Raw genomic sequence first — 134,578 nt, 5'->3', positions numbered from 1 at the left:
TGGGGTGAGAGCCAGAGGACCTGGGAGTGCCTGGCTGTAACTATGCTACATTTCTGTATGTCAGAGCTGTATAAGGTTTCACAGGGAGAGGCAGGGAACTAGTCTGGGAGAACATTCAACGGCAGGGAAGTCTACAGTCAGGAAGTGAACAATAATTCAAAACAGAGCTCCAACAGAAGAGGGCCTTCAGATATGTTGACTTTAAACCATGTCATCTATCCATGCATTCAGTCATAAAAGAAAAGAAAACAGGCCCGCAGGAGCTTTCAGATGGAAACAGTACATTCTAAAGTATTTTGGGAAAAAAAGGAATATTCTTTGCATATGCCTGGAAAATGACAGATATATTATGCTAAGGAATCTCTGGGCATTTCAGCACTTCTTGTTGCTACTGGAAGTCACTGTGACTGACATGTTTCATCAGTGATGCTGTATTCCATGAAGAATGACACTACAAATGCTGCAAAGATTGTTCTCGAGCTACGAGAGGTGAGATTTAGTAACCAGATTTAGAAAGCTACGCTGTTTACCTGTTCCCTAAACAGAGCTGTATCTAATTAAGAACCTTTCCCTCTCTCTCATTGGAATTAATTAGAAGTTAGAAAAAGATCATTAAATTGAGCGGGATATTGAACTTCATCATCTTTTTCTACTTTTGACGACATATAACCTACTTAAACATCACCACAAAGGGGCTTCTAAGCCATTTGAGTCCACTTTGACACAGCAATGCATGAACACACACACACACACACAAAAAACCCATCTTGTTACGCTTTTTTTGTGTGGCTGTGCAAACAAAGTGATCCATTTCAGTGAGCTGCCAGCAAAGCGTGAGCAGCTCTGTGGGTTGGGAGGACTCAGTTGTTCTCTGTGTTGAGTGGGATCGTCTTGGTCACACTGCGCTGTGCTGCGTTTACTGTCCTCAGCAGGAATCTGCCTCACCCAGAAGCGGATTGGGCTTCAGAACTGCATGTCTTCAACGACTGATTCAAAGTGGCACTGCTGCTGCACCAACTCAGGGATGCACAGTGTGTGCGTGGGTGTCCGTGCATTAGCGTGCTTGTACATTCGCGTGAACTGGTAGATGGTGTGTAATTCAACATGTAGGTTTTGTGTCTGTGTGTGCTTCAGTTCCAATAAACACAGACAGGATGTGTCTGCATTAGCGCAGTTTGCTGAAATGTGAGTTGTTTAGGTCAAGGTTTATCACCATGACAACGTGAGAGACTGTTATAACTGCAGGAAGGTTGTGATGATTGTGTCATTTCTTGGAGGACTCTCAATTATTAGTACACATGTTGGCATCAGAGTTTTGCACAATTTAAAAGTTTTGATCGTAGTTACATCCCTTATATGTTTGGATACAGGCAGAATAATGCATGTTCAGAGTTTGACACCAGAAGGCTTGTTTTCATGTTTAAGACTTGCACATTCAAGCCTTATTGGACTTGGAACCCAATCGTGGTCCTTCAGGCAACAGGACAGATGTTCAGTACTGTCTCCAGATGAACTTTTGAAATTAAAAATATTTCCATATTCATAGGTTTTTGACATTTTGGTTGGATAATAATTTCTGCCCAAACAGATTTATTTTATGGCCAGAGCGCAAAGTATTTCTGAACATGTCTAGAGGGCATCCTTATATGACTTTGATCTCACACAGACTGGGTGTCAAATTTTAGTCAAGCATGACTTTTATATGGAGGTGACGCAGAATGGTGCATGGTGCATACCAGGGCAAGTGAAAATGGACTGTTAAAAACAAGTAACTGACACACTAAAGACACTATTGCCTCTGATGCACTTTACAGGCATCTCCCGGAGAAGGAAAGTAGTATGAACATAACAAGGCCAGCAAAAGCCAATGTTGTTTGACCCTATGGGAAGGTTTTCAGCAGTTGAAGTAAATTTGTAGCTGTGCTGAAAATATTTTGGCATGACCTGAGGTCATTCACATGTCTGGCCTCTCATATATAGGAGGAAAGAAAATGCTTTATTCAACAAGATCACAGAATACAAAGCTGGAATACCATTATTATGTCATGAAACTTTTGTACAAGGCATGGAGGCTATGTCCTCTATAGCTCACATTTTGGAGTCTTGGAGCAAAGTTTTGGCCTTTCAGTAGAATAAAAGTCTTTTTAGTTTTTCCACATTTTCTTACCCTTCCGCCCTGTCAGGCTTACGCTGTGTCACTGGGGCTGTGGCTGGCGATTACACAGTTTATCTGCTGCTTAGATTTCTGTACGTGAGTGGTCAGTACTCACATCTCAATACTACATTTTACTAGATTTACTTGTTCTCATCTTTTTTTGCCTTATTCTCCCACTGCCACCATCAAAGTAGAAGCTCAAGAAATGGGCAAACGAGTACTTTATCTCAGGCACTCCACCTTTAAGTGAAGCTTAAAGGCAGCCGTAGACAAACAACAGATGTGTAATGGGTGTGTATGAAAGGCTACCATGTGTGAACACCAAAAGAAGAAGAATATTTTTATACACCAGGGACTTGTCTTCCTCAAGGGGATAAAAAGCAAGTCAACATGAAAACCTATTAAGTCTCAGTCAGGTAAACTATAGCTGAACACAAGTCATTTCCATCTGAAGACAAAATATTTAGCAGAATGTCTTTTTATTGGGACATTACACATGTATACATGGGAAGCCAGAGGTGGCAAGAGCAGCAGTGAAGCCCCACAGGACAGAGCAGACACCAATAGCAACTGATAGGACTCAGATTAAGCCAGAAACTGCATGAAAGGAAGAGCAGAGGTGGGTTTCAAAGCAGCTTGCAGATGTGCAGACACTCTTGGCAAATTGAAGTAGCTTAACTACCACATGACATATGCCTGCTGGATATGTAGGAATCAGCTAGGTATCAGCTGAACCAATAGCTAATGATGGCTACCATTGAGATCAGCTGATCTGACCAGATCAGACCAGTTCATGGCCTGCCTGAGCTAATGTTGAGCTAAGTTTTAGGGTTCGTTGTTTTCAGGTGAGTGGAATCGTAGATTTAGATCGGGGACAGTGTAGTGTGTGTGTGTGTGTGTGTGTGTGTGTGTGTGTGTGTGTGTGTGTGTGTGTGTGTGTGTGTGTGTGTGTGTGTGTGTGGTAACCCCTAACCCCCTATTCATTTTACACCCCTAAGTGAGTGCATGTGTTTTTATGCATGTGGATTTTATGAAAAAGTCTACCATTAACCAAAAAGGGGTTTGCACCCAGATGTGACCAGACAGGTTGAACAAGTAAACAGACTGTTGTGTGTTGTGTGCATTCATTTTGTGAGTGGTAGATAGTAGTTATATAAGGCAGTAAACTGGGGGGCACAAATGCAATTGGTATTCCCAGGAGTTAATGAAAACCCAGAGTAAATGAGATCCCAGTGGACTGAGTTTGCTGTGAAACTGGTCATCAATGTAGATGCTCAAAGAACAGACCAATTCCTCTGAGGCCTGAAAAACTGTTTTCATTACAGGGGTCATTCAGAGTGTTATCTATACATTATCAGATAAAAATGTTAGGCTCTGCTGGGCCGTTTATGTGGATGCTGCTGGAGTGTGTTCATTTATAATTCAGCAGCCAGCTGTACTAGCTGTTTATAAGTTCAAGATTATCCTGGTTTTAAGATAGGTATTGGCTGGAGACTTCCCATTATTATTACACAGCACGATGGTTCAGTGTTGTAGCACTGTTGCTTCACAGTATGAAGGTCCTGAGTTTGACTCTGACACCATCTGGCTGGAGCCTTTCTGTGTGGTGTTTGTTCTGTATTTGCGTGGGTTCTTTCTCTGTATTCTGGCTTCCTCTCACAAAGGTAGTGGGGTTAGATTAAACTGGTCATTCTGAATTGCCTATAAGTGTGAATGCGACTGTGTATGGTTGTCTGTTTCCCTCTTGCCCTATGGTAGCTGAGACAGGCTCCAGCCCCCCTGGATGTTTGGATGGATGGATGGATGTTTGGATGTTTGGATGTTTGGATGGATGGATATTGCACCAAACAGACCAGAAAAACTTTCAGGGATGAAGTTTATGTCAGCATGCTAATATCCCTTTGGAATGAAGAGTAATTTGTTATGTAGTGCTACATCTCAAACATTTGTTGCTATTCTACCTAGATATGAAAAAATAACACAAAAATAGTCATGAAAAAAACATGACTCTTTCAATTATAAAGTTTTATGCATCAAGATATAATAATTGAAAAACAAATCTGGTCTAGCAGGTATTAAAATTATTTCAATACGAGCTCAAACAAACACCAACACATGACTTCTTACACCATGTCATCATTTATTTAACAGAAAACTGAGCCAAGCTGTGTTTAAAAAAACTAAGTGCACCTCCTGCTAATTAAATGCATTTTCAATAATTAATAATCAGCAAGTGTGTCTGCCTCTGTAAAAACACAAATTTGCGCTGTTTGCTGGTCCGGAGCATTCATCTGTATCTTAACACAAAAGAGGACCGACATGAGCAAAACCAACTATTGCTGTTTATAAGGCCATTACCAAACAATTTGAACTCTATATTTATACAGTGACAAAGATTATTCACAAAACATTCAAGACAGCAGCTAGTCTTCCATGGAGTCGGCATCCTAGCAAATTTACCCCAAGGTCAATGCAATGCTCAGAGAGACTGCAAAAAAATCCAAGAGCGATATCTCAGACTCTACAGGCCTCAGTTACCATGTTAAATATACCATTACAAGTCAAAAAAGACTGAACAAGTTTGGCATGTTTAGAAGGGTTGCCAGGAAAGAGCCTCTCCACTCTAAAAAGAACACGGCAGCATGACATAGCTTTGCAAAGCTGCATCTGAAAAAACCCATAAACGTCTGGAACAAGGAGGAGATGTTTGGGAGTAATGCACAGAGCCATGTTTGATGGAAACCAAACGCAGCATGTCAGCACCTCATAGTCAAGCACGATGGTGGAGGGGTGATGAGTTGAGTTGTTTTGCAGCCACAGGACCTGGGCACCTTGCAGTCATTAAGCCGACCATGAAGTCTTCTGGATACCAAAGTATTCTAGTGTCAAATGTGAGAACATCTGTCTAATAGCTAGAGTTTGGCTTTAACACAGCAGCAAATCAACAAGCCGGAACCTGATGGAAATGCTGTGGACCTGGAGAGAGCTGCCCCCAAACTTTACTGAACTGAAGCAACGCTTTAAAACAGATCGGTCTAAAAGTTTCCAAATCATGGTGTGTACTTTTTTATGTCATGCGGTCCTGTATTTAAATCATTTTAGAACCGGATAAAGGTAAGATAGTTTTTTTTAATCTGCTGATATGTAAAACCTCAGAGCTTCTTTTACCATTAATACATGTACTTATAGGAGAAAAATAACAAGCAAAACAACCAAAGAGAGAGAGATAAGGACAAGTCAAAGGAGCTTGCAAAGAAAAGCGTCTGGACTTCTTTAAGTTGCTTGAAGACGTTTCACCTCTCATCCGAGAAGCTTCTTCAGTTCTAAGGTCAAATGGCGGACCTTAGACTCCCACTGGGTTTAAATCTGGGACTCTCCACCATTTGACCTTAGAACTGAAGAAGCTTCTCGGATGAGAGGTGAAACGTCTTCAAGCAACTTAAAGAAGTCCAGACGCAGGACAACATTCACAGAAGAGAGATGGTGAAACAAGAAGAGAAGCTGAACCTTTTAGAAGGCAAAAATCCAGATGTAAAACATGTGGAAAGAGGTGGGGGATGACAGGTGATAATACAGTGAAACCTCTGTAAAAAGTAAGAACACAGACAATGACATACAATGAAAAAGAGAAAGATAAAAAGATAATTATGAATGGCCATGCAGTCTAGATGGCCAAGAAGCAGGATCACAGACAAACACAAACTATAGCGTAGTTATAAGGCCTAATGAATTCAGACTGAAACCTGAGGACTAAAGAGCTAAGAGGCTTGAGAGAGAGCTTTTAAAGCACAAGATTACAAAAGTAATCATCTGGATGGAATAAACGCACAAATTAAAAGGACAAACAAGAGCAAGGTCTTTTAATGTGTTCATAGAGTTGATTTCAACACCAATAATCTGGGCTTTTATTTAATGTTGGTGTTCTGTGTCACACACATTATAGTTGAGAATAATGAGTGTATTATAGGATTCTGTCATCAGTTGCACAACACTGACATACTTGAAGTTGCTCATGAAGGTAATCTGATACTACAGGAGAGATAGTCAGGGCAGAATGTGATTATCCCATGTGATATCTTAAAGTCAACAGTGTTATCGTTGTAGCGAGGGGCTCATGCACAACGTGGGGAAAAATATCAAGGAGAACCTGATCTGATTTAATGATAGGATGTGTACAGTGCACATGTTACTGAAGTGTTTATCGGCTTTCCTCAGATGGAATGGTTCAATCCAGTTCAATAAATCACTGCAATAGTAGTTGAGATCATTTAAGGAAAACTTAAGGGTTTGGATTCACGAATAGCTTGTGTAACCCAGTCCTTGTGGTTATGTCTGTGCAAGAATGTCATAGAAACCATTATATCTATTGTTATTCTTTCATGTGCTATAAATTCAGCGTTTCTTCCTCATATTAGCTCTCTGTTTGGGGTCCACTCCAATCCAAAGGCCATTATGATGCCTTGAGTTAAAGACAAGTTATCCCAAATCCTGTCAACACCCTCTCAAGTGGAAATAAATTAGTGAATCTTTCTTGGACAAGAGAGGACCACATTCCCCTCTTTGTCCACAGCCTTGTGATAGGATTACAATGTGAACCAGTCAAGGGAGGATCACTGCATATATTTACTATGGAAGCTGTTTAATAAGATTGGCTTTATTGTGTCCCATCAGTCTGAGACATAAAGCTTTACTGGCTCATTCTTTGCACAATCTGCTTATGCACCGATGCAGCCTTAACAAGCCAATGCTCTTGAAATCAAAGGAGGGAACCACATGGAGAAAGAGCATGAGAAAGGTTTGACCAGCAAGCTTTGTGTCTTTAAATATTCTAATTAGTTCTTGGAGCATGCAAAAATGGACACCCGGTGATGCAGTGCTGCTCTCTGTGAGGAATTCCTCCACATGAGAGACGATAACAGTCACATAAACCAATAGAACTCTTCTTTAGATCAGGTTTGGGAGTATTTTTACCCACATGATGGAGATGCAGTGTCAGTCTTCTGAATGATCCAAAACTTTGCCTCAGACTCATTAAAGTGCAATCATTTTGATTTTGTACAGATTCATCAGCTTTTCTGTTTGATATTTGTCCAACACAAGTGTATGCCTGCCACATGGTATTCCCATTGGTCCCAAATTTAGGCCTATTCTTTTTTTTACTAATTTCTCATAATTTGTAGAGTTAGAACTCAAAAGCTGGACAAAAACAGATTAACAAAGGTCTATGGTAAGCTTCAAAAATGAACAGTCCAAAAGACAAAGACAGAATAAAATCTAACATAGACACAGAAAAAGACAACTAGGAAGGATGACGGATAATCCAACATGGAGAAAGAGTGAGGTGGGACCATTTATACACTATACAGTGTTGACTGGGAATGACAAACAGGAAAGGAACGAGACAAGGTTGAAGTTAATCAGGACTATCATAAAGAAGGAAGCAAAACTGACACAAGTCATGAAGGAAAAGCAACCAAAGTAAAACAGGAAATATCCTAAAGACAAATAGTAAACGGAAACAAAAAAAAAAAAATACATTACACGGGATACAGGAGGAGGATAACATCAACACAGGAAGACGAAACAGGAAGAAACAGACATAGAAACACTGAGTACTTAGAGTTGGTTATTACACACACGTAATAACCAAGTATAAATGGAAACTGAAGGTACATAAAGACCAAGAAATCACAGCCACTACTAGAACAGTAAATCAAGCAAATACAACTCCATGAAAAATGAACATGGAAATTTGACAGTAACTAGAACTTCAATAACCCTGTTAGGCTACAACTCATTGTAGCAATAAATTCCAAAACACAGGAATGCAAAACAGAAACTTCTCCCAAGGGGAACTAAGTACCAAAGACGGAAATCAGATCCTCATCAATACCACAAGATACTAAACTCACATTCAGAATAAAAGAAGTCAAAACACAGGTCCAAAACTGTGACCACTGTGGAAGTCAAATACCTAGAAGTAATCACCAAGATTACTAGGGTGATACTGAAATCCAAACCAGAAACAAAACCTCAACTTATCAATAATCAAAAACTAGAACAACACTGATAATGAACAGAAAACTCTCAAAAAGAACCACAAAGACTCCAAAGCAGCTCAAAACCCACAGATGAAAAACCAGGGATCAGCGAGCCGGGACATAATTATGGTAATTATAGTAAACATCTGTATCTGCTTAACCTGTATCTTTGTCTTTGAGCACACATTTCTATCTCAGAATTTAACTGAAAGCATTATAGCATCTAACTACAACTTTATACTCATTTATACAACTTATTTTACAACTTATGTTATCTACAACAAAATTGGCTCTATTTAAAATATACTATGTACCGTGCTCTATAGAATGGACGTTTCACAATGTAATACTTTCAGCTGTCATAACACTGTTGCTTTAGTATTTTGAATATAGTCTCTATAAACAACTTATTACTTTAAAATCCATAAAAGAAGAAGATGATGCTGGCCCACAACCCTTACAATGTTCTCAACCACACAGGGTGAGACTCAAGTTTGAACTACATTGAAAAAAAGAATAGAATAGAATAGAATAGAATAATCCTTTAATTGTCTCACAAGGGGAAATTTGGTTGTATCAGCAGCAAAAAAACAAAAAACCCAACAAAAACCACACATATACAAACAGAACAGAAACACAATTTTTATTTACATCATGGACAATAGAGTACTGTACACTTATTAAAATTAGAGTACAGATAAGTGGCAAACCCAGGTTGTAGTGTGCAAACAGAGCAGGATACTGAAAGATGTTTAAATAGTTACGAATATTTAGAATAATTAGAAAGATTGTGTATTTTACCTGTGCCTTAAAAAGTAGACATGTAACCTCCGATAAGTTAGTGTATATATAAGCTGAGAAAAGTAATGTGCAGTTATAACAGTAGCAGTTGTTACAGCGCTGATGTAAACATTTGTGTTTGTTGGGAGCAGTTTTGATTGTGCAGTCTGACAGCTGCAGGGAGGAAGGACCTGCGGAAATGCTCCTTCATGCATCGAGGATGCAGCAGTCTGTCACTGAAGGAGCTCTGCAGTTCAGCAACATTTACATGCATGGGGTGGGAGACTCTGTCCATCAGAGATGTTATTTAACAGAGATGTTATAAAACTGTGTAATTCCAACACTGTTTACCGTTTTCCTCACATGCATCAGCATTCAGCATATTCACAAAGAGCGGTACATTACTGCACATTTCTTATTTTATTTATTTATTTTACAGGAATTTATTCCATAGTAGCATGCTAGTAGACTTGCTTTAGCAGTTTAGTATGTGGCTGCCATGAGATTTACCATATCATGCCTGACTTTCTTAATATGAAAAGAACAGAACTATAAAGTACACCGTAAGTATTTAAGATACTTTAAATTAAGCATGAATCCTTGAAGGAGAGTGGATTGGAGATGAAAGAGATTAATCTCTTCGTACGCTAAACTGTCTCACTGCACTTACGTCTTCATTCGTGTGACTGTAACCCAAGTCAGTCCCTTCAACTCGTACTGTAAAAATCTGTGAAATTTATTAGTGGAGAAGAAACGCTTTTTAGGCAAAACGCCTGCGTAACTGAACCACGAAACTGTTCTGGCTTTCAGACTTTATTTCAGCAAGCGAACACTCCAACTGACTCTGGAGCAGGACGGTGACAGCTCTGTCATGCCATTAAAAGATCAGCTCTTCACATATCCATTCATCTCTCCCTCGTCTCTCCTTTTACTGTGCCTATTGCAGGTATAAAATAATCCTCATATCCAGCCTATTAGTCACAGAGGATTAGACCCATAGTAGAGACAAGCTGAGATGAGAGGTGAACGGAGCAAGAGAGGCAGATTAAATGCCTGTGGTATTATGATGTAATGCTCAGGCCCCACAGGAAAGTGTCCATGGAACGTTTGTGTGTAGATAAAGGCATACATTTAGATGAACAGCAGTATTTTACTAAAGTAAAACACAGTGATGAAAAGATGAATTTGCCCCATAGCATCAGCTGTGTAGGATCGCAGTTTGCATGAATGCACTTTCAGGACTCTGTGCGTGTGGTTGAGAGCACATGTGTTTGTAAACAAATCCTCCCCAGTTTTCTGCAGAGGCCCTGATCAATTGCAGATTAGACCCAACTTTATTATCAGCGTGGATAGAGATCTCTCCACCTCCAACCCTTTCAGGAGCTCATTTGAAAGTCAAGACTCATTTATCAGCTTTTGATCTAATTAAACAACCTGGAGCTTAGATGAAAGCAGGGACAAGCCATTATCTGACTCCATTAGCCACAGGCACGGCATGAAAAATCACTCCCCCATCCTTCACAACTTCAAGCCAACTTTCTTACTCTTTCTGCTCCTGCAGCAGCTTTTTAAGAAATTTGATCTTGTTTTTATCTCACCTTTATTGCCTCTGCTTATAACTCTTTCCCTCCATTTACCTCTCATCACTCCCTTCGTAGCTTTCCCCTGAGAAACTTTTCCATCCTTGCTGACTTATTGCATTTAGACCTTTTAATTCTCGTCCCACAGGTCAGCCTTTGGATTATGACTTTATTGTCTGTCCTTACATCAACCTTCGATTCAGGCAGATGGCTGTAAATCTTCAGTTATGATTTGTTTTCCTAACATCGGCGTGTGTGTGTGTGTTCAGGACAGGAGTCACCTCCTCTCCATAACTAGAAAAATAGATCTTCATTCATCCCTCTGCTCAAGGGACTTCAATGACTGACACGAACATTTATGACTATTGATTGAAGCAGATCAAGAAAAGACCAGACTGAGCCGGAAACTGGATCAAGGATTGTTTTCCCCCCAAAACGTAGTTTTGCATGGGCACTGCGTTTGAGAGCATGTTGTGATCCGAAAGAGCTTTCTGTTTGCCAGGTAATGCATGATGCATAGGTGTCAATTGGATCAACAGCCTGAGGAACAACACATGTAGTCAAATACCCTTTCACCCTGCACGGATTCAGCATCGCAACAGAATGACATGGGCCCTCCCTGCTGGTGCTTTTATGCATTGCACTATACAAATACCATGAGGGACCTTCAAAAGTGAACAGGTAAAGCAAAAGTAGTGGAAAAAATGAATGTTTAAAGTTTTTTTTCGACAAATATCCTATGTACAAGCCCTGAGATCGAAAGGGGAACTCTTTACTTATGAGAAATAACTTTACTGCACTGCTGATTTTAACCTTGAAAAAGTAAAAGAAAAGCAGAATGTTTGTAATTTAGTTTAAACAATACCCCATCCCCCACCTCCCCAAGAGACATTATTAATATTACTTTGCACAGTTATACTGTCAGGAGCCATTTCTAATGTATCTAATGCCTCTCGTCTTGATTGCCTTCCCTCAACCACAGCAAAGCGCCGAGCATATTCAGTAATCACTGAAGACATCATGGAAGTCATTTTCAGTAGGCCTGCAGGCGTCTGGGAACATTACCACTGGGAAAATTACATGGCAGCAGTTTCCTAAGATGGGAGATGATGGGGGGACCAATTAGGATGGAAAGACATATGGCAGTCCCTCAGTCAGAAAAAAAAGCTAGGGAAATTTACTGTTAGAGTGTAATTAGCCATGTTTACTGTCCAAGCCATTAACACTAATTTGTGATGCTTGCAAACAAGCTGTTTAAGGTAATGGGGCCTCGCCTTGTTCAGTAGAGTTAATAATACTATTGCCATGCAATTACATGCACAGTTCAGCAAAGTGAATCGTGGCCTGGAGACGTGATTTCAAATTGCTGGACTCAATAATAGAGCTGAAATGGGTCTGTAATGGTAAGTTACACAGTCAATCCATCATCTGTCAGTTTGGCAGGCAGGTAAGTCACAGTGGTGGAAGAAGTCCATTACATGACAAGTCCTCCATTTAAAACCCCACTTATGCAACAGTAGGGTAAGAAAGGAAAGGACTAAAATAGGTAGACTTTTTTTTTTACAATGCTACTGATAGAGCACTGATCTATATTATGTATCTAACTGTTGTATATTTAAACACAACCCAGGGATATCGCTTATCAAAAGGTCACAGGCCAAATTTGAAAAGGTTACTACATCATCTAGTCAGAGCAACATTTTCACTCGCTGATTTGAGAAGGGGAGGCATAGCAGAGCTGTGTTTAGCACTGCTGTTATAGCGTGAAGGACTGTGGTTCAAACCTTTATGGTTTGGTTTGGTTCTTGTGTGGTTGGTGTTAGACCTGTGGATAAACTGGCAATCAGGATGGAACTCCCACTCTCCCCACCATCAGGATAGAACAATCCAGGTTTTCAGGTCTGTTAAGTTCCTTGTGAGTTCTGAAGCCCTCCCGAAGCTGCTCACGCCGCCATGCTCTTTGCGCTCCATGATGAGGGTCTCTAATGTGTGACATTGATGCTGGGTTTAGCCATGTAAACTCTGTGGTTAGTGAATGTAGGTGGCCATACACATGCTGGTGTAAAGCTGTAATCTTATTAAATGGTTTCGCAGATGTTTATAGTACATCTGGTGCTGCTGTAAGCAGTAAGAATGTGTCATTTTTCCATTTGCATCATTGACGCTAGAATGACAACTATTATACTACTTTTGTGCCTATGGGATGGTAGTGATTCTTTGTCTGTTTTGATTGATAACCCCTGATATTTAGCTGATCTCAGTAAATTAAAATTGGATTGAGAAACAAAAGTCTTTCAAAAAAGTTTGGAAAATATGGATGCCTGGAGCAGAGTTTACAATTCCATTTATCCATCATCTATTGATCTGTTCCTTTCAAACCAGGAAGAAAAATGCAACAAGGAAGAACTCTGGATTACAACACTTGAGGTTACAGCTTATAATTTGACAAATAAATAGCAAAAAGTTATGCAAACATGCAGAATTTTGTATCTCAGTAAAGTGGGTGTTTAATCCTTACCAGCAGAGAGACGTGGAGCAGTTTATCGATGAATAAGGCCTGTTCTGTTCAGGATTTTCACCAGTGATGATAAAGCAATTTAGAAGAAGTCAACCACAGTATATGGAAGCTCACGTCTTTCATGAGGAGGTTAGCCATCACAGAAAAGAGGCTATCGTGATGAATTCATATCAACTGTGATATTAGAAAAGGTGTATAAACGTGGATCACTTCTTACATTGCCATGGTAACTTATGATGCAAACCAAACTTGCTACGGAGCAGCTTAGAGATCAGCAGGTATGAAACCACCGGCACTACTGATCAATCAATTTTACAGAAAAATAGCATTACCATTCCTAGAAGATCCTGCAGACCTCTGGCTCTGACTACTGTGGTGGTCATAGGCTGCTTGTTAAGTTCAGAAACACATGAGAGAAGCTTGTTTGTACTAAAAAAAACACTACTAGGTTTAACACTACTAGGTTATTAGGTATTTGCATATGACAACTGCAGAAAAGTGAGAAAGACACAATTTGAGACACTGGGACTTGCATTTTTATGTTATGAATAATAGATATCCTAGAGTCACTAATTCATCCAAAGAACAAAGACAATCACTCACGGTGTTATCGGCCCCTTCCCTGTGCCATCCATTATAAATCATAATTGATGTTTAAAAAAATCCAGTTCTACAGATGAAGGCTGCACTGTCTCAATTATATTGATGGAGGCAATTATTGCAGTGATGCATGGTGAAATTAGCATGTTAATTGGTTATTATCACACAATCCAGTGCACTGGTCCCAAAAGACTTCTATCATGCGTTTGATGGAAGTTTTCCCTTGTGTTGAAGAGGGGAAAAGGCACAATACATAATGTTCAACAGCTGATAAATTGAAATAATATGAATTATACATGCAGGCATAATGGAGCTACATGATATTTTGACTTCAAAAGAGCATCTCAATCAAATTAGACACATTTTACTGTAATATGTCTGTGTCCTTGAGTAATATTATGCAATTATTTACCAAAACGCGAGCTGTAATGCATATTTTAAAGTGTAAAATAATTGCTAACTGCAGATGGCCACACTGAGTAATCAAATATTATTCAGGTTACAGCCAGAGCACAGGCTCAGTGAACCATTTGACCACTAGGTGGCACTCTGAGACTGTAGTAAAGCACCCCAAGCTGTCCAGATGTTATTCAAAACTAAAGGTTAGCTTCTCCCTTAGCGCTCACTCTGCTATTTAAAGGTCATCATTTGCAGGCAGAGGACAATCTGATGTAACATTTGTGTTGCTGAATCATAATCACTGTCTGCAGCCGGGTGAAGAGTTGATCACTATCACAGTTTAGATGACACTCTAATTTCTAGACCCTCGCAAAGTTTCTCAATGTAACCTAAGGTGAATGTGGTGAGAAGAGAAGGCCACATGACGTCAAAGTGTCATCTCTCCTGTTGTGTCCAGATAATAGGCCTCTTTAGGAGTTTTTCAACAGCATGAAAATGATTTTCATGTGACTAAATTGGAGCCAGAGTGTAAGCTCATGAAGGGATGAATCAAATGTCAGTCTGACAGGGGCTGCATGAGAGCAGATTTCTATCAGGCCCCGCAGTCAGAACAGATAGAACTGGATTGACAAGCATGTTTGTGCATATTTTATTGTAATCCAACTTCTCTATCTTCATTGGCCAACAGAGGTGATAGAGAGGCCTACGCAGAGTATGGCGGGCATGCACGGATGCACATGTGCACACTATCCCAGCGCTCTGCTCCTATTTGATGTGCGTGTCCTGAATCGATCCATAAAAAGTGAATGGTTTTGTACATGCTTTTTCTACAACAGCCACTCCAAGACTTCTCATTCTGGCTGAGACGGGGGACCGGTATTATTGATCCATCTGCAGTTCCCTGAAGGGCATGACTGCCAGAGAAGATGAAATCCTCTGTTCGTGGTCACATCTGGTCTGTTTCTGGCACGGCGCGGCCTATCGGCAGGCCACACATCAACTGGAGGCTTTTCAGGGAACTTTTAGTTTGATAATATTGAATAAGTTCAGCTTAGAAGTAACACATGTATGAACTAGTTTGTCAGCATCACCTGTGTGTGTGTGTGTGTGTGTTTTCTTAATCCCTCAAGAGGGAGTAGCTAATGAGTCCATTATGGCTTAATGCACCACAAAGGTATATCTTATTTCCAGACTTGTTCTGTTCTTGTTTTTTCCACTTTAGGGGCTTCAGCCACTAGAGGGCCATTTAGAGGAAAATGCAAAGACTGCGTTAGTAAATACGTGGCTGACTCACTATTATTTACTTTTTAGTAGTGAAGGAGAATAATGCGCTGTAGAAAGCAGAGAAAGGGTGGAAATATCTGTGTTTTAATAATGTTCAATCTGACTGTTATGAAATCCAGTGACCCTGTTGATCTCTTATGTGTGCAGTCCATACTGCAGAGAAGAAAGGTGTGCTTGAATAGGAAATGCAAGAGCCAGCAGCTGGTAGAATTATAAAGAATTGAGACTTGGTGGACATATTTATCAAAGGAAAAAGTATGCTGCAAACAAAGCTGCTGTGACTCATTTTCCCAAGTACCACGAGCTAGTCTGGATGCTCTCACCTTCTCCCTCGATACGCTCAGGCAATGACAAATGCAAGTGTCATCTGTGACTATGAGCCAAAACAGCAAAAAGCCAGTCAGTTAATACCAGCAGAGGGGGAAATTCAGCCACACTAGTTGTGATGAATAGATACCATATATTCTTTAAGGTAATTTCGTGGCTTTCTTTTCAGTTTTCATTTTTCCACTCAGCAAATTTCTTCTAGGAAACTTCAGGCTGTTGGCGTCTCTCTGAGATCACACTTCCTCCCATTTCTCAACATTTACAGCTGCACACTACTACATGAAAACCAAAGGAAGAAACCAAGTGGGCTGCATTAAGACAACTACAAGATTCTCCTAAAGAACTTATTAAAAGATGTTATGATGTGCTATTTATTATATGCAATAGCACTCTGATTGACTGTGAGGCACCAAGAAAGTAAAGCACAAAATTTAAGGGGTTTGTCCTAGTCAAGTTTCAATCTTGATATTAAAATAAATAAATAAATAAAATAAAAGTTAAATGTTTATATGTTTACAGCCTCCAGGAAGTCAAAACTGGACCCAAAACAGTCATATATATGTGTGGCTGTCTGTTCCCTTACTCCTCCTACACGACTTAATCAATGTGGATGAAACTTATTATATAAACTGCTCAGGGTACCTCATTGAGATTAAAAATCTCATTTCCAAGAGAGACCTGGCATCATGGCAACAAAAGTCAAAATACACATACCACATAAGTATATAACATTTAAAACAAATACAATATCCCATACCAACATGTGTAAAATATACAATAACAGATATATACATCTACAGTGATATAATGAAGATGAAAAGAATAACTTAATAAATTGTAATGAATCTGTGTTTTTGTACATAAGCAGAGCAAACAAGTGCTGCAGACTAATGATACTAAAAGTCAAAATGCCAACAATGTAAATAATTTTCAGTATGAAAAATCATCCGTGGTGATTTGAGCTAATGTCAACATGCTCACAGTGACGATACAACCATGCCGATGGTAAACAGCTGGGAAGTATAGCACATTTGCTTGCACCAAGCACAAAGTGTAGCTGAGGCTGACAGGGATTGCGTAAGAGATAAGACTGACTCAAAGTTAGAGTGGCTTAGTCCTGCATGTGTTGCACTAAAGGTCTCAAGGCTTAAGCTTTCTCATAAGTTAAAACAAAATTAGCCAAGTAGCAACCTAACTTGATCAGATACTGGGCAGGACCTAAGACAACTTGGAAGAGCAGAACTCATGCGTTTATAACGACTGTAGTCATTCTGCTGTATAAACAAGGTTTTAGACAAAGATTTTATCTGCAAAGTCTGAACATGGCCCTGACAGGTGATGCTTTGACTGTGGCCACTGAACAGCTATAACGCAAGGGTGATTACACACCTTCCAACCAATCCAAATCCATCACAGGTCACTTGGTGTGACAGCCCTTCTCTCAGTTTACCTGCACATGCTGACCCAACGATAACAAATGCACAGTGTGCGCCGTGGTAAAATTGATAACAACAATCAATATCAACCACTGAAATCATTGGCACGGTTGCTTCTGCAGAAAAGAAGGTGTCGACCGTTCTCTGCCTCGTCTGTCTTTTGGCAGGAGCAAAGCATGGGATCAATATGCTACAGGCAGCTCGCTGGTGGCCCGGCAGGGATGAGAAAGCAGACGGGGGGAGAAATAGGAAGGAAAAGATGGGATGATGACATGGCTTTGCAAGGCTCTAGGGGGGTCAAAACACAAAGCGTGGTGCAGAAACAGGTGATAGGGATGTGTCCAGAGGCGATAAGGAAGGAAAAGTTTTGTGTGTAACGCAGGAGTCAGTAGTTTAGCAAACACTTAAATGCAGCATGGACACGGGGCAGCCTGACAGCTTGTCGATTCAGTGAATTTATAATGAATGTTCTTTTATGCTCCACTTTCTCTCTAACCTTTCTCCTCTCCTTTGCTCCCTTTATCTCACCTCCCCTCCTCTCTTCATTTAGAGCATCAACACCTCTCACCCACCCCACCCTGTCACAGGCTCATGTAGCCTATCATCCCGAGAGTAAAAACAAAGAGTTATACGAAAGGTGCTTAGTCGCATTTCTTTCTACCCCTGCTGTTGTGGTGTCCTAATGATGCAAATGTTAGGCCAGCTAATGAGCAGGAGCTATGTTTGGGCTGAAGCTCACCTTGCCGCCTCATGAATAAAAGCACCGTGTCAGAGTCAAGATGTGTGTTTCTCTCAGCTCTCAAACAGCGACCATTACAGATGGTGCTTTCTCACATTACATCCAAGAAAAGAAGACAACTGTTGTTCCATAACAGTGTCCAAAGAATAAGCTAGGCATTTGAAATGAAAATTTATTTAAACTATTAAAATGTAAGCAACCTGTCCTGTCTAAAAAACCTCGCACACGCACACAGAAGCAAGAAAAAGTATATAAAACTTCAGCTGGAACTCTGAGCAGCCTCTCACCTGTGCAAGTCACATAACCTTTTGACTCAGAGTTCATTCTGGCTGTCACCGGCGCACGCCTCTAAAGGGGAGTGAAACCAATAGATGTTAGCTCTGTGTTATTGCAATAAACCTCATGGCTGCTTGCATTTCTCTCCCTCCCCACCTCGTGGCTTAATCCTCCGTACTTTTGCCCTTCAGTTTTTAAAGACAGCCTGCGGGCTAGAAGTGCCCTTTGCTGACTTGTGGCTGACAGTGAATAAGTTCCCCTCTCGTCTCCTCCCTTTTATCTCTGAGATCATACTCTGAGTGGGTCAAGATCAATGGTGCTCCCTGCAAATCTGCCCAGACTCTGGGTGATTCTCATTGACCTTACACGGGGGTAACTGAGCGCTCCTACTCTCATCCTGCCGCTAGCTTTTGCATCCACTCCTATGGAGAAATTCACCTCCTGCTCGCACTGTTTTTATCGAGAAACATGGAGCATACTGGCGCAGGCCGTTGCTAAGTTCTTGTCTGCCTCAAACCGAAATGTATCTGGTTGGAGATTTGCGGTCCTAAAACCAAACTAGTTTCTAATGCTACAGAAGGGAAAACTGTGGTTGGAGACTCAGGCAGAACCGAGATTAGGTTCTGTCTGAGGTGAGGGACAACCAACTTTTGTTGTCCCTCACCTCAGTCCCCCAGGTTAGGCTGTGAGGTGAAAATCCCCAAAATACAGGATATCATTCACATCTTAATTGTGGAAATGAAATCCAGAATTTAAAAAAATGAAAAAAAAAACAACTTACACATTCATCATGTTTTTTAAAGTGTTCCATCAAGACAACATAAGCACAAGAAGGAAAGAGTAAGTGGTGCGACTGCCATCCTCAGGCCCATGGATGAAGAGAACAAGTCCATCCAGATCCAGCTGGGGCTCTCATCCAATGGGATCCCAGTGAGACCACCTTCAACAAGATGGATGGCGCACGCCGAGCTTCAAACTGGGCGCACCCAGCCCAGACATCATTGGGTCCGGGCTGAATAAAGAGGTGGTGGCCCCTCGCCTGCTCTTCCCTAATAGGAGGCGCTGCCTGGCTGACAGCAGCCCATAAATAACCCAGTCGACGTGCCACTGGAAAAGAACACACTCACCTGAGCGTACTCACTCACTCACGGGCACCACAAGGGAGAAGCAGGGTGCAATAATACAAGGCCATACAGACACAGAATGACAACACGAGTGTGTGAAGATAGGTCTCAAATTATTTGCTCCCTAGCACATATTATGTGGTCTGATTAAAAAGATCAAACAGGATTTGTGCCACACTTTCAAACCACATTAGGGTGGCTTAAATTAGCCACCAGTTCATCTGTGTTTTTGTCAGGTCATCATAATGACTGAGCAGCGTTCTGGGGAGCTGAGGACAGAGCAATTTCCCTTTTTCTTTATTTCTTATGGGAAAAAGCAAACCTGCAATCATCCACTTAGGCTGTAGATGATGACTATTTGTCAGGTGTTCATTTCATCTGAGCTAAAGGTCCAAATCGTCACATTTTACAGCTTTCTTACAGACAATCACACATGGTCACCCAGCTGTAACCACGTTTCTTTTAAAGCCTCGAACTTTTTCCCTGCAGTCATTTTGATATGAATTCGTACATGTGTTAGTAATCACACTAATTACAACAGAACTTTAATTAATGTGATTAGCAGCACCGTAGTCTACCTACTATTACCTCTCAAAATGGCCATCATACGAGGACAGCTGTTGCGTTTGCGCTTTTTTCCCCTCCAAACGCGCCAAGCTGTTTGTCAGAGTTATCTGACATTTTCAGAGTATGTTTTTGTTTCAATTAGTCTTTAATTATTTTAATATTTAGATATTCCTCAATTAAGCAGGCAATAACGGCCAGCAGGAGCCAATCTGCTAGCCAGAATATAGAAACGAGCTATCAAAAAGTGGGGAAATTTTTATAATTTTAAGTAATTTTACAGCATCCCTCAAACACCTCAGAGCCTCAAACACGTGGAGGACTTACCACAACTCATCAAATGACACCACAGGTATTAAAAGGCACATATTATACTGTTATAGAGCATGTTACAGTCAGAGAGTCTGTCTTACTGCTTTATTTCCCTCTCGTTCAGACACTCTCCGAAAAACAAACACGCACGTGAAGCTTCGGCTCAAGCGGTCGACGTCATATGCGTCGTGACGCAATGCGGAAGTAATTTAACCAAGATGGCTGCGTCCTTCACAGGCATGATTTGGTTTCACTGAAGTGTCAGATAATGTGTAGCAGTTGCATTTTTAAGAGCTAAAAGACCACAAGGGCAGCTTTGAGAGCGGAAACATGGAGAGGCGAGAGTTCGTGGCGTCTCTGGTGGTAAGATAATTTTATTTACACAGAGTCGTACTTTAAATACAGACAAATATAAGCTGTTAACCCCCCTCTCATATATCTGGATTAAAAAACGCCACTTTGCCGGTTCCTTGTTGTTCAGACAGTATAATGAAATCTGTTTGAACAGGTAAAAGTCCATGACGCTTTATATTTAGCTCGAGAAAATAAAAGAACGGTACTGAAATGAATATATGTAAACGTTATTATAATGTAAATATAAATATATAGATAAATATAAATTGATAAACTTCAGTTAATCTTCTAGCCAGTCTGTTTTCGGTTGGAGTTTTGTGGAGATTTGAACCGACCTTGAAGAGTCGATTTTAAATGAACTCTTACAGACACAACCAACATTTCTCAGCTCTCCTTGTTTTGCAGTTAAATATTTGCTAGACATTAACGTGACAATATAGCAGTGTTTTCTGTTTCTTAAGTGGACAGTGGGTGAGTGTTGCAGCATTACTGTACATCTCACAATGTGACTGTCACCGCAGGCAGGTGGCTGTGCGGGGATGTGTGTGGATCTGACCCTGTTTCCACTCGACACAATAAAGACCAGACTTCAGAGTCAGCAGGGCTTTTACAAGGCTGGAGGCTTTAGGGGCATCTACGCCGGAGTCCCATCTGCTGCTGTCGGCTCCTTCCCCAGTGGTATGATGTTAAATTGTGACAGCTGGATATGTATTCCCTCTGAACTATTGTTTGCATTATTTCTGTTCTTGTGTTATTCTGTCAGTGTCTCACTGTGTATCTGTAAACATAAGTCACGGTGTAAATAATAATAATATTTACACCGTGACTTATTCAGCTCATTCATCTTGAAGAAGATATAAAATTATATCTCATATTAAAAAAAATCTACCTTAATCTCACCTGATTCTGTGTCCATGTATATGGAGGGATTACTGAGTAATGCAACCAGAAATGACAGCAACATATATCTAATTTTTTTTTTTTTTTAAAACAACAACAAAAAGAAAAACTTCCAAACTGCAATCATAGCTTATGTCTTGGTCATGAGTTGTTTTGGAACATATCTTTTCCTACACTTCCTACACCTGTCAGCATTTAACAGAACTTACCTGTTTGGTAGTATAATCTTTTACCGTTCACACATAACCTTATTTTGCTCTTCTGATAGACGTCTGGTTGGATATTTTAGTTTGGTAGTTCACAATCAGATTAGTTTGATAAGAGGCCAGCTGATTTTTCAGTGGGCCGATATTGTCAGTCGATATTAGTTTTTTGTTAATCTATCAGTATTGGCATTTTCGATTAGCTTAGAACTTTGTTTTATATCTTCTCTTCGAACAAGATAGAAATTTAGGAGTAACATGGCCTTACAAACCCAACAGTGAGATCTTAAGAGATCCACAGCCTACGGCTCTTCAATGGGGTGTCACAGGGTCCCCAGGAAAAAAATGTTTAAATGTAAAATAATAAAATAAATATTCTTCTGTAGCAATAACAAAGTATAACATAAATTATTCTGTAGCAATTACACAAGAATATCCAGTAATGTCCCTGCCTACAATTAAACACATTCACTTACTGAAAATCGGGGGCATCTGCTGTGGCAAATGGGTTCAAGCCTTTGACCACAAACTTAGTCACTGCTCGGTGACATTCGTCTATCCTGGCCTGAAAGGAGACACTAACGGTAGACTGCAGTGAGAACTGCCAGCATCTGAGCCAGACTCTGTCTGTCTCTCTCATCATGGTCACCTAAATGCACAGTAATGGCAGGTTTTGTAATAAGGCAGATCGCGCTAACATAATATGCACTGTTAGTTGATTATTTACCTGCCGCATTAACGGGAGAGGACGTGCAAACGTTACCGCTGCTGCTGGGTTGAGATTCACGAGTCCGGAGCGGAATTAAAAACATGACATTCATTTAAGGTTATCGCGTGTTTTTTGCATATTCGTAGTGTTTGTGTTCAGGCTTTCTAACTTTTTCTACAGTCACTGCTTCAAAGAGGATCAAATGTTAAAAAAAAAACCCTTCAAAATCTCCATGGAATGCACTTGTGCTTTTCTCACAACTTTAAGTGCTGCCAATTGCTTGTTACTCCTTTAAACAGTTGCTGAAAAAAGTAACATTAATAACACTGAAGCTGATTCATTTATTCGTTGAGCTGCAGCAAATTAACCATGCACTCAAAGAATTTACCACAAATAACACTGTAGCTTTCTGAAAATTTAGTGATTATTTGAATTCACTGGAACCTTAAACTAAATGATGCTCTCCTTTTAGCATTTCGATCAATTATTTTGCTTTACAATCCTATTTAAATGTCCCTTTTATATCTGTTTGTTTTCTTAGGATTTAATTTGGGAACTTTGAATTGCCTTGTAGTTGAAGTGGTCTATAAAGGGCCTATAGATGTAAACCTCTCTAACTGTAGCTTAGTGTTTTCCACACAGGCAGCATCCTGGTCAAGGAGAGCATTTGAGAAGGTGCCAAGCACAGTCTTACAGGGTAGCAGCTCCAACGTACCTAATATTTGAGCATCAGTTTAAAGAAAGTATGTTTTTTCTGCATGTCTACCACTCTCACAGTCAGAAATTGGAAATACAATAAGCATCTCTTTATTTGAGTAGAGTAGAGTGATTTTGATGATTTCATCTGTATACTTTTGCAGAATGTGTTAACTTTCTTTGGGTTTAAGTGCAGGCAGACACACACACACACACACACACACACACACACACACACACCTCAGTTCCTCCCCTGTCAGTGGTAGTGAGGGATATTAATTGCTCTATGCTGGTTGACTAATGGGCCTTAAACGCCTGTGGTTCTGCTTGGTTTCAGCCGCTGCTTTCTTCGTCACCTACGAATACACAAAGGCCCTTCTCGGCACCGGTGGAGTGTTTGCATTACCACATGTGGCACCTGTCACTCACATGCTGGCCGCCTCCCTGGGAGAAGTAGTAAGTCAGCCTGTCCCTCATTCTCCCATCCTTTGTCTCCTCTCATGTGGATTTCTATCCCTGTTTCACTCTGGCAGTAAACTGTTGAGTCATTTGTATTCTTTTGTTGGTCTAAATGATTCCCAGCACTTCCATCTTTAGAAGGCCAGCTGTCTTTACATGCATATTTTTGCTCTTCTGTGTTCTTGCCCTTGTTGTTTCTTTCCCACCAATGTATGTCCCAAATGAAAACCAATGGCATGTCTCTTAATGTTTTCGCCTTTTAAATTTCGTAGACCGCTCTTCAATGGAGTAGCTGGGGAGGGAGTATCTGGTTTTGGCTGTAGGCCTCAAGGTCCAGCTGGGTGAGTTAAGGGGGCTTCCTCGGTACTGTCCCAGCAGTTCTCTCAACCAGCTGGGTAAATAAGACCTCATTACTGCCTATTGATTCATCTACTTTCCCATCTCAGTACCCCAGACTCTGACAATTTAGTCTGGGGAATTCACGCTTGAAACCAATGAGAAGCAGCGCAATTTCCTCAGCCGAATCCTCTCCCAGTCACTTGTAGTGAACTGCAGGATTTGAGCCATAAGGGGGCCATGGGTATTCACACTGGCATGAAATGGGGGATATGGAAAATAGGATGCCCCCCTTGGTATACCCTAGGCTGTCTGCAAAATGCTAGACATTCAGTATTCATGGCTTTTGGAATGGTGTAATTTAGCCAGGTTTTGCATGTTTATGAAATGGGATTATTCCACATGGCAGGTTGTTCACTGTACTTTAGGTTACCTACGAGGTGCGATCAGAAAGTTCTGAGACTGAGCCTGTTCTGCAAGAACGGAGCGAAGCATGGCATCATGGTTTAAGACCTAGAGCCCAACAAGCCTTCTAGTGGGAGAGTTTCCTAGGAGCAGCTTGATCTGATGCATCATGCAGATGTTTCTTCCTCTTTCCCAGAATGAAATTCAAGTTGAAAGTTTGACATTTTGACTTGGTGGAAGAGATCCAGCGCGGGTCGTTTAAGGCGCTTACAGAACAGAACTTCCGGAGGAAGCGATCCGAGTGTGGCAAAGCACAGAGAACAGCGCGGTGCTACACAAGTTGTTTTGTTTTGTTTTTGTTTTTTTAATTTACAGAAGTCTGTAGCCAAACTTGGATCAGGGAAAAGTTTTTGCCTTTTTTAGATGGAGTCTCTAAACTTTTCAGGCCTCACAGTGTTCGCAAGAGGACATAATGATACTCGAAGATTAGCAAATCTTCCCCTAGTTCTCAGAATTAGTGTATCAGTTATTGGGGTTACCGTATGTGTTTAACACTTAACAATCAGAACGTTTTTTTCAGGTTTTTTATGTAAACTACAGTCAAGTTGAATGTGAAAGGTCAGGCAGAGGTTGCCACTACCTCTAACCTCATTGTGGATTTGAGCACATCAAAGGCACAAATCCACAGAATGGAGCCGAGCAGAGCAGGGGCGGTATCCTCCTGCATTCTGCCAGCTGAGATCGTCTTGTTCAAAGAGGCTAATCTTCAGGCTTAGCCATGAAAGGCCTACCCTAGTGCTGCCCCGAGTTAGATACAAGACCTAAACTTCTGCACTGTGATGCAACAGCAGCCAAATATGATTCTTTGTCTCAGTAGGTGCTAATGACTTTTTATAACAGTCTTGTTTTGAGTGTCTGACAGAAGTGGTGACAATTTCTTACTTTTCTTAGTATTTGCCAAGAAAATAATTAATAACACAGGCAGCAGAAAATGCGTGATTAACAAACATTCTGGTAATCCTCACTTCCTGAAGTTTTGTTTCATGAGAGGTGTATCTGACTTACTTTAGCACTCTTTTATTTAGCTTCAGGAGACAAGACACCCTCTTTACTTTTATGATGAGCATAAATCTTTTCTTTTTAATTGAATTTATAGTTTGGTCTTGATAAGTAAACTTGAAGCCATCCGTTAATTAGGCTGCTATGGCTGCTGTAGGACTTCCCATGATGTACTGACCCTTCCTTATTTTCTAGTCCTCATGTATATAATGTTGTGGGCATTTAGTTTGATTTTGTCGATTCTCTCCTGTAGTTTTTCTCCTTTTGAATGTTCATGACTGTTCTTTCTTCTCCTTACACTGGTCATGGCCTTACACAGGCCATAACCAGTGTAATAAAATAAAACCCAATTCTTATCTGCTGACAGGGTCACTTGAATCTTACGTTATTCACTTGGTTTCATCCAAAGTTCCTTTTTTTAATAGTCCATCTCATCTGAGCTGAGATTATATCATAACTGGCCAATCATAGCTAGGTGTGTTTTTCACTTGTCCAAATGTTTTATGAGTCAGTGCCAGGCAACAGGTTAAAGCAGAAGCACATCAGCTCTGTCAGATGTGTGTGAGATGGGTGACAGAAAAACACAGTGAACACAGTCACACAAGACTTTATTTTCTATTTTGGCACTTATATGTGCTATAATTTAATATACAGTGTGCTAAAAATGTTTTTGTCCTTTAAGCCACAAATAAAAAGGACATTAGGCAACAAATTGCCAAAGGAAAATTTTGAGGGATCAAGGAAAATATTTCACAAACAGATTTTATGAAAACTGTGCAGCTTCCCCATTTTCATCCAAATGTAATATGTCAAACAGATCGTAATGACCACCTATCTTTAACCAGATCTAATCAATCTTCATTTTTTTCCCTCTTTACAAACAGGCCTGACTTTAGTAAGCAGTTAAGATGGTGGGATGGATGGCGACTGTAGATCAGAGTGACTCGCTTTGATTGTTTCCTTATTGCTCTACCTCCTTCTCGTTTTCTCTTGTGGAGACCAGAGCAGCAGTTGTGTAACACACACAACTTAAAGAAGAAGCAACTTGTTATTTGGTCCTCGCCTGACTTCCCCTCTCTAACCCACTCAGTCTACGATCCTTTCCCCCAGGAGGCTAGTGTGTTTTACCAACTGTTTCCACTCCACAACGTTCACTACAGATGTTTTACGGGCACTTATTGCTTTGCGACTTTGATGTCCAAGCTCAGTGGATTGTGTGCTTGACTTAGCAATATCTTATTAATAAATGTAGACTAAATCTATTATAGCCATACCAAAGGGAGTTTGCTGCTCAGATTTTATTCTGTACCAACGTATGATAGTGGAATTAAAATCCTTTGGTCTAACAAGTGCACAGTCTTTGTGGACGAAGCCAGAAATTTACTAGAGCTGTTGAATCTTACTCTTCAAGTGTCTATATTAACCTAGTTACCACTGCATTCACCTGCAGGCAATAACAGACAGACAGAGAGTTGTAGAGAGAAAGAACTCGAGAGGGTCGAGACAATGAGAGAAAATCCCCACTGCCACAAACACCTCGGTGTTTGTGCGACCGCAGTGGTGGGACGCTCCCATAAAGAATGTGTAAGCTGATGGCGTCTGTCAGGCTCTAGCAGGCTGTTATCCAGCCATTAGATCAGATTTATCTTCATTCCCATTCGCTCGACGTCTGCCCTGAAAGCTCATTTGTCAAGGCCAGGCAGCAGGCTTCTCTCGCATCTATAACCCCCCCTCCCCACACCCTCTTACTGCCACACATCTGTGGGAGGATGTACTGGAAAATACAGTGTGACATGACAAGATAGGGGGGACATTGAGAAGGAGGGAGCACAAGGGAGGAGTTTCTTTTTTTGGGAGGGAGGTAGGAGAAACTGGCAGCCACTTAACTTGGCTCTGAGAAATAATCCATGCATCGCCTTCGAGGAGCGCCACGCTCTGTGATTTATTGGCTGTTGTTTCAGACTTGGAGACATCTCTACCCTTCTTCTCCATGACCTTTTTCTTCTCCATCTTCCTTCTTTCTTCCATTTTCCTTGCTTACTTTATCCTTTGCGATACTGTAATGCATTTGAAGTATAATGAAATCCAAAGAAACAGTGGTTACAGACAGTATTGTCTTTTTGAAAGGGCAGCTCAAGGCACTCTTACTGTTTGTTTTTTATTTTTTATATTGTGTTAACTGCACTATAGTTGCAGCCAAATGTCAACAAAGAAAAAAGATTAAAATTTACTATTGTCCACAAAAGGGCAATCTTGTTTCTTGGTGGTGATCGCACTGTTTTTTAATGATGAATAAATCCAAATAAGTTAGGCCCAATGCAGTTATTACAGCCTATATGTTTTCCCACCTGTTGTTGCTATGGTGCCAAACGGCAATCCCGGTCCCGACTGACCGACCACCGTGTCCTGATGGCCAGACGTGGTAAAAGAGGCATGGGGGCAAAGGCTTGCCGGATGGAGGGATTTAATGACTCTAATGTGCTACGAGTCTCTGCTAATTTCCCATCCCTTACTGTGGTTCTCCCATGACTGAGTGCTGGACTTTCACTACAAACAGAAAACATACTCTGTCATTTGGACTAACGACAACAGGCCAAACTGAAGAGCTTCAAACACAGACAGGCAGCTTCCTAATGAAGGCTGCTTGACATATCCAGCAGCTTGTAAATAAAGATAAATGGTAGCAGAAATTTAAAAGGCTACCAACAGATTTCTAATAAGTTTACGAGCTGGAGGAAAGTGTTGAATGCTTGCATGCTTGCTTTCGTTCCCCTTCTTGATTCTGTGCTCCTTTCTTTTTCTTTTTCTGCTTTGATTTCTTTGTATCTCGCTTGCTCTCCGATGAGATATTACCTCCGCATCTCTAGCCATTATTTAGATTTCCTTCATCCCAGCCATACCTCATTGTGTCCTCATTCAGCGTCACTCATTTCCCTCCCTCGTTTGCTGCCGCTTCTGATACTGTATCTGAAATAGCCTCGGAGACCACACACTCGATCTTTTATCCACTCAGCATCATCGCCGCCACCTCTAGTTGCACAAATTACTCCCAAATAAACAATGTTCCTCATTTATTTGGTGTAATCTGTGTCTCATTCTGGCCTCCTCGCTGCAGTGACAGGAAAGGAAAAGGCCATCTTAAGTCCAAACCCCCAGCCAATTACATCAGTAATTACTTGTCATAGCCACTTTCTTTCCATTTAGCTGCTGTTTTCTGCTCCTTTGGAGAGTTGGTTTGGGGTAAACATGATGTACAATGTATTAGAAATTCTAACTTGACCAAAGGGGGAGGGTAAATGAGATCTCAGAGGCAGATGCAGCAAGCTCAGTTGTTGCGAATGGGTCATGCAGGTGCGAGTTTGGGCACTTGGTGGTAGTGTTGCTCCGTGGTTGTGCTGCAGCTGGACACACTGATGTGAAACACCAGCAGCCTGCACAGAATTATAGAGGCACATTCAAGTCGTTTGTTTTTGCTGTTATGTATGGAGATTAAGGCTGCTGTGTTCACTGTGTGCTGAAAAGAGGAACAACTTGCGTAGCCTGCAGAAAACATGATGTAGTGAAAGTCAAAACAAAGTTGAGAATTGGTCCATCTGTTGCTCAACAGTCAGCAGGTATTATAGCAGTACAGAAAAATAAGAGACGACAGAGAGAGCAAGTGTCCACCAGAACCCTTTAACAGCTTGCGGTGTATCTTTGCCTTCTTATTTACAGGGTATGGCCCAAAAGAGCCTAAAGAGCCCAAATGCTAAATCACTATAGCGACAGCTGAACTGGGAAAGGAGCAAAACGGGAAGCGTCTTTAATACACTGCCTCTAACATTCCTTCTCTCCTTGCTATCCTACTAGCTTGGTGTTGCTGTGGCGTCTGGCATCTGTGCGACTAAGGGAAGTCACAGTAGGGTGGGGGGGGGGGGCTCACAAATCGCTCTCAAAGATTGCTTGCTGTTAGCCGGTTTTTCCACTCCGGTGCAGGATAAGTGGGAAATCAAGCCGCCAGGTGGGCAGCTGTGCTTGCCTGCCTGCCTCTCCTTGCCTTTCGGACCATGGGAGTTATGAAGCATAAATATTCATGTCTGTCTTCACTAGCTGTTGGCAGTCCATATTTTTGTTGACATATGGTGGATGGGTTGGGACTTGAGCAGGGAGTGTGGCTGCTGGGGTGTGCATGCGTGTCTGGATCTATCAGGGTGTTTGACGGTAGCATGTTCCTTGGACACAGATACACAGTCAGCCTGATGACCTTTTGCGAACATGACAACTGTTGCTCTGGTGTCATGTCCGCTCTGTGTACCAGTTTGTTAATTGGCCCAGTTGCGCACTAACTAAAGCAGTCGTTAGCCTGCCAGCTTCATGTAATTGCTCTCCTCGAGCCGTGCCACATCATGGCCACCTGCCACGTAGCAGAAACATACAGAAGGTGATATCATGTACAGCAAAAGGGCATCTAGGGGAGTGGCGTGGGTATGTGCGCACACAAAGATGTGGGTTTCCTAACCTCCAATTAAGCATAACATGGATATAAAGGGTCTATAAAATGAAAGTATAGTGTAATACAACAACTACAAATTCAGGCCTTTAATGTTTTGTTTTTTCATCCTGTAGGTGGCGTGTCTGATCCGGGTACCCACAGAGGTGGTCAAACAGAGGGCCCAAGCTTCCCTCTCATCCTCTACCTACAACATACTGCTGGCTACTCTTAGAGAAGAGGTATGTGGCAATCAGAAGCTCGTTTTTGGCCATTAATTTTGCGTTTATGTGTGTGTGATTTTTGGCTGTCGTTCATATCAGTAACGCTGCTGAGATATGGGATCTGAGGCCATTGATGAAAACAAGCCTGTTGCCAAGAAATGCAAGCAGATTATCAAAAAGCAAACTTATCTGAAATCCAGAACTAAAGTACTCGCACTGTGAGTTTACAAGTAATGAAGTGTACTGCTAGTTCATGTGAAGCCATGATTCAAGGCTGAGGTGTTGATAGTAGTTCCAAAAGGTAGCAGATCAAGGTGGGGAAGATTTAAATGAGTATATTGTCCATATTCATATGTTTGAACATATAAGTAAATTAAGTTTCTGAAGTCCCCTCTGCTTTGAGCCAGATGTACCGATCAGATCCACCAATCACTGTTCTGAATGGGTGTGGATGTTGGGTCACTGATTTCATAAATTGTAATAAATTGTTAGACTCTGCCGCTCCCATCTAAACATTATGATGTTGGGTGGGTGTGGTGTGGGGGGTTTAAGACAAGTGCTTTGGTTGGAGCATACCAGCGCCTTAACCCTAACAGCTCTCAGCAGTTATGTGCTGCTATAATCTGTGAAGAAGCTGAATAAACGTTGTTCCCACAGATGAATTATACAAGTGCTTTATCTGTTCATTGACTGATGTGCATTAAAGCAAAAATTAGATTTTAAACATTTTTTTTCCTGTTGTTTCTCGGGGCAGGGGGTTCGAGGCTTGTACAGAGGATATGGCAGTACGGTTCTCAGAGAGGTAGGTTTCATTCACGGGTTAACTTCACACTCAGTCGCTCACTTGTGTCTGTCATCCACTGTTGATACCATCATCAGTACCTGTTCCACAGCAGATCCTGCACTTATGTCTGTCTTTGGTAAAGTTTAGTTCCAGGTAATTACAAAGTATGTCATACAGATCATATTGAAATCAATACTAAAAACAGCTCCTCAGCTCTTTGAAAGATGTGTGGTGGATTTTTTTGGATAGGTTGAACAGATATTGAGGCTTTCCACGCTTGTGACTGAAGACAATTTAATTTCTCTGGGGTTGGATTGAAGTTTGTAGTATTGATTTACAGATTTTCTTTTTTCCTCCCTCACTTTCAATTCAGTCAATTACTTGCACAAGATGTGTGCTCTCCTTTTTAGAGCTAAATCTGATTAATTAATTCAATTACTCTGGTTATAAATGCAAAACAAAACAAGGATAAATGAGTTCTGGGCTAAACTCCCTTGATAGGCACTCACCTTTTTGTAATGGAGAAAAAAAAGCAGCTCTAGTTCTTTGATTCATGATCCTCTGCCTAATTGCACCTGCAGTGCATGATATTGCAAAATAATTGCGGGAAGCATTGTATGGGTGTTTTGAGTTTCAATAGAAGTGGAAAAAGAAAATGGAGAGGGAGAAAGAAGTATATGAAGGTGACACTTGTCTTTTTTTTTTTTTTTTAGGGAGGTGGGTGAGGGCGTAATCTAGTCCCCTCTGCTGTGCTAGCCTGTACTTATTTTCTGCCTCACTAAACTGATGTTATTCACGCAAATTCCATCTGGACAGCCAGGGAAAAAAAGGACAACAAGACACTGTGATTTCTCCGAGGGGCTCTGAATAAATGAATACATTTGGAGGCTGGCGCACGGCCTGTGTGCATACTAACACTGGCAGATGAAACGCAGCGGTGGCGGCAGGGATTTGGGGCACGGGAACGGCAAAGGATGCTTCGTGGTGATTGGCTTTGACGTGTGTCAGGAAGGTAATTCATTTTCTCTCAGCCTCCTTCGCTATCCGCCCATCTCGCTCCTTTGGCCAAGAGACCCTGTCAAGATAAGTTTGTTTATGTGGTACGGCATGGCGCCTCCCTGCTCTCACTGGCCCACTAATTGAGGTCCTATCTGTGCTATATATTCATTAGGCAGCCTTCAGAAACCTTTTCTGATGGGTATGATATCGCATTAGCGCCCAGTGTGCAAGAATCCACTTTGATCATCTTGGAGGGTGGAGTAAAGGAGTACAAGTGTCACGTCAGTTGTGATCCGTTTGTCATTGTTGCGCCAGCCTACATGTACGGGCGGTTTTTGCCCAGCGCACCCCGGCTTTGCCCAAAGTTGTCTTTAAAACTTAAATCTAAATTATTGATTAATAGGATTTCAGTTCTTTTTAATTTTGCACCACATTAATCTTTATTGCGGTATACCCTTTCTGTCAAGTTTTCTGCTGAGTTGGCATCTTATGGGTTCCAACTGAACAGAGCATGAAATCACTGAGATTTAGATTGGGGTGAAGGAAACTGGAGCGCGGTGAAAAATTACTTTATTCTGCTCTAGAAAAACAAGGACCTTTTTTAATTAACACCAGCAAGACTTTGCTCAGGACTTTGAGAGAGACTACACTTGCCCCATATCCCACATAAGCTGTTGATGTTGTCTGTGTGTTCATTTGCATTCATTGTATGAAAACACACAGGGTAATCTTCCGAGTCTAATCAAGACTCTAATTATATGTCATCAGTAGTAGTGGTCCTCATTTCGTCAGGATTTCCTGCACTTGCGCGGTTTTGGATTGTACCATCTTTCTCCACTAGATGGCATGTTAAGATTGGTACTGCCTTTATGAAGCTTGTGCCTGACTTTTGTTTGAATTCCACACAATCTGTACTTCCCCTCCTCCCTCTCCTCACCTATCAGTACCAATCCAGCTCCATGACATTTATGCACAGCAGTTACTGATTTTTAAAAGAAATTATTTATTTTTATATCGAGCCCTTTTTTTTCTGATCCAACATATTCTGAGGCAATATTGAGTAATTGAGTCTTAAGTGGGTTATTAGATAGTGTTTAGTAATGCAGTGTTGTGTGGGTTGCGGAGTGGCAGGTGTAAGTAAAGCTGGCTCTGTAAAATGCACCTTGTCTCAGTGACTCTGACATACAGCCAGTCTACATATAATCACTTATAGTTATGTTCTGGAAAGTGTCTGCTCTGAATGCTCTTAATAAACACATTTAATCTAGGAAGCACACAGACAGGGGAGGCATTTGAGTTAAAGCAAAACCGGGTGTTAGAATGACTTCCCTTTACCAGCATTACATATAGTTTGCTTAATACAACCCCTCCGTCAACCTCAAAGCTTCCCCACTTCAGCAGCTGGGACCTGGCAATGCAAAGTACAGGCTCTGGCAGCTGGGCTTATGAAACACCTCTCCATCCAGGCTCCCCCATCCCAGCTCTGCTTTCTATTTATCCATCTCCTCTTCAATCTGCTGCCCGATCCCCCCCACCCCCCCACCCCCCCGCCTTCTCCAGCAGAGGGCTTAGCTGTAAGGAAAGACACGCTAACCTGGGATTTAACTGTTACCAACAGATCAAATACAAATCGGAGCTGATTTGTATTTGAGCTACAGAAAAGTGACAAATGAGAGAAAAACATGAACCAAAGACCGCATTTTGCCACAATTTGACCAGCTTAAACAGAGTTCTCTTTAACTCTGCTTGAATATATTGTTACATTGAGTGTTCTGATGTCATAATGATCATTAAGTAATTGCGTTTAAATGGTAACCACACTAGGGTCATTTAGGAAACTCAGCGTGTACCATGTTTACATGTCTGACAGCTCAGGTCTTGTGGTGTGTACACTGGGTTATAATTGTCAGAAACAATGTGGGGGTGGATGCTGCTTCCTCTGGTGGAATCCTAAGGTTGAAATTGTCTCAACAGGCACACAGCAGAGTGTGTGTGTGTGTGTGTGTGTGAGAACCCTCTCCCCATCCCCCCCCTTTTTTGTGTCCACCCTCCACCCTTGATGTGGGTTCAAAAGTGGAATCACTCTATATCCTGTGTCTGTGCACACTGATCCATAGAGGCTCATGTTTATATACCCTCATATGACTGAGACAGAGCAAAAAGAGGGAAAAAAAGAAATGGTAGTAGAAGCGAAGGTTGTTTATTTTCCTCTAATATGTAAAGGTAGGATTTGTGTGACACGTGTAAAGGAGTGAAGGCTTCCTCCTGCGTTGTGCTTTAGAGTTGGAGCTCATCGGAGCAGCTGCCGCTAGTCTCAGAGACCCAGAGAGCAAACCAACTCTTAAATTACTTCAACGCCTTTAAAAGCTTAACAAGACTGGATTAAATAAGAAGGAAAGTGCACTGGAAAAAAGAGAAATTAAGCCAAGGAAAATATTAAGCTGTCATTCGAAAATGAAATAGAAGGCTCACTAGTGAGATGAATGTGTTCACTTATTTTGGGCCTTTTCTTGATTCGTTTTGCACTGTTTGTGTGAGCCGTTTTCATTTCATAACTGTTTGCTATTATACAGTTATAGAATAAGACTTTTATCAGCCTTTGAAATTAATAAAATGGAGCGTTGCTCCGATGGGTTCACATCAGAAGCGAATGGGAGCTGCTGGTGTTATCTGTTTACTCTGTGATCAGTGAGCGGGCTAAGAGGACTGAAGAAGCCTGTTGACCTCAGTAGATCTGATCCTTGACCTGTGAAGGGCTATATGTGTGTGTTTGCGTGTGCTCCTGTGATATGGAGGAACCGTAGAGGGTTGTCTGCCATCTTGGTGTTTTGAGTCAGAACTGTCAGAGTACACATTCAAAGTATATTTACATTATACATACACAGTGGTGGTCAGAAGTTTGCATACACTCTTCATGGGCAAATATGTCACTACTTTTCTTGGCAGAATTGATTGGTTTCCTGGTACTGACTTGGCATTTAAGTTTAGTTTACAAATTTATAATGGGATTGACATTGGGGATCTTCTAAGTATTTTCCAAAAGTTTAGTGTCACCCTGCTTTATTCATTGTAGACGTTTTCGTGTGTGTTTGGGATCATTGTCATGTTGGAACATACAATTGTGTAAAGATTAAACTATTTAGCTGTTGATTCTGAGGTGAGGTTGAAAAATGTAGAGGTAGTTGTCTTCCTGCATTATTCCATCCACTTTGTGCAGCATTCAAGTACCACTGGAAACAGAAAAGCCTAAATTACCCAAACTGAGTCTATGTAAACTTTTGACTACAACTGTTTTGGTCAACAATTAGTTGGACCACCCCATATAATATGTATATATACTAATATAATATATACTAAGATAATATAATATCCCCTTGTGGGGATAGGTTAATTGGATAATCCAAATTGCCACTAGGTGTGAATGTGCGAGTGAATGTGAGTGTGAATGGTTGTCTGTCCCTGTGTGTTAGCCCTGTGACAGACTGGCGACCTGTCCAGGGTGTACCCTGCCTCTCGCCCTATGACAGCTGGGATAGGCTCCAGCGCCCCCCGCGACCCTGAAAAGGAGAAGCGGAAGCGAATGGATGGATAATATAATATAATATAATATAATATAGGGAACCATTTAAAAATAGGACCAATAGCCAAGGATGTCCTAAAGAAAAAAAGTGCAAAATAAGTCAGTTTGTTCCACAGGAAGTCCAGCTATCATTACAAAGAAAAGTACGACTGTATAGTGTGTATTAAAGAAGATAATAGAAAGTAAGGGGAGGATGATGTAGATTTATTTGGTGTTTACCTTAATTTGTCACCAGTGGCTAGCTGAAACGTCCATATGTTCAATCAAATTAGGTGATTGGTGTTGGGGATGTCCTTGCAAGTGCCAGTTCATTAACAGAAGGCTTTGAGTGACTTCCAGAACATTTAATGACAAGCAGTGAATTTGATAAAATAAATTTAAAGAATACACGATTGGAGGCCTTAGCTTGATTTCTCGGTTCGTATCATTCCTTTCTTTACTGTCAACTTTCTTGACTTATGGGATACTCTTTTTGAATCCTGCCCCTGTTTGCATTGCTTCCAGGTCAGGCTGACTCTTGTTAGAAGAGTGATGACCTTCTTAAGCGATCCACTTGTCGCTGGATGATTTGTATCACTTTATCATAGATGTCACTCAAGGGAATAATGGTTTTCCTCCCACTGCCATTATGGATGACGGATGAATGCGGTTCTGGCTGCACCTGTCATTCCCATCAATGTGCCTTTGTGAATATGATCATATCTATATATTTTTCCTCTTCTGTGTTTCCTAATGCAGCCATACTGGCATGCACGTAGCGTATTGCAGCCCACTCGTATATCCAGTCCCTCTGAGGTGGCAGTAGGACATCTGCTGCAAATCTGACTAAACCTCAGTAACCTTCCTTAGATCAACATGTGGTCTTATTGATGAGTTCTGCAGTCAGTAGGGCTAAAGGAGTTAGCTGCCATGCTGTCAGACCCCCACGTGTGGCTTTTGCTAAGTTCGGTTGGGGGACAGCACCGGGCTTTCTCTGCTGGCTTGTTTAGGATGATACATTGGAAGCCTGTACCACTGAGAGCCATGGATCACACACTTATGTTAAGTACGCTGGTCCCTGTTGACGACGACTCCGAAATCCATCATTCTGGTTGCAGTTCATCATGCACGGCTACTCTGTGCATTTTTGAGACTTATTACCGATATCATCTGTCAAACATATTCCCAGGAAAAAGGCACTGTTGCCTTTAACGGCTATAGTAGCTTTCCGGTGTATAGTGCCTGTGTAAGTGCTGCATTCATGACCACAGTGGCCTTGTTAGTCAGTGAATCCCTCGGGGTCTTGGGGCTGTGTTTGCTTCCCACAACTTTATGCATGTTTGTCTCAATCCAGGCAGAAAACCTTTAGTAATCCACATGTGTTTCTAATAACACACAGCCGACAGCCTGGCAAGGGACTTACGGTCTGTGAGTATTTGTGGGATTGGTGGGGGTCTGGAATGGAGGGAAAAGCGATGGCTATGTTTTGGATGTCATGTGGAAGGAAATAAGTGTCAGGAGTGTGCTTCTGTATGTTGGTGCCATAACACAAGATTGAGAGTGATGCATTATTCCCCTGACAGCCATACTTGTAATGCAGATTTAGCTTGAATTGGATGCCTGTTCCACTTGAGTTTAGCAGGTATTTAAGTGACATAATACCCCAACAGCCTAATTACTCTAACACCCATCGCAGTCAATCAGCACTTTATAAGTTACTGCATTTGCTGAAAAAGAATGTTTACATGAGGCAACTCATCAATCAGATCCACTCTATATAGCCAGTGTCTCATTTTCACTTTATCCTGGAGTGACAGGACAGAGTGAGAGCTGTGGGAGTGGAAGAAGGATAAATCAGTGCTGTGTAAAAGCCAGATGTGAGGAAGCACCCCATAATTAGAGGTTAACCTAACTTTTTTTTTTTTTTTCGTGAAAACCAGTGATGCAGATCCTTATTCCTCCCCTTTCCCCTCACTTCCTTTCCAAAGCCAACCACCTCTCTTTCCTGTGGATTTACTGTAACGTTCAATTCAAAATGTAACTTATCGCTCCTTGTCAAATTAGTTGGCTTTTTGACTTTAAATTGAATAGTTATGTCTATAACTTCTGTTCCCTGAAGGAGAGGAATGAAGTACAACACATAAGTATGAGATATCGCGCCCTTGCGTGTCCTGGCTGAAGAAACCTTTATTCACACCTTTAAGGCAGATGACGTTTGATGACACGCGCACGGCCCCGCCTGCACATATAGCCGCTGTCATCACAGTCATCCCTCAGTTCGATGGCCGCTCTTCACCGAGCCAAACTGCTCAGTGGGGCCACCTTGTGTTGTAACTCGTTCCTCTCCTTCAGGGAACAGAAATTATAGACATAACTATTTGTTCCCTTTCAGTCGATTCACTCCGTACAACACATAAGTATGGGACATATATACACGCCCCGCAGAGCAGCCACCGAACCGGAATCAGACCACCACCACCTTAGTGAGCGGTAGACCCAGCAGAAAGGACAGCATGAGCCACCAAAGGGGCTGTAACGTCCAACCAGGGTGGGCCTTTGCTCCAGGCTGACTAGCATGGAGGTCGGGCCGGAGGATGTGTTCCTGCTGGTGGCACACTACAGCAGTGGGCGCCGATCTCCATGCCGGAGCATGGAGATGGAGCTCATGGCGTGAGCACTGCCCGATAAATCTTCTCCAGCTGCAAAGCAGAGAATCTGCAGTCCTTGGACGGCAGAGTTGTGGGGCCGCCGACACATTGGTTATGGGACGGGGCCAGATAAGCAGCCATAGATGGCTCCATAGGGGGTGGGTTCGCTAAGCTAGCCTCCTCGGCGCTGTCCAACTCCATGTACTGTCCATAGCCGGGCACAGTGACGCGGGAAGACGGAGGTTTGTCCCATGATGCTGTTAGCTCGCAGATAAATTCTGGGAACATGGGAAGGCAGTTTTTGGCCATTGCGGGCTCCGGTGGGAGGAAAAAACCTGGGAACCGCAGCAGTTTGCATATTTTGCTGTGCAGTACAGCCAGACTTTTGACCGCTTCACCTTGGGCATTTTTAATCTGTAGCTCTGCTCTAAAAGAACATGCGTACCTGGACCCGCCTACTATCCTCGGAAACGTAAAATGATTGGCTAGAATCTAAAGTGTATAACAGCTCAGGAAAAAAAAGCACCGAAATAAAGCACCGAAATGTCCGCTGCTTTTCGGTCTGGTTACTATCGTTTAAGTCAGATGGCACCGGATACCGGTACCCATCCCTAACCACATGATTAACTTTAGCTGTCACACTGCAATAACTCCATCATCAGATCAAATATTGAAAATGTATTGTGTCTTTATAAAAAACGGGCTCCAAGTGTATAAAAGTTAAGTTGTTTTTTAGGATTAGTTAGCAAAAATCAATTTTTTGCAGGGGCCTATCCCAGGTGATGGTGAATCTCATTCAGGTGACTAGTAAATGGGGAATTACAAGAACAAGTAAACAAGTATTAGAAAAGTTTCATACTTTTATACCATAGTATACTATAGTGACCATAGTAAACATATCACCTGAACTATAATGTGTTATAAAAAAAAAAGACAGCTCAGCCCAGTCATCTGAAAATCTAAAACAAAAGCCAGTATTGGAGTAAATGATGAATTAGAAATGAATTAAAGGAACCGTCTTAATGTCATTCTGGGTGATCCGGTAACTGGATATCTGTACTATTTATTGTTTTTGAGGCGCATGAAGACTGAATAATGATGGGTGTGTTAGTTGAACTAAGATTTAAGATGTCTTATCCATGAAGGGTGTGTGTTTTTATTTCCACTAACGATGTTTCATCTCAGCATTATGTTGTGCTGCCTTTTGTCAAGCCCTTCAACGGATCAATCAGGCCCATACATGGTCTTGTTTTACTCGTGTGTGTGTGTGTGTGTGTGTGTGTGTGTGTGTGTGTGTGTGTGTGTGTGTGTGTTTTTTTCAGAATAGTTGCGTCACTGCCAGTATGCACTTTTCTCACTGTGGAGATTCTGTTATTTCCAGCTGTGCTGCTGCTGTGCTTATCTGATTCCCAGCTGATAAGGTACAGCTTGCACGTGTGTGTGCGTGTGTGTGTGTGTGTGTGTGTGTGTGTGTGTGTGTGTGTGTGTGTGTGTGTGTGTGTTACTTTTCAGCTGGCCAACTGGTTAGCTGGAATGACTCTGGTCTGTGTTTTATTGCCGTGGGCACTGCTCCCAGAGAGCACAGTGTGTGTCTGCTCCTCTGCTATGTGGGTTTCAGATGGGCATGTGTGAGTGCCATGCTGGAGATATAAAAGCAAGCGGCCTTGTTCTGGACCTACCTTAGTGCTTTGCTCTTACTTTAATAACCTTACTGAAATTGGCACAATTGGTTGTTTTTTTTACTTTTTCCTGCATAGTGTCACTGATGCATCGTGATTTCCAGGTTTACTCCTTCACCTATAATACTTCATGCTTGTAACCAGCTTGAATTAGCCTGTCACTGAAAAAGCAGCTCCTTCAGAGACAAGCTGTGGTACCAAGGGTGTGTGAAGGAGAGATTTAGCAGGTGGTTCCTTCCCGCTGCTGCAGACCCCATGTATAAATACACATGTGTATATACATATGCACTCACTGCTATATCTCAATGTGCAATAGTTTTCAGTCAGACAGTGCAAAGCTTCTTATCTTGTCTCCTACTAAGCATCTAAAACAATTTAATGTCATCCTTTGTATCAAATATAAACACACGTATTTAAATTATATTTCTTTCTACAGTCTATAGTTTAGTTTTTCTCCTCTACCTTATGTAGTTCATATTTTTCTTTTGTTGTGTAGTATTGGTGTTATAGGGTATATTGCATGTATTTTTTGTTTTGCTTCTGTAATAATGTGAGTTTCCCCATTGTGAGATTAATCTTATCATATCAGCCTACTATCTTAAACGATGCCTTATGTTGACTGGTTCCAGAAAAATCCTCGTTGAAATGTTTTAGCTGAGTCACATGGCAGTTTTGCAGATACACTTAAAATATTTTACCCTTATGACCTTCCATATCTGTTTTGTGTGTCATAGTTTTGATTTTGATCAGATATTATCTACCCAGGGTTTCTCAGATCTCAGTATCTCTGGAAGCTTCTCTTGACACCAGCTATCTTTGGTGCTAACAGTGAGATAGTTGACATTAAAGAGAAATGCTCGCCTGGTCTGAGCTACTTTATCATATGAAGAAGACAAAGCAGATGTACATTTGAATTCTAATGAGTTTAGTCAACCAGAAACCTCTGAAAAGAGTGTGTGTGCGTGTGTGTGTGTGTGTGTGTGTGTGTGTGTGTGTGTGTGTGTGTGTGTGTGTGTGTGTGTCGGTCATTACTTTGAACATGCCTGCTCCAGTTGCCCTGCTGTATAGTGTGCTGGGAAGACAAGTACCAAGTGTCCAGCTCTCTAGCCTCAGCTAGCCTCCTTGCCTGCGCCTCAGCTCCCAGCACCAACATGTTTTTCTATCTCTGTTCCCTCATGTCTCGCGCTCAGCTTCAGACCGAAGTCCTGAGGCAGCAATACATCTCTGTTCCTGTCAACAGCTAATTGGTCGACCCTCAGGGCATCCTGTATCACACCACATCACCATTGATTGGCTAATATGCCCTTTGCTATTGATGTCATCCATCAATGGCTGTGGCGGGTCAAACCATCATGCTTTTAAGCCAGCCATAGAATAAGTATGACATTTACTTCATATATAACAAGTTCAACTCAACATCTTCAACGTTTTTTTTTTTTTTTAACTAAGTTTGCAATAATTTTATATATTTTTCCTTTTGACATCATATGTGGATGCCTTTGCTTCACAACAGTGTTGCATTTGCAGTGGGCTAGACTTCACGTCGTAAAGGCCGAGTAGCATCGGGTATCCGTTGATAGGACCCTTTGTGTTTTTGCGTGTTCTGCAGTATCGTGTGTCCAGTCTGAAGCAACAAGCTGCACAAAGCTGCACACAGGTGGGAGGAAGGGGGGGGATCTCCAGCACAACATAAATATTATTCAGTTTCTGGGAAGCATTTCTCTCATGTCGATGGAATTGCTCTCTTGAATCTTTGCCAGCACACTGTTTCCCCACCACCACCTCCTTAAGGCTTTTCTTTTCCACTCTTTCTCAGTCTCTCTCTCTTCTTCTCTCTCTCTCCCTCCAGCTTCGAACAAGTCTTAATTTGTCAGGACTATAACTCCGCTGTGCTGAGATTTTTGGTGGGCCGTGGCAGCTTATGGGAACCCAACTCCAGCTGCCATTTGATTGGCTCCAGCGTGATGTGCCGGCGCTTAAACCTCTCCCTATTTTGGCTTGTTTAAACATACGCACACACGCTCGCTGCCCTTGGCATTCAACACTGTCAGGTGGAATTCTTCAGCAAGTGCAGTCACACTCACACTAGTTTTTACAGCGCACAGGGGCTAGAAACTTTGGGATGAGCTATCGCTTGTCGCTTGCGGCTGAATGCTCCTCGCATTTACGCCGTATAGACCTTAAAGGGACATGCGCTTCTGCTGCCGGATGCACGGCAGATGTACGGCCTCCAACCCTCTTAATCTGTGACAAATTTAGGTTTGGTGGAAAGGCTCTGAGAACAAGGGAAGTCCTGCTTTTTTTGTGTTGTAGGTTTAGGTTGGATAAGCTTATGATTTGTGTGAAGCGTGCCTCAGGGGAATCTAGAGACAGGTGTGTATGTATGCACATGCATGCCTCAACTGACAAAGCATATGGGAGTCTGTTTTCTGTAATTGAGAGAGCAGGCCTTGGCTTCTACTAACCGGGACTATACAACCACCAAGAGAGAAGTAATCGAGCCTTCTCGTTTGCCTCTCTCTTTCGCTCCCCCACCCCCAGGCCAAACAGAGGCCCAGAGAGCCAGATCAGGCTCTTTCTATTGATTTACTTTTATGTGTGTGTGTGTCTGTGTGTGTGTGTGTGTGTGTGTGTGTGTGTGTGTGTGTGTGTGCGTGCGTGCGTTTGTTTGTTTGTGTTTTTTAAATGTGTATTTGTTTATTTATTTAAGAAGACCTGAACCTTTCTGTCCCTAGAGTGTACTTAGGTGCATACACGCACGTACACACAGAGGATCCCTTTGTCTCTCTTATTGGACTGTACACATTCAAACTCCTCTCACAGTCCAAGGCAGGTTTTTTGTGGTTGTTGTTTTCTGTTTTTTTGCTGCGTCACTGCAGGATGTGAGATGTGTGATCACTCCACTTACTACCTGTGTCATTACTACAGATGTACAGCATTTACATGCATGGTGTGGAGCCTGTGCAGAAGAGGAAAATAATTAACAGCCCCTTGAAGATTTAAAAAAAAGGCCAGGTGGAGTTAGCTAGCTCTGTTTTTAAATCATGGCACTACTTAACTGTTGTTTGGATAGAAATATAAGTACGACTGGCTTTAGCGAAGTGTAGAAATTTCCATTTTACAAGTTTTACTTTGGGTTTTGATTCGTCAAATTGTAGCCAACTGGTCTGGAACATGTATACGTATCAATCGCATCCCCTGACCTGTATTTAAAACAGGCCCGCTGTGTGCTCAAAGCTCAGGGCATTGCAACATGCATCCATATCGCATGTCAGTGATACTTCGTTAAAACAGCACTAACTAGCAGCATGCCTGTGGTGAGTGTGTTTGTTTTTTCAATGTTCTTTCGTTCTCGCAGGCATGCACAAACTTGTTTTTAAGCGATCGATTGTTTTCGTATTTTTGTCTTCAGCTGCCCTTGCACGCAGACCTACTTTTTATGTCAGCAGATAGTCCAACAGGTCTGGCTTCTTCTCGCTCAGTGACTTTTTAGCGACTGTGGTTGAGCCCTTGGCACCATAACCTACAGAAGCGTCCAACACCACCTGCCCGTCTGACATGATTAATGACTTTATCGACTTTCAGCATATTAAAATATGATCTGTCTGTTTGTTATCAGCGTGTCACCGCAGTCAGTTCCTCGTCATACTTTCGTGACACACAGCAGATGGAATGTGGGTGTGTCTCGATGTTTGTGTGAGAAGCGTATGCACGCGCTCATGTGTCTTTGGAAAGTGAATCCGGCTTGCAGCCCTGTTGCATTAGCAGGTAATAAATGTGGACTTAGACTGTGGGCTTTGCTGCGCCTGCATAACCCGTGTGTGTGTGTGAGAGAGAGAGAGAGAAAATGGTCCATAGAGGTCTATAGTCCTTCTTCCCTTCGAATAAGGTTCCTACTGAATGCTTCACCATCTGACTTCCATCTGCTTCTTTTTTAAAAAGGTTCCTCCTCTCCTCTCCTTTCCTCTCCTCCTATTTCTTAATTGGACCATCCAAAGTCAGCTACAGCTCTTAAGTGACTCACTGTTTCTTAAAATGACTATTTAAACATTTGGAAAAGACCTTATGTTTGTTTTCACTTGTGCATAAATTGAATTTGACGTAACATACGTGGTCTCATTTGAAATGGTACATTTGGTAAATTCCAAATCCACAGATTTAGGAGGTTTTGCCAAATGGATTTGGAATGGTCGTTGAGTATCGAGTGCTAACTGAGGATATGCTAGACTTCTCTGCCTCATGAATCATTTGCTCTTTGCTCATTTGCTCCACATCTGGTGGCAAGAATTGGGTAGGGGGGAGTTCAAGATTGCACCACCGTGTCTTGACTGAGTTACAATGTGAGTATTTATTATTTGTGTCTGGGATTTCAAAATGTAACTGTAAAAATCTTTGAGAGCATCCTTTACCGTCATTGTGATGATGGCAAACAGTGTCATCAAGACCACCCGGGCTTTTTTACTTTTTCATTTTTTTATTTTTTTTTATTTTTTTTTTGTGAGACCATGAATTGTGTGTTTGAACACATTTTTAGCAAGGTGGCAAACCTGGTGTGTGTGTGTGTGTGTGTGTGTGTGTGTGTGTGTGTGTGTGTGTGTGTGTGTGTGTGTGTGCGTGTGTGAGAGAGGGAGAGAGTAATGTGGTAATAAAAACTGAAGCTGGGTTTCCACAAGGCTCAACCAAGAGTGAATTATCAGCTCTAGTGGAGTGTGAACAATCAAATTTGCACAACTGGTAATATGCTTTTTGGTATCACAGATAATTAAACCAAGCTGTGTGATCCACTTAGGGAAAGATACACCAGATGTTAATTATCCACTTGCCACAGTTAAACACAAGTTGCGTTTAAATCGGTCCAATCCCAGCCTTTATGGATGGAAATGATAGCGTGTGTTCCAGGTCACCACTTTAGCTTGGACTGGAACACCGTAATAAATGTTAAATTAGAGTAAGGTATGCATTAGGCAATAAATCCTCAGTGGATGTGCTTTTTCTCTCTCTCTCATATTGTAACATTCAGACCTTAATCTAACACGCTAACACAGTCTCATAAAAATAATAGCTGGATTTAGTCCGAGATTTTAGTATGTTTGAAATGGCTCCAATACTAGAGAGAAGTAAACAGCAAACCTTAGTAAATCATATTTGTGTAATTTTTTAAAATATTTGCCACACAACATTTTGCACTTGGAAACAAAAGCTCCTTCATAAGGCAGCTGAAAAAATACTTGGCTCGTGACTGAAAGTCATAAACTATGTCTCTTTTAACTCAGTTCAATTCAATGTATTTATACACCGACAAATCACAACAACAGTTGCCCCATGTTGCTTTATATTGTAAGGTAAAGACCCAAAAATAATATACTCCAAGAATCAAATGATCCTCCTTGAACAAGGACTTGGTGACCGTAGGAAAGAAAAACTCCCTTTTAACAGGATGAAACCTCCAGTAGAAAAAGGCTCACAGAAGGGAAGCTGCAACCAGTGTTTAGTAAACACAGAGTGTAGCTTTTTTAGGAGTTTTATCAGTAAATCTGGCTCTAAAAGCATTTACACATCGGATGTGTATGTGAATATTTCATGCATTAAACACGTTCATACCAAATTTGCAGCATTTTTTTTCTGCTCAAGTTTAATTTTTCCACATTTTTTTAAATGCAAATAAACAGATGTGACCAATCAGGCCACTGCATTTGCCAAGAAGTGTACATGTAGCTCAAAAAGGCCCGGTACTGAATATACAGATAGTAAAACAATGCTGTTAAAACTCAGACACACAGCTAGACGCTGCTCTGGGTCAATCAGCTTTCTGACATTGTTCCTATGCTTCCTTATGTGTCCCAACTCTGCTAACAAGAGCTCAAACTGCCCCACTGACATCCTGAAATATGTACCATTGCTTCAACTTCTGTATCAAACCAAGAAATACTCTCTGCTGTTGCCTTTTAATGAGAATTGAATGAAACCAGAATCTTGGTTTCTTGTTTAGAAACATTAGGACCAGCTCATCATGGCTTGATATTGACTTCATGTTTTTCACAGTGAGGTTTTTGGACAAGTTTGTATCTGAAAATTTTTTAAAAACACGCTCTGTGTGGAAATGGCTTGATTGACTAAAATTGTAGGGAAAACCATGTAGCTTTTAAGGCTAACACTGCTAACATGCTACAGCTAGCGTACCTCCAAGTGGAGCTTTTGTAAATTTGTGTTGTGTGTAGAATTTATGAAACTTTGTCAACAGAAGTAGACTTCAGACAGTTTGATAGACAGATATTTGTTACTAAGTACTGTAACGATGGTTAAGTGTTACTGGACAGTGACATGTTGGTTTTCTCTGCACACTGTTGTTGTTCCTTTAAGATTCATGTTTGGTTGGGCTGCAGGAAGTAGTGAGGGTGGTGTACAGGAAGGGGTGGGGGGACCTGGTTGTTCTGTGTGTGTGTGCCAGGCTGAAGAGAGGTGTAGTTCGAGAGCGCTTCCCCCTGAGTTAACAACCCGCTGGCTTATGTGCCGAATAAACGGACAAACTGAGACCCCAACCGTCTGGTTCTTGTGAACGTTACATTGGTGTCAGAAGTGAAGAAAGAAAAAAGAACCCCAGAACGCCCGAGACCCTGTTGCCGGCGACGCTTGCCGTTACGAGACGAGGATGTTGCCGGGCAGGATTAAGAAGGAGACGGAGGAGAGGGAGGTTCGTCCGTGCTCGCCCGCCCATGGAGTGAGGGAAACGGCGCTGCGGCTGTCTGCCGAGGCTGGATTTTCTCCAGGTTTGACTAGGCTCGGGAACTGTTCGCACAGCGGCCGCGATTCCGGCGGGAAGGAGTCGACCTCGCTTGGCGCGCCGTCACGTGATGTAAACAAACATGGCGGCGCCCAGCAAGCTGCAGCGAATATAAAAACGCCTAAGTTCAGCGGCAAGACGCCATGGGAAGTGTTTATCGCACAGTTCGAGCTGTTAGCTGTCGCAGCTGGCTGGTCTGAGGAACATAAAGCTCTCCAATTGGCTTTGTGCCTGTGTGAGGATGCAGCTGCATGCCTGCTGCTGCTGACCGAGGAGCAGAGGGGAGATTATAATGCTCTGGTCGGAGCACTTCAGAGGCGCTTCGGGCAGTATAACCAACCAGTGCTGCTGAGGTCGGAGTTCCACAACAGACGCAGATTGCCAGGTGAGCCCCTCCGCATTTTGGCCCATGAAGTCGAGTGCCTTTGCCGGAGGGCGTATGACAGCATGCCACCATCAGTGCAGGCGGAGTTAGCTCGGGACCAGTTCCTGCAGGCCCTGAGCCCTAAAGAGCTCCACATGCAAACTCAGCTTGCTCGGCCGGCCACACTCAGTGCAGCCCTGGAGCTAGCGTTGGAGAGGGAGATGCTTGCAGGATCCTCTGGGGGCGCTGACGACGCACACGTGGTGAGGGCTGTGTCAGCACCTGTGGAACAGATGGAGACGCCAGCGGGCCTGTGCAGTTTGGTGCAGACAGCTTCGCTGCAGTCGCCTTCCCCTCGGGCTGGCCCACACCGCCGACCTCAGAGCTGCTGGGGATGTGGACAAGTCGGACACCTCATCAGGCAGTGCCCCAAGCTTGCAGCGGTTCAGGGAAACGCCCACGGGCCCGTGTAGGCGGGAGTACACGGGCCTGGGAGAACGACATCCCCACACCACCGCCACCTCCACCCGGTGCGGCCATCACTGTGGGCTGGACCCAGGTTGGCGGCTTTTGCCATGTTCCAGTGACGATTGCGGGGGTGTCCTGTACGGCCCTGCTGGACACGGGATCCAATGCAACGCTGGTCCGACCCGATATTGTCCCAACCGGAGCTGCTGTACAACCGACTAACGTGCAACTTAAGACTGTGACCGGTGATCTGGCCCCAATGAGAGGGAAGGGAGTGTTCCAGTTCAAGGTGGGGGACCTCGGTGTGTCTTATGCTGCCTGGGTGGCTGACGTGCAGGACGCCTGCATCCTTGGGCTGGATTTTTTACGAGCCATTGGTGGTGTACTGGACTTAGGCAAAGGCCTCCTCGTACTCCCTGATGGGAAGAAGGTGCCGCTTATTCCTCCCCCGGTCTGCACAGCATCTGCCGCGGCGTCCACCTCCACCGCAGAGACCCCTGCAGACCCGCCAGCAGAACAGCGAGCGGAGGAGGAGGAGGAGGAGAGGCTCTCAGCAGTGAGGAGTATCTGGTCAAAGAACTGTGAGGGGCTGACTCCACAGCAGCAAGAGAGTCTATGGCAGGTACTAAAAGAGTTTAGTGACATTTTTGCCCTGAAAGAAAGTGATGTTGGCTTGACACACTTGGTAGAGCACGTCATTGAGACCGGGGATGCCCAGCCTATTAAAGTGCGCCCCCGCCGCCTGCCCCTGGCTCATCAGGAGGCTGCAGACAGGGAGCTGTGTGAAATGATGAAGGCGGGCATCATAGAACCATCTGATAGCCCGTGGGCCTCCGCGGTGGTGATGGTGCCTAAGAAAAAAAGTCCTAGGACGCGTTTCTGTGTGGACTACAGACCACTCAACAAAGTGACGAAGAAAGACTCTTACCCCCTTCCCAGGATTGATGAGTCCCTCGACTTAGTAGCCGGGTCCTCCTGGTTTTCCACCCTGGACCTGCGGAGTGGCTACTGGCAGGTGCCACTGTCCCCGGAATCCAGACCGAAGACAGCCTTCTGCACTAACAGGGGACTATGGCAGTTCAAAGTCCTGAGTTTTGGCCTTTGCAACGCTCCTGCGACCTTCGAGAGGCTCATGGACAGTGTGCTGGCTGGCGTCCCACGGCAACGGTGTCTGGTTTACCTGGATGACCTTCTAGTGCACGGGAGCTCCTTTGATGCTGCCCTGGATGCCCTGAGACAAGTGTTGGAGAGGGTGGCGGCTGCAGGCCTGAAGCTGCATCCCGACAAGTGCCACTTCATGAGGAGGGAGGTGGAGTTTCTGGGCCACAAGCTGGGTCGTGAGGGCATCAGCACTTTGGAGGAAAAAATTCACACCATTACCGAGTGGCCCACACCAGCAGACCAGAAACAGCTCAAAAGCTTCCTAGGACTGGCGTCTTATTACAGGAGGTTTGTGAAGGGCTTTTCCTCCATAGCCGCACCACTCTTCCACCTGCTGCAGAAGGACCGTGACTTCATCTGGACCCAGGACTGTCAGCAGGCGTTCGACACCCTCCGCAGATCGCTGACAGAGTCCCCAGTCCTTGCCCCCCCTGACCCCGCCCTGCCTTTTGTGCTGGACACTGACGCAAGTAATGTGGGGCTGGGAGCGGTGTTGTCGCAGGTTGGACCGGAAGGGGAGAAGGTGGTGGCGTACTTCAGCCGGGTCCTGAACAGGAGCGAGCGGCGCTACTGTGTCACACGACGAGAGCTGTTGGCTGTGGTGGCGGGGGTGAGACACTTTAAATACTACCTGTGCGGCACAGCATTTGTTGTCAGAACTGATCATGCTGCCCTTCAGTGGCTGATGTCTTTCAGGGAGCCAGAGGGACAGGTGGCTCGCTGGCTGGAGGAGCTCCAAGCCTTCAATTTCACCGTGGAGCACAGAGCAGGGACGCACCATTCTAACGCAGATGCCCTCTCTCGCCGCCCATGTGCTGCAGCTGGCTGCCGTTACTGTGAGAAGCGAGAGGAAATAGAGCGGGAACTCACGACAATAGACGGAGCAGCACAGCTCGCCTGCAGGGCTCTTCTGGTGGTGGATGCAGCGGAGTGGAGGGCACGGCAGGAACAAGACACAGACCTGCTGCCGGTCCTGCAGTGGCTGGAGAAGGGGGAGCAACCCCTTTGGGATGAGGTCACTGGGTTTTCCATCTGTACCAGGGGGCTGTGGGCCAAGTTTGCAGCTCTCAGGCTGAAGGAGGGGGTGTTGGAGCGTGCCTGGAAGGATCCTGCCACGGGGGAGGAGAGGTGGCAGGTTGTGGTGCCAAGGTCGCTGAGGTCAGCTGTGCTGGGAGCCTGCCATGGGAGCACTGGCTCTGGCCACTTTGGGGTCTCCAAGACTCTTCGCCGCCTCCGCCAGGGCTATTACTGGGGTCAACAGCGGAGGGATGTGGAGGACTTTTGCCGCAGCTGTGATGCATGTTCCTCACACAAAGGGCCACAAGACCAGTCCCGGGCTCAGCTTCAGCAGCAACCAGCAGGAGCCCCAATGGAGCGAGTAGCTGTGGACGTCATGGGCCCATTTCCTCGCACAGACAGAGGAAACCGCTATGTTCTTGTGGCCATGGACTATTTTACCAAGTGGCCGGAAGCATACGCCATCCCAGATCAGGAGGCTGAGACGGTCGCTGATGTATTAGTGGAGGGGATGTTCAGCCGCTTTGGAACAGCAGAGACCCTCCACAGTGACCAGGGGCGTAACTTTGACTCCAAGGTATTTGCTGCCATGTGTGAACGCCTTGGGACTAAGAAAACCCGCACCACCCCACTTCACCCCCAAAGCGATGGGCTGGTGGAAAGGTTTAACAGGACGCTGGCCCAGCAGCTAGCCATCCTTACCTCAGAACACCAACGGGACTGGGATTACCATCTTCCCCTTACCCTCATGGCCTACAGGTCGGCAGTGCAGGACTCCACCCAATGTACGCCTGCCCTGCTCATGTTAGGGAGAGAGCTGAGAACTCCTGCAGAGTTGGCTTTTGGGAAACCCCCGGACGCGCCAGAGGCACCACCGGGCTGGGACTACGCAAGGAAGCTGCAGGACCGGCTGGATTCTGCACATTCCTACGCCCGGGAGCAGCTGGCGAAGGCAGGCCTGCGCCAAAAGAGGAATTACGACATCACCACTAAAGGGAGGCACTTCCGTGCTGGGGAGCTGGTGTGGGTCTACAGCCCAAAGAGGAAGAAGGGACGGTGTCCTAAACTGGATAGCAGCTGGGTGGGGCCTTGCAGCGTCCTAGAGCGAGTGGGGGAGGTTGTTTACAGGGTGCAGTTGCCTCCTAGGGGGAGGATAGTAGCGCTGCACAGAGACCGGATGGCCCCCTACAGAGGACAGTCCCTCCCCTCCTTTCCAGAGGGACGTGTACAGAGCGTCCATGACCCTGCTCAGAGGGGCCCCCGACCGGGGCTGCGTTCCCCCCCCCTCGGACTCTTCACCCCAAAGCCCCGAAGCTCCGCGTCCTCCTCAGGGGCTCAGGAGGTCAAGGAGGGAACGTAGGCTACCGCCCCGCCTCAGAGACTGTGTCGTTCCCTCGGGGACGAGGAACTTATTGCTGGGGGGGCAGTGTAACGATGGTTAAGTGTTACTGGACAGTGACATGTTGGTTTTCTCTGCACACTGTTGTTGTTCCTTTAAGATTCATGTTTGGTTGGGCTGCAGGAAGTAGTGAGGGTGGTGTACAGGAAGGGGTGGGGGGACCTGGTTGTTCTGTGTGTGTGCCAGGCTGAAGAGAGGTGTAGTTCGAGAGCGCTTCCCCCTGAGTTAACAACCCGCTGGCTTATGTGCCGAATAAACGGACAAACTGAGACCCCAACCGTCTGGTTCTTGTGAACGTTACAGTACTATCTTCCAAACAGTTTAAATCAAAGTACATCAAATTCACACACTAATCTCATTGGCTAGTGTATTATGCTAAATGTCAGACGTATCAAGGCAAATTTTTAGATTTGAGTTTGGCCTCAAGTGAAGTTGATTTTGGAGTGCTAACCCACAGTAGCCCAGTAGCCCAGTTTCTAAAGTAGGAAAGCATTCAACGTTGAGGGCTGACATACTTTTTTTGGAAAGAAAGCTTTTGGAAAAAATAAACCATGACTTTCATCGCTTGGTTTGGCCATCTATACATGTGTCTGCTTGTCTCAGTATCCATCTCACTTACTATTTCTCTCCTGCTAAATGCTCATCAGTATGCAGAGGCTGCAGTATGACCTATTAAAAGTCATTTGTCAAATTGCAGCCAACTGGCCTGCCTGCAATCAGGCTCAATGTGAATATATTTTGACATGTGTTTTTCCTGCCCTCCGCTGAGTGCCTAAGGACCTGTGACAGCCCGGAGCCTCTCTGAATACTAATAACGTTAGGACTAATACAGTTGGCAAGGACACACACACACGTACACACTCAAAAAACACGAGCACTGTCAGCAGAATGACACAGCAGACGCAATCTCCATATTTGCATTATATCGTACCTGACAGTCACAGCAAGTGGCACTGTCACTTTTGATCATTTGTGAAATACATCAGCGAGAAAACAGAACGCTGCTCTTCATACACACATGCGCACACATAAGCAAGAATATGGTTAAGCACGCCAATGTATTCATACAAAAAAACAACAACTAAGGCATGCATATGCAGGATAACGGGTCTGAGTGAGGGCCCTGTTTGTTTGTCAGGCGTGGAGTCCTGTCCCTGGAGGATTACTTGAATGTACAGATGAGTAGATACTGTTGGGCAGTGCAGCAAGAGCTGGAAATACATCATAAACTGGAAGGTTTATGATCTGTTTTCTGGTTAAAATATTTAAATTATTTGCCTCTGCTCCTTAAGCATGTGTGTCCTTATTTTAATGTCGAGTGATACTTCATGTTTGTAGACCTCAACAACGTGATTACTGCACTGGGTGTGTTCGCCTCCATGGTTATGATTCGGTTGTAGCCCGTGCAGCCATAGAAGTCTACTGATTGGCTCAAGCTGGGGTTGAGCTAGTAAAATGTTGGCAAGCAGAGAAAAACCTCAGTCTTTTTCAGTGGACATAAACAATACTAGTTCTCAGCCTTCAGGGAAGTATTTTATCCCACTTTAACAAACAGCTACTCATTTGTGACTTCCATGTCAAATAAAAAACACAAGGAAACAAGATAGAAATGTCCTCTTTTTAATTAGCTCTTAAATTGAACCTTGATTGATGAGATAATGATGCGATTCTCCTCGCCTGTGTGGCCTGATAATCCTAACTTTCTTTTCCATTTAAAGGAATTCATTAAGTCATGTTTATTAGGATAATCACAACAGCCCTGGACCTTCCACACACATGCACACGTTAACTTGGCTTCACAGAGCTGAATAGCCCATGGTAGCTGAGGCATTATATGAGGCGGTGGGATGAGACAGAGTGAGCAGTTAGCACCGTGGGGGAGTATGGAGTTTATGCAGCTTGGCTGCCTTCATCCTAACCAGCCTTAGAATAACCCGGGATGCCTGCATGGCCTTGTGTTAGTCTAGCATGACATAGCTGAGGTCTAAATGTGCCCTCAACACTTGTGGCAGACGCGTCTGTAACTCAGAATATCAAAACCATGCTGTTTTTGCCCACTGGCAAACACTTTGGTAAAGTGTGCCATGAAATTTAGCACCTGCAACCATTTAAAAGCAGCAGTGCACAGAACAGTACACTAAACAGTCATTTGTTCAATATCGAGAGTTAAGTGTAGGATATTTTCATGAGGGATTAATGGTAATTTTGTTTTTATGCTACTTTTACTGTCCCTCCTTCACTTATAAAAGCCAGTTGGGCTTTTTTTTTAGTTTTTCCACCAGCACTGCAGAGGGCTAACGCTCCAAAAAAAATCTGTAAAAATAGTACTTCCCAACTTGCACAATGATCCAACTGAATAATAACAGTCACACATTATCCCTGAAGAATAGTCATAGTCATGTTTTCCAGAGGATAGCAGTTGAATATTTTAGGCCCCTCTTTATCTGATTACAGTGTTGTTGGTGAAATTGTGACTTATAGAATATGTTAGGTTTCTCTCACCCTTTCTATAACATGGTGCAGGTTTCAACTCTGTAACCCTTGAAACTGTTTCTGACTGGATGTGCTTGTTAGTGAGGGTTCCTCTCAAGAAAGACGTCCAACTGCGTCTGCATTGATTTATATCGAGGGTCAAAACTCATCATTAAGGGTACAGAGGAGGTCATCAGACTTGATCTTTATACGGGACAGAGTTTAAAACAGTTTGTCCCACTCAGCAGTGGCTTGAACTTTCACTTAGTTTGTGAGTAACAGCGAGTCAGTCAGGTGTGACATGATGTGCATGTCTGTCTTTTCCCAACAATGGAAAATAAATTTCTCTTCTGGGCTTTTTTTGTTTTTTTTTTCCCCCCAAAGTCTTGCTTGTGTTTTTAGTTCTTCTCCATGGTCTAAGAAGCAGAAGGGAAAGCAGAAACACATGTTCAGTCCCCTTTGTTGTTTTCAGCTTCCCATTCTGTCTCTACCTATCTTCAAAATTTATTCCTTCTTTGATCTCCTTCTGACACTACAGCAACCTCAGGTTAAAGCATTACAGTAGAAGTGCAGAACCTCACATTAATGCTGTAGAAACAACTCTATAGCCGTTAGCTCATATGCCCTCCAGCCTGCGTTCTTGATTTTGTAACTCAAGCAGACATTCTTCTAAATGTCACATGGAGTCAGGTTGGTACGTCTTCCCAGTTCCTCGGTTTGCCTCGGTTTAATGAGAAATTACTCATCGATTTTAATCAGACCTCATGTGGTTTTTCAGATGTTTCATCTTTGCCGGGCAACGCGCTCAAAAAAACGAGCACTCCTCTCCAGCTCAGTGTGCCAGGAGTGTCAAAGCGAGCCATAAATCACCGGTGGATCATTCTTTCCAGATCCTCTGCTGAAGCCATCTGTCTTTGTCTCGCTTGCTCTCTCTGTCTTTGCACTCACTGCAACCAAAGATTTTGTATTTTTTGGATGAAATTTTGTAAATTAATATGTAGTAAAAAACAAAAAACCCTGTCAGTTGCATTTAAGGCTAAATTTAAACAAGTTTTTGATAATTAATGCTTTTTTCAGTTTGTAAACAGAAGTTACTGTCGCTTTATCTGTGCTGCATCTATCTGTGCCTTATTTAAGGTGACGTTACAGTAGTTTTGCACTTATGTGCACAAGAATTCTAGTATAAAATATAAATATAAAACCTGTCAGGATGTGTTTACTTAGGTTGACTCTCAGTTTACTTTGACTCATATCAGTACAACATGTTCCCCTTGCACTCAGCAGCAGTACCCATTACCCCTCCAACATCCCTGTACTCCCTCTTTCTCTCTCTGTCCGTCTCTTTTCCCAGCCTGGAATAGCAGAACTCATCAGGGTGGTAATAAAACACAGGTGCACTTTTATAACACTCCACTTTCTGGGGGCTGGATACCAGGCTTCCAGTATGTCCCAAAAAATATTTTTAGATAATCTTAGAGGAGTGAGAGAATTTGCTTCTGTCTGCACAGATAGACCAGATGGGTGAAGATTTCTGACCTTGCACATGCCAGGCCCATTTATCAAGGAAAAGTCAAAAGCCGCCTGCAGTATTTTCAGCTTTAACGCTTGAGTAGTAACTACACTAATGCAGAATTGCATTTAAATCTAAGGGTCTAGGTGAGTTCAGGTGTAGCTGCAGTGCCTGTGTGGGTGGGACAGTGTTATGGGGATTACTTACAAACATTTTACAAGCAGCGGAGTACAAATGTATCAGTAACAGCTCTAACCTGTCATGGATGTCTGGTTTTATTCAGTAGGTGTTTCTTTAAGTTTGAATCTGTACCCCTCCCACCTCCACCCTCCACCCTCTGCCCCTTCGTAATACTATCTCATGTTCTTTATTTGTCATACTTGCATTAGGTCTTTTATCAGCTCATCTCAGAAACTCAATTTCCTCCACTTAGTTGAATTTGCACTCAATTTGACAGCTTTATGTCTTTACTTTAATAAAACTCTGGGCCTCTATGAAGATCTTTAAAAGTCTTATATTAAACTCTTAAAAAGCAGATGCCCTTTAATTGAATCTACTTCAGAATGAGTGTTTATATGAGGTCAGTGCATTTGGACTAAGCTCATTAGGTGGCGTAAACACACTTGGTGCATTGTCTTTGTGCTTTGGCTGACTCAGTTTTTGCCAATGTGCTAACATGGTCTGATGGAACATGTTGGAGGGGGTGGTTCGGATGGATGAACGATCCTGTTGTATGTGTGATCAAAGCCTGATGACACAACTCACTGTCACTTTATTTATTTCTTCCTTTGCTTTTGTTTTTTCCTGTCTTGCCTGTCTTCGTCCACTGCAGGATGACAGGATATGTGCGCGTGTGTGTTTTCTCTATTTGTTTGCTTAGTACACAAATGGAGAAAGTATACTCGTTCCTATGTCTGTGTGTGTTTGAGAGAAAGGGAGAATGTGTGTGTGGTCTGACTGCGTGTCATTTGCACCTCGCCTTGGCACTGCCATCGATTTCTTTCCACTGTAACTTCCTGCCTGAGCCGATTTAGTCTTTCCAGCAGCAACACACACACTCCCACCATCCCCTCATCCCTCTATTCCTCTCTCCAACTTTGCTCCATCTATACATCCATCCATCCGTCTGTCAGGACTGCCAGACCACAGCCCGTCTCATTCATTAATCATCAGCACTGAGAAGGAACAAGGGAGCAGTCAGACGAGTTAGAGGAAATAGAGAAAGGTGGCAGGAATGACAAGTGTAAGAGATTAGAGGTTAAAGATGAAACCTGAACCTAAAGAAAATGAAAAACTAATGCTGACATAATGACGATGATTAACACTCTGCCTTCTTTCTTTTTTTCAGATCCCATTCTCTCTGGTTCAGTTTCCGCTTTGGGAATATTTAAAGGTATGCATCTATCTCTTATTTTATTCCCTTTTGCATCTTTATTGCTAATCTATTTTATCAGAGTAGCATCATTTCCAGTGAAAATTATGTCGAGGATAAATCCACTGTACAGTCAAAACTCACACATTTACAGCACGCTCACCCTCTGCATTCTCCTGTATCATTGTGGCAGGCCAAAATGGGACTTTGCACCCCGGTTTAATGGCTTGTCACGACTGTCATCAAACCAGCCTTTCGATTTATCACGAGCTCTGAGAATAGCCGTGTTGCTCTTCCTCTAGCTTTTTCTTGCTTCCTCTCATCCTTAATGTCTTTTTCTGCCCCATGTCGCTGCTCTCCCCTCGCGTTTCACAGATAAAAAGCCATTTCTCTCTGAAAAGATGGCGTTTTGTTGGAGTGACATCATGTCTCAAGGGCGCGAGAGGCGGCCAGTCAAACATTCCATCAATGTTGGGAGCTAACGGCCGAGCGAAGGCGAACAATACGGCGCACAGCTGTGTGTGTGTGTATGCGTTTCTGTGTGTCTGTGCATTTGCGGGAGTTAGATTTTGTCGTTCACAAGTGTCTCTTTGTCCCTCAGTCAAAGGCCTCCTCTCTCCAGGCCATCTGGACACATCCGTTGGTGGAGAAATGAACTGCTGGAATCTGGACCTCTCCTCTCGAGCCGTTTTTGAGTTCTAATGGCAGACTAGCCAAGAAAACAGATGAAAATAAAAACCCAAAAAGCAATTGCTTAGAGGCAAGCAAGTTTTTACTGCTGTTTCTTCAGTGACCACAGGGATGTTCAAGAGGATTTCTCCAACAAAAATAATGTGATATACTTTTAAAAAATGCTAAACCGAAGGAATTTGAGACAGTGCATGTGTGTGGCATGGTTTCCCATCTGCTTCACGGCATAGTAATGTGCTGCGTTATGGCTTTTTTTTTTTTTCCTTTTTAATTTCACATGGAGGCAGCACAGCTGTCAGAGAGAAGGGGGGAAGAAAAGAGAGCCAAATGAAGAAAACCCACGACCCAGTGCTGTTGTCTCGTCGTAAAATGGCCAAGCATCTAAATATCTGCATATCACAGAGGCAGCATTTTGCAGACACAAGTAGTCAGGGAGTAAATCATGAGGGAATCGGTCACTACACTGAGATTTAAAGCTTCTCCACGCCAGATTTCAATATCCATGTGAATAATTCTCACGGTTCTTTCACACATTAATTTCACAATATTTTGGTTTTCCCGCAGTTGTTTTCCCAACAGCATCTGCAGAATAAAGTGCACAGTTTGCTCCATCTGTTCTGACCTCAAAAATAACATTAGCAAAACAGGAGGGTGTAACACTTTTAGGTTATGATTGAACACCAACTTAGACCCACAAAAAATCCAGGGAATGTGGAGTCAAAGGCATGATGGAAGCTCAAAACGAGCCAGTGAGATATAGCACTGTTTAAAAAAAAAAAAAAAAAATCTGGAGTCATTTCTCCTCCTTACTAATATTTTGCGTCCAAGGAGCTATGCTTTCTTCTGTTCTTTAAAGTGTCTTGAGCAATAGTTCTCCATTCCTTGAGTTTCGAGGGATGAACCAGTGTTGTCTACATATAACAGATAACTTAGCAAAGAACCAGTCTATAAAAATAACAAAAATAAGTTTCACAGCCAAAAAATAAGTATTTTTGCTCCAACAAGAAGGTTCCAAAAGAGCTATTAGCTGAAAGCTTTATATATGTCAGCGTGGTGTAAAACGTGTCGTTAAGAAAATTCAGTTGATCCATCTACTGCTGCTGAAACTGAAATCAGATGATCATCAGATATGTGGACAGAGGAGGTCAGGAGAAAGCTACAGCAGTGAGTCTCTACAGCTGTCTATAAAGCTTGGTGGAGGCTTTGTCATGGTTTGGGACTCCAATCATCTAGTTCAGCGGTCCCCAATCTTTTTTTGAGCCACGGACTGGTTTAATGGCAGACAGTGTTTTCATGGACCGGCCTTTAAGGTGTCGCAGGTAAATACAGTGGTCCCTCGTTTATCGTGGGTGGGTGTTACTTTCTAAAAAATAACCTGCGATAGGTGAAATCCGCGAAGTAGCCAGCTTTAATTTATACAATTATTGTAGATTTTTTAAGCAATGTTCCCTCTAATTTTTCATGTGTCGGAGCGAACACACAAATTCCCTGAGCGGTCTCTTGGACCGCTGTGAGCAACATTAGACGTGTGCACTGTGGTCACGCCAGCATCGAATCCATCCAAGTTACATGGTTTATTAAAATAATCTAATTACAGCATTTATGTTAGACTACTTTTAATTAAGTGCTTTAGCCCACTTACAATGAAAATTTAAAAAAAGAATCTTGTTCTTGACCTGTGCAGCATGTTAACACTATTGGAACTAAAAATAACTTGAACTCCAATTTATAAACACAACTTTTTTTTTTCTTTTTTTCTTTTTTTAAATAAAGCTCTGACTTGTATTAGGAGTCTGTGGTCTTGGAGAGAGTCCTGTAACTCTCTGTCTGCAAAACACAGTATATCAGAATCAGAATACTTTATTGATCCCTGGGGGAAATTATTTTTTGTTACAGTGCTCCATTATAAACCAACATTAAGACAAGACAGACAATACACTAACTAAGAATAGTACTATATATATATATATATATATATATATATATATATATATATATATATATATATATATATATATATATATATGCATACATACATAAGTCACTCATAAATAAATAGCTGAACAAGAAACATGTGTAGTTATAGCAGCAAACAGTGTGTTAAGTGGAAGCGTTGTACAGGGAGATGGCCACAGGCAGGAAAGATTTCCTGTGTCGTTCAGTGGTGCTTTTCGGTAATCTCAGTCTCTCACTGAACGTGCCAGCATGCAACAGCATAGAGGATCGCACTATAATGACCAATGTTGGGTAATTCATTATATAGTTAACTGAGTTATGCAAACAACAAAGTTTTTTGCAGCTGTTTACCTAAAAATGCAGCCAAGGCAGTGTTTTTAAATAAACATTTCAAACTATTTACAGAACAATCAGCTTGTTCTGACACACACAACAAAACTATTGACTACACTACACGCTAACTACACAAGATTTGCGCTAAACGTTGCAAATCTCTCACATCTCAAACCACTGCCGTCACTCCTAAAACTTCCCCCTTCCTAAACACCTAAATGCCATGTTGCCATATCATTTTTTTGATTGGTCAACATGATACATTTTTCCACCAATAGGAAAGGGTGGGATTTTTTTTTGGTTTTGTTTTTGCTCACAGGCGGAGAGTGCTTTGAGCGTTTTCCTTATAAAACAGTAAATATAAACAACATCTCCAATGGCTGTACACGTTGTCATTGACGTGGCTTCACTCCATATCAGGCACGCCGCTTTGCTAGCTAAAACACCGGTGTCTGCACATAAGGACGCTGTCCTAGCCTGTCAATGACGTTGATTAGCTGCGTATATACGGATGTGAATCGCATTATTGGCTGGACTATGGGATAAGGTGGTATCGTTCTAATCCCATAGTCACTTACTGACTAACACTGCAAAACAGAACTGTTAAAGTTTTAATTTTAATGTCATTTCAGGTTGGATTTTTTTTTTTGTGCGCAAAGCAGATTTTCTGTGCACAGAGACCGTGCCAGCAGTGCGCAATTGCACACGCGCGCAGCTTAGAGGGAATATTGGTTTTAAGGCTGTAAAACCCCTCACTACACACTTTAGACACTTTTCTCAGAAAGGCAGGAACATTTTCACACTTTTCTCTCTTGTTTAAACGCTTTCAATGTTCAAACCTTCGTAGAAAAATAAGTCCAGTGTTATAGAATGAAACCAAAGGCACACGCAGTTGCCTTAGGGTGCAAAACGTTTCGTCGACATTGTTGTGTTTGTTGGGGAAACAACTTACAAACATATAATGTAACACTTCAGAGTCACACTGCTAGCGATCGACAATTTATGTAAATTTGACGAGCTGAAGCATTCTGTACTGTAAAGGAGACACGGCACGAGATTGACAGTGATTGACAACGGTCTACAGCCAATCAGGAAACGGAATACAATGCGCTGTAAGAAAAACGAAATCATGCAAAATTGCACCAAAAAAAAGTTATAGCGAGGGACCACTGTACAACAAAATAAAATGAACAAGACAAAAACTGGTATTTTGTAAATATAATAATAAACGCAAATTCACTGTGTAATTGTGTAACTTTATTAGCAGCGTCCTTCTGAAATGAGCCAACAACATTGAGAGTAACATCCTCCTGTCTGCCCCTTAATGCTGTCTGGTCGCTATGGTAAGGCGTAAATATTTCTTTCAAAATAAGACACACAACTACAACACGGGAAAAGACCCAGGGAAGCCGAGTTAATGATAAAAACCCTGAAAACCATAAATTTCACACCCAAGCCTCAACTGGTAGCTGGTACCAAACGACTCACGGACCGGCCCGTGGGTTGGTGACGGAACAAAATGCATATAACATCCAAAAAAGAGCTTTAAATGTCCTTCAGCCTTGATGAACTATTCCTGAAGGCTACTTAAGGAAATTAGAGGAAAGCTGTGTTGAAAATTAAAGGTGGTCATATTGACTTTCAAGCTTGCTACACTATATACTGTGTTTCCACTTCTGTTTTGCACATGTATTAACCCCTGCACCTATTTACCATTTTCCTAATAAGATATATTGGGGTTTTTTAAAAGAGGGATGGCTCAAGACTTTTTCACAGCATTGCATCTTTACTAAAGGACGTTTCCCAGGACAGAAATTCGAACATACACGTGATATACACAGACCCACCGCCCACTTTCCTGTGGGAAGGCAACCAGGTGCAAAGGCTGATCCTGACACAAGGGTTCAGAGGTCAAAAAGTTTGTTTTCCCAGGTTTACTCCTTATTATTTATTCATGAAACGGGCAGTAAGGGAGGGGGAGAGTCGGAATAGGAGAGAAACAGAGGAATCCCCCAGCGTGAGGCCTTTGATGTGGAAAACAAAATCTCCTTTTTAATCTGCCCTCTAATGAAATACACATGACATATCCTGAGCTCATCCACGGCCTCTGCCTTTGCTTCTTCCTTCTATCTTTCTCTTTGTGTTTACTTGTTTGTGTGTGCACACGTGTGCGAGAAAAAGAGTAGAATGAGTTAACATGAAACAGATTCAACTTGTGAAGGAGTGAATAGACAAAGAAAATATTAGTAATCACTCCATGCTGTTGCTCAATTGCTCTCACTGAGAAGCAATCATTACTTGCAGCACCCGAGGCAGCCCAGCTGTCCACATGTATTTTATACGCAGGCTAACCTTGCAGAGTTGGGCTCCTCGCCATTTTGCCAAAAGTGGTGAGGGCAGAAAAAGAGACATCCTCCCTTCTCATCCTGACTTTAATCTTAAAACAGAAACATCAGGTGGTTTCACTCAGTAGCCACTCTTAACTGTGAGAGTTTTTATACACAGTAAGTACTTGGAAAATACACTTATCTATATAATATAAACAATATATTCTATTGATACAATTCTGGGCTGTTTTTTGTCGGTGTAGTTCGGTCTGTAAAATTGCAACGCTAAAATAATTTTCAAATCTTTTAGGATATTTAAGGGGAAGAATAAATATAGCTCCAATCACACAAAAAATCTAGTTTAATTACATAAACTGTTGTTGCATGCAAAAGTTTCCTCATTGCTGAGTAAATATTAAAAAAAACATAAAGTTAAAGATTCAACATTTCTTTGGTATTTGCAAATACTACAACAAAAAAAAGAAAAGTTTAGGGACTGTCATGGTCAGTTTTTTTTAACATCAGAAAAAAGCCTACTGAGGCTTTTTTTTGGCTGGCGAGTCACTCAGTTCTTTTGGGGGGGATTTTTATCCATTCTTACTGTATGAGATACTTGTGGGTTTTCATTTTAATTTAATTCAATTTTTTAAATGTTTATGTTGGATATTGTGAAGTTCATGCAAGCTTTTGTGTTTAGTATCATATAGCGTTGCTAAGGCTGTTGTTGGTTATGAGTTAGCCACACCTTAATAACAACCTAATTAAGGTGTTGTTTTTTTATTTTGTTTTTGTGGGGTATTTTGCATTTGTTTCACATTCACTATATGTGGAGACGTAACAGTCACCAAAATTCCTTGACCGACTTTGAAATTTGAAAAAGAACCGCAGGCCTAGTGCCTTGGACAGTTTTACCAACAACATCAACATTTTGCATACCAATATTCAACAGAACATTTATATAAAGAAAGCTTTAATGAGTATATTGGCCACAAAATAAATAAATTATAAAGTCATTTGTCTGAGATGAACACTTGTAGAGATTTAAAGCCATTTAGCAAATATAGTGTTCTAGCAGGCTAATAACATACTGTTAGCTTAAACATTTGCTAATTAGCGCTAAATGCTAAGTACAGCTTGAGGCTGTAAGCTGTAGCACCTTTAACTGTACTTAGTATTTAGTGCTAATTAGAGGATTTAGAATCCTCCCCACTATGTGTTAGTATGTTAGTAATACCTTTATAAGCGGTTTGATTTTAAATAAAAAATTTAGAAATCAAAGACAATAGTGAAACACTTCTAACCATCTTTTCATTAAGAATAAATCTGCTACTGTGATGTTCCATGAAATATGTAAAGAAGCATTTAAGTAGGGGTTTACTGACACAGCTGCTTGGCCAGTACATTGATTTTGAGCTCCTGGTGTAAAACTACTAAAGTGTCAGTATATCCTAATATAATTTAATAATTATACTGAATATCTGAGTATGAGATGACCTGTTGTACTAAGTATATTCTCTTGCCTCCCTCTTATCCCACACCATGTCTTGGGAAACAAGTAGCATGACATCACTGGGGAGAAAAGGCAACACAAAAATAGCTGGACAGCTCATTTCCCAGCTGTGGGCTCTAAACCCCAGACCAGACCAAGGTTCACAATATGTTTTCAATGTGTCTGATAGTCCCACTAACTGCAGTCTCTCTCTCTCTCTCTCTCTCTCTCTCTCTCTCTCTCTCTCTCTCTTCCCCCATTTTCTTTCTCTTTCATCATCCTCCTCTATCTGCAACCCTCTCTCTTGACATTTCTTCTCTTTCTCCCAGACTCTGTGGTCGTCGAGGCAAGGTCACACGCTCTACTCTTGGCAGTCAGCAGTGTGCGGAGCTGTTGCAGGTGCAGGGGATTATATGCTGTGCTGGGAAAGAGGCAGAGAGGGAGGAGGGGAGGGAAAGGGGTTGGGATGGATGGATGGACGGACAGATGGATGTTAGATAGGATAGGTGAATAGATGGGCAGGAGGGCAGCACAAGTTTACCCAAAACCACATTATTGCAAGGTTTCTCAAGTGTGAGCTCTGCAAACAAATCCCATTCTCTCCTCCACCCGGGATTTGCTAAAGACGACTAAGGAGAAAATGAGAAAATGAATTCCAGTATTTTTCTTACACACAGATGGCATTAAACTGGCAGTCCTCGGTGCATTGATCCTGGATTGTTTCCACAACAGAAAAGTCACATTATCACAGTTGTCGGCTCATTCAGCTAGTGACTATTATTCCACTGCAGACTTTATTGTTCTGTCTTGATCTGGGTGAATGGGATATACAGACAACCAGAGGAAAGGACGGGAAGCATGAGATGGAGCCGTTTCTGGCCACGCGCCCCTGCAGCGCTGTGACATCCTGGGCACTGGAGCCTAAGCTGCTTTAAGAAAGGGAGAAAGAGATTAGACAGTTTATTAGAACAAAATTCACAATGAGAATTTTTTTTTTTAAATAAATGAGGTACGGATGCACCTTCTTTATCCCAGATCTGGGAAATTCTTTTGGTTTGTTTTTTTACAAAGATTTTACAAAATTAAACTAAACAAAACATTTTCAGGAGGTAATACATTTTACTGCATGTTGTTTTTGTACTAGTGGTAATTAAATGTAGGGTTTCAATTCATTTGGAGAATAAATGGAACTTTGAAACACGACAGGCTTATACTAAATAGAGTTTGTAAAACTGATTCTCTGTTATCATTTTAAAGAGTTTTGCTTGTTTGTTTATTATTTGTATTTATTATAGTGACTTGTCGTACTTGGAGTTTCAGTGTAACCAGAGAGAGAAATCTCGACCCGGGGCCATTTAAAGCGGCAGCGCTGTCCTTCATGGAAGAAAATCTGCAGCAACATCTGTCTTTCCACCCAGTCTTGCATTTTTTGAGATAAAAAAATTAAAACCTGAATGTAAAGACATATTTCAGCAAAAGAACAATTCTGTAGTTCAGTCTGTGGAGCATTTATTGGACTTTTACAGCTTTCAGTCCATAACTCTTAAAATGCTACAGCATGCCAGACAGGACAGGAAGATGGAGGTTAGGTGATCTGGGGGCGTGATGCTGAGATTGAAGTGTGACTGATTTAGAGAAAACACACAACACAGCACCCTGAGGAATTGGGACGTGGCCTTTAGCCATCCCCCATCTGGGCTGTGGTCTCAGTGAAAGGAAGATTGTAGATAGAGATGCTTCAAAAGAAACAAGTGTTACAGTGGGTGTCATTTTAAAGAGGAAACCCCGTTTGGATTTATTGAAGGATTTCTGCACGAGCTGGCTTGAACCTCTTGTGCAGCTAGTAATTGTGAATGATGTCAAATTGCTGCACCTAATTCCTTGTTTCGTTAGTTCCTCATGAAATAATACAAAATCAGTGGATCAAGACTGCACTGTTCACTATATGCAAATAGTATTTGAGTATTTAAGCAGTCAGGCGGCCTGGTCATTGGTTTGAGAATATGTATTTGTAGAGAGAACAATGTGGGGTGAAGGATCGGGGGGGCAGGGTGCTGTGGGTCCAGGGTAGGAGTCAAGTTCACGTCCCTACGTGACCAAGCTGCTGTCCAAGAGGGATCCTCAAGTTTCAGTCACTTCCCCTAACATTGCGCTTCACACTCACTCTCTCTCACTCATACATAATCTGCTTGACGCTGGAAATGCTCACACATGCGTGTTTAATCATCCCAGATATCTCTATGAGTATCCTGCGTTGATTTATGGCAGCTTTCAGCCTGTGTAGACACCATCATATCAGTCACCTTCATCACCTTCACGTCCCCCACTTACCAAGTGTAGATTATTTAATTGAGCGCTAGACATGTGAGATTATTTATTGGGATGATCGTAGTAAAGCATGCCACAGTAAGACAGCTGTACTGTTTTATTCTTGAACTTATCCCCCTCCCACAGCAGAGAACAAAAGCCATCTATTATAATTAGCTATTAACTATAAACCCTAACGCGGTTTTCCTGCAGCTCCACCTCACTTACAGTCACATTGCTCCTCAGTGGCCCATATAGATATGTTTACCAAGAACAGTTGCTATGTTTGTGTCAGGGCGACACACACGTAACACACACTTTCTCAGTTATACACACTCTTCTGCTCACTGGAGGCTGCTCTGGATTTTGCTGCCTATCCAGCTTCCAACTTGGAGTGTTGGGAGGGAATTTGGGGTGGAACGTCTCTATAAAGCTCACAGGAGTGAGTGTGTGTTTTAGGGGGTCTGCGTGGCTTTTTTTTTGCATGCATGTGCATGTAATCAGGTGTGTGTGTGTGTGTGTTTATAGCTCAGGGGAAGACGTAGGCTGGACGAAGCTGTAGAAAAGGGGGTGCTGGGAATAGAAGCGCGTCTCTGGTTTTTGTGGTCTAATAACAGGGGAAGGTCTGGGACTTGGAATATTATGATTTTATGAACTTAATGGAGTTGAGGGCCAATAGTTCTTGTGTTTATTGCTGAATTAATACATTACTGTAACTGTGGTTAAGTAATTGGTCTCTTTTATGGGTTTATTTTTAATATTTAAAGTCTGTTCTGAGAGCATAGAGTAAAGGCCTCTTATGTTTTCACTTTGCTGAGCGCGTTTGTGTGTCTTTCTGTAGGTGCAGTAGCCGCGCTTGTTACCACTCCTCTTGACGTGGCAAAGACCAGGATCATTCTCGCAAAGGTATACACACTTTAAACACGGCCACACAGCACAACGCCTCCTCTGGCAGCGAATTCATAAACACTGCTGTCAGGTGATGCCTCGCAGACGGGGAGCTGAGCGACCCCCGCAGTGGTCGTGAGCACGTTTTGACAGTGTCAGCATGCAGGACCGGAGCAGGCCGAGGTAGCGCCGGGACATTAGTGACACCTGTGTGCACATATATCACCTCACCTGGAATATGGACCATTTCGGGAACACGCTGTTTGTGCGAATGGTTAGTGTTAAGAGTGCGGACATGTTACTACTTCAGGAGAATTTCCATCCCAAGGCTGCTTGTCACTGAGAGGTGAAGCAGAGGCCCATTGTCCCTCCGGTTAACTCTCCTACTATGTCCGTCTTCCAAGGCGTCCCCCCCAAAATCCTCGTGTTCTGCGAATCCTCCTCTTCCTCCCTCTCCAAGCCACCTTTTTTCTCTTCTGGCTCGCTCTAACTGTATGTCTGGCTTCCCTCACTTTGTCCTGTGTGTGTGTGTGTGTGTGTGTTTGTGTGTATAAAGGGTAGTGAGTTCAGAGTAACCTCAATCGGCCCCCCACACACACACACACACGCGCGCACACGCACACACACACACACACACACACACACACACACGCACACTTACACTGTCCTTGGAGAAGACACAGTGTTCCATTCCCACCCCGTCCTAACTAATGAGACACTGGAATTAACATAAGACTCCGACAGTCTTGATCTCTGGTGAGAAGCCGTTGGCTGTAGGTGGAACACTGTGTTACAGAAGCTTCCTGTAAACATTATCTGAAACACAGCTGCTGTAATTTAACCACCAGCAGAGGACTTGGCCTGCATCGAGTTTCAGTTATAACTTTATAAGGCCAAGTCTTTGATTCACTAAAGGCGCCACAGGTGAGAAAAGGAGAGTGAAACGAGAATGTGCTGCTATGCCGTTTAAAGCGCTTCTACTTCCTGTTTAAAGTCTGTCCACATCCACTTTACTACAAGGAGGATTAAATGTGTGCATCTCAGACTTTCATTTTTTGTAATTGAACTCAAAAAATGTAAGCTTTCATATATGCTATATTCATGACATGTAAAGTGAAATAACTTCAAGCCTTTTTTGTTTTAAATTTTAGGATGATGGCTTGCAGTTCATGACAATCAGAAACTCAATATCTCAGAAATGAGTGATTATTAATCTCCGGCTCTCTTATACAGTGTGTCTTTTGTCTTGTCTTTCTCCTCTCACGCTCAACTGGTTGTGGCGGATGGCCTCCCTGAAGCTGCTTCTGCTGGAGGGTTTCTTCCTGTTCAAAGGGAGTTTTTCCTTCCCACTGTCGCCAAGTGCTTGCTCACAGGGGCTAATCTGATCTTTAGGGTTTTTTCTGTATTATTTTAGAGTCCTTACCTTACAATATAAAGCACCTGGAGGTAACGGTTGTTGTAATTTGGTGCTGTAGAATTAATATTAATTTGAAGTGAAAAGTCTGCATGAATCGTTGGACTTCAAACACCTTGGATTCTGTGCCTCTGCATGCTTCCTCCAGACTCCAGGACCTTTGTTTTTCAGTAAAGTAAAAATGTGCTTTGATCTGAAAATAAGACTTTGGGCCGCTGAGCAGCAGTGGTTGTTGAAGCTTGTGCTTGTTCCTGCCACACTTTCCCCTTCCAGTCCACTTGCTTTTTATTCTTCAGCACAGCACTCTACTAACATCCTACACATGGAGGGTGTCAGTGATCATCATCATCATCATCTGGACAACGGTTAGGTCAGCAGGCTTTCCAATCGTGGCGGCGTGCACTGAACTACCTTTGAGTATAAATACTGTTGAATTGTAATTTAGTCAAACTTTAAATGAAAAATTCTAATAATTTGAGATACTGGATTTTCAATTTTCATGAACATCAATCGCTAAGCTAAGCTGCAGATTTTTTTTCTCCAGTAACCTCAAATCATTATGTTTAGGAGTTAGGAGAAAGTGATAATAATGCCAATAAATGTCTATTTATGATTAACAGTTTAAAGCTGTGATATTGAGTTTATATTCACCAACCTGGAAACAACAAATCTTTGGCATTTTTTTTTTAAATTACTGAAAACCCCCCCAGAAAAACATCATATTTAATGGCTGTGATGTATTTCCTGTCAGCAAAATTAGCAACCAGTGGTCCCGATAGTTCTTAAAGTGGTGCTGAAAATGAAATTGTAAACTATTTTTTGTGAAAATTATAAATTATTTCCTGTGACATCAGAATTTATACTGTCCCGATCAAAAGATCAAGACCACTTGAAAAACTGCAAAAAGCTATATTTTGCATGGTGGCTTCCAAGTAGAGCTTCAACATGCAACAAGAAGAAATGGGAGTGAGATACAACTTTTTTTTTAACATGCAGTTTATTGAAAACAACACTTAAACTGAAACAGGCTGTTTTACAGCTGATCACAGGTTTAGGACCACATGCATTTAAAAGGCCAAATCTGTGCAAAAATGTGGATTCATTGTCATTTTCTGTCAGGTAGTCACACTGTCATGACGTTCTGATGGCAAAGGCAAAAAAACGTTCCCTTTTTGAACGTGGTTGGGTTGAACTGCATAAGCAAGGTCTCTCGCAGCGCGCCGTCACTGCTGAGGTGGGACACAGTAAGACAGTTATTTGGAATTTCTTAAATGATCCTGGGGGTTATGGAACGAAGAAGTCAAGTGGAAGACCCAAAAAAATTTCACCAGCACTGAGCCAGAGGATCCAATTGGCTGTCAATCAAGACACCGGACGATCCTCGAGCCAAATTAAGGCCCCATAACCATCAGACGGCATCTGAAACTGAAGGGCTTCAAAAACAAATCTCCTTGAATGCCACAGAGCTGACTTTTGGACTTTGCAAGCGAGCACCAAACATGGGACAATAAAAGGTGGAAGAAAGTTTTATTCTCTGATGAGAAAAATGTAACCTTGATGGTTTCCAATGTTACTGACATGACAAGCAGAGATGTTTTCTATGTGCCACAGCGGAGGGGACGCCATAACGGTCTGGGGTGTTTTTTCCTTCAGTGGAACAACAGAGCTTCAGGAGGTGCAGGGGCGTCAAACGGCCGCTGGCTATGTCCAGATGTTATAGAGAGCATCCCTCATGACTAAGGGCGGGTTTGGTCCTAAACTTTTGATCAGCTGTAAAACAACCTGTTCCAGTTTAAGCGTTGTTTTCAAAAAATGTTTTGTCTCACTCCCATTTTTTCTTGTTGCATGTTGAAGCTCTACTTGGAACCTTGTTAAGATCCAACTATGCAACATACATTTTCAAGTGATCTTAAACTCATTTTTAGGGGCTCAGGTTTGGTGTCGCTCGGTTGGCTCCTTGTGGGTGACAAGTCCAGGCAGGAGCGTTGAAGAAAGACAGACAGAGCAGGGCTCGTGTTGACTGTGGACGCTTTAGATCCGGGCTATGGGGGGAAACTGGGTGTTGGAACTTGTCACATCAGTTTTCTTCCCACAGGACACAGAATGAAAGACTGGCGTTGTACAGTATGCAGCCTAGCGCAACCGAGACCCAGGCAGGCCGACATCCAGGGCACAGCTGGAGGAGCAAAGCCCCTCCAGGACAGGACTGCCTGCAGCAGTGGCAGCGTGCCTGTTGTACCACAGAGCTGCCTCATACCTCCTATGCTGCTACCGCACAACACTGGTCTTCTTAGAGTCGGAGATTTCTGCCTGTTCATCACAGTGCTGCCATCAGTGTCATGTTTACTAATATCCACTGAAACCAACTGTGGCAAAGACAGGAGCCAGTGCAACACTTTATAGAGCAGCCGTTACTGTTCAGACTTTTCACAGGAAGCATAGTGGATGCCAGAAAACCCAGAAAAACACATCAAGAAGCACTTTTAAATCTTATATTTGGACAACAAAAAAACACGAATCGGGAGAAGAAACTCATAAACTGAGATGCATAAAGATATTTTTGTATGTCAGCATAAGTTAGACAGGGACTGTGTGTGTGTGTGTGTGTGTGTGCGTGTGTGTGTGTGTGTGTGTGTGTGTGTGTGTTTTGGACACCCTGTTCCTCCATTCCCTCGTTCCACCATTCCACAGCAGTAAAGGAAAAGAAAACTTGTCAGGCCAGAAGAGGAGGGGGCGGTGGTGGATTCATTTCTCAACCACCTGTCTCCAACAGAAACACAAGAAATAGGGGTGTTTTTCCCATTTCCGTGAAGAAAAGAAGCATGAATCCTACTCTAGATTTACAGCGGATGCTGCAGACTGTTTCCTACATGTTCAACAAGCTGCAGCATAGATCGCTGTGCGCACACCAACACACAAACTCCTCAAGCCTGTGCTCAGCTCCCTCCTGCTTATTCGAATCTCACAACTGCCTCTTCCATTTTTATCTTCCTTCCTTTTAAACTGAAGCCACCCACCATCACTTAACCCAATGTGGCCTTATCGTGCCGCTCTCATACCCGTGACGCTCCACGCTGATGGATTCAAAACTCTCTGGCCAGCTAATCCGTTTAGTATAAATAAAACGACCGGACTGGCAGGAGGAGAGGGAGACAAGGAGAACTTGTTGAGTGTGTTTTTTTTGGGTGGGCAGCTGGTTGGGTGTGTTTCTGAGCGGGTGCTGGAGGTGACACCTGCGCTGACACAGCTGTCCATTAGCAGAAAGAGGGGGGAAGGGGAGGCTGGAGGAAGCTGGGCTAAGAAAGACTAAACAGGGTGTCTGTCTGAGGAGCAGGAAGCACGGGAGACAATTTATCAGTCATCGCACCTCTATTTGTGCTCTCCAGGTCCCTCTTTCTGTCTCACTCACTCTCCCTCTCTCTCCCTCTCTGCAGGCCGGCTCAACCACAGCGAGCGGCAACATCCCACTGGTGCTCTACGATGTGTGGAGGAGTAGGGGCATTGCAGGGTGAGTGTGTGTTTGTGTGTGTGTGTGTGTGTGTGTGTGTGTGTGTGTATCTTGATTTTGGTGAAACATTCAAAGACCCTTGTGATTGTTTAAAACCAAACAGCCTCTTTACACAAACCATTTTATCCCAGGCCACTTTAGAAAGCTCGTATTTTACATGATTTGATTTAACCCGGCTCCCGATCCCTCGCGTAATCAAGTTTGATAGAGCGGTTCCTCCAGGGAGCGTGAATTTACAGCCACGGCTGAAAAATGAGCTGTATAAAAGCTTTTCCTGACGACTTGCTGCAGCGCCTTATTGATTAAGGTGTTACGAGGGGCCAAGTGAAAGGGTTTATTTAAGTGTTTTGATGTGTTTATGATGCGCACTGGACAAAAGGCCAGGTCTAATGGGGTCCACAGAGGGCCGCCAGCACTAAAACAAACCCTCAGTCCCGGTGAGTAATAGGCCTGCTTGTGTACAGGCTGCCATCGCTTAATCGGGATGCACCCCGGCGTAGTGCTCGCAGCAGATTTGGTTTGGGGCTGGGCCAAACGCTAGTAGGATAATGCTCTCCACCCTCCCTGACTCGCAAACACACGCACACACAGGCAAATTTTGTGTTTGTTTTTAGCAGACACAGTCCTGGAATCCAATCAGAGCCAAGGGTGATTCCCTAAAAACCTCTTTCAAACATTGGTAACACTCTGGGCATCATTTTTAATAAAGATCACGTCTGAGACTTGATTAAATCTCAGTGAGCTGATAGTTGGCAGGCCCCCGTGGAAAAACCCTAACTACAAGTCCCACTGTCCCTGCTGGAGCACAGGAGAACTGTTTACAGCCTCCAACTCTGCAGCACATGGAAATCTTTTTTTTTGTCTCCCTCTTCTTCTCCTTCTACTCATTGTATCATCATCCTGGGCTTAGCTGTGTCTCAGCTGCACCCAGAGAACAAGGACCATGAGCTTAAAATGACAAACACTTTTTTTTTTCTCCTTCATGATGCGATGTAACCAGAGAAGGTGAAGAATGAGAACAAAGAGAGTAGCTAAGAGACACATTAAATGCAGAAACAAAGGAGAGTGTTTAAAAAGTTTTTTTTAAGTACAAAGGGAGGAATGGGGGGGTCTGTTTTGGCCCGGTGGCCCGGTGGTTGCACTGGTGCATGCCTGATACAGATTGCTGGGGCTTTAAAGCTGTAATTATGGTAATAGGCCCAATTGCTGTGTAGTGAAGCTCTAAAGTGCTTCCATGTGTGTGCCATGCCCCAGAGAGCCCGGGTTAGGAGAGAGCAGTGCAGCTCACTGGCCTACCCCACTAACCTGCAGGATAACCAAACACGGCTATGAGTCATGTCAAAATAAACACTAATGGGCAACATGTCCTCGAGGCTCTCTGATTGGCTCCTTGTGCAAACCAGAATAGAAGAAAAGCAAATAAGTAACACGCTCTCACCTCACACACAGAAACCTGTGGTAAAGTGCAATTGTACTTTACTGTTATTGGTCCTGCAACACAGCATGAACGGAGTCGTGCTGTGTTGCAGGAAACAGTAAAGCTGTGCTGCAAAGACACAATGATGAGCAGCTGTCCGCCCATCATTTAAGCCTGTCCCTGTTTTTGTCTCGTAAATATCTCGAGGACTCCAGAACATTCTTGCTTTAGATAGGATTTCTGGGAAAAGGTGTCTGTCTTCTTCTTTTGGAGTCAAACTTTTCTTAGGCGCTGCGCTGAGGAAACACAGAAGTGATTAAATAGCATTTTACAGACTGTTGTTTCCTTCTGCAACAAGTGGGGAGAAACCATGTTTACTAGAATGCCATGTTAATTCAGCCTGTAGCACAGGTGTTGACTACAGAGGGAGTTATTTCCAAGGATTTATCAAATACATGTAGCGCTCTGTCTTCCAGAATTCCTCAGCCACGTCTCAAACTTGTTAGTTCTCACGAGAACTGAACAGTATTAAAGAAAATGTCACTTATTCTTTTTCTTTCTTTTTTTTTATAGTTTTGGACTCACACAACACAGAAAGTGCTTGTTAGAGGCTCAGTGGTTTGTGCTATTTGTTCAGATGAAAAATGTCCACCATCACTGCAGTTATAGTTATATAACAGATAAAGATAACACAGAGGAAACAGGGTGACTACAGATGAGTAATTTGTTTTCCAGACACTGATTATTTAGTGTTTTTTAAGGGAAAGTGTGCTCGAGTCTGTTTTTGTCTCTGCAGCTATCGTCCACTTTTCTACACCCACTCCCTGCTAGAAGGACATAAAAAAGATTGATTTTCCTCAGATTTGTTGAAGACCCAAACATGTTAGAGTCGGTCCTCTTTCCTCTTAAATTTATCCTTTCAAAGAGTTTCCGAGGACGGCTATTTTTATTTTATTTTTTTCATGGAACGCATTCTGTCTGCCAGAAATTTGCTTTCAGATACATTTGAAGATTTCTCCCTCGCTCTCTTCTTAAGCAGCACCGGCATATTTCTTCACCGCAACCAAAACATTTTGCGTGAGCTCACGGCGGTTCCTCCATACTGTCCTGCCGAGCTTTGAAACTATATTTAGCCCGGTTCCTCGGGAGAGGCGATTGGCCGACAATAGGGGGATGACGGCTCTCTGTGAATGGCCAGGCCGTGATGTCGAGGAGTCCCAGGGGGAATATTTGAGCTCCGGCTCTGCTCTGACGTCCACAGGTGGGCCTGATCCCAGACAGGAAATGTAACGGCAGCAGAGAGCTGAGACAAAACATGAGCGCTGAGTTTAAAATTAGTTCATTCCTCGCAGCGCGGCTATCGGACCATCACATGATGGAGAAGGTTGAGTGGAATACACAGGGATCTGTGTTGTCGTTAGGCGCTCCACCTGCCCTCTGTTACTTCTGTCAGTGGGTTTTGATTAGCTTTGGATTGTATTTGATATCAGGGTGTAAGCAATGCACAGCACTCCCCCGGTGCAAGCCTGCGACTTTTGTTTCAGCAGATGGTGATAGATAGCCGTGCCGAGATGGAAAGAGCACGTCGAAGGGCAGGGCAACAGCCTCTGACTAATGTCCCGTGTTTATTTGCAGCAGTTCGGTTCATGCTTTGATAAACACACTTGTATAAGGTCTCTCACACTTCCAACTTCCTCTCGGTTTCACACACTTATCAAAGCCAGCCATGCAAAGCTAAGCCGTCTGTTGAGACCGGGCGACCTAGGCCTGGAGCATTCTTAAAGGTGGAGTCGTGTGAATGGTTGGGATGTTTGGAAGATCCCTGGCATGCTTGGACACTTGTATAACTTTACAACGGACAACGTGAAAATATCATAAGTAGGAAGTCTGTCATGGCCTCTGATCTCAAATTTCTCAAAAGAGCTGCACTTAACTATGTGTGTGTGTCCAGAAATAGAAGCTTCATGTAGGGCACTGAAAGGAAGATGACAGAGCTTACACAGAGACTGTTGTAGGAAGATCTTCTGTTCCACTTGAACATGCAGGGCCGATGGTTAGGCACAGTAGAGCTTTGAGCTAAATGCTAACATCAGTATAGTAAATGCACAGCGGAGCGCCGCAGTAGCTGTGTCATTAATACAGCTTTTTTTTTTCCTCTAATAGTGAGTAATAGCAAATCTTGGACTGGGTGGCTCTGCAGCAGAAGCTGGTGTGAAGTTCTGAAATGTGATATGGAAAATAATCTGCATACTTTACCTCTCAGTTGCTAGCTGGAAGTCCTGTTTTAATTTCTTCTCTATGAAAACCTGAAACCTTAAAAATGTGATGCCTAAGCACAAAACCGGCCTGGTCAGGTTGCCCAGAAGTTGTCAGCTCTTCAGAATTATTTTCTTTCTCTTTTGATTTGTGCGTGTGTGTGATGTATTTGCATTCAAGAAGCATTTTTAAGGCTGATGAAAACCAAATTAAACTTTGCAATATTTCAAAAGTTTCTCTAGAAATGAAAGTGGACAGGAACACAAGTGCCAACACACCCACACGGATGATGAATGGAGACAGACATGTTGCATGCGTCGACAGTTTTGTTTTTTTCAAACACGTGCGCGCGCACACACACACACACACACACACACACAAGCGAGCACAAGCACACATCCACCAGCACACAATACTTCTCATCTGGCTTGGACTGGGCCAGACCTTGTGAGCGTGGGGGCGTATTGGCAGACAGAAGGTGTTGGTAGGCAAATGCACTGCGAGAAAGTCAGACAGAGTGAAGCGGGGGGGGGGGAAATAAATGGAGAGACGGACACAAAAAGCCGGATGAACTGACAGGACCGAGTGAGCACGTGTCTTAGAAGTGCATGACGCAGCACGAATAGGAGTCAGAGGAGAAATCCCCAAACAAGTGAGCCAGCTGAGGGGGACGTCGCTGAGCGGAGAGACAGAGAAATGGATGGATGGACAGCAGAGAGACATGTGCAGATGTCATCTGGCCATCAGTCACATAGAGAGAGAGTAGAGAGAGCGAGAAGGAGGTAGGTGGGGGGAGTGAGAGCTCCAGAGAGGACTTGGGTGGAGGCTTGAAGCCTAATCCCAAAAACAGCTGTGTGTAGCAGGAGGTGGGGGGTATCTTGGGAGACTCTTATGGCCCATCACATCCTTTGACCACCACCAATGTTAGCAGCTCCTCGTTGAGCCTCGGTCGCTGTAACACGGGCCCCAGCCTTTGCTCTTTGTGAAAGTGGCTCACTAACATGGCCTCATGTTTGAGGCGCTCTCATCGACCCCTCTGCACCCAAACACCATGCAGAGCTGGACACGAGACGCTCCGGGCCCCTCCTTTCACAGCGCTTTTTCATGGCAGTCATTTAAGCTGCAGCACACTTTTATGAGAGTTGATCACACGTCTGAGTGTAAGAAAATCTAGTCCTTCCTCTAACCACGCCCTTGAAATACGGATGAAGTGTGCTGCACAAAACACCAAGTGTTCTCTTTTTTAAAAAACATACTCTAGCTCACAAACAGGGTGTCACGAACAAGGCAATCTTACGTTGTTAGACAGTAAGCGAACATTAGTGGACTGACATTTTGCTCTTTATATTGAGGACTCCATTCATCCTGCACAGAAGCGCTGTAGATAGTCTTGTAGCGTCTCAAATGCATTACTGTACCGCAATTTTGACAAATGCTGCAAAGATATCTTTTTTTAAGAAGCACATGTTGCTCTCTCCCCTTTCTCCAGTCTGTTTGCTGGCAGCATACCGAGGATGACCTTCATCAGCGTGGGCGGTTTCATCTTCCTCGGAGCCTATGAGAAGGTCCGCCGCACTCTGCTATAGCAGCACGACCTGTGACTGTCCTGAGTCCTGACCTGATGGAGAGAACCAGAACAGCAGGGAAATCGTCTCTGGAAATGGAGGATCCAGCATCCTGCTGAGTCCTTTGAAATGAGGCAGAGAGGAGACGCTCACGGGGATGACTGCATTACCCAGAGTGCCACATTCATACTTATTGATTAGGCACTCAAAACACCACAGAATTTTTTGAAATGAAGCAACACTGTATCACCTAGGACAACGCAGTCATTGTAGTCGGCAGTGACTGGGACCATTTATGTTTCACGTGTTTGTGAGAGAATGAGTTATGTGATTAAAAACGGTCTTTGTATCTTTCGAGTGAGGTTTGGGGCTTTCTTTGACTCTCTGGAACTCTGCATAGTTTAATGATCATTTTAGCGTTTTCTCCTCTCTATTGGACTAAGCCACCTGCTTTAAAGACCCACCAGAGAGACACAGCACTATCTCACCATTGTTACAATCCTGCTGCAGCAAAGCTGACCTCATCCACATGCAAAAGCCTTTTTTTTGTCCTTTTTTTCTTGTAGAATCCCAGAACAGTAGAAGCCTTTTATTAACAAAATCACGCACTTTGTCATCTCCGGCTCTTCAGATCTTTTATTTATGAATAGATCAGATTTTTGATTCGGCCACTGCTTAAGCATTTTGCTGTCTCTCTTATAGGTTTGTGTAAGGCTTTTTTTTTTTAACCTTTTGTTGACCTCCTTCACTAGTATCAGTGTCTCTTTGGAACTCAAATGAAGTTCGACTGAACAGCAACCAAACACTCCAGATCTGTTATCTGCTTATTTTGTAAAGAGAGAAAGAAGGAATGGGCTTCATGGGCTAGAAACCTGCTTATAAACCAGTTGACTTGTTGAGTTTCTGAAAACGGGGTAGTTTGCATAAAAAATGGCTGCTTCTCTGAAATTTTGCACTTGCTTAACATCCCCATGTTTTGATGTCAAGTGCTGCACATTAGCGGTGCTGATAGGCAGTTATAGAAAGCCATGCTAGCTTTTCCTCTTATGGCAGTTGTATGTTGTGGGACGCTCTGAGCAACTGCATTCTCCACAATGTACAAACATTCAAGTCAAACAGAATTAGAGTAAGTGATCGACCTGATTAGAAGTCATGAAACTGGTAAACATGCTGATTTTGGCTATGTAAATCACTTGTGCTCTGATACACTCACTGAAGGGATCAGCACACCAGATTTCACAAAGAAGCTTCATTTTCTGCTCTTTCATTTAAGCAGATGGTTTTGATTTTGTTTGCTGAGGTTGTGTGATATCAGCGGTCCAGTCCCACAGCTGAACCGATCTGCATGACTGGATCAAGCAGAGGTAAGGCCGTGCACATATTTACTCCGGCTTTGATCTTGTTTATTGGAGCAGCGGTTTCCAACTCCTGGACCACAGAAGTGTTGCGCGACCCGGCCACGAGGACGAGATATAAGAAAAGTTTGGAAATGAATGAGAGAATCTCTGAGTTTAATTTAAATTGTTGCGTGATGTGATTTCCAGTGTGGCCTTTTTAAATTTTACAAGTATTCATGCACCCCCTCCCTGCTCCTCAGGCTTTTAAAAGAAGAGGACAACTTAATAAAAAATGCTCCAATACATCTTATTGAAGGATTATTTAGCTGGCATATGGAAGAACAGTTAGGTATCAGTGTGTTTTCAGTGAATTAGCTCCTCTCATCTGTCAGCAGCCGGTCTGGAAGGTAAAACTGCACGAGAAGACAAATGTCCTCACAGGTGGGACTGTTTGTCATGCTGCTTGTCACTAGGCTGTAGCACAACAATGGTCGGAGTGTGATTGGTGGAGGCCGCGGCCAGGGGCACGTCAATCATCTGGTGACAAACGTCCATCTGGAATGCACATCCTGACCTTCAGTCAGACTCGACTCAATAGCAAATATTTTTAACAGCCCGCAGAAGGAAAAAAAAAAGCCTGCTGTCTTTGCAGCTCCAAGGAGCCAAGAGACATTCCTGGTTGGAAGATTAGCTTTCTCTCTCTCTGTGTGTGTGTGTGTGTGTGTGTGTGTGTGCGTGGCTACTTGACTACTTTGAAGATCAAGGACTCTGGATTTCATGTCTTTGTGCATGCTGCATTTGAATTGATGGCTTCTCCATAACCGCTGTGACAGGAGAGCAGCGTTAAATGCTAACTCAGCTGTTTGTGATATTGTCGAAACATCCTCCCTATGTGTGTGCTTTTTTTTTTTATATGAGCAAGAAAACAGGCCCAACACTTGTAATAATAGCAAAATGGGATTTTTATTAGACACTTCAATGCCATGTTAGACACTTCACTGTTTTAACTTTGACATTGGGACAACGGTTTCAGACAGTCTGCATCAATAAATTACTCAGGATATGAACTGCACCCTCGCTCCTTCGAGTCCCTTTTACCTACTACACGGGGGTTGCTTTCCCAAAGCCCAAAAAACAAAGAAGAGGAGGAAAAAAAAAAAAAACATACTCTCTGATTGGTCTTGCTGGTAAAAATCACCTCAGTAAGTGCTATCAGGTGTAACCAGAGGAGCATGTCCTCCAGCTTACCTTGATAAGGCCACTGGTGTATTCATGTTGAATGGTACCAAAGCATTCAGGGACTGTGACAGTTCACCCCCCAAAGTTTGGTTACGGCACTTTTCACAAGCCTCCCTAACTGTTCACAGGAGTGAGCTGCACCTTTATCCACCTCAGGCATGAATCGTTATTACTGAACTGCAGTGATTCAGGTGAAGTACTGGCCATCTTTTGCTCCCAAATGCACCACCCCGTACCCCAGCTTCCCCCCCGGATGTCGACCCATATTACAGCAGTAACTGAATGACACAACATCACAATGCATCTTTTGCTAATTCCATAGCATTCAGATTTTATTATTAAAAAGAAGAGAAAAAAAACAGTTGGGCAGCCGGCCAATTAAACATCCAAAAATTGCAGCTTCGGTTATGAATGCGGGCCGTAACTCATGACAGGTGTCACGCAGTTGCACTGAGAGATTATTACTGGCTTTTGCAGCTTCCAAGCAACAGCTGTTAGCTGTTAGCAGCCACATGTGGTTGCAGAATTGTACCAAAGTCACTTTCTGGGACAAATAAAAAAAAAATCGAACTTAAAGAGGACCTATTATGCTTATTGCAGATCTCTCTCTCTCTCTAGATCGATCGATCTAATTTTGTAAAAAATTATTGGCATTGACTTGAGCAGCTTTGCACGATTCACAGTTCAAAACAATTATTTAGGTTTGTACACTGGGCCTAAGTGCAGCCCCCTCAAATCATCCTCTGGCAAACAGAGTGTCTGAACAGCAGGTGGGTGAAAACCGAGCAGTCTGAAGCCTGAGCTTTGGGCTCACAGGGATTACTTCTACATGCACTGACCTCGTTATGTGAAAACTTTGGCTATGTTTAATACGAGCATCCAACACTGTAACAGTTTCCACGTACATCTGCATATGAAAAGGAAATACCAAAAAGCATAATAAGTCCTCTTTAAAACACGTGAAGCATTCATCCCAACCCGATGAGAGCGGCTTTGCAGTAAACGTGTAGTGTTGTGAAACAGGTGGAAGAGCCTTAAGGGTACAGTATGTACTGTTGACTTTAGTGCGTCGAGATATGCGGAACGTCTCCTCAGAGAGGAGGCTACTGCATTCCTGCCGGTGGATCGTGTACACACAGTCTGCATGTTTGTGAAGTGAAGAAAAAAGTGCTTTAACTGATATCCCACCACTCGCACCAACATCTAACGTACCTAAATAATCAGCATCCGAGCTCCTCCTTCATACAAAAACGGTGGTGCGAGCTGTTTCCGTAAGGCCATAGCTGGCAAAAAAAAAAAAAAAAAAAAAGGTAAAACATTCAAGTGCGATCAAGTGTTTTGTTTGCGATAAAAAGTGTACCAGGATCTCTCACAGAAACAGTCTCTGGATATATGCTATTACAACTTGAGTTTTCTTTGATCATGCAATAAGGCACTGCAGCTGAATGTTGGTAAAAGCTGAAAAAAGGCTGTTTTTTTTTCTTGTTGTAAGAAAAATAAAAATACCATCACTCCTTTCTTTGCCATGCACATATATTTAAACACTCTTTTTTGTAAAAGTTATATAATATATAAGAAAACTCTTATGTACAGTCAAAAAAAAAGTCCAAAAGGCATATTTCTCTTTTTAGTCCCCCTGCACATACATATTGTACAAGATTCCCCACATTTACATGCTTCAAATGCAAGTCACATTTTTTTCTTCTTTTTTTTTTCCTCTTTTTTGCAGCTAAAATTTTTATTTTTATTTTTTTTAGCGGCCACCTCCCAAAGGAAGGTTTTTAACTATGTACAGCTGATACGCTCAGATGGGACGCCCCCCACACAAGCTCCGCCTTCAAACTCCGGATGCCCATCCCCCCTCCTCCGTCAGTTCAGATGCAGGAGGCTCGGGACCGTTTGCCTCGATATGAGGTAGCAGGTTATTTCCCAGTGCAAGAAAAAAAATTATTGTATATATCGGTCCACATTTTTGGGGCTGCTAGTCACTGGCTCTCCTTAGAGAGGCGCTCTCATTCTGAGAGGCTCTGAGGGCGTGTCCATTGGACAGCAGAGTCTGCCTGAGCTCAGGCTCGCAGTCCGTGTCGATGTGTCCGTGGCTCGTCACGCTGGCCAGCTTCACCGGCTTGTGGAAGGAGTCTTCCTGCGATGTCTTGGTCTGTCCCGCTTTGCTCACTGCTGAAACAGAGAAGGAACAGGCGGGGTCAGTGACGTGGCACGCACAAAGACAAATATGTGCTCAGCTTTGGAAGAAAGCGAGTCAGTGGAATGTGTGTGTAGAGCTGTGTGGAGGTGAGAATTGGTATTCAAAGGCCAATACCACTGCTATATAACTAAAGGAGCTGAAGCCCAGAACAGGCCTGGGCGTGCATCATCAGGAGGGAGATACATATCCTGAGGGGCTCTGGGCATGTAACTATGATACAGTGTCAGATGCTGGTAGGAGACAATCCATCAAAGATCACATTCAAAGGCACTTGCAGAAAGAAGACTCCAGAATGGCTGATAGCTTCTCATGGCATCACCTGATAAAACTGTTATTCCATCAGGGCAGTGTGGAGCTTTAAGAAGAGTAGTGGATTTATGGGATAAGGCTGGATAAGTACAGTTAAACTCACTACACTAATCACCGTACCTTTTCTATCGTGTTGGTTCAGTGTTGTATTATGGTTTTTTGGAAACACTGATCCTTCAGAGTTCTTTCGGATCCTGCTGGGGGTCCCATTGCAGAGTGGGGTTGTGTGTGACCCAGTGTCGTGCTGCTCCCCGGGGTAACAGTAAGAGTAGGGTGGTGGAATAAGCTGCTGTTGGTACTCCATGCCTGCAGCAGGACCAAACCCGTGTGCCAGGTAGTTGGGATCTTTGGAGTAGCTGTTGCCATTCTCCATACAATCTGTGCACAGCACTGTGCTGTCGAAACCTGCGGGCAGCCACGGGGAAACAAATAAATGATTTGGAGGCAGAAAGTCAACAAATGCATGTCAAAATTGTGCTGAGGGCGTCTCCTGTGATTATTTTTGACACTGAGCAGGTCTTTACAGCTTTACAGCAGCGCTCGTCTCATCATTACGTAACCCACCAGGGGACGTGGGAGAAACTGCCGGGGAGAGCGCAAACATTTGGAAGCAGAGAGCGAACTTTAGCGGTACCTGTGGTGTCTACAACGTGTCCGTTGGGCTGAGGGCCACCGCCGGTCTCCACACGGATGCACATGTCCTGCCGCTCGGACAGAGTCCCCTGGGAGGAGAGGTAGCTGGATACATCTGGGTGAACGATCGTCTCATCTGGGAGAGAGAAAAGAGGCAGACATCAGAGCCAGAACTGTGGGCTGCATGAAGTTTTAGTGGTTTCTTCATTTTTAGATTAAATGTGTTTTTAACTTACAAATTAAAAAAGCAAAAAGAAGTCATTCTGAGCTCACCTGTGTTGGTCACGCTGCACTCCTCGCTCTTCTTCCTCGTCTGATAGATGATACACACCCACACCAGCGATGTCACCACAATACTCGTAACCACAGCGATGACGATGATCCCTATAGTAACGGTGCTCGGGCCTGTCGGCGTGGCGCAAGCGTTCCTGCGCTCAGTCACCACCAGCTGGCTGTGGGCGCGCTCTGTGCCCAGAGTGTTGGACATGAGGCAGGTGTAGCGCCCGGCGTCCTTCAGCAAGGCGGAGCCGATGACAAGCAGCTGGTTTCCCGGCGTGAAGTGGTGTCTGTCGGAGGGGCGCAGCGGTTGGTCGTTGTGCAGCCAGGTGATGCGCGGGGGCGGGCTGCCGAGAGCTTTGCACTGCAGCGCCACCGTCTCCCCGACAGTAATGCTGCGGTCCTCCAGGTCCTGAGCCAGGTGGGGCGTTTCTGTGGAAAAGTGGGGTGATGAGTTTCCTCATAAAAAGAGCCCAAGGATTTCTAGAACTACGGTTTTGGTGGTTCTACGGTTTTCTTTAGCACCTTTCTGTTCACTGTATTGATGACAGACTACCGGATTGTGGTGATTCAGCTGGACAGCCTGAGCACAAACGGACATGTCCAGCCACTGAAAGCCTATCCGTCTTCTAAGACTGATATTTATTACTCAAACACAATGCTGATAAAGTCCAAAGTTTCCTGAAACTTAAAAGCTTTTTGATTGGAGCACAAACATTTCCTCTGGGGCAGGATCCTCTTCAGAGGACCTGTCTGTTTCCTTGCCAGCTTCACATTTCAGTGAATGAAGCACACTGGACTGAGCGATGGTGTGCGTGTTAAGGGTGGCCTCTCCTCTCAGAGTGAGCACTTCCCTTCACAGTGGGATGTACACAGATTAAGACATCTCACTTAACCCACTTCAGTTGTGTTCTCGTCTATCAATATTTTCGTCCTCCTTCTCCCTGTTTCTCTTTCTGCCCTCCCTCTTATTTTCTCTAAATCCCTTTTAACTACCTCCTCCCCCTACATATGCGCACTCACACTCCACCGCTGCAGTTCTTCTTTGGCTCCCATTTTTCTTCCCCCACCACTTTCTTTCAGTTAGGGGCCCCTTGACTACACACTACCCCTCCTTCTCCGTCACTTAAACTCAAACATTAGAAATTCAGAGTGGTTCTACGGTATCTTGTTTCAGTATTTTGTAGTGCTTTGTAGATTAAAACTTGACAACATGCAAATGTTATGCTAAAGCAGTGTTTTAAATGTTTGCGGGTATGTTACAGATTAATTTAAAAGGTCAATTAAAAATGTATAAGTAAAAATATATCCCATCTGTATACAACAGTGGGTTGTTTTGCTCAGTTCAAAGACAAAGGACAATGATGATCTATGTGCTGAGATGGTTATAAGAGAGAAGCTCTGTTCTGTTTAACAGTGTAAAACAGCCAATAAACTGGGAGCACTGAGGCCTGCAGTGAAGCAGCCATGACTGTCCCTCACAGAGTGTGTGTGTGTGTGTGTGTGTGTGTGTGTGTGTGTGTGTGTGTGTGTGTGTGTGGTGTAAATGCCTAACAAACTCCCCTCTGTGATCCCCCTCGATCCCCTCCTTTGACCCCTAACTGTGACCTCTGACCCCTGACCTGCAGCAAGGCCACAGCTGGCGAGAAAGCAAAATATAAAGATTCTCATTCTGCTTCGGACTGACCAAACCCAGCTCTTACCCAGTACGGTGAGGGTGGCGTTAGCAGAGACGGTGCCAGCTGTGTTTTTGGCAGTGCAGCTGTACACGCCCATGTCCACCGGCTTGACGTCCGTGATGAAGAAGACGTCGTCGTCGGGCATGACGTGCATCCGGCGGTCGCGGGCGGCGGGGAAATCCGTGCCGCCGTCCTTCTGCCAGGCGATCTGAGGTGCCGGGTGACCCTCTGCAGCACACTCCAGCCTGGCGGTGTGGCCAGTTCGGATGGTGCTGTCCCTGGGAGTCTTGATGAAGGATGGAAGAACTACGGATGGAAAAATTCCTTCAGTATTAGCAGATCAAAACAATATGACCTTTATATATTGTAGGAAGGTTGACAATCCACTTCATAGTTTGAGTAATTTCCTCATTTACAAACATATAGGCAGTCTACCCGAGCAGGATGTAGAACTGCAACAGCAGTTGTAAAGGATTACAGAGCTGCTCATTCATTTTCCCAGCTGCTGCTGACATTCAAATCAAGAAACTTTCAGTTAGAAAAGCAGGAAACCTTTATTTATACATGAGTAAGCCAAAGCAACAACCAGGTAAATAACTGCCAAAATGCTAAATTCAGTTTGACAGGATCTGCTGTGAGCGAGCACTTGGCTACAGCAAGGGTTAAGAGGTCTGATGGAGGCTTTTTCACACTGCTTTTCTGCAGTTGGACAGTATTTATTCAGAGTTTGGTTCCCTGCCAGAGCGCAGAATAGATCAAGCCTGTCAGCGATGACATGCAGCTAAATCAATTTGTTCCAAATATCAGCCTAGAGGAGAGGACGCTCAAGAGAGTGAGAGAGAGGAAGGGGACTTTATTGTAGCGAAAGACAAACTCACTGTGGGCCCTATAATTTTGAAATTCAGTTGAATAATATAAACAGCTGAAACAATTCGTCTGTTTTAATAAATGAATAAAAGTGACCCAAAGAAGCTATTAACGACGTAACATACCATTGACGATGAGTCTGGCCTTGCTCGAGTAGGTGGAGCCAAAGTGGTTGGTGATGATGCACTGGTAACGACCCTCGTGGGCAAAAGTGACGTGGCGCAGGTGGAGAATCGTAGTGTACTCCATCACGCCTCCTCCTCCTGCGCCCGGCAGATCTGGTGTCGCGGCCTGGTGGTGAGCACGCACGTGGGCGTAGTTCTCCATCTCAGCGTTACGAAGGAGCTCCTGGTCCTTGCGCCAGGCAAAGGTCATGGGGGAGGAGCTGCTGCTGGCAGCTGTACAGGTGAGACGAACGTCACTGCCGAGGACTGTCATTGTGGTTTCCGGCTGTACGGTGATCTGAGGCTTGGGGAGGTCGTCTAAAAAAAGGCAGCGGGTGAAATAAAGTGTGTTTAAAAAGCGTGAGGATATTATCACAAGCGTTGCTCAGCAGGTGTCTGAATGTAAAAAGGGAAAATAAAAACTGACATCATGTTGCTGGAGAGTTTATCGCAGAACTAAACAAAAACACTACCCAAATACATGCAAATGTGTCAATAACAGGACAGCGGAGCCCATGTATGTGGCCCATCTGTGCCTTGAACGCCTCCTACTCATCACAAAGCAATGACACAGCCATGTAACCAGAGAACACACACACACACACTCACCACACACAAAGCTGCTGGGCGGAACCTCAAAGACGCTCTTTCCCTTCAGACTTTCCGGGTGGGCGCAGGTGGCATTGATACCGACCTGCAAACCACGTGCCACCAACCAGTCGGGCAACCAGTGGAGCTGGCAGTCACACAGCAAGCTGTTGCTTTGAATGAGACTGGAGGAGAGGGAACAGACAAGCATATGTCACGTGCACTGTACCCTTTTCTGTATTTGTGAGTGAGTTGCTGCAGGCAGGTTCTGTAAGCACACTCAGAACCAGAAAGATCCGTGTTAAACTCACAGGCTTTTGAGGTTCCTCATCTTAGTGAAGGCGTCGGGCTGGATGGAGCGAATAGCGTTCTCCCCCAAGTTCCTGTTGAAATATTAAATACTGTTTCATCAAGTGTGAACAGATTAGTGTTACCCACACCGATATCATTCTCTTTCACCACGACGCTAGCAGCCTCCCCCTGCCAACTACTTTTACAAAACCCACACCCCCTTACACTCCACCCCCTCTTTCCCCTCTTCCGCTCTCTCTCCTGGGATACTCACAGGTGTTCCAGGGTATCCAAGCCAGAGAAGGCCTTCTTGGCCACGGATTTGATCTTGTTTCCAAACAGAGTCCTGCCGTTTCCAAACACGAGGGGTGTCAATATATGAAGAAGGGGGGAGAGGAAGAGGGAGGAGGGAACATTTTGGGGAAAGGGGATGAGAAGAGAGAACAAAACAGAGAGAGAAGCACAATTAGCCGGTTTGAATCTGATAAGATTGACGGGGGGGGGGGGGTTATTGGAAACCTGAACTGTGTGGAGATTAGCCAAGAGGAAGGGTAAAGGGGATGGAACAGGGATGTGGAGGTGGGCGGGGGCACCTGGGCTCTGTGCTGCTCTTCAAAGACCACTTTTATCTTTATTAGAATCTAAAAGCCCCCCCGCGAACAGGACATACGTGTAATCATTTCAGTGTCTGTCAAGCCCAAAGTCTAGCTGCTCTGATTTGGGGTCTTAATCCCCTTCCTTCATCCCGCCACTGCCACCTCTTCATACCCGTCGTAGCCTTTGGATCGCAGGAAGAGGAGACATGGCTGGCTGGCTCACAAAGAAGAGCCCAGTGTTCAAACTTGTCCACATGTACACAAACAAATGGCAGTCTTGTCACACAGATAACGGTATAATTTTTTGTTTTTAAAGGAATTCAATGAAGCTGTCACATGCACTTGTAACTGAATCAAATCCAAAAATCATCTTTTGAACAGTAAGATCCACTTCCATCCCATGTGGCGGCATTCCCACGCAGCTTTTTAAAAACAGTTTTAAAATGGGAACTCTGTGTGTGTAATGGACACTTTGATGTAAGATTCTCTCTCTTGTTTTTCCCATGGCTCGCTTTGCCAGCGTTGGGATGCATCAGGCAGCTTCCGACAACGCCTTGACAAAAGGGGCAGGGTCAGAGGGCGGGGCTCATGAGGCGTTTGATGTTTGATGACTGAATGCGGCCCTCAATTTCACCCTCTCTCAGCTCTTAACAACAGAGACTGGGAATGAGGGGATGAGAGGGAGTGCGGCTATGGAGGAGAAATAGTCCTTCGCCTATTGGGGAGCGAACCCCTGCCAGCTCAAAGAAAAGCCCTTTCTCTCCCCTCTTTCTCTCATTCTTTCTTTCAGCGGTGCTCACACTGGGAACCATCTTGGCTGGACATCATCTTTTCATCCTGTGGGTTGATGATTGCTGCTCATTGCCAGAAACTTCACGCCTCTGTAATTTCTAAGCTTACTAACTTTTGATATTGAACTTTATACAAGGCGTTTGAAAGCACCAATGAGTAATTAAAAACATGACTCATTTTTCCAGCCATTATCAGCAAAGAGAACCCAGTTTGCCCATAAAGCTTACAATCAAATCACAAGATGAACGCTAGAATGAACTGAAGAGAAAGTGGCCTCTATAGGATGAGGAGAAAAAAAACTAATAAACTAAATAAAGAGGGGACCTTTAAATTGTTGCTCAGTGTGAGCATGTTTTTTTCAAAGTAAAGTGTGGGGTCGTGATAGTGTCTCAAAGTTCTAAACAAACTTAAACTGGAGTGGCTTTGGGATGCAAGAAAAGGAGGCGGCTCCCTTCGCTTTCTCTATTTTTGTTTTCTGAAGAGAGCAGAGAGACAGTGGCAGGCCAGGGCTGAGGGATGAAAAGGAGGGGAGACACTCACAGCTTGATGAGGCTGTCCAATCCAGAGAAGGCCCCGTTGGTGTCCTCTATTGTGCCTGAGATGTCGTTATGGTCCAGCTCCCTGTGGAGAATGAGAGAAAAGAGGAGGATAAGAACGGCGGAAGGCGGTTGAGGAGAGGAACAGGGATTGGTCCTGGCAGCGCTGAAGCGCTTCACAGCCCTGGCAGAAGCTGCTCTTGGAAGTCACGGGTTACCCCCTTCGCCCCCGCTGCACCTGGCTTAAAGAGCCCCTCTCCCGCTCTGCTCTGCCAACCAAGCATATTCTTTCCTTAGAGGGGTGGAGAAGGAGTGTGCGTGTGAAAACGTGTGCATGCGCGCTGGTGTGTTGAGGCAAACCCTAGTGCAGGGAAACATGTATAATTCATGATGGCGTAGAGGGACTGGCAAGAACACAATGCCAGAAGCCAGACAGTTCGGACTGCAAGTCCGATGCTGGCAGGTACGGCGCAGCCAAGAGTGCCGACGGGGTTAGCAGCCAAGCTTAGTCATGGCCAGACAAAGACAGAAGAGATTGAGTGAACGAAAGTTGGGGGTTTCCGAACACTTGCTGAATGCTTCTGCTTGAGAGCTACCTCTTTCAGTGAAGTCATAGCTGCAGAGGGGCCACCGCTCCGCCCTGCTGCATGGTGATCAAAAAGAACAAGCGGCAGAGTCTGAGAACTTCTCCAAGCCATTAAAAAGAAAAAAAAAAGACTTTCCTCAAACTTGAGAAAGGGCCTTCGGGGTTAATGGTCAGCCCCACCCCTCCGCCCCCACCACAATAGCCACCTCCACTCCTCCTCCCATTTGCTTTCCAAGCATCTCTTATCCCCTTTTGGTTCTTTTCACTTTGTGCTGACGACTGTGTCTGTTTGACTGGACTGGAGCTGCCAATTTCCTACTCTTTCTGGCTGGGTGGATGTTAAAGGCTATTGCCTTGTTAAAGCAAGGGCAGCGGCGGGGGCTGCAGAGTAGAGGAGCGAGCGAGAGAGAGAGAGTGAGGGAGAGATGGGGGCACGGAGAGGGGGGCCCCGATGAGCCAACGACCCCCGTGGCCGAATTAGAGGGCAGGCTGGCTTGTTTGGAGCTTTCACACCCCGTTTCAGGCTCCAGCCCCATGCCAGCGCAACCAGCCACTCCGGCCCAATTAAAGCTCCCCCGGCTCCTTTTCAGGGCCCAGCCTATGCACGTCCTCCCCACTGCTGATTAGATTAGGCCTGCCTCAAAGACACCGAGCAGAAGGAGTACAAGAGAGGAGGAAAAAATTCCAAAATTAAGACAGAGATTATATGTATTGTGGGATATCGTTAGGAGATGACAGAACACACTTAGAATAACAGAGGGGAAGAAATGGGCATTAAGAGGGCTTTGAAAGTGTGCAGCCAAATGAAACAAAGCGGTTAATTAAAGACAAGAAAGAAAAACATGAGAAGGGCTGAGATATGGCAGTGAAAGCTCCCTGTTCCACCCTCTGTAGCTAGTTATCTGGCATCCAGCGTGCCAGCAGAGGGAGAAGCCTTATGTGCCTTGGCTTCTGACCCTGCTGTCAGAGAGCCTTTCTAGCAAGCTCTGGTATTACTCTCCTCTCTGGCTCTCTTGTGAACAGCTCAGCCAAGAAGACCTTGGTTAGGGACCAAGACCCCCAAGTCTTTCTGCTGGATTTATCCACCGGCTTTCTCCCTGTGGTTCTCCCCTTTTCTTTCTTTGGGCTTTTTGTACACATGGTGGATCAGGGAAAGGAAAAAAAAATCCTCTATCTTCATTCATGGCTTCAAAAAAGCCAGGAAGGATCTCAAGGGAGCCGAGTGACACAGAATCCTTTTAGATCCAAGATTGCTGGGTGTTTGGAGACAAAACAAACGCCCCAGACAAAACTGAAGAAACAAAGTGAAAAAAGGCACTAAAAAAGTAAGAAGTTGCTACAGAAACCATGACAATAGACACCTTGTAAAAGACATGAATACAAATGACAGTAAACCCTCACTGAAAGCCAACAGCTCCCTCTTTCCTATGTCAAACGAAGGGACTTCATGAGATTAACTATCAAATGTCACCCAGGCAAAAAACAAAATTAAGCATCTCAATTTTCACTGCTCCCAAGTGGCACGTCTTAACCTTATGGTCAGCAGGGGCATAATGTGTGAGTTAGGGGTCTGTTTAGGGCTTGGTAATGGTGGTTGGGGGTGGGCTGGTGTACTTACAGGATGCGTAAAGCCTTGAGGCCTCTGAAGGCTCCCTCGTTGATGTGGCTGATAGAGTTGTGGCCCAGACGGAGGGTGTGGAGATCCCCGAGCACTGCCAGACTCCCTTCATCCAGACGAGTTAAGTTGTTGTAAGACAAATTCCTGGAGAGAGAAAGAAATAGAGACAGAAGAAGAGGAGAGACAGAGAGAAAGTGAGGGAAAAAAACAGAACAGACAGAGAGAAATATTCTGTGTGAGGTCTGGAAGGTTGGCAGACCACTGAGACCGCTCACGACATCATTATACTTCAGTTTCAAAGCCCATTCGATGACCATTTGCCAGTTTATGATGCGTTTTTCCATTGTACGGTTTTCCACACCGCATGATGTTAACGGAGAATGGATTTAGCAGAAGTCAGAGCTTAAATGAGCTTCGCATCGTCTGACAGGAAAGAAAAGAAATTCTGGGTTGGGACTCAGCATGTCTACAACCTCCGTTTATAAGACTACTTAAGCGTGTGGTAAACCCCAGGGGAATAAACTGCTACTCGTGTCCTGGAACCCTCAAAATGTTGCTCATATTCACATCCAGCCTCTAAATCTTTTCTTTTTTATTAAAAGGCCTGAGGAACATACTAATGGGGTGTCGACACTGCATGGGTTTCCAAGGGATTTCCCCTGTTTTAGGAATTCAGAGAGATGGTTTACTTGCAATCTTAAAAAGAAAAGGAAAATAAAAGAAAAGAAATGAAACTACAGCTTGAAGAGACTTCTAAGAATGTTTCTTCTTTTCGTGGTTTTTATGGCAAATCCTGATTACCACTGATAATAAATCTTACAACGGTATCTTTCAAACAGTGCTCAAAGGCAGTATTGTGCATTTTATTGCCCTCTCTGTCTGTCTCAGGTTTGCTTGACTAGTCATGTGTGCAGAGATTCTCCCTGATGACCAGTTCAGCCCGGCGAATCGGGAATGCAATAACAAGGCTTCTCATAAAGACGAGTCACTCACTTCTATCAGCCGTGAGGGTCATCAAAACGCAGATAATAAAATCATATAACTGGTGGAAAGGTGTGGTGCTGGGAGAAACGTGTGCTGGGAGCGTACAGGAAGCGGCGCTGAGATACCCAGAGCAAACTAGCGCGATCACCATCTACCACTTTATCCATTCTGACTGTTACACATAAACAAACATAGGCGCCACAGATAGCCCCGGCTACCTCGTAGTTAGCAACGCCTCAGCTGAGCGAAGCACTTTAAAGCGGCATTACGACAGTCGTGTCAACAGTGCAGGAAAGACTCTCAGATAATAACTCGGCAGACAAAGGCAGTGAAGGTGATCCTTCAGTGTAATTACCACAACATCCAGCGGAGGATTTACACGCCGGTTTGCCGCAGGTTTACACACGGAGCACAAAAACTCATGTCGAAGCGCTCGAGTGCTGTTGAGCCCAGCTCTAATTATGGGATAAACAGGCTTAATCCTAAGAATAGTGTAAGCGTACTGAGTGTTAAAACAAAATGTCGTTTAACCCTGAAAGGGAGATGGTGATGATGATGATATGGGTGGCAGGTCAAAAGAGTTGGGCTCTCGAGGCTTTAAGAATCCACATTTAGTGTTAGTGGAAACTTTAAGAGCTAGCATTTAAACCTTTATTTTAAAAAATGCAAACTGCACTGATATATACGCTTTTTGTCGTTACCAAGCTGAGTTTTTCGGATATTTAACCACTCTCCGGTGAAACGTTTTAGCGGTACATCTGGCAAGAGAGTGTGCGTTCGGGCTAATTTGAATGCTGGTACTTACAGCTCCCTTAGCTTCTGGCAGAACTTCCACCCATCAGGATTGATGCGTGCTATGGAGTTGTTACTGAGGAACAGCTGCTGCAGGGAAGTCAGTCCGTAAAGCGAGCCACTGTTCACCTCCGTCAGGCTGTTGTAGTCCAGGTGCCTGCATGACACAGAGATACTGCAGTGAGAATCTGTTGATCTCACAACACTTCACCACATTACTGTGACATAAATTACAATGCAATTTGTGAGCATTACTCTGTTATTTTGCGTGTAATTTAAGTGATTATGTAAAAGTTCTGGGTGGAGGGGGGAAAAGTGTAATTGTGAGAAAGTTCCAGTAAGGGTACAAAAAGATCTTTTTTAGTCAGTGAGTATTCCTGTAATGGCAGTAAATGAGTGCAAATAGGATTAGCCAATCAGATAGTGCTCGCTCCAAACTAACTGCAGCACCCAAATTCTTTAAATTAGATTTTTTTTTCCAACTATTCGGATTTGTCCTCTGCTGTGCAGGAGAACTTGTGAAAGTAAAACAAAACCAGTCGGATAATAGTTTTAAATAAATGATTCTCTTTGGTATGATTAAAGGTCATGTTTAGTACGTACAGGACTTTCATCTTAGCCAGGTCAAAGAAGGCTCCGTCAGTCAGTTTGCCGATGCTGTTCCTTTGTAGTTTGAGCACCTCCAGGCTGGATAAACCCTGGAAGGTTAGACCCTCCACTTGGCGTATACGGTTCCTGTTCAGCTCACTGAAAGGTGGTAGGACAAAACAGATGACTGTAAACAGAAGACCATTTTAAAGAGAAGCAGCAGAAAAAACATCTTCCCCTTGTTTTGCCCTTATTCAGCAAAGGCATTTATCAAGCATTGGTGGTGGTATGGGGCCAGGGTTGTACACTACATGTGTTATTACCCCTTGAATTAAGACAGAGTGAGATGATTAAAAACTTTACTCATTTTCTCTTTGTATAAAAAGCCTGAGGTGCCTGTGGATGTAACAATGAATCTGTACAGCCGCTGTGTGCGTGTGTGTGTGTGTGTGTGTGTGTGTGTGTGTGTGTGTGCGTGTGTGTAGGCTGTAAAAGCCTTCAGCTTTTTCAAAGATAAACATTCACAAAGCTTCTTTTGTGTCTCATGTGCATCACCTCTAGCATGTGGTGATACAGTGTCACTGGGGCCCCATGTCCAACAAAAGGCACCTGGGGAAACTACTGGAGCCACAATGGAGAGAGACTCCCATTACGCGAGTCCCTTTGCTCTCCAGAATGGAGGCGTTGAGCTACAAATGGGTCTACCTCACCGTTATGCTAGAGGGAAGTTTGACGAAGATAAAGGAGCATGGTGTGGGGACTAAACTAACCACTTTGGGGGATATGGAAGAAGGCAATAAATCACCAATAATATGGCTCTGGTGTTTACCTAGTCAGGTCTTATCCATCCCTAGTGGTACAGCTCACACTAACAGCACTCTAAATGTTAAACACACACACAGCTCAATCAGCAGACACTAGAAGCTCCTTCTCAGGGAAAAGGCTCATCTCTGTGTAGTTTCCAAACACTACAATTGGGAAAGGCGCTCGGTTTTCAGCCTAAATATGATATGACAACAGCGTAATGTTTTTGCAGGGTGAACTGTTTTGACAGATCAAAGCTCAAGCTTGTCAGCACACTAGCCTACATTGTTAAAACTGATCAAATCCAGTGGCACTCACAGCTGGGTGAGCCTCGGGAGCTGGAAGGCTTTCACGGGGATCTGGCTGATGCGGTTTCGGCTCAGTCGTAGAACCTGTAGGGTTTCGCCCAAATGGTCCAGAGCTCCGAGCTCCAACACATTGATCTTGTTGTTACTGAGGTACCTGAACAAAGGGAAGCCACAGTGAGGTTTGTTAGAAATCTTATATTTGGAAAACATGTTATTTTGCATGTGCATGTCCATTAACATCACTTAATATTAGTTACAGAACTAAAGTTTCCTCATATAATAAATAACATATTTATCTTTACTAATTTATTTAATTTTGTTTTAATTAAATAGCTGGTGCATGACGTGCCACAGGAATCCTCTGAGATGCTACTTACAGATCTCGGATATGGAGGCCTGCAGGGAAGCACTGTCCTCGCAGCTCAGTAATGTCATTATTGCTCAGGTCCAGGGTTTCCACAGAAAGCAGCTCCCCAGTCCGCCTGCCATCAATACTGCGAATCTTATTATGATGTCTGAAAAATAAAGAACACAAACAGAAGACATAAGGTGTGGTCCTCACTGTTACCTAAACTTTGTGTACTCTTCCCATCAGGGAAGCCACTCCAATCCCACTGGCTTCTGTAAGCCCATTCGGGAAGAGAGAGTGAGAGAATGACAACACACAGAACAAAGTGGTCTTCATCCACCACAAAATGTAGTACTTTAAGTGCTTCCAAACAGAGGCTGGTCTTCTTTAAACAACTCCCAAGGACAAAAAAACAGCCACAAAATCTGTCTGATGGATGGGGCCTCAGTGATGAACCAGAGCCACTTGAAGGAAAATCTTGGTATGCTGTGAAATGGGGAGAGGAGTTACTTTAAAGGTCCTAATGAACCCAGGGAGTTTTCACACAAGGAAACCTCGATCTCCGCCGAGCTTTGTCAGTGGGTGCTAGCCTGGTTTAGCCAGAAGCCTGAAAGGAGACTGAATTTCCTCTCAGGCTGTCCTGTTTAGAGCTCTTGTTCAGAAATGAGGGTGACTCTCTTTACCCTATTCTGACCTCCTCCACATCTGTGCTCTTTGAGAGTAACGAAATTTCTATTCTCTGTATGTCCTGTACATGTGGCAGAATTGACAAATAAAGTTGACTTGACTTGACTTTATTTTGTGGAGCAGACGTGTTCCACACAGAGAGGTTGAGAAAGACAGTGATATAATAAAGAGTGAGATAGACTGATGGAGTGTGATATTTGACATTTATCCGTGTTGCAACCAAAGTGGTGTGTGTGTGTGTGTGTGTGTGTGTGTGTGTGTGTGTGTGTGTGTGTGTGTGTGTGTGTCTGGAGACTGAAGGCCTGTGTAATCTGAGTGTACATGAAAGCTTTTGCTGGATGACACGTTTGACACATGACTAGGTGCTAACTAGGGTCAGGGGATCCATTTAGTACCACATCCATTGTTTTTACAAAACTAAAACAAAACATTTAAAAAGATAGGAAACACGACAGAGTAACACAAAAAGGCAGAGCAATAAGCAAACTGCCACTTCATCATCTGACATGTACCACTCAAGGGAGATCTTTGCTACATGACGGAGGCTTTTTTTTTTAGCTTTCACAAGCAACGTGTTTGACATCACCTTGTAAGGCAAAACCATTTGATGCTTCTAACTAGTTAATCACAACTTCCCAAGAGCCTTTTTCCAGCAAATGACACCAACTTCTTTTTTCTCTTGAATTTAAACAAAGCTGTCTGGAGTGCCACAAAACTACAGTTCCTCTCATGGCTCCAAAAGTAGTCCTGCTGCATCATAATGCTAATCGCTGAACGTCTATCATGAAATTAATATAGCTGGAAGCTAATTCCCCTCCTTCGTCAGGTACTGTCTGTAAAGCTGCATCTCTCCTAATTCCAGTCACAGTACTGGATTTTGGTGCTTTTTGGAGCATCTTAATGTAATTCTCTGGTAGACGATGCAACCTGTTGTAAGGTACAGGGTTCATACGCCTTTTTCAGGGTCAAATTCAAGCACCCGTATGAAACCTGAAGGTACAGTGATAGGCAGCACGGATATAGGTCTGAAAAATGAAGCCAATCGTCTGATCAGGGAGGGGGCAAGACTTTCCCGATAAGTTGTTAGGCTAAGTCACTCATTCCAGGAAATAATGAATGAAATATTAAGTTAGAATGGCCACAATTAAACAAAACGGTTTTTCAGAAAGGAGCACATCTTATGTATGGTTTCAAAACAGCAAACTAGCAATGAAAAACAACAACAACAACAACAAAACCCCACTTAAGGCTTCACACTAGCTGACAGTAGCTGATAGCTTAGCATTGCACCTTCTGGTCTAAAATAGTGTTCTTTCACATCACATTCTTCATAATGCTAAGGTTAATCGTTCAAAAATCCACAGTGGCTTTTAAACACAGTCTATGATCCAAACCTAAGAGTACTGTCACGTGGCCTGCCTCATTCAGATTTACTGTAGATTCTTTCCAAATCTGATAATACACACTATCACCATGTCGAACCAATTCGGTTAATAAAAGGTCACGGTCTTCTTGGAAGTTAGGCAGCTTATTACTTATCAAACATCAGGGACAGAGAGATTTTAACCAAATCACGTGCAGCATCTTTAAATCAATTCACTTGACCTTTTAAGAGTTTGATAGTGTTATATTTAAAAGGGCAGTGCATGTGCGTGCTTCACGGAAAGTGTGAGGTGGCAGGTGCTCTACCAGTCAAACTCATCAAAACAAGGTCAATCCCTCCTCTTTTTCTAGCCTGCAGCCAGCAGATGAACACACACACACAGTCATTTATTGGTGTATGGGATGTAGGAGGGTTCAAACCACAGTGGCCCACCTGAATAAACAGTGGCAGAAATGGTTAAGGATGAGCACACATGCGCAAACACACAACACAAATAACAAACGCACACATGGGCCAGAGCAACAGACAGTGGCAACAGTGAGCAATAAGAGCAAGAAAGGGATGGAAAGAAAGAAGGAAGGAAGCAAAGGGGTGAGGAGAAAATGAGGGGGGATTATGGGGTGAGGCGAGGTCAACAGCTGGTGACCTTCACTGTGGAAAAACAGATCAGTCTCAAACTGGTGGGAGAGGCTGAACCCCCCCCCCCGTTCCTCCTCCACCGCTCCAATCAAACTTTCCCCTCCCACAGCCAGAGCCCAGCTGCACCGTGTGAGAGACGGATAAAGCCTCGGCGCTCATCGTGTTTGAAGTCTGCACATACAATAGTAGCGATCATGAAAACTGATTATCATACGGCTAGTGACATTTCTGATAAAGAGGAGCTCGGTTCACCCGTGCTCCCTTTGATGTCCAGGAGTTCCTTATTCGCTTTGATTCCACTTAATTCCAAATTTCATTACCCTGCCCCATCGACCATCTGATTATCATGAGCCCGGCTCATTTTGACACGTCTTTTGATGTATGGAAAGTGCATTTGTTGGGGGGGATACACTAGCGTGCCCATTCTCCTGTTTCCAGTGCCATCTCTGAAGTCGATTGTTTGGCCCGTCTCTTTCCGTTTGAAGTCCACTGTCAGGACAAAGGGAGAATTATTTGAAAATTAGATCATCCAGTGGGCCATACATATTCTATCCCAAGCTGTGTTAAAGAGCCCCTCTGAAGCAGGCGATGAGCACAATAGGAAAGTTTGTGCTGCTCTGCTGTCGCTTTGACACTCTGATTTTAAAACATTTACTTGCTTCTGGTTTGCTTGTCATCCTGCTGTGGCTTTCTGGGAGCCTGCAGGACATCAGCAGGCTCGCCAACTGTATTGTGGAACTGTGGGTGCCTGGCATATGGCCTTTGGATGATTTAACAGAAAGTTTGACATGCTCAGATGACTTAATAGTAATTCATGTCTTTTATGTGATGATTGATGGACATCTAATCAAATTGAAAGTGACCACAAGTTTCGACCACCCCGCCATGCTTGTCTGTACCCGATCAAAAAGTGCAGCAAAAAACAGAGCTCGCAGACATGTACGGAAAGGATGAAAGCACCAAAGGGAGAGTGCTACAAGAGGCACCAAAAAGGCCAAAAATTTGAGTCTGAGTCATTTCTCAATCAAACAAAACATTGAGAACAAAAGCAACTCACCTGCCCACTCGTCTCTTTTTAGCATTCCTATTATTTCCGTTGAAGCCAGGCTGATGTACTTGTTTTTCATTTTGTATATTGCACACCCACATGAATCAGTCAGCAGTTTCGTTCTTCACCTTCCAGTGAAGGTGAATAATGAATGTACAAAAAAAAAAAAACCCACAAGTGTTCATTTTTGCAATTATTGTTCTTCATTTGGCAGAAATTTATAATGCCAAAAATCCTAGGAGCTAGGGCTGGGCAATATGACCCAAAATTCATATCTCGATATTTTTTAGCTGGATGGCGATATACGGTATATATCTCGGTATTTTTTTAAAGCCATAAGGTAAGAACAAAAAGAGAGTTCTTAGTCAAAGCTGTGTCCCAGATGTCACACAGGCACTTATTAACATACAGCGTAGATGTACATGAAGAAATTACTCAAAAATAAATTATCAGCATTTATTAAATAATAATTCTCCATAAATAAAAGAAAGCAATGTTGTTTTTGTGCATAACAAAAAGCTCACAATTGTGCAGTCAAAATGTAAACTAAAAGACGATGAGCATAATAACAAAGACAGACAGATTTCACAGCTGCTCTATTCCCAAGTTCTACTGCGTGGCTGGCAGCCTTGAGTTTGAAATCCTCTTTGGCTACGTCCACACGTACACGGGTATTTTTGAAAACTGAGATTTTCCATTTTTGTTTTAAAAAATAATCCCGTCCACACAATAAAGGCAGAAATGAAGGAAAACGCTGCTAGGAACATGCCAAAGCAACAGGTGGCGATATATTCCTAACCGTGTAGAAATGTTGGCCAATCAGAAGTCTAGAAGCCTCGGTGGGAGATAGTAAACAAAGATGGCGCATAGAAGCAGAACCGAGTCCTATGTGTGGAGGGACAGTGACTGTGTGTGTATGTGTAAGCATTTAAACACTGCAGAGAGTAAAATTAACAGTAACAGTCTCCCCCATTGTAGAAATTCATTTCACCGAAACAATAACATGGCGCACAGTCTGACATCAAAAAAGGCGCACACCTTTGACGCTGCGTTTTCTCCGTTTTCCTCGTCCACATGTAAATGCAAAAACTGAGTTTTCGAAAATATCCACCCTGGCAGGCGTTTTTAAAAATCTCGGTTTTCAGTGACCGAAAACGCTGTTTACATGTGGACGAAAGGTGCAAACGCATAGAAAAATCTCCGTTTTCAAAAATACCCGGGTACGTGTGGACATAGCCTTTGCAACCATGTCTCTTAACAGGTGCCATTTATGGCCCTTATACACACACAATACGGTAATATTACGTTGAAGCACAGTACGTGCACTCAGCGAGGCTCCAGACTACGGTAGCCGTAATGCTCCGACAATCCATCAAGCGGTGCAGCTCCATAGCTTACCAAAGTCGTACTAAAACATTTTTTGACAGATTGCTGAGCGCCGTGTACCACATAAAATTGGTTCGCGGTCATCAAGCACAACCAGAATTCATACATAAGGCGCACTATCGATTTTTGAGAAAATGAAAGGATTTTAGGTCGTTAGCGCGGTTAGCTCGCTAACACGTTGACGCCGTCCAGCCCCACGCACGGGGCGATCCGCGGTAACTCGTTAACGGAGATTTGCCGTGTTCATCTTGTCGTTGCCTGCAGGTGAAGCTATGGGGGAGGGAAATTGTGTTCAGTGAAGGAGAGGCGAGGCCGAGTAACGTTGCGTAGAGACAAAAGTGGACGAAAGAGAGGCAAACTTGCGGCTCCATAAGTATAATTATAACGTAACATAGACTATATCGATATAAACGATATTGTCACATCTTATATCTCGTATGAAAATATATGGATATTTAAAAAAAAAAAAAGATATCGCCCAGCCCTACTAGGAGCTCACCATTTATTTCAGGTTCTGTGTCAAGACACCTTCTGGATAGATCCTTTTATTCATGACTGCATACCTTGTCTGCAACAAGTCATTCGATAGACTAGAAGACTCGGAGGGAGTCAGCCTGTCAGTCAGTAGCAACCACATATAAAATGCTCTTGGGCTTTTGGAGAGTTTACTGTTTGATGAGCGGCTGAAGACAGATTCTCTGTCCATTTGCTTCCCTGGGTGTTTGTATGTTTATGCAAGCCACTGTCTCACACAAACTTCTAGTCAGACTACATTCCGGACGATCTCCAACCAACAGCACGGGAACACCGCCCAGCAGCCCAAGCTGCTGTGTCTGCCAAGGTGCATGCGCGCGAACGCGCGCGAACACACACACACACACACTGCAGAGGACTTAGTGGTTGGTGTGTTAAAGCACATTGGATTTACTTTTGGGAATGACACTGAACCCAAGATCACTTCTCACTTCCTTTTTCCTTTCTTTTCTGCACCCTTCCTGCTGCCTCATCCACTACTTCTCCTTTAACCATTCCTCTTTCGATATATGATGGTGTCATCCTGCTCTGATACTACGATCTATTACTACCTCCCTGATTTCTCATCCTTCCTCCCCTTCCCTACCCTCACCCATTTTACTGTAAGCTATGTGACTGACAGCTGCAGCTGCAAGTGCTTCGGTGGGCCTTCACTTCAGCTGCATGGCTTAGTAAAAATCTGACCCTCCCACCAGCCTCCACTCCCATCAGCACTACTGGCCTTTCCCCTAGCAACAGGCTGCAAGTCAGACCCAAAAAAAGACACCCCAATCATTTGCAGGGCCTGCAACTGGACACAGTTTGTGCAAGTAAAGGTGAACTTGCTCCAGTCTGTTTTATATCAGAGGCAGAGTGAACATGAGACTGTGCTAAAATTTAAAGATACAGACCAAAAAAACCCCCAAACAAACAAACAAACCATGACACACAATAACAGAAGGTCAAACTTCTGATACACGTCAACAGACATCTGTTAGAGTTGAATAATCAAACCACAGATGCTTCCCTTACCAACTGTCCACAGCTTACAGTAATATTCTGACCACATCAGTGCATCACGATAAATTCTGAGAAGCAGGCAGATGACACACAGGGAGAGGCGGACGCGTGACTCCCACAAAGATCCCCGCTGAAGCTGATATGTCGATGACCAATGTAATAGGAACCAGCAGCTGTGTACTTTACTACCATGCAGCCCGCCTGGATGCCAGCAAAGTGTGAAAGAAAATACAGAGTGAAGCTAATGGTTCGCACTCGACGATGGCCGATTAACTTGCTCGTTTCAGGCTGAGCGAGTTGTGAGAATGTTTGTGGATACCGCAATAACCACAACGCTGCCATATCCATTCACAGGCCAGCATCACTACCCACATTTATTTGCCTTGTTGACCCCAATCGGAGGTGTCGGGAAGAAGTGCACTGCAGCTACATTTATATTTGCACAGTGAAATATGTAGTTCAGCTCGTTTTGTTGGTTCCATTACTGTTACTGTATACATATTTATAATTTTTTAATTAACTAAAACACAAGCAATTTAGGACAATAATGGCATATTTTTCCTTGCTGTTATCGAACCCCTTTTGGCAAGCCCCGCCCCCGTACCCTGAGCAGAGGGGCTAGGCGCTGCATTCGTCACATGCTCTGCACATGTGTGGAGCATGTGCAGAGAGGCCACCGCTGCTCAGCACTCACGAGGAGAAACATCCTCAGAATATTGATTATTTCTATTTGTTAACAAACGTTCAGGGAAACTGCTGCACTTTGTGGCCATGTGACTAATCACTACCTTTGTTGAAGTTTATACCGGTTTTTTAAAAACCTTTGTCTCTTGCATTATGAGTTGCTTTAGGTAACATCCTGAGAAAACAAGGTGTCAGAACTCTTTTATTTCCTTCAATTACTTTGCATTGCATTAACTTTATCTTATTATGAACAACATTAAAAATAAAAAGATCACATATTTCTGTGGGCTTGCCTCATCACTGCTTTCGCCATCTTTTAGCAGCATGAATAAAGTTACTGAATTACCCCCACTTCATCAATTTCCTTCCATTGCAAAAAAAAAAAAAAAAAAAGACACTGCTGAGCCCACGTTTGTGACAAACACAAGTGCACCCACGCCCTTTCCAAATACGGCTGTAAATATGCAGCAAGATGCCAGCGCCCCCCCGCCACAATTTCACAACTGGGAGCAACGACTTAGAACTATATACGAGCTGACACTCCAAACAGCCAGCACCACTCACTGCAGACAAGCCCACATGGAAAGGTAAAAGGACTGGTCGCTCACTCCATCACATGCTAATCCGTGAAGACAGAAATTCGTACTGACACCAGCTAATTTAAATGCAGTCGAGTCAAATTTTTGGCTACCTTCACATGAATTCAACATTACTTATGAGATGCAAAGGCCTATTCTTTCTCAACATATGTCAACAGACTATTTAAAAGCACGCCAGTGAGGCAACTGACCTAAGAATACAGTAACAGAAGCCCTCTGCAGACATGGGATACATAGGCATGGCTGGCTTCATCAATCTGTTAAAATTACTAAAAGAGCAATATTTGCTGTGCCCTTTCAGATGTGAGTGTGACCGCACTCTCTAACGTTTAACTCTCTTTGTTGTTGTCACTGTTTGTGAGTCTGGGCATGTGTGTGTGTGTTGCAGCTGTGAACACACAGGGGCACCTCACACACAGGCTACAAGGGAAAGGTCTCTCTTTTGGATACAGATCTTCTGGTGCCATGTTAATCAGTAAGTGTAGTAATACTCACAGGTAGAGGGACACAATCTTGGATGCAGCCTGTCCTAAATCTGGTATGGAGGTCAGCTCATTGTGGTCTAGCCGACTGAAAGTTACAAACACAGAGAGAAGAGGGTTAGAGAAGCAAACCGCTGATAAAGGAGCACCCTTGAAAATTGACTATATACAGACAGACAGATAGATAGACACACAGGCAGACAGATAGATAGATAGATAGATATATGTGTGTGCACAGATATCTACACATATTTAGATATGGTTGTTATAACTCATTTCAGTCAAAGCACGTATAAATCAACATATAGGACTTTTCACGTCTGCTGCACAGCAAGTGGCAAGTCATCCTTTTAAAAACTGAAAATAACATGGGAGTAAAACAGATGTCCGGGAGCGTATGACTGGCCCGCTGGCCTGCCAAAGATGTCACCAGTGTGTGTATCACCAGTACGTTCCTGTATCTGTGTGTGTGTGTGCCTTGTGTACTGGCGCTGAGTGACACAAAACCAAGCCCTCTCCTCACCATATAAAATATTTACAAGGCCAGTGTTGGCCACAGTATCAGGTGGTGGGGGAAAGGGCTTAATATAGAAAACCACCACTTAATTCTCAATTGGACTTAGTTCAAGGGAACACATATGAGAATGCTGCTCGGAAGCGGCGCGGCAAAGATGGGAGTTAGCCAGAATGAAGTAACTGATTTTTTATTTTTTTATTTAAAAAAAAAAAAAAAAAAAACAGGTGACACTTCAGGTGACAATCCAACAGGGCCAAACACATTTACTGAAAAGGGTTTAGGAGATTTTAAGGAGACTGTCAGCAGAAACCATGAGTGCTCTGCGGGTGACTACTTACAGCTCTCTCAAGTTGGGAAGGTTGGCAAAGGCTTCAGGACTGATGGAAGTCAGTTTGTTGTAGCCGAGATTTCTGAAAACAAACAAAAAGTTGCTCATTACAAGACAGGAAACAACAATTATTTGAAATACCTGCAGGGCAATGGTGTTTCACATCTTTTATTGCTTTTGTCCTTGGCATTTTTCAGCACTTTAAATAAGGATCCTAATCAATAGCAGCAATTATGTTTCCCATTTGACAAACATCCACATCTGTCTGCATTAAGTATGCCTGAAAACACTGCAGTACATAAATTTACGCCAGCCTTCAAGGAGGGCCCGAATCGATACCATCGATACAGAGCGTCTCTCTCCTGGCTCACTTTCCAAACATTACCCACAGGCCATTCATCTGCAGCAGTCAATCTGCACTTTCAGCTAACGGTGTATTTAATAGCTGGCACTTGACTTGTACAGAAGCTTATTAGTGAGCGATTTGTCCAGTGACACAGCCTTACTGCGGTTAAGAGTGCAGGTAAAAAAAAAAACACAGCTAACACACCTTTGCTTTTTCACCGAGATTCCCACGCCGTATGAATCGAGTTTATCTCGCGTAGACAAGTGCTATCTGTGTCACACACTTGCCTCCTGCCTAGCTGGCATGTCGCCTGCCTGTTGGCAGAGCAGGCCGCAGTGAGAGCGCTGTTTGTGTTTGCGTGGTGGGGCTAGGCTAGGCGAGACAAAGGGAGCCCACAGCTCCGAGCCGCCTGCCTCCCGCCCCTCCATCCCTCTGTCCAGACGTGAGAGACGGCCCAGGAATGTTTCACAGGCCTGCCGAGAGATGGCTACTTGTTCCCAGAGTCTGGGGACACTTTTACCTGATGTAACGCATTCCTCATTCTGCTCTTGTCCCACAGTGGGCTTTTACCACAGTGGCCTTAAAAGCCCACAGACTGGACAGCGACATATATTTTTTTAAAAGATAAATTTGAAGCTAAACAAACACAAAAAACCTGCCATTTTCATACTTCATGCTCACAACACTTTCTCTTAAACAATTTATGCCCATCAGTCTCAATAGCCATCTCACTTGACAGATTTCCCTTTCTTGTCTTCTGTGCTCAATTGCAGATAATGACAGTCTTTTTCCCCATTTCTTTCTCTCAAAGTGTGTGTGTGAGACGAGATAATAGCAGAGCGTGTGTCTGCCCTCGGGGCTGACAGAGAGGTGTGTATGCATGTCTATGTCATGATCATTTACTGGGGCACCTCCCATTCAGGCCTAGATCGCTAAATTATTGTTCCCTGCAACGGGAGGAAATTACCTTGTTATGACGAAGCCAAAAAAACAACACACACACAGAGTCCCCATTGATCACCTTTGCCTAGAGGCAGGTATAATGAGCCAAAGATACACCCAACACCGACAGCATGAGAGGCAGTGCCGTCATCTGGACAAGCTATCAGTAGTTTCTAATCAACCTGCATTTGGCACAAAATAGCAGAAGAAATTTCAGCAGTCCATGCTGCATAACAAGCAAGTAAAAGATTTATCCAAAAACGCCACAATCATGGAGCTTTGTGAATTTCTAACTTTCATATTTAATATTGAATTAAGCAGAGAAAATTGACTGCAGATATGATACTCAAGGTTTAAAATAAGGAGAAGGATAAAGCAGGATGAAGGAACAAAGTCGAGGTTGGGGGGTAAACCTGTCGGGTTGGTGCCAAAGGCCACAGCAGCAAACAGAACTGGCCCTTTATGTGTGTATATGCAAGCACGCCTGTGCCTTTTTTTCCTCAGTCACCTATGGTATTTACACAACTCCGTCTTTTCCTTCCCACTTCATTGAGACAAATCTGTTTTCTTGCCTATCAGATGAGATAAGTTTCACAGTATTTTAACACCTACTGTAAAGGAGGCGATGGTGATGATAAGGGCTGGGTTCTCTCCCTCTCCAACCCCCATCGCCACCACACACACACTCCCTCATATGGCAGGAAAGAAGGAGGGAATGTGACTCCAGCTTTAAGCATTGTTAATGCTTTCCAGAAAGTGACCTTGCACTCATGCAGTTTCTGAAAGAATTTGCTGCATCGGGTAAGAAAAATACAAGTCTTTGAGTTTTCGACTGCTCCGCGAGTGGAGAGATGCAGACGCCAACACTAACAGAAACAAACATGCTCAGAAGAAGAAGAAAAAAAAAAAGAACTATCCAAATATCCTCTCAAATGCTAAACTGGGTTTAGTGTTCCATAAAGCTCTGCAAGTTTATGCTGTATAGTTCAACCAGCTGGAAAACGAAGTGTAGCTGTGTTTTATTAAACATGGCAAACACTACTGCAATTTACCTTAAAAAAAATTGAGAGTGGTTCAAACACTGCATTCCATTGTGTGGTACAACTACTTCATAATGGGCAGGACTATTTGACATTAGTCAGCAGGATCACACTCAAAAGCACTCTCAGCCAGGTAGTTAGCCAAAAAAAGTGTGGGAAAATCTAAACGTTGAATCAAATGCTAATTTTCGCAATGACTTCAATCTGTTCTGATTAATGTGCTGATGCCAGTAAAGCATTTTGGATAATCAAAAAGGGGCACAATTAACATTCATCACACAGTCTACCAATGTTTTCCCTCAGATTTTGAGTCCTTTGGTGTGCGTGGGTGAGTTTATGTGGAGGAACAGCTTTTTCAATTATTAAATATTATTTTATCCTCCAAATAAATAACTGAACAATACAATCTGCTGCCTCTTTAGTTACTCGGATGTACTTTCACTCTGCCGTCTCTAGTGCATTGCACCTAAAAATTTTAGTTTTTGCTCACAACAACCCCACCAAGTCAACTTGGCCCAGTACCAGTACCCTAAAACACTTAAAGATGGAACATATCAAAGGTTCTTTATGAAACAGCAACAGACATACTTCAATTGACAACATCCTAAGCTGGTCGCCTTAACAACTAGTTGGAAGGTTTGACTCAATCCGAGTATACCTGGGAAGGAACGCTTCAAAAGCAAGCATGATAAACTCATGAAAGGCCTGCTTCATAGAGCAGGTGTCTTAGAAAGAAAAATGGAGCCTAGCGCCTGCAGAAGACCATCACTTCTGGACTGTGTAGCCGATGTGACACATAAAACTCATTAAAAAGCTTTAAAAAATTGCTTCGTTATGGGTACTGTGGGAGTAGAGGAAGCCTGTGAGTAGTGGAGTGATGTCATAGCGTATGACACTACACTTGTAAGTCAGCGCATAGCCTGTGTGTGGGAGAGGAGATGTGAGGAGGGAGGAAAAGTGCAGGGACTTAGACATACAGAGATACATCATCATTATCTTTTCCCATTTCTATCGTAGATAAATGCAGTGTGAACTTTGCTCGCTCAAAGTGTGAAGTGATGTCAGGGATGAGCCTTCTGTAGCCCAGTTGTGAGACAAAAGCTCTTTAATGTGGTCGACTTCATGGCATCGTAAAACTGGTCAAATAATAACCTGCGTGTCAGAGAGCCAGACACACAGACACACAAACACACATACACACACCGACGCTGCTCTTCCTGTCATTAAAGGCCAGTTTATAGCCCGGCAACTGCAGTGAGAGTGTACACAAAGCTAACACCAGCTCCCGGCCACCATTTTACACACAAGTCATACAGCGAATGAGAAGTGGGGCCGGTATCTTATCAGTTTCGACAAGGTTAAAAGCATAAACTGGCCGACAAGCGTTACTATAGAAGTGATAAATCTGACTCGTTAAAATCGGAGCAAAGAAACACAGTAAATACCAGATCCTTGGAAGGGGGGGCAAGGAGAACTTAGGTGCAAGATCAGAGAGATGTAGTGCTGATGGGCTCAGCATATTTTACCATTTGCATTACAGATACTCACTGCCCCCACACACATAACTCAAAGAGGCTGCTCCTGCCTTTGAAATCAGCCCGACAGGGAGCGTGACTCTGAAGTTTTCCGATGCAGGCACATCTTGGGGCCATGTGCAGCCCCGTTGTGAGTGTTGCCGCTTTGGGGTTATAGCAGGAGATGAAGCAGCGCACTCCAAACAAACCAGGACGAGGTTGGGGAAAGTTTCTGCAGCAGCCCGAGGCGCTGCTTGAACCCACGGCTGGGCCCACAGACCCGAGACTGGGCACTCCATATGAGAAGCACAAACCCGTTGATGCCGTCTGCACAGCAGGCAAACCAAGGGTTTAATGCAGGAGCATGCTCCTGCCGTCTAGTGTGATAACAGTGTAATGTTTTACAAATGGCGCCATGTTAGATCATTCCGAGTACAGGGAAATGAGTGTCCCAAATTAATCTCGAAGAATAACATAAACACTGTATTGTTGTACTCCTGTCTAGTAGTCTGGCCTAATGCTCTTAACTTCAAAGTGAAGAAAAAGACAGACAGTTTTTCATTCGTTAATTTCCTTCCCCGGTGATGTTTATTTTATTAGCAGAACAATAATTACCCATGGTAATAATGATTACACATGAATATGTGGTTGTTTTGGGATTTAAGTTGATGCTGTTTTCTACAGTATCAGAAAGTACAGAGGCCAAAAAAAAAATCTGGCCCAAGTTAGCACTCCAATCTCCCCTTGTGTCTCGAAGGGCTGTCTGTTTTCTGGGGTGAAGCTGCTTCACTTGCGCAGTACCTCTCACTCTTTCCAAGTCACACTTTTTTTTTCTCCCCCAAACATCTTCTCCAGATTCCCAAACTCTTACCAGATGTACAGAATTCACAGATGATTCACTGATCAAGCCCACTTTGTAGATACTGACTTCAGGGTAGAGGGAAAAGAGGAAAAAAAAGAGAAAAAAGAAAAACTTGGCGCCCTAAAGTGTCTTCACAAAAGAGCCATCTATTCTGCTGACTGAATTCCTGTCGAATGAGTTGTGGCAGCAGCTGTTTGATTGTCATTAGAGCCAGCGTGAGGCTATGAGCTCATTCCATATCTCCATATTAATGTCAGACTTTATCTGCTCTTATTAGAGTAGAGGATCAAGCTTTAGCCGTTTCTTCCTAATTTGTTCACAGCTAATGCGTTACATGAATCATCTCAGCCGGTTAAAAAAAAACAAGACTTCTATTTAATCTTCCATCTAAGAACCACCAATACTTCTACTAACCTGAAAATCTAATGGCCTGATGTGGGAGGAAAAGTGACGTGGGCCTGATAAAGATCACCTCCAATGATAATATCATCCTAAAGCCTTCTAAACACACAAGTTAGGTCTACAAAATATCTACCAGACATGAAAGTCGCAAGGCCAGCAAAACTATGACAATAAACAAACTTGGTATAATCACCAATACCACAAGATTACAAGGCTGCGTAGCGAGAAATGCCCTAGAAACCACAAAGGGCTCAGCCCTGCTGAGTGCTGTTGCTGTATCTCTGCCCCAGCTGCTCAAATGTTGATGTGTTTAAGCAAGAGACGAAACATTTCTGCACTGTGGTGTTTATACATCAGTCAGTCCCAACATAAAATCCAAAATCCCTGACAGTATAAATGGCCATGATGGAAAAAGTAAACCCAGGGCAAGCATAGTACTGGTGGTTAAACCTATTTTGTGTGTCTATTAATAGCTTAGATGAAGCAAAACACTACCTGAAAATAAAAGTGTTATTTCTGCATATATGTGGCAGTCAAGCAAACGGCTGTGTAACATGCAATTTCCTTTGGGTTTCCACTGTGTGTTACAACATGTGTGACAGTGGTTGAGGTTTCTGACCACTGAGAGGACTTTCACCAACTAGTGGAGCTGAGATTCAGTAAGCAGAAGCAGACTGTGGCATTAACAAGACACTTCCGCTTAATGCATCCCTCTCCACGAACTCCTACTCCCACAGGCCAGGTGATCCAGAGTTACACCCCCCCCAGTAACCAGTCTGCAATCGACCATCTGGGCTCTCCATCCCGAAACCACCAACACAAACCTATTTCCTGAGGTAGAAGCCAAAAACCAGCTGTTGGGGGTAGCGTTTACCAATAAGGCTTTAAGTGAGGTTGAAGGCTACACTTTGGGGATGACTTGCAGCAGAGAGTTTGGCCAGCACATGTAAAAACTTGGGAAACCACTAGCAAAATGCCACATTACACAGGGGGTCATTTGAGAGCAGGTGAGTGATTCAAGGGCTCAGTATTCAAGTGAAAAATATATATGTAGAAAAGATGGAACTTTCCATAACAACAAATAGCAAAAAGAAAAGACGGAGAGACGCTGGCAAACAGACACCCTCCATCTGCTTTATCTCTATCCCAGCACGCAATCGCAGCCAAAATCTGTAATGCTCATGCTTTTATTTACTTGCAAAATCCCATTATGCCAGTGGCACAGTGGGCAAAAATGCTTTTAATACACATTACTGTGGCTGCAAATAAGATAAGACACCACTCCTGAGAGGGAATATGTGACTTTGTGAGAGTAAACTTGCTTTATATGTTGTTAGGCTATTCATCAATCAGAAACAATAGGCAAACATCTGAGAGTGGTGGACAGTTTGTTAAATGTTACAAGCACTGATGTAAAACAGGAAAGGACAAGTGCAACGAAGAAGTTCATAACCACAGAGGTTTCAAAGAGGCTGGATGTCCAGGCTGTTAGGCATTCACTCATAAATCTCATGTGCTTAAAGGCGGGGGGGGGGGGGCAATAAAGCATTCTAGTGTGATCAATAGTGATCAATATTACTGCGATACAGTAATCAATGATCTAAAATAGCAAAAAGTAGCTAATACGCTTCTTTTTAAGGGTACATTTCCACACCTGGTCAATCACCCATTTTTCCCTTAAAAGTTTGAGTCTTATTTGTCTCTGTTCTTTCTGTGGCCCAGGCAGGATGTGCTAACATCTTTTGTTTCCCTGAATGCACCATCAAGGCCACTTTCTCACAAGATCCTGAGGAGAGATTATTTTGACAACTGGAAAGCATTACTGTTTTCTCTCCACCAAGGGATGTGGACTCTGTGGACTTGGGGCTGCTAGTAATGGATGAACTGCAGTATAACACCGGTCCACTGGCCACTTGTCTTGACTGGCCAAAAAGCTCATCGGCTTTTCCAGATCCATTCTAATAAACTACACTCTTCATCCATTTTCCCTGACTCTGTAACACAGGGAACAACTGCAAGAGCTGCTTTGGTTGTGGCTTTAACCTGACATTATACAGTTCTATTAACACAAAGTGTAAAAGAAAAATGTTGCTGCAATCATTTGCTGCCTAAAAGCTTTGAAATTCTCCATCTTGGTGAAGGTATGATAACTCTCTCCAAGAGCAGCTTCCTCGAGTGCGCTGCTGTGTCATAAGAGCCATGGTTCATTACTGTAATCCCAATTTAAGCGCCTGTGTGAGGATAACTGCAGCAGCTAAATGACAGCGCTATCGTTCTTCACCCACACAAAAGGGTGGGAAATGTTCATTTATTTGCTGCTTGAACCATGTTCATTTTACAGACAGCAGAGCAGAGGGTTGAAGGGTTAAAAGCTTCCGACTGTAGCATGCACGCTGTATGTTTGACTAACGGAGGGTGCTTGTTGTTGTGGATTAACAGCCTCTACTCGTTTACCTCAGGTGATGATGAAATTTTTCCTTTATGGGAAGCCTCTGCACTGCGCACTTGAGTGAGAGAAGAAAACTGGTGTGGGTGCCTTGTGTTTATTGACAACCACCAATGCTGCCTTTTCTTGCACCACCACTGCCGCTCCCTCCCCAGGGGGAAATCATAACAATGAACTGATTCCACACTGATTACTTGGCTAAGATGCCTGAAGGTGGAGATAGACAAGCACACTTTGTTTGAAACCAGGGACTGTGCACACTGACTCTTTCAGCTCTTTTGACAGGCTAAAACTATTATTGTTGCACTGTACCACAGCCCCTGCTCTATCTTGTCTTTTTCAACAATACCAAAGTTTCCCTTTCAGCTGTGCACATCATGCACCACACACGAGACAAGCTCTAGTGCACAGAAATAAAAAAATAACCTTCCAAACTGCTGCATACCCTAAAATAAAATAAATTGTTTTCACATAAGTGGACAGAGTTAGCACAGGGTTCACTATGATGGGATCACATTGGGCCACAGGTGAAATTGTCCGTACTTGCCTCTTTGGGTTTACGGTAATCATCCACTAATCTGGCTCATTTACGGACCCCAGAGGCAAAGAGCTGGTTCCCTTTGAGTTAGCCGCCAGCACAATGTGACTATCTCAAGTGGTGTGGAAATATGCAACCTAGGTGTTTTAAAAGATAATTCAAAGCCATAAAGCCATTCCCTTTGAAAACAACAAAGATTGCGGGTCCTTAAATCTCTGCCTGATAAGGTTTGGACGAGATAACAGAAGCCGACTTGGAGCGGCACAGGGCTTGCGCGGGGAACCCTGTCTTCACACAAACCAAAAGGTCCAGTGCAGCAGTTTCAGATGGGACATTTGTCCCACAATACATGATCATTGTCCAAGAGGACAGGGCAGTACTGTGAGTCTGCGTGCATGCATGATAAACAGCATCTGCACTTGAGAATGGCTAAGAGGTGCTTCAGGGCAACGGGGCTACTCAGGCACAAGTGCCATTATTCGTGTTTTCTGAGGACTTTTTAAAGCCATTGCATTCCTGACTACATGGGGCAAGAAAAACTGCCTCAAACAGGAACCTGGGAGCCAGAACAGTCCTAAGGCCGTTTTTTTCTAAATTCCCAGGAATACACACACACACACACACACACACAAACACTAAAAAATCTCAAAAGTTTAAGGATTTGTAAAAGTCACTGGAAACAGTGGGTGCAATATACTCCAGTGAGAAACAACATGTCAACAGGGAGGACAGAGAGCAGTGTTGTCTGTAAGTAAACTATCTAATTCAGTCTGGTAAGTGCTTAAGTTCCCCATACATTGGGGGATGTTTTATAAAAATGTGCCAAATTAGCTCATTTCCTAAATGATCTGGCAGACAGAGTTTCATTTGTTGTCAGCTTTACTTCCAGGAGCCGGTGACTTTCCCAAGAAATTGAATTTATGAAGTGAATCTAGCGAGACAGAAAGGGGAATCAGGATGATACCTGTCATAAGTCTCACTGAGTAATGACGGTTAATTTGTTATGACATGTTTGGGTCTATTTGTTTGCTCAGGCTGCAGGGACTGTTTGCTCACTCTAACACTGGAAACATGAATACACCTTCAGATAGATGCAACCGAAGGCACATGTGCCAGGCACAGAAAGATAAATCTTTTTTTTAAGCATGAAGATAAACCAGAGCCTGGAACATTCAATCACATCTCTAAAAGTAAGTGCGTTATAAAATACAGAATGACTTGAAGTTAACGATAATTCACAAAGCAAAGCCTTTGACACCCTTTTAAGTGCAGACAACTTGGAATACACGTTTGCGCACGTGGCTCTTCTCGCGATAACAAAAACACCTGTTAACCTACTTACTTTGAATAAAACTCCCCAAGTCTGACTATTTAAGCAAAAAAAAAAAAAAAAAAAAACATCAGCAGGGAATGCCCGAACTACACAAAAAGTCTTTCAACACAGCATCTGGCCAAGTGTCAAACTCACAGATGCTTTTATTTGTTTGGGGGTACAATGTTGTGAAAGATTATGCGACTTTAATTTACGAACAGCATGAAAAACAAAAAAGCTCAAGTGGAGTTACAACATGATGTTCAGGGTCTACCTGCGTAAAGTTTTAATGTTCCGTCACTTTCTAGAGGCGCGGGGGGCCTCCGGAGTACTTTGACGGGGTAACTAACTGAAAACAAAACGCGCGGGGCAGGGGGGCAGTTTTGTTTGCTTACATACAGTTAGAAAGGAGGCACGGGCATAGCTTCTATGACAGCTGCCCGTCACTCCCCCCTCTGTTTTAGTTCATAAGCAAAACTATGCAACTCTAAGCAGAACCACAAAAATCTTCTCTGACGGGATTCCTGGGGAGAAGCCCCGTACCAACAGGGGTCCTCTGCTTCAAAGCCGTGCTGTCGGCGTGTTTAAGCAAATAAAGCCCTAACACTCTATGCTGCTGTCCACGTTTTTACACTGTTATCCCGTTATGGGCTGGTCAATAAATAGGTTAGAGCAACTAAGCGCTTTACTTACAAGGAAACAGTCCGAACTGGAAGGTCCAAAGGCGTCGCCGTCAGCTCCAGATTACTACAGTCCACTGAGTCGCCACTGCAGGTACAGTTCTGGGCACATGGTGTGTCTGAACTCAATCCGTAACTTTGAAAGAATTCGACCGACAAAATTAAATAAAAAATACACCGAGACAGATATCCAAATCGTCCCAGGAAGGCCGCCATTTTGTATCCAGTTTTAATAGCGCGGCTGCTGAGCTCTCTCCCGGTGCCCACAACCTGGTGTCTTTAATGTGGCTACGAAAAAAAACGAAAGCTCGTTATAACGCATTAATTGTCCTCTTGTACTAAAGATGCTAGCACGGACAACTTTGGGGCAGCCAAATGTTTTCCGTCCCAGAAACATTCATCTCTGACACAAGTCCCCCACTTCCAACTTTCTCCTCTAGCGTCCGAGGCGGGCTAAAAAAAATAATGAAAGGTAAATCACGGACTAGCAGCGAAACTCTGCTACAGCGAACTCCTTTAACTCTCCAAACTTTGTGCATAAAAGGCTAAATGTAGTTTGTCAGTAGTGATATTGCTTTTGCCGACCTCTGAAAACATGCAACAGTCAGACGTTAAAGGACACTGCGCCTGTACACCTCTCAAAGTAACAGTTGATCAGCGGAGTAGCACAAAAAAGTAAACACTAAGCAAAAGAAAACTGCCAGACGAAACCAGAAATTTGAATATGTAGGAAATAATTTCGGGCTCGCAGGAACAGTGGTGAAAACTCCAGCGCTGGTCTCTCAAGCCGAACGTTGCATGTCGTCCATACCGCGGCGGTCGAATACATCCAACTTTAAACCCCCCGCACGCCCGGTGTTCTCCACCAGCTGCTTATCAGGTACAGTCTGTGGTCACAAAATCTCGACGATGCGATTAATAGCTAAATTGAGTACCCCCTCCTCCTCCTTCTGAGCGTTCAGTACCACCATGAGTTTTTCCCCCTTACCCAGTTACTTTTCCTTTTTTTTCCTACGGGACCTTTCGGTAATCCCATGTTGGAAACACAACAGCAATTCAATGGTCCTCCCCCGGTTCGCTTGTGATTGGCTGGTGAGAGTTGACGGCCGGGTTACAGCCTAACCTCATTGGTCGTTGCGGGTTCTCACTGCCTCGCGAAGTTGGAGAGCCCTTGAGCAGTTGTCACTCAGCGGTTTCTGGCCCCGCCCATGTTTCCCACCCCGGGGTGTGAAACCGCACCACCTCCTCTCACTCTCACTGCTTCTTAAAGAGACAATCACCCAGATCAAGCTCTGTAATCGCATTATAACAAGCCGTAATAACATAATTGGTTTGAAAGCCCGATTTAAGTATTTGTTAGTAAGGCTGACATCAAGATTTACATACAGAAGAAAGAGCGGGAAAGCTGATTATAAGCAATTGGCTGTATTCCCCTCAGCCACGCGCATTTGAAGGAGTTTCTGTAAAATACGATAAAGTTCCAGCTGGAGAAAGTTGAATTGTGCATGTGCATTTGCTTGTGTAAAGTTTGCGTATGCATGAATATTAACAATTGTGGAATAGTAAGTACATTTCTCTTTCCAAGTGAACACCTCAGTCGACTGTTGCCTAATAATAATAATAATAATAATAATAATAATAATAAGAAGAAGAAGAAGAAGAAGAAGAAGAACCCTTATATCTCCACTCCGCTTCAGAGAACAATTGCACTTTGCAGGTGTTCAGATAAAGAATAGAATCCAGCAGTGAGTGTTGCTGTGAAAGTAATTTAGACATTTTACATCACTTAAAAATAACAATACTACAGAAATACTTTGTTTATAAAGTTCAAAATTTGCAAGTTTAAAAATGCTATACTCCTAGTGAAAGTAGATACTTATCAGGCTCAAATCAAGGTTAAATTAATTGCTATCAAAATGTCAAAATAAAATATACTAATTACTCTGGTCCACTTTCACCCAGTGATAGGTGAGAATGTCTTCAACCCCTCATCACCCTGAAATAGATTAGCGATTAAGAAAATTGATGGAAAGGTGGTTGGATATTACTCTGTTTAACGATAGACGATTGTGCAAACATCATTAATGGCGGTGACTGTGGTGATGATTCCACCTATGTATATGTTATCTAATCTAATCTACTCTAATCATTTTATATTCTAATTCTAATCCAATCATAATTAAATGTATTTAATCTTAAATAATAACATCTTACAAATAAAACTGGAGAAAAATACTGGATTTGCTTCCTAGTAGTGGAGCATAAAAAAGTGTAAAGTCAAAATACCAAAAGTGCAGTAAAAGCATAATTAAATATAACTGTATTTAAGTTCTCTCAGGTACTCCAGATTCATCCCACAGGTTAACTTGTGGTTCTAAATTGTCTGTAGGTGTGAGTGTGAATGGTTGCCAGTCCCTATGTTGGTAGAAAGTGATGAACTGGCAACCTGTGCAGAGTCTACCCTGCTTCTTGCTCCATGACAGCTGGTATAGGTTTGTACAGGCCCTTCTGTGACACTGAATTGGATAAACGGACGAAAATGTATGAATGTTCGGTGCATGAGTAAAGCCTACTTACATTCCAAGTAGCTCAAATTGGCTCCATATTGACACACTGTCCATACGCTGTAAGCAATTGAAAGGCCTCTTATAAAATTCTTAACATAATGTGATTAAATTATCGATTTATTTTCGATCTTGTTGATAATATTGCACAATGACTTTGAATGGGGTGTCTTTAAAATTAGTTGTGATTAAGTAAAGAACCTTTTTCATAACCATCCGCGAAAAGCTGCAAATGTTTTGTGTACATGTACCTGACAATTTGCATACACAATCGCACGCAAAGTGGATGTGTATAATTGTATGTGTGTATGGGCCTGCAAACACACCCATACACATGTGTGTCATTTGTCCATCCAGAATAATCGTTCACCATTTGAGCATGCCCAGTAATGGCTACATGATAGCAGAAAAATTTTCCCAAATGTTGAAATCATATTTGCCCTGTGCCTCAAAAATGCACATCTGTGATAAATCAATGCCCCCGTCAGCCTCCCGGCCCCTTGTACGCTTTTTTTTCTTCTTTTTCTCGTCACATTTCTTTTCTCAGCACTGAAAGATAAGTATTGATTGACTCTGTCGGAGCTATTGTGATCGCTTCGTGTTGGGAGAAGTCCCAGATTTCTTTGCTATTAATCACAGTAGCAAGGACATAGATATTCACACCTGGAGCACTGCAGGCAGTTTAGCAGCGCGGTTCCTTTCCAGTGAATAAGCAAAGGTTTCACATTGCACCATGTGTATGAGTGAGCGCTGTGGCCTACAGGTGAGGCCTCTGGCTCTTGGAAGCGAGGAAAATATCTGCAAAATGAGACACTGTTAAAACATGACTTCGATGGTGATGGAGAACTGCAAATTTCTATAGTTTTGTCCAGAAACTGCATTTCTTTTAGACTGTTCTTTGGAGTTGTGAAAATCATTCAAATATTTTAAATGCTTGATATCTCACAAACTTTCAACTTTAAAATATAATATGGTATTTATATCTATTCGTTTGATAAGAAATGTATTTAGAAAGTAAATTCCAGTTATATAATTCTATTTCTTAGGAATATATGGTGTAGTATTAAATCGTGTCTTTTTTTCAGTATATTTTTAATTGATACTCAGTAATATAATATATCAATAGTAAAATATATAAATATCAAATTGCTAGAGTTTATTATATTGGACTTCCAGCCACTGAACTGCTATTTAAATGTCCTTATTCATATATACCATCGCAGCTATGCCACAAATGCCCAGCCCAACAAACAGGGTATGTGGACCAGGTACTTTGGGGCTCTATTTTGAGTGGACTGTTGACTTGTCTCTTAATGTGATTTATCTGGTCATATAATGTCTACTAGTGCAGCAGGCAGACAGCAGGTTAAACTAATGAGAAATATTTCTTCTCATATTTTTTCCTCCAAATTATTTCTTATTCTTATTTCAGTAGCAGATATTTCTTTACTTTGATAGCATATGTTTTGGCACTACTTTTGCCGTTCATTAAACTGACAGTCAAACAACGATGTTACATTGTAAGAAAAGCATTAACGGCCTTTTCTATCACAACTGGGAAACTCCTCAGACTCACCCCACGCCCATTCTTGTCTGTGTTAGTGGACATGTTCCTGTCATGAGAGTCCATTCTAAAGAAGATAACGATTGCACCAGATGAGCCCTTGTCTTCTTCTTTTTTATATCTGTTTTTTATGATTTTAACACCATTCATATTGGTGTTTATGCAGCTGGAACAAAATCAAAGTGTCCATAAAGACACGTCCACAGATTTCAGGGCCGGTATGAGAAGTGCAGGCAGTAGCTTCTTATGTGTTCACGATGAGTCAAATACACATTGTTCACATTTCACTTTATTTCAGTGCTGGAGGGGTAACGTGATGGCGAGAGGAGGGGAGAGGAGGGGTGGACGTGCGAGGCCTGGAGCGATTCATCACGCTCATCTTACTGGAATCTTCAAAGATAACAAACCATCTGCTGCAGCTATTCATCAACTATAAAGTGGAGAGGCGTGAAACGCAGCCAACTCATCAAACTGGGACTAGATGGCTAACGGGTGTTGCAGGAGTGCAGAGATGCCTGGTTAATAGGAAGCAGAAACAGTTTGGGCACTTGTGTCGATACCAGACTGCCTGCTAAGTGGCGTGATTACGTGGCCTACAAGGCAGAGGACGTGAGTGAAGAGGGGGAAGAGGAAAGCGTGACAGATGCAGAGAAAGAAAAATGTAAAGGCAAGAAGGTGCAGGATGTCTATAAACACTCCACGTGCAAGACATTTTGGATGAAAGACTCTGGCCTTGACTCTGATCTACCTTAGGGTTTCCTCAAAATTAGGAATAATCACTGATTACTTGATGACTACTTATTTTTATAAATTTTAAAAGTCTGAAGAAGATATGTGTTGTAAATAAATGTAAAGATATAAAACCAAAGCATGCGACAGGCTACACTCACATACATTTAATGGAGTAGAGCATTTTTCAGTGTTGTGAGAGAGAAAAGGATGCAGGTAATGTGTGTTTTAATTGCACAATTACTTTAGATACATGCTTGCTATTTGTTTTTTACTGCTACATTGTCACTTCCCCAGCTACTCAGTTACATTATCATCTCCCCATTAGTTTTGCATTATTTTTTTTATGATCACAGTGGGGTTTTTTTTTTTTTTTGTATTTCTGCTGTGTTTTTTTCAACTTCAACTTTTCGTGCTTTTACAGCATTTTTCTATTTCCTGGTGTTGTTAAGTTGCATTGCGTTTGACCTTTCAGGGCCACCGTACAGTCTCCACTGACCTGGCAACAAACCAAACAGATATTCATGTGTAAAACGCTATCATTATGAAAATGCACAGAGAACAACCATGCATCCATCTCCTACACTTGGCCTTACCAGGGTCAAGGGGAGTTACTGGAGCCAATGCCAGTTACTCAGGTACAAGAGGCAGGGCACACCGTTGGGAAGAAGTGCATGGAGAGAACTCATGCAGACACTGAGAGAAAGCCATGCCGACATGGTGGATTTAAACCTAGAACTGTAGGGCAACAGTGCTAACCACCGTGCCACTTCACTACCCCTGAAATTTACACCTGTAGTAAAGAAATAAGCTAGGAGTGATAGCTACGTCGAGAGGAATCAGTATTTCACCAGATAATGAACTAAACCACGGGTATATGAAAGACAATAACAAAGAAGCTTCAAGTGTGGTGCAACCTGCAGGTGTCTAAACACCATAGCTCCAGCTATTCTCCTGTTTTTTTCTCACTGCATAGAAAGTGAGCTAACCTTCACAGTTCACATCACTGTTTTCCTTATGACGAGGGTGAATCAGGCTGTGCCATGCCAAGTTCCTGTCAGTAGGTAAGACTCGCAGCTTTGCAGCCCAACGGCGAGCGATGAGAGACAAACCATACCAGCTCCCTAACCTGTTCCATCACGAGGTAGGCGTGGCGAGAAGCGCACACCTTGTCTACTATGCTTACATTTCAAGTCCACAGTGTCAGCTGCAGTGAAGGCATGCATTGTTGAAAGTGGGGCCCAAAATGGCAGTTAGTTTCCAGGTCCTTTCAACAGGTGTTTGCTTGTGTCTACATTGCTCACATCCTCGCCCTGCGAAGTCGAAGCCACGGCTTGTCGGTTTACAGCTACTTTGACAGACAGGGTGGGGAAAGGTGACTCTCTTGTGTATTCGGCTGTGGTTGTTTTAATAGGCCTTGTCAATAGAATATTTCATAAAAGAAGCAATGGCCCGGAACAGTTTTTGTTCTGTCCTAGCAGAGGAATGTGCTTGTTTCACTTTTTGAAAGGTGGTGCAGGGCTGCAGCAGCCAAACAGCTTTCAGTCTGCCAGCGCTTTTTGTTTCTGTGTTTTTTAGTGCAAACACGTTTGTACGAAAAAAAGAGATCTCATTCTGTCTTTTCTCTCCCTTGCCCTTGTCTTTTGCTCTCTCTTCAGGCTCTGAATGGGATTAAACACAGCTTTTGTTGTTTGTGTGGAATATAGCTATAAAACAGTTGGAATTACCGAACTCGGTGACCTGTCTCCACCGTGCACGTTTTTCTTAAAGCAAAAAAGCTTTTAAAACGACTTGATTCAAATCCACGGATTTAAAATCGCTAGGCCTACGTTTGACCTGTCACATTTCACGGCTGGTTACCCACCGGCCTGGCATTTAGATAGCCAGTGAGCGGTTTAATTAGCTAGCGAAATCAGAATGGTCTGAAAGTCTCAATTCAATTAGGTCTTCAAACACACTCAATGGCACCGCAGACCAGAGGTGGAAAATTCAATTTATTTGAAGTAACTGGATACCCATTCACTAGTGAGCCAAATGGCCTCCCTCTTGGTATGCGTTGTATATGTTTACGAGCAATTCATTCAGCATCATTACTTTATCTTGAGTGTATCATTAACTGTGGAGAAATGGCAATTAGACGGCGTGTTAACTGCTGCCACAAAGACTGCATGTTTACCAGCCACTTCACAGCTTGGGCACAAAACATTTTCCCTCTGAACCACATAAATTACAGTGATTGAGTGAAATCACACTCCACTGCATTTGCACTTGTACATTTATTATCATCTTTAATTGCTGCGCTTTCCCTCTAAATATCCCGGAGCTGGTTATACGTGACACAAATGGACTTATAAAGTGAAGCCACCCATGTAGGCTGATGAACGTAAGACCGGCATTCCATCAGAGAAAAGAATGAACCCGTATTAATCAAACCTTTTCTCTTTTGCAAACCTGTTTCTAACTCTCTCTCCGCTCACACAACGCTGTGGCCAACTCATTAGTGGAGGCTTTGGAAATGCTTGTATAGCCATGTGGAGTACAAAGAGTGAAAAGGCTGATCCCTCCTTTTTTTTTCCTTCTTCCTTTGCTCCCTTGCTCTTGACAAAGTAGAGCCTTGGTGAATAGTGGAGGCAAAGGCAGAGTTGAATAGAGCTGGAGGAATGGGGCTCGCTCATGCAGAGAGCTCTCAGCTCCTCTATACCTGCTCTGGAGAAAAGAGTGGCCAGCTGCTGCTGAGCCTTTTTTCCCCTGACTTCAATAGAGACCTTGTGAAAAGAGCCTGGACAGGGCAGCTGAATAATGAGAGAGAAAGTGAGGAATGGAAGTTAGGTAAGGAAGGAAGGAAAGGGGGGGAATAAAGAGGAGGTTGGTGCGGTGGGGGATTAATTGGGAGCAGAGAGGGTATGTGGGGTTTGCATAAGCACATCGTCGCTAACACCCCTGCTGTGCACGCAGCTCTTGGGGCTGGTGTGTGACAGCGAAGAAGAGCAACTTGGTTTATCATAAAGGAAATTAGCATGCGGTAGTGAAGCGGTTGAAGTCCATTATTTGGGCAGTTCAAAGTGAGAGATTGACTTTGGAGCTGGGATCTGCAAATGGTGGCCAAATCAAGCTCGGCAGGGCGTCTGTTGAAGCTCAAAGAGAATATGAGTCATTTAAAGAGCTTTCCAATGCATGCCAGGTAAAGTAATGATGTGCACACAGAGGGCCTCCCAATTCTTTCTTCTGAAGATTGCCGTGGGTAAAACCCCTGCTTCTATTTTTAGTCAATTTTTGCATCTATCTTCTCCGCTTATTAATCTTTTTTTTCTTTCCACAGCTCCAACCACACTGCTGCGCTGCCACAGCTGCTAAAATGCATGTCAGCTTGTTTGCCTTCCCCGTGCACTTTACATTCATACTCTCCCTTTACCTACGAACTGTTGCTTTACCCTCCTTCCACCGGCTGCAGCTCCTGTTTTTTTCTTTAGTGCCGGTTCCTTTCCTCCTTCCTTTGCTCCCTTACCTGCCCCCAGGCCACTGTTGCTGCTAATAGGATAATGGCTGCCATGTTATGCACACTTAAGACCCACAGAGCAGCGCTGAGGGCTGTGTGCATACATGTGTGTGTGTGTCAATGTGTCTGTGTGTGTGTTTTTTTTTTTTAAACAAACAAACTTGAGTAATTTTTTGAGGTAAGTAAGATGTTGGATAAAAAATCGCTGACACTTCTACAGGCTGGATTCACTTGTTACTGAAGGGTGAACCAAGTGAGATAGAGGCGGATTTATAGGGCACTGAAAATATGTTCCATTTATCTGCTTCTGTTTATTGAAGGAAGAAAAATGGACAATAACTTAAGACCTTGGGGAGCTTTTCTGAATTTCAGCCAGGTGTTTTTTTTTAAGGTGCTTTTTAACCTACATAACAGATGTTTGCTTTTTTTTCTGTTCTTAAAGCGACACGGGACAGTTGTTCTCGCAGAAAGACTGTAGGTATGTGTATGATGGGGAATGATTCAAAAGGGGAAACTCTCACTGCTCTCACCTCTGTAAAAGAGCAGGCATGGACACTCATGACACTTTATCATACGCCTACGCTTTAATCCCTTGGAGCTCGAGCTCGAAGAATGCTGGCGTTCAGAAATCCAACCTGACTCCATAAACTCACATATGGGCAAACAAACACATGCAACTTCTATCATCCACACCTGAAGACACATATGAGTTCTGCACATTCCCTGCACACTGCCGCACATGTCAAATTCAAGAATAATAAATCATCCAGCCATCTATACAGCCTTTTTTTTAACCACTAGCCCTACTCAGGATTGCAGCAGGGGTGGGAGCTTTAGTCCATCTCAGCTGTCACAGGTTGTCAGTCTGTCAGGGTCATAAAATATCATTGATGAAAAGATAAACAAATCAGCAGCAGGGCATGCAGCATCGTGCAAATTTGAAACGCTATGCAAACTAAATTTTCCAAAATCAAATTTACCCCGTCTTCAAATGTAATAACTTAACATCTCGCATTGCACAACATCTTCACGATCTCTTCCATCTGCCTTGTAGCATTTGGCATGATGCAAAAAAAAAAAAAAAAAAAGCCATAAAACACCCACGAATTAGTCACTTCTTGGTGGTTCTGGTTGCTCAACATTCGTCGTAACCATGAACACGCAGCAGATGTCTGCATGTGTGGAGAAGCAGAGACGTTAGATCTGAGCTGACAGTGAGATATGGACATCTGAGGCCCGTGCTGTAAACATCATTTTACTTCAGAGCTGAGCTCATTCAACAGGTTGCATTTATTCCTCGTTAGTTCATTACAGCTGCTGACAGCGACGAACTGTCGTTCAAACTCCCAAACTCTTCAAACTCAAACTCTTCTGGATCTTTTCCACCTCCAACTTAACTCCTGTAGATCAGTTTAACCTTTGGCATTGCAGACACGTCCAGCTGAATTTGTTTTTACCGGAAAGGTGCTGCTACGCGCCAGAGCTTCCTGATGTTTCCCATTCCTGCTCACACACACACACTCCTGTGGTGAATTTGTTGTGCTTATTTAGCGTGGGCACCTCCGGCTGTTGGAGACCAGAAGCGTGACAGGACAGATGCGCCTCAGTTCTGCATATCTAATTCCGAACAGACACTTGCAGTTTCTCTCTGTCCCTTGTTTTCTAACCTGCTCTCTTTGTTTCCCTCGGTCTGTTCGAACTTAGTAATGGTAAAGACTGATGATGCACTAGGAAATGAAATCTTTATAATGACACTTGGCTTTATTTTCTTTTTAAACAGGCATTTTGAGTGTCCCGGCAACTGCCTGTCCCTCATGTAGTGAGACGTAAGTATAATATCCTAATAATAATCACTCGCTTCCAAGTCAAACACACAAAGTTGATTAAAACATGACTATAGCAGGATATTTGCAGTGGAAATCACATTTCGAGTTGAGGTGAGATGTGGAGCCCTTAAGTCTGGCAGTCACCGAGTGGAGCAGATTGATTGCCTCGTCTCACATTTCATCTTGTTTGGACGAGGGCCCCGTCTTACACTATCATACTTAGCTCGAGCAAATTAATTGGAGCTCTTCCTAATGAAAAGGGACATCTATTTGTTGTTGATGTAGTTTGAAAGTATGATTCCATAGTGAAAGTACGGTGTATTTACCTTTTCTGTCTTTCAGATTTTTATGGCCGTGTGTGCCTGCCGTATTGCGTTTCTCCACATGCCCTGCCTGCTATGTGTGTCTGTATACACAGTATGTCAACATGCATGAATGTGTAACCCTGGTAAGATTTACAGCAATCAGAAGTACAGGGTTCTTTGAATGCATCGTAGTCCTTGTCTGATAGTTTAATTTCCGGGCTTGCCCTGAAGGCACCATCTGCGGCTCCGTGCACGTGAAGGTGTGGTGTAGAGGAAAAAGGAAAACTACCCTACGCACAAACTCGAATTCTTGGCCTTAAAGTGGGCCGTTTGTGAAAAGTTCAGTGATTTCCTTTATGGGTCAAGTTTCACTGTGCTTACCGACAACAACCCCCTCACATACGTCTTGACATCTGCGAAGTTAGATGCTGCTGGTCATCGCTGGTTAGCCGCTCTTTCTACTTACCAGTTTACCATCAAGTACAGAGCAGGGCAGGCCAACCGCGATGCAGATGGGTTATCCCGGCGGCCTCAAGGTCCGCCTCTTGAGGATGAAGCTTTCACTAAAGAAAGAGAGAGAATAGAGGACATGAAAAAACGGTTCATGGAAGCAGGAGATGACATGGATCATGAGGTGTTCTCTGCATTATGTCAACGTCATCTTGTGATGGTTAAAGATGAACGTCACCCTCATTCAGAGCAGCCTGTCATTGCGGAGTCTCTTGTTGTCGACCCTTCTGTAGTGCCTGATGTTTTCGATGAGGGCACTTTACCATCCATGGCTAACTCTGACTGGTGTAATGCTCAAAATAATGATCCGTCTCTCTCACGTGTCATCACCTTTGTGAGGAGAGCTGTAAAACCCAGTTTCAGAGAGACAAACCTTGAACATCCCGATGTCAAACTTCTTTTTAGGGAGTGGAAAAAACTTGAACTCAGGGATGGTGTCCTGTACAGGAAGTGGTCTGAGCGAGGCGAACTGGTGTATCAGTTGGTCTTACCCGAACAGTTCAGAGAGAGGGCACTGCAAGGAGTGCATGATGATGTTGGCCATCTCGGTTCTGAGCGTGCACTTCAGCTTGCTCGTGCCAGGTTCTACTGGCCGAGAATGGCCAGAGACATCGAGGAGAAGTGCAAAAAGTGCGAACGCTGTTTCAGGCGGAAGGCTGTGCCTCAGAGGGCCGCGCCTTTGGAAAACATTTCTGCTACTTATCCACTTGAACTTCTTTGTATGGATTATCTATCCCTTGAGCCGGATGATAGAGACACGAGAAACATTTTAGTCATCACCGACCACTTTACAAAATTTGCTGTGGCGGTGCCGACTAGGGATCAGAAAGCCAGAACTGTTGCGAAGGCTTTATGGGAGAACTTTATTGTTCACTACGGGTTCCCCAGTCGTCTGCTCAGCGACCAGGGCAGGGACTTTGAGTCTAAGACGATCAGAGAACTCTGCACACTGATTGGAGCAGACAAAGTTCGTACCACCCCGTACCATCCCCGGGGAAACCCAGTGGAACGATTTAACCGGACCCTCCTTGGTATGCTAGGGACCCTGGAAGAAAGAGACAAATATCATTGGAGAGATTTTGTCAAACCTCTGGTCCACGCATACAATTGCACGAGAAACAGTACAACAGGCTATTCGCCTTACGAACTAATGTTTGGTAGGCAGCCCAGACTGCCAATTGATCTTGTCCTGGGAATCCAACCTGATATGGCAAGTCACAAGACCCACTCAGAGTATGTCAAGGGCCTTCGTCAACGCCTACAGGAGAGCTACTCATTAGCTGCTAAAAATGCCAAGAAGATGGGAGAGAAGAACAAGGCTAGGTTTGACAGGGAGGTCAGGGCAGCTGAACTCTTAGAAGGGGATAGGGTCTTAGTGAGAAACGTGAATATCAGGGGGAAACACAAACTGGCAGATCGGTGGGAACAGAAAATCCATGTTGTTGTCAGACGGATTAGCGACAGTCCTGTTTATGTAGTCAAACCTGAGACAGGGGAGGGGCCACACCGTACGTTGCATAGAGACCTTCTTTTGCCGTGCGGGTTCCTACCTGTAACTGAGATCAGAGAGCAAAGTTCTTCCACTGACGCATCGAGGAAAATGAGACTGAGGGGCAAAACAACAAAAGGCGTGCAAGGGGACACTGATTGTCAGGAGGACGAGTCGTACAGTGATGAAGATGAACTGTATCCTAATACATGGATGCCAGAAATCATCACGAAGGGTCCTTTCCTGCAGAGGGAAGGAGGCTTCAATGAGCCTCAGCCAGTTTCCAGGGTATTAAACCCAGACACCCCTTCTTTTGTGCCCCAAAGTTCCGCACACTTACCTGAAAGACCTACTCACGAGCTTCAACCAGGAACTCCTTATGTTAGCTCTGAGAATAGTGGTTCAGTTACACATCCTACTTCACACTGTAGGACTCCGGACCATATTGTCATTGATATTCCTGAACCTGATGTGACACAAATCTCACCTGATGAAGAGAACACAGATCTCATCACCACAGACCCTGTAGTTGCAGACACTGACAATGTAGTATCTGAGAGTCAAGAGTCCGAGGGAGAGACGTCCGCCTCGGAAACTCACCTACGATGAGCTGGGGGAGCCTTTAACCTTGGCCATTAGTTCATTCTTTCAGGCTTTAGGGGCTGCTATTTCACATGTGTCTGTACCGGTAGGGGCAGGTATGCATGCTGGGACTCATGCAGTCTAGAGGGGGAGAATGTAACCCTGGTAAGATTTACAGCAATCAGAAGTACAGGGTTCTTTGAATGCATCGTAGTCCTTGTCTGATAGTTTAATTTCCGGGCTTGCCCTGAAGGCACCATCTGCGGCTCCGTGCACGTGAAGGTGTGGTGTAGAGGAAAAAGGACGGCAAGGAAAAACTCCATGCTGCCGCGGAGCACGGTTTTTTCCAGTTGAAAGAGAGGAAAGACATTTGTGAGAGAGCTGTCGTTAGCGGTGAACCACAGACGGGTACCTACCTGAAAGGAGTCGGAGTATTTCTTCGAACTTTTTTGAACTATTCTGGTGAGTTAGCCTAGCTCACTTAGCACCGCTATTGCAGTTCAATGCACTGGAAAAAAATAACTAACCAGTCAGAATAGTAGTAAATGTGTTTAATGATGTTTAAGATGTGTTTTCATAGTATTGCAATGTTGTGACAGTTTTGTTTATTATGAGTGTCTAATGTTTTTACTTTCTTGGGCCTGCTAGTTCAGCCGCGGCCAGCTAAGTGGTTATGCGCAGTTCACGTGCAATAGCTGTGCTGTTACTGTAACTGCGGGTGATGCACAGTAATACCGGTGTGTTTACTTTTAATGTGTCACAAGATGCAAATTTATTTTAATATTTCAAAAAGAACCAAGGACATTAGGAACAAGGACATTTAAGGAATGTGGACATCTAACATTCTGCATATTTGTGTGCAGACTGGTTTTTTTTTGAGGTACAGTTCCATGGGTGCCAAGTGAGGAGCTGGTATCGTGGGTCTAAGACACTGTTGCTGCTGTGGAGGCCTTCTCTGTGTCAGGACGCTACACGTTGATGCCTGCCGTACCAGGAGGGCGGTAGGGAAAAAAACAAAAGGAAGCCCACCTGAGAGATACCTTATCATTTTCTTTTGCTACTTTTTCTCCGCCTGAGATTCAGGTCGTTTTCAGTTCTTAACCCAGGACAGTGGGTAACTGAATAAACTGACACCATAAGGAACTGGACACTCACGTGCTATTTTCTTTTCTTTTTCCTTTTCTTTGGGGTGTTGAAATATTGTGTTTCTTGTCTTACATCTATTTTGATTGTTTCAATTATTTTTGTGATGCATTTGAGATGGTTACTGCATTTGAAGATATCCCTACATTGAGGATGAGCAAAGGGAACTGATCCAAAAGGAAATATATAAAGCAAACTTTGTTTCATAAACCTGTGGTCGTGCGTGTTATGTGGGTTGGAAGTCTCATTGCTCTTACAGAGTTGCTACCGCCAATCTCCTTCCCAAACCTAGATTCGGATATTGTAGACATTGCACTTGGGCGAGCAGTATAGATCATCTCTTTATAGATAGAGGGACACACGTCCAGGTTACAAATGCTTACATGCCGGCATGTGAGGGAACATTTGCTCTGTGAGTTGCAGACCCATTTGCAGGTGTGAAAATGTGCTTGCGTGCCTGCAGACGTGCACAGTCAAATGCAATAATGACACCAATGATTCCTGGAAGAGTTTATTCCGTCTCACAGTGGGTTTTCATCTTTCTCTTCCCTCTTCCTCTTCTTTTTCTTTTTTGTTCTTTTTTTTTTTTTTTTGCTCTGTTTGACAGTGGATCAGACAGGAAATGCTTGCCTGATTGGAAAGATTAGTGAAGCTTCTGCCAGCTGTCGAAGAAAGATGAGAAGATTAAAGAATGTAAAGAGATACACTCCCTTGCTGTGTGTATCCTTTCTGATTGTTAAAGAGATGGAAAAAATGCTTTGGCTAGGTAATCTGTTCAGCAAATTACAATGGAAACAACAGTAGGCTACAACCACCTTAGCTGCTCTGTCAGGCACAGGCGCTTTGAGCTAAAAAGGCTATTGAAGTCAATATGCTGGTATAATTTTTGGTACCATGCTCACCATCGTTGCCTTAGCGTTTTCAGAGTGCTAACGTTTACCTCAGCCTTTTTCATACATGAACTACAGACAGTGTCAGGGGAATTAGGTCAAGAGTCCCAGCCCTTTGTCAGCAGATTGTCCAGGTTAGAGGCCTGATGACGATGTCTTTTAGGTGAGGGGTGGCACCCAGGCAAAGAGTATTGTATTTAGCACACTGAGTCACTTTCTGTGAATTCTCCAGATGTTTACTGCTGTCATTTTCAAACTAGCTCATTGGACTGTTGGTGGATTAAACCTTTGAATAAAAGTTTAGTGTGATAGTAGTGCTAGTTGACTAGTGACTAGTGAGCAAAGTTGTTAACAGCTCCTCCTGAATATTTATATCAAATTATGATTATAATTATGATTTTTATTTTGGTAATTTGGTTAGTCATAGTAAAAGATAGTACACACTCTGCACCTTTTCTGTTTCTTTCTCAGTTTCACATATCATTGTAGACGACTTTAAGTCCACTTTTTTCTTTCTTCTTATTTGCCTTTTTTCTCCAGATTAACCAGATTTACTTCTGCACTTTGACAGAGCCATTACAACACATAGATTCTTTTAGTTTTCAGGCATTCTTTCATAGATTTGATGCTGTGCTTTGGATTATTGTCCTGTTGCGAGATCCAGTTTCATCCATGCTTTAGCTGTTGGACAGATGACCTCACATCTGCCTGTCTAGAATTCTTTGGTATGAAGAGAACTGCATGGTCGGCTCAAAGACTGCAAGGTGCAGGTACTGTGACTGCAAAATAAGCCAAACTTACCACCCCTCTTTGTCACTGTAGAATAATGGACTAAAAAAACAGTTTAAAATAGACTTATCCCCCATGGTGGACGTCTTTTCTTGATTGACATCGTCTTAGACACACCTAAATGCTCCAGACCAGAAAACCTCTCAGATCTGCTTTTATTGAGACATGTTTAGTTTAGTCTCCCCTCACCAATGTGAAAATAATTAAAAACTTTATATTACGTACAGTTTTTATATATTTTCTTCAAACTTTACAACAATGTACTAGGCCTTGGGAGACAGAGTACCTAGGCTGGCTAAGCATTTGACCTTAACCCTCATTTTTATTAAGTTCAAAGTTGACCTTGAAAAGAAAATTTCAAGAAAACATACAGTGGGGCAAAAAAGTATTTAGTCAGCCACCGATTGTGCAAGAACCCCCACCTAAAATGATGACAGAGGTCAGTAATTTGCACCAGAGGTACACTTCAACTGTGAGAGACAGAATGTGAAAAAAAAATCCATGAATTCACATGGTAGGATTTGTAAAGAATTTATTCGTAAATTAAGGTGGAAAATAAGTATTTGGTCACCTCAAACAAGGAAAATCTCTGGCTCTCACAGACCTGTAACGTCTTCTGTAAGAAGCTTTTCTGTCCCCCACTCGTTACCTGTATGAATGGCACCTGTTTGAACTCATCATCTGTATAAAAGACACCTGTCCACAGCCTCAAACAGTCAGACTCCAAACTCCGCCATGGCCAAGACCAAAGAGCTTTCGAAGGACACCAGGAAAAGTATTGTAGACCTGCACCAGACTGGGAAGAGTGAATCTACAATAGGCAAGCAGCTTGGTGTGAAAAAAATCAACTGTGGGAGCAATCATCAGAAAATGGAAGACATACAAGACCACTGATAATCTCCCTAGATCTGGGGCTCCACACAAGATCTCATCCCGTGGGGTCAAAATGATCATGAGAACGGTGAGTAAAGATCCCAGAACCACACGGGGGGACCTGGTGAATGACCTGCAGAGAGCTGGGACCAAAGTAACAAAGGTCACCATCAGTAACACACTACAACGGCAGGGAATCAAATCCCGCAGTGCCAGACGTGTTCCGCTGCTGAAGCCAGTGCATGTCCAGGCCCGTCTGAAGTTTGCCAGAGAGCACATGGATGATACAGCAGAGGATTGGGAGAACGTCATGTGGTCAGATGAAACCAAAGTAGAACTTTTTGGTATAAACTCAACTCGTCGTGTTTGGAGGAAGAAGAATACTGAGTTGCATCCCAAGAACACCATACCTACTGTGAAGCATGGGGGTGGAAACATCATGCTATGGGGCTGTTTTTCTACCAAGGGGACAGGACGACTGATCCGTGTTAAGGACAGAATGAATGGGGCCATGTATCGTGAGATTTTGAGCCAAAACCTCCTTCCATCAGTGAGAACTTTGAAGATGAAACGAGGCTGGGTCTTCCAACATGACAATGATCCAAAACACACCGCCCGGGCAACAAAGGAGTGGCTCCGTAAGAAGCATTTGAAAGTCCTGGAGTGGCCTAGCCAGTCTCCAGACCTCAACCCCATAGAAAATCTGTGGCGGGAGTTGAAAGTCCGTGTTGCTCGGCGACAGCCCCAAAACATCACTGCTCTCGAGAAGATCTGCATGGAGGAATGGGCCAAAATACCAGCTACTGTGTGTGCAAACCTGGTAAAGACCTATAGTAAACGTTTGACCTCTGTTATTGCCAACAAAGGTTATGTTACAAAGTATTGAGTTGTATTTTTGTTATTGACCAAATACTTATTTTCCACCCTGATTTACGAATAAATTCTTTACAAATCCTACCATGTGGATTCATGGATTTTTTTTTCACATTCTGTCTCTCACAGTTGAAGTGTACCTCTGGTGCAAATTACTGACCTCTGTCATCATTTTAGGTGGGGAAACTTGCACAATCAGTGGCTGACTAAATACTTTTTTGCCCCACTGTATGGAGTGTAATATATTATATGAAGGGGCATGGAAAGAGCTGCACGACACACCTTATTATATTATATTTTGTCAATACGACTCACTAGGACGTCACAATGACACCATAACTGGCTGACGTCAACATGCTGTAATAAAAGCGTCATAAAACATCAAAGATTGAGAATATGGCCCTTGCCCTTTAGAGGGAGTTGTGCTCTCTGAGTGCTCTTGTTTGCTGGTGAGGAAGTTGCCTAAAAACTCCAGGCAAGCGCACGTTTACTTTAACACAACTGACCTGAAAACGTAAGAAATGACTTTTCATTCTTTTCCCAAACAGATTAAACAGCCAGCTTAACCTTGTCAAGAAATCTTTTGAAGGCTCTGTATCGCATGACATAAACAACAGATGCCTCAGAATTTCAGATCTGCAGTTCAGTGCTCAGCTTTTCAAATGATTAGAATGAAACAGAAGCTTCATAATGTACTGGAATGTGGAAATGCAGTTTGTCATAGCAGAAACAGCTGCACCTGGAATAAGTCGCTTACACAACCGTCGCACCTGCATGCCCTAGATGTGTTTGGTGTGTGTGCTCGTGTTCAAGAAGAGTGAAAAGGGAGTAAGAAAAACCGCTCCACGGAAAATGAGGGGAGGAAAAAAAAGGAGATTAAGATTTAGAGGAAGTAGACAGTAAAAGAGGTGACAGTTAGACAAATACAAACAGAATAACGTATCGACACGGCGAAGGCTCCATTTTCCTCCTCACTCCCTCTGGGAGTAGCTGTAAAGTTTCTTTTAAAGTGCTTGCAGGATGTTTTCTGAGGCCTCCCCCCTGCTCAGTCCTTTTATTTTCTCTCTGCGCAGTTGCTTTTTCAATCACCCAACAATGCTCTCCTGCATGTCAATGACCTGGTTTCTGTCAGCGTGCGAAGCATTAAAAGCCCTCCTTAAATACTCTTTTCTCACTATTTGGTTTACAGGCCAGTGACGCACAACCAGGAAGACTGTTGTGGTAACAAAGGACAACAAGTCCACGCTTTCTGTTTTTCATTCACATTATTAAGCACGAAATAAACATCTTTCTCCCAAAAGGTGAGAATTTCCTCCCAAGAAAACGGGAAGGTTTCTAGGGTACAACACAATCGCTGAATTGCTGTTTACTTAACATGACGTGCTCGTAATGGGTGAGATAAATTGCCGCTCAGAAGTAGTTGTGTGCGCTCAGAACAGTGATGTTCATTCACAAGGCTCAGCTGCCTTGCAATGCACCGACAGATGGGAAATAAGCCATCATTACCTACTATTGCTCATTTATCTTTAACCGCCTGTATTTAAACATAATTATCTCCATTGCACAGCCCATCAAGACAGGACAACATAGGACATCTGTGTGTATGTATGTGCGTGTGTGCACGTGTGTTCGCGTTCACATGTGCTGCTGAGCCTGGGGACTGCTCGAAAATTGAGATGATGATGTTCCAAGTATTTTTCTTGGTCTTAAATTGTTATATTTTTCACTCTCTCAGTCCAGCACACGCAGCAGATGTTTTCATGTGTACCTCCTTGTTTTTACAGCTTTGTAATAGTCACAGGCCCCTTCTGATAATTCATCTAATGCCCTGCCGTGTTCAGCTTTGGACCGTAACTTCATGCTTGTTAGTGCTGTCTGAAAGAGCAGGTCATTTTGAGTTTAGGGGCTTGTATGATGCCTGTACATATACATTGACAGCCGTTAGTCAGTGGTGCAAGTTCCCTGACCACTCACATGAGCAAAAGCAGCAGACCTGTGATGGAGAATTGCTCCATTTCAAATAAAAGTCCCGGCCACTAGAGTTTTATTTAAGTAAAAGTGCATTGCCTCTTACCCTTGGAAGCAGCAGATGTTGAACAAGATGAACACATGTGGATTTAATTTCTTCAATTTTTATTATTTCTTTATTCTGTCAATTTATTACCAAACTTTATTTGAACCTACACTAGCCAAAAAAAATAAAAAATAAAAAAGTTGGGAGGCTGTGTAAAATAGAAATAAAAACAGAATGCTGTGTTTTGCCAAAACGTATTAAAACATAAACCTGTATTTTATTCACAATAGAACGTGGAAAACATATTGTACTTTTAAACAAAAAAAGGGGGTCATTTGAATTTGATGGCACATCTAAAAGAAGTTGGAATAAGGGCAACAAAAGGATGGAAAAGCTACAGCACATCTGAAGTACATAACATCATCAAAAGTCTCTGATAATCTGGAGAAATCTCTGTCTGCATGGGACAAGGCTAAAGATCAATATTGGCTTAATTGACACTGCATTTAAAAAGTTTATTGAATCATAAAGTGTGCTCACTTATTTCTCGTGGGATTGCATAGAAAAACGTTCTTTTTCACATGACTGTATTTATTTCTTTACAGTATTCTTGACATTGCATTTCCTTTCTATGAATGGTTCAAAAGAGCTTGTATGTACTGATGAACTGAAATGAATCATTTCCTCGTAAGTGTGGGATATAACAAACAATTAGCTTTAAATGACTTGTCACCACTAAGCAATCAGGCTTCATTGTGAGGCTCGGTACAGTAAGTCACCCACGGCTTCATAAATGAGCTGTGGTAGAATGCTTCACTGGCCACACAGTTTGTTCAATAGGCTTAAAGGAGGAGGCATGTGTGCACAAATGTGTTCAATGTCTTGCTGGGGCCCAAACCCACAGGTTGGATCCCTATACAAAACAACACAGCCAGAGGGGAAAGCTACCACATGCTCTTGAAGCACAGGTGCAGCTCTGCACAAAAAAGAAAAGAACGAAACAAGAACAAAACTTGACCCTGTGACACGCAAACAAACACTGAGGTATGCACCAATGGTGGCCATTCTTTCCTTTTTTTCTGCTTCTCTCTATAACAGTTTCTTACAAAGCTACAAAGCAAACACAGTAGTGGCAGAAATAAGGGTAAACACAGGTTGTTGTGACGTGTGTGTGGTGAGTGACTGACCGTATGCGGTGGACATTCCTGATATTTAGACAGCTTTTTCTTTCTTTCTTCTTGTCGGATGAGATGTTTTAAGAAGCCCAGTCCCCCACCCAGGGCTCACCTGTTGAGCCGACAACCAAACAAATGGCTTCTATTTCTGCTGACACCGACCTTTGACCCCTGGGCTTTGAGCTGCCCTGCAGAGAGGGGCCGGTGGAAGAAGCTTCCTGGTTCAATAACATCTTTTCCCCTGAAGCGGCTAAAGCGCTTAGCTGTTTAACACCTGTGGTTTCATCCCTCTGTGCTCCAACACTGCTATTATCTTCCACATATCTTCACACAAGGCGCAAGTCATTTGTCACGGCTTGTTCTCTGGACATCTGAATGCAACAAAAACTTCTTATTTTTTGTGGGATAATAATAAGAATCTGTAGAGAGGGCGAGAGGAAGGTAGGTAGGTATTCTTATGCACATCCATACTGTGCATTAAAAAGTGATGTAATTTAGCAGACCATGTGCTCGTTAGCTATTTTGATTGTTTAG

The 134,578-nt window shown here is 43.4% G+C and overlaps 3 protein-coding genes and 1 long non-coding RNA gene across 5 annotated transcripts; 3 read left to right on the top strand and 1 right to left on the bottom strand.

Annotated features, from left to right (window-relative positions):
- Positions 1-20,344: 20,344 nt before the first annotated feature.
- slc25a26 (solute carrier family 25 member 26) lies at positions 20,345-76,668 on the top strand. Its single transcript, XM_085456045.1, has 10 exons — positions 20,345-20,498; positions 21,011-21,167; positions 23,335-23,453; positions 29,862-29,966; positions 30,703-30,750; positions 56,138-56,182; positions 63,286-63,355; positions 66,105-66,169; positions 71,000-71,073; positions 76,236-76,668. Exons 1-10 carry the CDS (start codon positions 20,466-20,468, stop codon positions 76,330-76,332), a joined length of 813 nt encoding a protein of 270 aa, XP_085312171.1. The 5' UTR covers positions 20,345-20,465; the 3' UTR covers positions 76,333-76,668.
- A 1,924-nt stretch (positions 76,669-78,592) lies between these two features.
- On the bottom strand, positions 78,593-114,202 carry lrig1 (leucine-rich repeats and immunoglobulin-like domains 1). 2 transcript variants are annotated; one of them, XM_085456043.1, is made up of 18 exons: positions 113,236-114,202; positions 103,151-103,222; positions 102,309-102,383; positions 93,882-94,019; positions 93,515-93,658; positions 92,408-92,551; positions 91,818-91,961; positions 90,029-90,172; positions 87,829-87,909; positions 86,175-86,246; positions 85,921-85,992; positions 85,631-85,794; positions 84,983-85,339; positions 84,015-84,296; positions 82,309-82,743; positions 82,037-82,171; positions 81,523-81,807; positions 78,593-81,065 (listed from the first exon to the last, which is right to left on the bottom strand). In XM_085456043.1, exons 1-18 carry the CDS (start codon positions 113,436-113,438, stop codon positions 80,869-80,871), a joined length of 3,144 nt encoding a protein of 1,047 aa, XP_085312169.1. In that variant the 5' UTR covers positions 113,439-114,202; the 3' UTR covers positions 78,593-80,868. The 2 variants fall into 2 exon arrangements, with proteins under 2 accessions (XP_085312169.1, XP_085312170.1); XM_085456044.1 differs by having other exon boundaries at positions 78,593-81,062.
- Positions 114,203-123,817: 9,615 nt separating this feature from the next.
- Positions 123,818-127,640, top strand: LOC146709098 (uncharacterized). The gene is made up of 2 exons (XR_014920417.1): positions 123,818-123,954; positions 126,570-127,640. It is a non-coding gene; the product is annotated as an uncharacterized LOC146709098 (long non-coding RNA).
- On the top strand, positions 123,991-127,640 carry LOC146709097 (uncharacterized). The gene is made up of 2 exons (XM_085456042.1): positions 123,991-126,749; positions 127,151-127,640. Exon 1 carries the CDS (start codon positions 124,296-124,298, stop codon positions 126,312-126,314), a length of 2,019 nt encoding a protein of 672 aa, XP_085312168.1. The 5' UTR covers positions 123,991-124,295; the 3' UTR covers positions 126,315-126,749; positions 127,151-127,640.
- Positions 127,641-134,578: the final 6,938 nt, after the last annotated feature.

This window comes from Copadichromis virginalis, linkage group LG5 (genome assembly GCF_057382275.1).
Source record: "Copadichromis virginalis isolate Kocher_CV1m ecotype Utaka linkage group LG5, C_Virginalis_male_GT1.1, whole genome shotgun sequence".
In the NCBI taxonomy this organism is placed as follows: Eukaryota; Metazoa; Chordata; class Actinopteri; order Cichliformes; family Cichlidae; genus Copadichromis; species Copadichromis virginalis.
The sequence above is the reverse complement of the archived record's forward strand: the minus strand, read 5'-3'. Positions and strand labels throughout refer to the sequence as shown.

What these genes read in the sequence shown, in the direction of transcription:
- LOC146709097 (XM_085456042.1), top strand. Translation starts at nt 124,296, where the DNA reads ATGAAAAAACGGTTCATGGAAGCAGGAGATGACATGGATCATGAGGTG.
- slc25a26 (XM_085456045.1), top strand. Translation starts at nt 20,466, where the DNA reads ATGGAGAGGCGAGAGTTCGTGGCGTCTCTGGTG. An exon ending in CCGCCTCCCTGGGAGAAGTA is followed by an intron (nt 23,454 to 29,861) that starts GTAAGTCAGCCT and finishes TTCATCCTGTAG; the next exon opens with GTGGCGTGTCTGATCCGGGT. An exon ending in CCAGGATCATTCTCGCAAAG is followed by an intron (nt 66,170 to 70,999) that starts GTATACACACTT and finishes CCCTCTCTGCAG; the next exon opens with GCCGGCTCAACCACAGCGAG.
- lrig1 (XM_085456043.1), bottom strand. Translation starts at nt 113,438, where the DNA reads ATGGCGGCCTTCCTGGGACGATTTGGATATCTGTCTCGGTGTATTTTT. An exon ending in TTGGATACCCTGGAACACCT is followed by an intron (nt 85,993 to 86,174) that starts GTGAGTATCCCA and finishes ATATTTCAACAG; the next exon opens with GAACTTGGGGGAGAACGCTA. An exon ending in ATGAGGAACCTCAAAAGCCT is followed by an intron (nt 85,795 to 85,920) that starts GTGAGTTTAACA and finishes CCTCTCCTCCAG; the next exon opens with TCTCATTCAAAGCAACAGCT.